At 38.5% G+C, this 142,861-nt stretch overlaps 9 protein-coding genes, 1 long non-coding RNA gene and 2 pseudogenes across 24 annotated transcripts in view; 6 read left to right on the top strand and 6 right to left on the bottom strand.

Annotated features, from left to right (window-relative positions):
- Positions 1 to 3,809: 3,809 nt before the first annotated feature.
- LOC143722373 (serine protease 27-like) lies at positions 3,810 to 6,917 on the top strand (annotated as a pseudogene). The gene is made up of 5 exons (XR_013196870.1): positions 3,810 to 3,831; positions 5,784 to 5,804; positions 5,918 to 6,086; positions 6,209 to 6,473; positions 6,575 to 6,917. The product of XR_013196870.1 is annotated as a serine protease 27-like (transcript).
- A 5,654-nt stretch (positions 6,918 to 12,571) lies between these two features.
- On the bottom strand, positions 12,572 to 23,607 carry hirip3 (HIRA interacting protein 3). Its single transcript, XM_077212244.1, has 8 exons — positions 23,441 to 23,607; positions 22,748 to 22,868; positions 19,534 to 19,690; positions 18,826 to 19,446; positions 18,579 to 18,745; positions 16,058 to 16,208; positions 13,195 to 13,293; positions 12,572 to 13,063 (listed from the first exon to the last, which is right to left on the bottom strand). Exons 1-8 carry the CDS (start codon positions 23,506 to 23,508, stop codon positions 12,870 to 12,872), a joined length of 1,578 nt encoding a protein of 525 aa, XP_077068359.1. The 5' UTR covers positions 23,509 to 23,607; the 3' UTR covers positions 12,572 to 12,869.
- A 405-nt stretch (positions 23,608 to 24,012) lies between these two features.
- kctd13 (potassium channel tetramerization domain containing 13) lies at positions 24,013 to 30,034 on the bottom strand. The gene is made up of 7 exons (XM_077212245.1): positions 29,840 to 30,034; positions 28,122 to 28,398; positions 27,439 to 27,608; positions 27,203 to 27,289; positions 26,005 to 26,057; positions 25,344 to 25,539; positions 24,013 to 25,254 (listed from the first exon to the last, which is right to left on the bottom strand). Exons 2-7 carry the CDS (start codon positions 28,360 to 28,362, stop codon positions 25,009 to 25,011), a joined length of 993 nt encoding a protein of 330 aa, XP_077068360.1. The 5' UTR covers positions 28,363 to 28,398; positions 29,840 to 30,034; the 3' UTR covers positions 24,013 to 25,008.
- A 13,893-nt stretch (positions 30,035 to 43,927) lies between these two features.
- On the bottom strand, positions 43,928 to 58,655 carry sez6l2 (seizure related 6 homolog (mouse)-like 2). 5 transcript variants are annotated; one of them, XM_077212248.1, is made up of 20 exons: positions 58,481 to 58,609; positions 57,226 to 57,258; positions 56,407 to 56,485; positions 56,155 to 56,283; positions 55,849 to 56,070; positions 55,563 to 55,699; positions 55,151 to 55,343; positions 54,232 to 54,417; positions 53,920 to 54,103; positions 53,248 to 53,411; positions 51,804 to 51,998; positions 50,896 to 51,034; positions 50,617 to 50,813; positions 50,338 to 50,532; positions 49,930 to 50,124; positions 47,621 to 47,812; positions 47,499 to 47,537; positions 47,278 to 47,395; positions 46,765 to 46,876; positions 43,928 to 45,885 (listed from the first exon to the last, which is right to left on the bottom strand). In XM_077212248.1, exons 3-20 carry the CDS (start codon positions 56,462 to 56,464, stop codon positions 45,856 to 45,858), a joined length of 2,685 nt encoding a protein of 894 aa, XP_077068363.1. In that variant the 5' UTR covers positions 56,465 to 56,485; positions 57,226 to 57,258; positions 58,481 to 58,609; the 3' UTR covers positions 43,928 to 45,855. The 5 variants fall into 5 exon arrangements, with proteins under 5 accessions (XP_077068363.1, XP_077068361.1, XP_077068362.1 ...); XM_077212246.1 differs by lacking the exon at positions 57,226 to 57,258 and having other exon boundaries at positions 58,072 to 58,655; XM_077212247.1 differs by lacking the exon at positions 57,226 to 57,258 and having other exon boundaries at positions 58,481 to 58,639.
- Positions 58,656 to 61,420: 2,765 nt separating this feature from the next.
- asphd1 (aspartate beta-hydroxylase domain containing 1) lies at positions 61,421 to 67,672 on the top strand. 2 transcript variants are annotated; one of them, XM_077212252.1, is made up of 7 exons: positions 61,421 to 61,614; positions 61,713 to 61,788; positions 62,522 to 62,964; positions 63,089 to 63,295; positions 64,246 to 64,453; positions 64,767 to 64,880; positions 66,965 to 67,672. In XM_077212252.1, the coding sequence occupies exons 3-7, from the start codon at positions 62,539 to 62,541 to the stop codon at positions 67,072 to 67,074; spliced, it is 1,065 nt and encodes a 354-aa protein (XP_077068367.1). In that variant the 5' UTR covers positions 61,421 to 61,614; positions 61,713 to 61,788; positions 62,522 to 62,538; the 3' UTR covers positions 67,075 to 67,672. The 2 variants fall into 2 exon arrangements, with proteins under 2 accessions (XP_077068367.1, XP_077068368.1); XM_077212253.1 differs by lacking the exon at positions 61,421 to 61,614 and having other exon boundaries at positions 61,685 to 61,788.
- A 3,254-nt stretch (positions 67,673 to 70,926) lies between these two features.
- cabp5b (calcium binding protein 5b) lies at positions 70,927 to 76,367 on the top strand. Its single transcript, XM_077212258.1, has 7 exons — positions 70,927 to 71,080; positions 71,557 to 71,638; positions 72,068 to 72,098; positions 73,177 to 73,320; positions 73,524 to 73,633; positions 73,728 to 73,875; positions 76,018 to 76,367. The coding sequence occupies exons 2-7, from the start codon at positions 71,591 to 71,593 to the stop codon at positions 76,044 to 76,046; spliced, it is 510 nt and encodes a 169-aa protein (XP_077068373.1). The 5' UTR covers positions 70,927 to 71,080; positions 71,557 to 71,590; the 3' UTR covers positions 76,047 to 76,367.
- A 4,629-nt stretch (positions 76,368 to 80,996) lies between these two features.
- LOC143722425 (uncharacterized) lies at positions 80,997 to 83,387 on the top strand. Of its 2 annotated transcripts, XR_013196883.1 has the most exons (5): positions 80,997 to 81,279; positions 82,505 to 82,666; positions 82,798 to 82,842; positions 82,989 to 83,077; positions 83,265 to 83,387. It is a non-coding gene; the product is annotated as an uncharacterized LOC143722425 (long non-coding RNA). The 2 variants fall into 2 exon arrangements; XR_013196882.1 differs by lacking the exon at positions 80,997 to 81,279 and having other exon boundaries at positions 82,266 to 82,666.
- Positions 83,388 to 88,515: 5,128 nt separating this feature from the next.
- pitpnbl (phosphatidylinositol transfer protein, beta, like) lies at positions 88,516 to 98,256 on the bottom strand. The gene is made up of 11 exons (XM_077212254.1): positions 98,157 to 98,256; positions 97,703 to 97,733; positions 97,330 to 97,475; positions 94,086 to 94,177; positions 93,899 to 93,906; positions 93,652 to 93,726; positions 93,188 to 93,271; positions 92,861 to 92,938; positions 90,806 to 90,913; positions 90,401 to 90,523; positions 88,516 to 89,392 (listed from the first exon to the last, which is right to left on the bottom strand). The coding sequence occupies exons 1-11, from the start codon at positions 98,243 to 98,245 to the stop codon at positions 89,345 to 89,347; spliced, it is 882 nt and encodes a 293-aa protein (XP_077068369.1). The 5' UTR covers positions 98,246 to 98,256; the 3' UTR covers positions 88,516 to 89,344.
- Positions 98,257 to 103,022: 4,766 nt separating this feature from the next.
- Positions 103,023 to 105,098, bottom strand: LOC143721647 (heat shock 70 kDa protein-like; annotated as a pseudogene).
- Positions 105,099 to 109,012: 3,914 nt separating this feature from the next.
- Positions 109,013 to 122,244, top strand: sh2b1 (SH2B adaptor protein 1). Of its 2 annotated transcripts, XM_077212256.1 has the most exons (12): positions 109,034 to 109,212; positions 109,396 to 109,424; positions 109,695 to 109,741; positions 110,437 to 112,498; positions 112,696 to 112,797; positions 113,496 to 113,587; positions 113,739 to 113,815; positions 114,078 to 114,230; positions 115,844 to 116,055; positions 116,291 to 116,465; positions 118,594 to 118,684; positions 120,254 to 122,244. In XM_077212256.1, exons 4-12 carry the CDS (start codon positions 110,837 to 110,839, stop codon positions 120,273 to 120,275), a joined length of 2,586 nt encoding a protein of 861 aa, XP_077068371.1. In that variant the 5' UTR covers positions 109,034 to 109,212; positions 109,396 to 109,424; positions 109,695 to 109,741; positions 110,437 to 110,836; the 3' UTR covers positions 120,276 to 122,244. The 2 variants fall into 2 exon arrangements, with proteins under 2 accessions (XP_077068370.1, XP_077068371.1); XM_077212255.1 differs by having other exon boundaries at positions 109,013 to 109,424.
- A 224-nt stretch (positions 122,245 to 122,468) lies between these two features.
- On the top strand, positions 122,469 to 140,727 carry atxn2l (ataxin 2-like). 6 transcript variants are annotated; one of them, XM_077212261.1, is made up of 24 exons: positions 122,469 to 122,787; positions 123,019 to 123,116; positions 124,235 to 124,274; positions 124,361 to 124,417; positions 125,809 to 125,880; positions 126,155 to 126,332; positions 126,419 to 126,540; positions 126,661 to 126,752; positions 127,721 to 127,948; positions 129,376 to 129,719; positions 129,814 to 129,900; positions 135,244 to 135,375; positions 135,458 to 135,526; positions 135,622 to 135,659; positions 136,203 to 136,552; positions 136,659 to 136,728; positions 136,810 to 136,959; positions 137,060 to 137,123; positions 137,527 to 137,687; positions 137,818 to 137,947; positions 138,047 to 138,153; positions 138,326 to 138,508; positions 139,917 to 140,088; positions 140,281 to 140,727. In XM_077212261.1, the coding sequence occupies exons 1-24, from the start codon at positions 122,767 to 122,769 to the stop codon at positions 140,334 to 140,336; spliced, it is 3,021 nt and encodes a 1,006-aa protein (XP_077068376.1). In that variant the 5' UTR covers positions 122,469 to 122,766; the 3' UTR covers positions 140,337 to 140,727. The 6 variants fall into 6 exon arrangements, with proteins under 6 accessions (XP_077068376.1, XP_077068374.1, XP_077068377.1 ...); XM_077212259.1 differs by having other exon boundaries at positions 122,481 to 122,787; positions 137,527 to 137,708; XM_077212262.1 differs by having other exon boundaries at positions 122,481 to 122,787; positions 123,022 to 123,116.
- A 152-nt stretch (positions 140,728 to 140,879) lies between these two features.
- The window catches only part of lat (linker for activation of T cells), a 9,835-nt gene continuing 7,853 nt past the window's right edge, over positions 140,880 to 142,861 (bottom strand). For both annotated transcript variants that reach the window (XM_077212265.1, XM_077212266.1), the window contains 3 exons: positions 141,486 to 141,542; positions 141,307 to 141,391; positions 140,880 to 141,222 (listed from right to left, as the gene is read on the bottom strand). In XM_077212265.1, the coding sequence (XP_077068380.1) occupies positions 141,315 to 141,391; positions 141,486 to 141,542 (134 nt within the window). In that variant the 3' untranslated portion in view covers positions 140,880 to 141,222; positions 141,307 to 141,314. The remainder of the gene's footprint in view (positions 141,223 to 141,306; positions 141,392 to 141,485; positions 141,543 to 142,861) is intronic.

The following is a 142,861-nucleotide window of genomic DNA, read 5'->3' on the forward strand; positions in this document are numbered from 1 at the left end:
ATGAAACTTAAACACATAGCCAATAGTGTTGGAGGTTTCGAGCCGGCCTGGTGGCCAACCTTCAGTGAAGAGCAGAGTGTGAAGGTTGAATTAGCAGAGCAATAGCACAGCTCTACATCAAATATTGCAATCCACAAAACATAATGGGAGACATATCAGATTTTAAAAGAGGACAAATTGTTGGTGATTGTCTCGCTGGCTCATCTGTGACGAGGACAGCAAGTCTTTGTGGTGTATAGAGAGCTATGGTATCCGGGTAATATCAGCATACCAGCACGTAGGATGAACCACATTCAACAGGAGTAACTGTCGACGCAAGAGGAAGCTGTTTGAAAGGGATGTCCAGACATTACCCTGGATTGAATCCAAAAAAACATAAAACCACAGCTGCTCAACTCACTGAAGAATCAAATATGACTCTCCTTTTTCTAGCAAAACTGTTCGTCAGGAGCTCAATATTAATGGTCGGGCTGCTATAGCCAAACCTTTGGTCACTCGTACCAATGCCAAATGTTGGTTTCATTGGTGCCAACAGTGCAAATATTGGGCTGTTGACAATGTGAAACATGTATTGTTCTCATCCTTCACGCTCTGCGGTGTAGAAAACCCCCAAAGAGTGTTGCGAGGCCAGAGTGAAACACAGGGGGTGGATCAGTGATGGTTTGGGCTGCAATATCATGGCATTCCCTACTGCGCTTGATGGAGGCATCACTGCCAAGTACTTCAGAACCATTCTGGAGGACTAAGTGCATCTAATGGTTCAAACATAACCTGAGGGGGGTGCCGTGTATCGGCATGATAATGCACCAATTCACACAGCAAGACTTGTGTCAGAATGGTTTGAGGAACATGAAAGTGAATTTGAACATCTCCCATGGCCTGCACTGTCACCAGATCTGAATATTTTTGAGCCACTTTGGGATATTTTGGAGGAGCAAGTCCGAAAACGTTTTCCTCATCACATAGTGACCTGGTCACTGTTCTGGAAGAGGAATGGCTCAAAATCCCTCTTCTATCTGTCATTCCCAAAATGAACTGATGCTGTTTTGGCTGTAAAATATTAATTAACACCATACTAATTATTGTCGTCTAAAACCAGGTGTTTCAGTTTCATTGTCATTGTTTGTGAAAGAGTGAAGATTGTCTATATATCATGAAATGAGATAAAGAGAGAGACAAAGCGGAAGAAAAAGCTCATGTATCTAAATTCCTCTTATCACCACCTTTCATTTATTTATTTTTCTCATCCAGACTTGAACAGATTTAATAGAGTTGATGTGAAGATATAAGCAGCTCAGATGGAAGACATCGAGCTAAATGTTTTACTTGATATCTCAGAGCCGAATGCACTCATAATAAATGAATCTGTCTTGTTTTCTCTCTCTCTTTCTTTCTCTCATCTTGTTTCTCGATGCGCCCGCAGTGACAGGGCTTTTAAAAATAGCCACTGTTCATCCTGATTACGGCACGCGTCTTGATTAATTACAGTGTTTGAGGTGTTACTGTGGGGTGGGTGTGATCGTCGTGGGAGAGGAGCATTGAAATGAGTGAGAGAACAGGAGAGTGGGAGCACACTGAAGGAAATATGCAGCACTTTTATTAAAACTCTCGTGCCTCTAAAAGTTTGCTGTAACGAAAGCACTCACTGGTTCAACAACGGACCCCCTAAACTCTTAAAATAAAGTTTTTTTTTATTGACATCAGTTCCATGAAGAATCTTTAACATCTATAGAACCTTTCCTTTCCCCAAAAGGTTCTTCATAGTGAAAAAAGTTCTTAAGATCAGGGATGTCCAAACTTGTTCCTCGAGGACCAACGTCCTGCAGAGTTTGGCTCCAACTTGCCCCAATACGTGTGCCATGAAGACCTTGATTATCTGGTTCAGGTGTGTTTTATTGGGGTTGGAGTTAAACTCTGCAGGACAGTGGCCCTCCAGGAGCAGAACTGGACACATGCTTCAGATTATTAAAATGTTCTTCTCACTAAGAGAAAAGTGATCAATTTATGAACAATTTATTCATATATTTATGGATAAATGAAGATTTTTATGGGGAACCAACAATGGTTTGCTATTTTCTGTGACTGTGTGAGACTTCCGATTCATTAGCTGCTAAAGGAAAATAACTAAGAATAACCAAGTTCAGTAGACGGTAAAACTATTTGCGCTACAAAGCATTGTGTTTAGAATTAAAATGCTATGGTAAGAAATACCAGTTTGCAATATCAAGCAGCATAACAAGCTTTTTTGTACAGCTAAAATTAACTGGAAACGGGTGAGACCAGAAGCCAGTCACATTCAATTTAGAAATGACTGCGCCCGCTCTAACGTGAAAAAATAAGGTAGATATGATGGGTCCAAAGGTCTGTTAATTGGGGATTCAAAATCTAATTTAAACCTGGAAATGAAAAGTCAATGAAAATTCAAAATGAAACATTATGATGGAAAATTAATATTTCAATTCACATTTCACATGGCACAGATCATGCCACTCAAGATGCTCTTAGGATCATCTTAAATCATGCTGGGGAACAAGATCATCAGGATTTACTCAAACTTGTTGAGTTTGTGCAGCTTTAGTATTTCGCCATTAAAGCAAATGCTGGTAAACACAAGAATAATATTATGAATAATTAAAACAAAAATTAAATCACTTAAATTAGCTGAGTGACTGATTCTCCTGTATCAGAAATTGTTTTAGTGGTTTGCTTCTTCCATGCATGAAATGTAATCATGGACACCAGAAAGCCAGCGCTGTCACATACCCACTGTCTTACTCCTCTTGGCTTTGACCACTGCTTTCTTTTTTTTTTAGCAATGGAAATCAGAAATGTCAGCCTGCAGCCTGCATATCTGAGACTACACAACAGTGCACACATAAACACACTGTATTTACAACAGTATACCACAGAAATGTGCTGGACAATGCCTAATTGTTTGGGTTTCTAACAGAACTGAATTTTAAAAAATTACCTCAATAATGCACATAATGATCGACATGTTAAAATTAGTTTGATATTGCTTTGTTTCATTTTGATACTGTTAATCTGTGGTTTTCTTTGTATGTATGCATGTAGCCTACACAAATTCTTTTTATGATTTAAGAACCTGTTACAAGTGACAATTTGTTCACTAAATATAGTTCAGTTCATTTCTCCATTTGCCTTCCACAGAAAAAAGTCATACGTGTTTGGCATGTAAATAATGACAGATTTTCATTCAAATCTCTCATAAAAATGTACTGTTCCTTTATCTACAGTTTCTACAACTCCACTAAATATGCTACCTTTGTTGAAACAATAGGCCTCCAACGGTCCTTTATTTGGTCAAAAACAATGATATAGTGCCACCCAGTGGATATTTTTGGTTGCTTAAAGCACTCCTATTAATTGTAAGAGTTCTGTAAATATAATTACTAAATACATCATACCATAATCTTATAATGGCATTTTAAAACTAAAGGGGGAAACAAAAATATTTGTTGTTAGTTATGTACTTACAGTTTACATTCTGCGGATGCATCTTTAGGAGCCAAGAGGGCCAACCGGTTAAGAGTTCGACATTAAAAGACATTTTTTATCTCATCGCAAGACAAAAAAGAAAGAACCAGCAACAATTTGCTTTAACGGCTCAGTCTATCAAAGTGACGTTCATCATCATTCACCGTGTAGGCCTATTGTTATTACATATTATGTTAGCTGAATCCGGATAATGAAAACGCATTGCATCTACACCTGCTATTTAATGTGGTCAAGTGAGACTCGATCGTAATCCGATCACAGTAAAATCTTAAAAGGGGCTTACAACCGGTATGGGGAACTGTGAAATGAATCGTATGGAAGATCTATACGACTGAATTCTGGGATTATTTTCAACACATTATTCATAGCTTTAGTTATATCAAATGATACAAAAATGTCACATTTAGATATTTGAGTAACACACAAGAATGAACCTCATTGGTTCTTGTAGTCTACCCCGTGATTCCTACCCCTAGTCACTACGTCATTTTTCAAATGACCACAGACTGAGCCCATACATGTGTACAAGAGGGATGGTCATTTTAGTAGAAACCACACCCACTTCAAACATTCTGACGCCCTGTTGCAAATGTGAATGGAAATTGACAACCAGACTCCAGAGAATCTTTTTGCACGTGTTTGGTTCCGATCGAGCAAAAAAACTAGGACTAGCTCACAAAAGTATACAGGTTTCTTGAAAACATCCCCCTGAATTTCACCAGTATGCCATCAATCCTATACATGCTTTCTGTCAAGGATTCCAATGATATAAGACACTTGAGCCTGTGACCAATGGTTTAGGAGTTATGACCCATTATGCTTTTTTTATCAATGTAGCACCACAATCAGGTTGATTGGGGTGAGCCTTGGTGACATAAGGATGAGATTTTAAACTGAGGTCCTCACTCTCTGTGGTCATTAAAAATCCCAGTATGTCCTTCGGAAAAAGAGTAGGGGTTTAACCCCGGCATCCTGGATAAATTTGCCCATTAGCCTCTGTCCATCATGGCCTCCTAATCATCCCCATATACTTATTGGCTTCATCACTGTCTCCTCTCCACCTGTAAAGCTGGTGTGTAGAGGGCATTCTGGTGCAATATGGCTGCCGTCACATCATCCAGGCGGATTCTGCACATTGCCAGAGCCTCCGAACACACTGCTCGCATTCATTAGTTTACGATTTGTCTAACAGTCCTGTCTCATACGTTATTAGATAGAACTGTTATACATAAAAGTAGACAGTAATGCAATTAGCGCATGTCATGTGGTTGATGTCCAGTGTTGCTAGCTGAGCAGAAATACATAATCATGTTTTGTCTTGTAATAGGCCTAGCCCCATAAATTACTTGAGCAAAAATGTCCCCCCACATAGGCCAGCAGAAATGGGCTTTTTGAGGTACATATCTGAACAGAAACCATGTAAACTGGATAAATTTAGGTGTAGTATTTGTGCAAGTAAAGACAAAACCTCAAATATATTGACAACATTTATAAAAAAAATAAAAAAAACAGAAGTCACATGACATTTCCAGTTATTTTTTACCATAGCCATATTCTTTAACATTAGCCATATTCTTTTGTTTTTAAATTCAGGCTCTTAAAAATTATATAAACTTTTGGATTTAGATTTATTGGCCAATATATTGGTTATTGGCTTTCAAATATAAAGAATTATCGGTATCAACCAAAATTTTCATATCGGTGCATCCACACTTTTTAGTTCCTGGTTAAATATAAAATAAATGTAAATTGTTTGTTAAAGTTTGCCATTTTGTTTTATTATTTTGAATAATTATGTACATTTTTTTGGAAACACATTTATTAGCCTATATTTAGATGGCTGACAATAGATGCTTCCTTATATTTCTAGTTAAATGAAGAGCCCTTTTATTATATTTAGGGCTACTGCTTTACTGTTAACAATTACAATTGTCGGTGACTCTAAAAATCCTTTTTGTGAATGTATAATCTTTTTTCTATTTACAATTTGTCAGTTTATCAGCTCTGTAAGTGTTTCCTCCTGTATGGCAGGGATCCAAAAATATTGTTTGTTTTATAAAAGCAATTCACTTCATGTGAATTGCGTGAACATCAACATTATGCATAAGACAAAACTTAAACCAGTTTATCAGCTCTACCAGCGCAAACGTTGTTCAATTTTTGGGTCTTCATTTCTATTGCAATTTTGACTGATCTGAAAATGTAGACTAGATCAACAGGACTTTAACAAAAAACTGAGTCTTGATTTTTTATTTTTTGTATAGGCAGCTTGGGTCAATTGGATGGTAAGTTGTTAATTAAAACTCATGTTCAGTCACACAGAATGTTTTGTTTTAAATGTGTTGCACTTTTTTGAGTAAACAGAATTCTCATATTATATTATATTTTCTCTCATAAGTATGTGGCCAAGCCCCCCTCAACACCAAGATTATTGGAGGGCAAAATGCGAGGGCAGGGTCTTGGCCGTGGCAAGCCAGCATTCAGAGTGTGTCCTTTGGAGGCTATTTCTGCAGTGGGACTCTAATCAATAAAGAATGGGTTTTGTCTGCAGCTCACTGCTTCATAGCGTATGAGTGCCAAAGTTTAATTTTTGTAAAAAAATGTTTTATGAATTTCAAGTACCCAAGTATCATATAGTCTATATCTGTGGATTCATATTAGTGTAATTAAATCAGTCTTGTATTAACAGCACCCCCGTATCTGACATTGTGGTCTTCTTGGTACGTCTGACCCAAAATGGCTTAAACCCACATGAGACAAACAGGAAAGTGATTAAAGTCATCAAACTTCCTAAATATAACAGTCTTGACCGCAAACTAGCACTGCTCCAGCTGTCTTCACCTGTGACTTTCTCTGATTACATTAAGCCAGTCTGTCTGGCTGCTGCTGGTAGTATATATTTGTTGATGGTACAGAGAGTTGGGTCACTGGATGGGGCACGATCAGTACTGAAGGTGAGGAACATCACACCCATTCAAGGTGTCACAAAAATTTGCTAGAAATTATGAAGCATTTTATGATGTTTCCACTAATACATATATTTATTTTGTGACAGAATTGAAGTTACTTGACATACTGCAGAAGCTGGAGAACCCTGTTGTGAACCACTTTGAATGTGATATTGCCTATGGAGGCATCATTACAGACAGCTTGATATGTGCTGGATTTTTAAAGGAGGGCGGCAAAGCCCCATGTGCGCTCAGACATTTTATCAGGTAATTTTTATCTAAACCCATGTTTTTCTCTATAAACGTGAGAGACCTAAATGTTTTCTCATCTCCTGGGTCACTCTACTAAATTACCAACCTAGATCTTTATCCATTTGTCAACCACCATAGCTTTGGTTGCAGGAACTTTTACTGTAAAATACAACATTAATAACAGTAACAACATTATAGGTTTTGCTGGAGGTAAAAATGTTTTAAATAAACCAATCTATTAAAGTACTAATATCTAAGAATAGACGAAACAGTTGTTTCAATGAAAAATCATCAAATGTAAGCGGTCACAAACTAACACTAACACAACAGCATTATTCCAATAACAACTAGATATAAATATATATAACATAACAACGTGTTGCCGATACTGACCTGTTTTCAATCGAACTATGACCCTAGAGCTGCTTTACAGCAAAATTGAATTCAGTTTGCATCATTGAATTGTTATTTTCCTGTTTATCACTGTGAAGCTGCTTTGAATATGTTTTGTATGAAGTGCTATATAAATCAGATAATAAACAGATAATTAATGCACATTGCCAATATGATCACAAAAGCCTAGCAACAACTATGTTACTAAAAACAACTACAACTAGATAAGCCATAACAAGCAACTCTTGTTGCTGATACCCGGATAGCCTTCAGCAACAAGCATGTTGTCAATAACCTGATAGCTTTTGAGCAGTGAGCATAAAAAGGACACTTAGCTTAGCTTTGTTAAGACATTCAGAGATGAATGGAGAGTGAAATATTTCCAGCTGTAACATGGACGCTGGATCTCCTTCTTGGCAGTGAGTGGAGATCTCATATAAACTTTGTTATAGAGGCAGTCACAGTCATTAGTATAACTCCAGCGAGTCCATATCAATACTGCAGCGAGGCGAGAAGCAATGCTAACTCATGTCACTCCAAAATCAAGCAGCTTATGATCATTGATCAACGCGGCGAATTCGCATATTAAAAGTCACGAACTTGAATCTGAGGTGAAATCCGTGTGGGGAACGAATTCCTCTCGCTAAATCCCAGATTGCACAATTCCTAGTGAGATCATGATGCGGTTTTGCCGCCAAATTTGCCTGCTGATAATCCTGAATGGGCCTGCTAACTTGATTCGACAAAAAGCTTTTTTGTAAACGTTTCATTGCAGTTTCCTTATACATTGTCTTGGTCTTTTTTTGTTCATATCTATTACTTGGCCAACTTTGACTGACTGAGCTGAAAAATAGGCTTGTTGCCACAAAAAAAGTAAACTTTAATAATCTAATGTAAAGAGTATAATTATTTGACTATTGTTTTGTCTCTGTCTCTTTCTCAACCTGTCTCTCATGGTAAGTTGTCAGAACCCAAACTTATGAATTTTTTATTTTTGAGTCATTTAAACAGGGAATTTCCATATCTTCTGTTCTCACATCAGTATGTGGTCGAGCCCCCCACAACAACACAAAGATTGCTGAGAGGAAGAATGCGACGCAAGTGTCTTGACCGTGGCAAGTCAGCATTCATACAGGCCTTGTCTTCAGTGGGAGTCTAATCAATAAAGACTGGGTTTTGTCTGTTTCTCTGTCCATACTCAAGTATGTAGTGCCTTGAGCTAGTGATAAGTACCACATAGGATATGCAGGTGTGGATTCATAATAGTAAAATGTAAAATTAAGACTGATTATTTGCATTGTCTCTGCATCTGACTTCGGTCTTGGGTCATCTGACCCAAAATGGCTCAGACCCACATGAGACAAACAGGACAGTGAAAAAAATAATTTCTGTAAGACTGAAAAAACTGGAAGATAGCGCAACTCTCTGACAGAACAAAGCAAATTAACATTTGAACTTCTCTCTTGTGCACCATTCGAGACGCAAGTCTCACCTATGCAATCCTAATCTACATCTTTTCCCTTGACCCCCATTCTCCCCCCACTCCTCCCTCATGCTGAGATCATCTGAAATTCACCCAAGAATATATATAGTTTAATGTTAATAATTATCATACAGTAACACACATATCATTTGAAATGTCTCAGTGCGACTGGTACAAAGGTCTCATTCTCAAAGAAGTAAACCAGAAGGTAATAAGATATTTAAGAGTTTAGAAATAATTCTCATACATAGGAGGTGTGTCTTCCAGGCAAATGGTCACCTGCTCTGAGAAGGTGTTAATTCAATGCAAATTCAAATGTAACATTTTATTATGTCAGGTAAATGTATCATTACAATTTCATAATCAGTTCAAAGATAATCAATACAAAACATCGAATGCTCTGGAATAAAGAGGAGAAATGTTAACCCTACTTTGCCGCGAGAAAAGACACTAACACGTAAAGACCTTCCGTGCTGGTCGGATGGCGAACTTTGGGCCGATCGAGCGCGAGTTTACATTTACGAATCTGTAAATGTTAGCAATTATGACATAGCACTGCTTCAGCTCTCTTCTTCTTGAGATCTGGATCACTGGATTGAGCTCAAACCTATTTTCAAGTGAGTGAACTCTGCTTAAATTTACTCAACACAACAATAAGATATATATATATATATATATATATATAGCAAGCAGTGTTGTGCTAGTTACTAAGATATAGTAACTAGTTACTTCATTCAAAAAGTAACTCAGTTACTTTGTTGATTACTTACACCAAAAAGTAATGCATTACTGTTAAAAGTAACTTTTTAGTTACTTTAAAAAAAACATTCTTTAATGTTCCCATCTGCAAATGACATCATGACTTTGCGTAAACATACACGCCACTTTCAAGTCAAGTGGCGTGTTATCTATACGCATTTTGAGCTATCCGCGTGTATGTCCACGCCGAAATCTTTTGCGTGTATGTCTACGCCATTAAATGTCCGCGTGATTCCGCGTGTATGTGTACGCCGTTAAATGTCCGAGAGAAACGAAGCAAAATCTATATCTACATCTGTGGAGCGATCTTTTTTTTCCTAGGATGGTAGGAGAACACTCATAAATGGTATTAACCCCAGTGACGGGTAGGTTTAGGGACGGGGTTTGGGGTAGGTCATATATCTATATATACATAATACAGTAATATAACGTTAAGTCAAAGGCGTTGATAAACACGCTGAAAAGCGATTATGCGTGTTGATAGCACGCCAAAAATGGAAATACGAATTGGCGTGTCATACATACGCCATTTCATGAGATCAGTCTGCCATTAATGTTCTTTTATGCGTTATGGTCTACACCAGGGGTCTCCAACACGTCGCTCGATCGCGAGCTACCAGTAGCTCGTGGCCTGATTAGAGGTAGCTCAAGGGGCCGTTCACATATGCACCTTTTGCGCGCTCAAGTTCGTTATTTCAAATGTAGGAAGCTCATAATTGAAGCGATGCGCTAATTTTTTCCAGGCGCAGTGAGATGAAAAAACGCATTAGCTAGCCTACTAAAACTTCTTTGTCATTGCGGAGAGCGCTGTGCATGGTTGCATAGCAACGACAGACGCCACGGGAAAATCGGACCGAATTTTACTATTCATAATAAAAGATGAGCTAATGTGCATTGTAAACGTCAGTAATTTATCTTTTTTGACTCATTCTTTTTATAAAAATGATTAAAAGGCTGAAATATGCAAGGTTTCTTTTTATAAATCTTTTTTGTAAAAACTTTATTTGAACTTGTAGGCTAGGCTACTAGTAGATTACATGTCCAGTACTCCTTTAAAATCTGGCCATCATTTTTAATGTTGTTATTTTAATGTTTATGTAAACAAAAAGTGCATATTAATGCTGCTAATTATATTTGTTATTTGCTGGTTTTCGAAATAAAACTTGGTGAATTGATTTTATTGTGTAGTAGGCTATTAGTACTTTTTGAACAGGGTTCTGTGATAACCGTGATCATTTTGGTCACTATAATCATGAAATAAAATTTCCATGCCATTTCATCTCTAGTTAAGAAGCACTATAAAATCAACTATAATTATGTTTTGTTTTTACAGTATAATATGCAAAGTACAATTTTCTTTAAAAAAAATTAATCTCTGATTCTGTTCTTTTCTCTGACATTTAAGGGTGACATATATGGGCCTACAAAAACTCTTTTAAGTCTAAAACAGTTTAGATAGTTGTTAATATGAGAGTTATGAGACATTATTTAAGAGATTAAAGTATTGTATTACATGAGTAGCTCTCGGGCACTATCTTTTTTTTAAAAGTAGCTCTCAAATGAAAAAAGGTTGGAGACCCCTGGTCTACACAAACACAAAACTGACTTAAACAGAAAGTAATTTTTAAACACTATTTTATTTAAGTCAGACCAGCACAAACTGAATATATCACAAGGATTTCTGAAGTGACACGCTATGCTGACTCGCGATCTTCGCAGTAGAGAGAAATGCACATTTCATATGGATTACATAAGCAGATAGCAGTCTGTAGTCTGTTTTTTTTAGTTTTGAATTGTTCTGTTTAAAAGTAGACATGTCTGTGAGGCAAGTAGGTTACCTTATACGCCGAGTTTGGTTCATTTATGAGACGAGCTCCAGTTCACGCGCTGGCGCCTCCGTTTCGTGATTATCTATCGTCTGCTATATTTACTTCTTATTTATTGAATCCAGGCAATTGGTTGATGAAACATTGATTAAAATTAAGATACAATTAATACAAAACGAAATTCACTTTAAAGAAAGGTTTTGTGCTTTCTGTTTGATTTCTCTGTGAAAGTTTTAAAGCATATTTTAGTGCCGCTTTCAGAGCGCTCACGTACGGAGAACTGTCACGTCCTTAACATTGTTTCTTCCTCATAAATGCAAATACTAAAAATAAAATAAAATAAAATAAATATTTTGTTCTGTGGAGACTGAGAGCCAACCCTTCTTCATCCGGTGGGTAGTATTACTTTGGTTTGCGCAGTGTAATTCACAGAATTACTAAATATTTTAGGCCTATAAAATTCAGCCCGTATAAATAAAAAAATTCATTTGATTCTAATCATAATGTAACATTATTGTGAAATTGATTTCTTTATAGGCTATTTGCTATTAGTATAGTAAATCCTTATGTTTTTATCCAACTAGGCTATGTGTGGGCCTTATGTTGGAACAAATCACTTCCCTTATTCATTTGATACGGGACGCATCATTTTACTTGTATATACGGGACAATTCCGTATTTTAAGGGACGGGTCGGGTGGCAAGCAACCCTACCACCAATCCTACAATGCGTCGCTGCTGCAAACAGGTTAGGCTGTAGGCACTTCAGCCAAAATTAATTAATTTAAAAAAGTAACGGACAACGCACCATATGGTAACGGTAACGGAGTTAATTTATTTAAAAAGTAATGCATTACAGTATTAGTTACTGTCAAAAGTAACTGCGTTACAGTAATCTGTTTCTGAATAAAAAGACTGGATCAACTCCCACACAAGCAGCAACCAGCTGGGGTTTGTCTCCTTCCCCTTGAATCAGAGTGCCTCACACAAAACCTCCTCTCTTCTTCCCTTGCTGTCACATTCTCCATCATCACTCTTATCTTCTGCCTCTGTAATTTGATAGTTTTGGATCTTAAAAGTTGACAGGTCTTTTTATTTTTTTGACAAACTTCAATATTGATTAGTGGTAAGATTCTGGGGTTCATCAATATGAAAAAGACAAAAAAAAGTTATTTTTTTTAAGCTGTTCTCTTTAAAAAATGTAATCACTGACTCAATATAATCAAAATAAAGAATGCAAGAATTAATTGTGGGAATGGTCTTTTTTGTCTACATTTTGGAATATACACCTTTAAGTCGAAGGTACCTTTCTAAAAAAAAAAAAAAAGTATACCATGTCCAAAAAAAAAAAAAAAAAAAACATGGGAGAAGAAATGGATAATGTAAAACAAATTCAATATACATCATTTTATTTTCAAAGCGGCATGAACCTTATTCTACACATTTTGAACACTTAAATATACTTCAAAGTACAAACTAGCAATTATAAAATGCATGAAAGAATAGAACAAACATATCGGAAGGAAAATCCGAACACATCCTAAAATCATTGAGGATGTACACATAAAACTCGTTTGCCGAAGAACAGACTAGTTCATTAGAGCAGGTTTAACAGTTTTCAAACCGTTTGTTGTAAAACAGAGAGCTGGTGCAATGCTGGAACCGATTGTATGTACAAGGCACTTGCCATCTAGTCGCTCTCCCCATCATCACTGATGATTCCCTGCAGGTTGCCCCAGGCTGCTCCTCTCTTGCGGCCTGTGTTTGTGTGGTCTTCCCCACTATCTGAGTCCGAGTCCACAACACGTTTATAGGCAGAGGGGGGAGGAGAGGCATTTTGTGCGGGAGGCCATGCTGCTGCTGCTGCTTTCCTTTTGGGACGTCCTGATGAACAAAGTGTCATTTCATTAGGTTTAGGGCTGAACAGGGTAAAAGTCTTTCAAATTTAAAATTCCCTGATTTCAAGGTATTCATACACATGGGAATCCTCGAGATACAGAAGCAAGTGCCATTACCCTGAGTGGTGATGATGTTGCTGAGGTCTAGCTCAGCCAGTTCCTGTGCTTCTTCTCTCTTTAGTCGAGCTTTCTTACACTTCTCTATGGAGGGCTGACCTGGGACAGACACATTTCATGGGTAATAAATGGTTTGTACAAAAATTATTTAAAATGTTTACAGGGCCCTATAAAATAGGTTTTATTTTTTCCCCAAATTCTGCTATTTTCCCCACAATTCTGTTCTCCATTTTATTTTATTTTTTTATTAAAAATGGTTTTATTACATTTTAATACTCAAATCATGGCTAATCAATTTAATTCACAAAACTTATAAAACAGTAATCGGGCTTTTCCTGGATTCTGTGTATTATAATTGAATACACATTTATTATCAAAAACAGTGTTAATGAAATGAATGCATTAAAACTTTACCAGTTTATTAATCTATTAAAATGTAATCAAATGAAAATGTAACACTCACTTTTATTTTTTAGCAAAGTGGTGCACAATAGAGGTTTACTGTTATGTTAAAACAAAACAAAAAAGTACAAAAAATTTATATTGTTTGATATTTCTTAAAAAAATGTATTAATAAACTATTATTGTTTATTAATACATTATTGTTTATACAATACATTATTAATAATGATTTAAAATAGCAACGGTATCAGTTTCAATACCGTCATTACCGGCACTTATATATAATATATAAATATAATTTATTCAATGCCTAAAAATGCTTATGTAGTTGTCATCAAGTGACAGTGTGGAGGAGAAAGAGAGAGAGAGAGAAGGGAGAGGCGGTAAATACTGACGAGGCAATTTGTAAATGTTGCAATAAAAAAAGTGACCGCGAGAGATGGAAACATCTCTAACCTAATGTCGCATCTCCGAAACAACCACCCACTCACTGCTGCGAGGATGCATTTTGCCCGAGTTCATTAAATAAGCGCATTAGTTTATATTTGTTAAAATATTATAATGTTATTTTTTTTACGTTGATGATGAAAACTGAACAGCACGAGTAAGATGGGATGCATCGGGAGTCAGACATTGACCACTTAATTAAGTTTCATTTTATTATTTATAAAAAATAGAGTTCATTAAATAAGCGCATTAGTTTATATTTGTTAAAATATTATAATGTTGTTGTTTTTTTACGTTGATAATGAAAACTGAACAGCACGAGTACGATGGGATGCATCGGGAGTCAGACATTGACCACTTAATTAAGTTTCATTTTGTAAAAGGCCTTTCTTTAAAGTGAATTTCGTTTTGTATAAATTGTATCTTAATTTTAATATTTTTTTTATCAACCAATTGCCTGGATTTAATAAATAAGAATCAAATAAAGAAGACAACATAATCATGACATAATCGTGCGCTGGCGCGCCACGGTCACTTGCATTGAAATCTCATCATAAATTAACCGAAACTCAGTGTATGTCTCACAGACATGACAGATAGGACTATCTAAATAAAGCTTGAAATTTCATTAAACGAAAAAAATCAAAACGAAAAGAAATAGGCCACTCGCTGATTATTTAATCCATGATGTGCATTTCTCTCTATACGCGTTCATACGGAAATGGCGATCATCAAATTCATTAAACGAAACAAATCAAAACGAAAAGAAATAGGCCACTCGCTGATTATTAAATCCATGATGTGCATTTCTCTCTATGCGCGTTCATACGGAAATGGCGATCATCAAATTAAACGAAACTATTCCAAACGAAAAGAAATCGGCTAGCCTACCCTCTGATTATGTAATCCATGATGTGCATTTCTCTCTATCGTTCACTATGGAGATGGCGATTCGTCAATTTCTTTAAACGAAACAATTCAAAAGGAAAAGAAATATAGGCAGAATACTCTCTGATTAATCCATGATTTCTCTCTATAGGAGCGTTCACTACGGAGATATCAATCGTCAATTTCTTTAAACGAAACAATTCAAAACGAAAAGAAAAAGGCTAGCCTATACCTTCTGATTATGTAATCCATGATTTGCATTTCTCTCTATATATGCGCGTTCACTAGGAGATGGCGATCGTCAACTTAATCTTTGTAGCACTGACAGAAAAGTTGTATTAATAAAAATCAATGGACGCGTGTCACCGGATTTACAAATGCACTTCTTGCTTGTTAATTTAATTTGAATTAATTAATAAAATGAATTCAATTGTCATAATTAAATATTATTAAGTGTCCCATTTTTGCTCATTTATAAATAGTATTTATATCTACCACCCCCCCTCAGCACCTGGGTTAAAAAATTATTTGGCACCCATATTATAACGGCCCACGTATTAAAAATAGTCGAGTCTAAATAGTGCTCCGGCTCATAATTACATTTAATGCCGTCAGCCGGGAACAGACACAACATGCACGGGTTGGCCTTGATTTTATTTTTTATTTTTTTTGCCCGATCTGGTATTCAGTTTCTGAACGGTGTAGACACAAGCCAACAGTTTGGTGATGCTGTCTGAGCCTTATGTCATAATTTTTAATTAGTCACGGTAATACCGTATACCCCGGTAAAATAGGGAGGAGGTTTGACGGTGTCAAAATTTGGATAACGCCCAAGCCTAGTTCCTACTATGAGAAGCACATATACTGTACAAAACTAATATATTTCTGTCATAAGAACTTAGGTACTGTCATGAGTATCTGACAATAGTATTATCAAATGAAATTTGAAGATGAAACTCGTATAGTGAGACGCTGACAACACCACAAGCCTCACGCATGTTTGTGTATGTGTAGTAAATAAAAGGGCACCAGTCATTCACAAAGACGACATGCACATGTAAAAAGCAATCTTATTGAGGGTTAATTGTGTGCGTGCTCCCCCGTGTGTCCACACATGCACACTAACCTTCCACACCCAGCTCCTCCAACTCTTTTTTCAGCACAGCCACCTTCGCCTTCACTGATCGACAGCCGTCTAACAGCTTCTTGTAGTTCCGTCTCACACCACAGAGGGCGATGTAGCGCTTCAGCCTGGACACAGCCTTATTCTCTTCATCCTGATGGCGAAAAACATTATTAAAATCAGTTTTTATTTTCACTATCTTAGTCATTTAATAATTTTTTGGTAAAATTCAAAAATTAGGTTTAATAAGGGGAATATTTTTCTAACCATTCATTAACACACATTTGGTGTAAAATACAATCAAATGTAAATACATTCTCAATCTGAGCAATTCTGGCTGTTACAAATAAACATTAAATACAGAAGTAGCTTTAAATAATCCACAAAATATCACACACAATTAACGTCTCTATGTGTGTGTTGTTAGATCCCATGGCTTTCCATTGCTGTCTGCCATTGCAGTTGTTGGGAGTAATTTTTTTATGTTTGGTATTTACAGGTATTTTTTCATTCTCGCCTCAGAGACAATGAATGCAGACATATGAGAGCTACAGGTCACTACTGTGTCTGTAAAGGCCTTTAGATTTAGCTTGGTTACCTAGCTACACTTACTTATGGAAGCTTGTTTCCACCACAGTACAAAAAAAACTGAGAAAGATAATTGCTCTTAATTTTGACTTATTTTTTCAGAATTGTGAGATATCAAGTCTGTTTCTGATGGGAAAAAAGTCAGTTCACGTCTGACTTTTTTTGCAATTGCGACTTTAAACCTCGCGATTCTGACTTTATTACACCAGGATTCGTGTAAGGTGCTTGAATTTGACTTCTGAAATTTAAGCCCTGGAGACCCCTTGAAAACAGACAAGGTTCTATTTATGAAAATATACTTAAAGTGCTTGAATTGTTGAAAGACTATATATATATGAAATTAGTGTTTAATTTTTTCTAACACATACAATATTTTCAGTCAAAAACGTTGCAACCGTATGATATATAGAGTAATTTCGTATGGCTATAAGCAGGATATTGCTCATACATTTCCAAGTATATGATACAGCTTTCATTCTTCAGATCAGTCATATATTCATGGGGAGAAAAAATCCGTTTGAATGAGGAAAGCGATATATTTTTCATAATATCCTTTCAATGGTTAAGTGGATTTCACATGACTGACAGCTCTGGTCAATGGTTTGATCTGAAGTAAAGCGTCAGATTCAGCTTCACCCGGGAGCAGCTTTGCTTGTCGTTTGCGCCTTAAGGTGTTGTTCAAAGTTAAAATTGTTTCTCAATATCAAATATTACTTATTGAACAAAAATAGCATTATAAACTTTGTATTTAATATATATTATTAAATAAGTTGTATTATGGATACCTTATATCTGTAATTTGAGTAATAAAACAAATCCTTAAATTTATATTTTTAGTGCAAAGAAGTCATTAGATTGCAATATAATAACTTTGTAGATAGTTAGATTGAAATGTATTACATTTAACAAATTAAATCCTTTGTTTTCATCTGTTATTACATCTTTAAATAAGATTCATTTTAGAAGTTTATGCCCTCTTTCTATTTGCTCTTCTATGCACTTCTCACAATTAAAGTTGCAACAGTCACTGCATACAGTATAGTTTGCATGTTCTGCACTTTATTTGTACCATTTTATTTTATTAGTATATTTTTATTTATCCATTTACTTTTTTAGAATTTAAAAGATAATAAAGATATTGTTTGATAAGTGAGATTTCTGACTGCGGTCCTTGAAAACCAAAAAAGTGTTGCTTTAAAAGTCCTCGAAAGTGCTGGATTTTATTTGACAGTATCTCTATGATCCCAATACAAACAGCTGCGAGTTTAGATCTCGCAATTATGAGAAAAAATTCAGAATTGTGAGATAAAAAGTCGCAATTACCTTTCTATTTAGTTTTTTATTCCGTGGTGGAAACAAGCTTCCATACTTAGCCAAGAATAGAATATTGTGAAATATGTCAAATGTTCACCACAGGTTATTTTATCCAACATTTTAAATATCTGGAGCATCTTTGACCCACACCAGAACTATTGTTCATAAGTTTGAGGTCGGCAAGACTTTTTAATGTTTCTGAAAAAAGTCTCATGCTCAACAAGGCTGCATTTATTTGATCAAAAATACAATCAAAAACAGTAATATTGTGAAATATTATTACAATTATTACATTTATATTTGAATATATTTTAAATGTACTGTATTACTGTAATGGCAAAGCTGAATTTTCAAGAAAAACTTTTCATTAATGCAGAAAACAGTTGTGCTGATTAATATTTTGTAGAAAACTTTATACATTTTTTAGAATTCTTTGATGAATAGAACAGCACTCATTTGAAACACTAAGGACATTTAAAATCTTACAAAAGATTTCTGCCACTGCTGCTATTCAGAATAACAGCACTCTTCATCGTTTGATATCCCTTAAATAAAACAGACATTAGCGGAAAAAAAAGTTGTGTGTGTTCTTATATGTTTTGAGTTCTCAAATTCATCTTGCCTTTCCTCTGGTTGTGTTTTCCCTATCCTCACTGCGTTTTTTCTTCGTCCCGCTTTTATCCTCCTCCTTCTTGCCCTTCTTTCGCTCCTCCTCGTCCTCCAGTGAGGGAAGAGACGAGGAGTCCGAGTCCTCTGCTGATTCCTTCTGACTGTCCATTAATTTCTCCTCTATAAAGAAAAGAAGAGATGAACAATGTAAGTAGAAAGATTTAAACGTGCACCCACTTTGACCTCTGAGGGATTCTTACCATTTTTCTGGGTCTCTTTAGATGATAAATCAGCAGCATCGTTTCTTTTATCTGTCTCCTGTTCACTGTCTCCAGTGCTTTCATTTTCAGAGTTGCTCTTGTTTTTTGTTTCAGTGCTCCCATTTTTCTCCTCCTCACTTTCAGAGCTGCTCCCAAACACTTCCCTCTCCACTTCTTTCACAATATCCCTCTCGACCGGCTTCTTTTTTCTGATATCTTTTCTTTTGCTCGGTGTCTTCGCTTTGCTCTTCACTTTTTCATCCTCAGAATCACTCGCAGACTCACTTTTTGCTGGTTTATCACTGGTCTCCTCCTCACTGTCTGAATCCTCTTTCTTTTTCTTTTCTTTCAATGGTGGTTTTTGCCTGGCCTCCTCCTCATCCGAATCCATCAACTCCTCATCTTCATCCCTATCCATCACCTTCCCTTTCTTCTTCGTTTTCTTTTTCTTGTCATTGTCCTCTTCTTGTTTGCCCCGTCTCTTATTCTGTGGTTTTCTTTTAATGTTCTTTTTCTCCTTCTCCTCCTCACTGTCTTCATCTGTATCTCTATCACTTCCAGCTTCTTCCTCTTTCTGCCCTCTCTCGTTCATAGCCTTCTCTATTCCAGAGTCAGGGGAATCTGGAAAAGAGAGATTATAAAGTTACTCACACAATATCCAATGAGGAAATAAAACAAGGACAAACTCCACAAGTACTACACAGATACCTGGAGAAGACTCCTCCAGCCGTGATCTCTTTGTCTTTCCCACCATTTTATTCTCTTCATCCCCACCATCATCGTTGTCATCATCCCCCCTTTTCCTTTTGTTCTGGCTCTTTGACGGATTCACACTTTTAATAAGAGGCTCATCATCACTGCTACCCTGAAAAGATAGATACCTTCACTAAGCTCACCTTCAAAATGTTACTGACAAATCACACTGATCATCATATTATCAGACAAGCTTATTTTCTTTTGTCTTTTTAGGTGTTTGGAAAGCTCAAAACATTTGGCCAAACGTTGTGGTTGAGACACTTACAATTGAATATTGAGAAGTGTATTACTGTGGTTAAAACTGTCCATCTTCATTCCCAAATAAACGCAAAAGCATCTGTAACTGACTTAAGCAACGTAAATGTCAATAACTTATATTTTTATAATGTGTATTCATTCTGATTTAAGAAGAGATTATCACAGTAATGTTTGATTTAAAAAGTTTGCAGATCAGTTTTTAATAATGTTACTGTATAACTAGGGGTGGATGATATACCAGTAGACACAATAAGCAAGAAGAGATTTTGGACTAACATCTCGATTACAGTTATGCTCATGTGACGTTGCCAAGCATATCACTTGCAGGCGTTTTAAGCATTGTGGATTAAGCTTTATTAAGCATTAATAAGTGATTGTAAACCACTGAAGCTCAATGGCAGTGAAAGAGAACTAATTTAGGTATATACACAAACTGCCTGAGAAACTGTTTCTGAGCACACACACACAGAACCGCTGCTCATAGGCTACGTTCTCAATGTCAGTCCAAACCCGATTATTTGTGTATCCGATTGGAATCTGATCTAAAATTACTGACTGTCCACACTGTGTATCGCAACTGTTCAGATCCGATCTGTGTGTCTTTATCTGCGTTGGTTTCTATTGCATAGGGAATAGTTGCCAATTGTTGGTAGGTATACGCCAAAAACAACAAGCCCAACATGTAGGGGTTTGCAATGACACAACCTCGTTTCTGCAGCGACTTTCAGCATGTTTCCTATAACAACGTCTGATGTTTACATTTTACGTGGCATGAGAAAATTACATAAGCCACGCGAAATCCGATCAGACTGAAAGGGACTTCCAGAAATGCGATTTGAATAGGATTTCAAACCACATATGAATGTAGCTCGAAAAGGATTTGGATTTCAATCGGATATGCACAAAAATCGGATTTGCACTGACAGTCTAAACGCAGCCATAGAGTGTGCGCGAGTACTGAACAGAGTTCTTTTTGGTGCCTTATTGGGCTTAAACGGTTAAATGCACATACTTATGTGTCAAAATGCCCATGTTTGCGAGTATCCTCATAAACATATTTGTTTATGTCTTAAGTGAACAAGAACAGTTGAGAAAGAAACCGTACGTGTATTAGTATTATTAAGGCATCAGTGCATTTGATCTTAAAGTGACGGCAACCTAATAAACCTGATGTCATCTGTGTCATAAATGTAAACTACTCAAACAACAAAAGACAAAAATAATTTGTAATTATAAGGATAATAAATGTAAATTTCATTAATACTGAAGACTATGCAGTGTTTTTTGTAATTGTATGTACTTTTATGTACAATTTATGTAGTTCTTTTTTCTAGTGATTGAAGTTTTTTGTTCATTTTCTTCGTTGTTATTTCATCACTGACTGTTTGTATTCAGTAAGCTTGAGTTTTTTTATTTTTACTTAGACTAGAGTTAGTTGTTTTGTGATATTGAAATTGGTGACAAGAATTATGACATTTTTATATCATAAAAACTTTACTTAAAGCTACAATATGTAAAAAAAAAACAACAACAAAGAAAAAAACTCTTACAATAACAAAGGAGCAAAGTTGATGGAATGATGGGACTTGCTGTCATGCTGATGGATCCCATGTTTATGGATGAGTTTTTTAACATGACTGTCGTATGAAGCAGGGAGCGATTGCTAATAAGAGACAGATATCAGCGCCACACGCGAGTCCCGACACAGATATAAAGAGATACAGTAAAGACATTTAATTCTACCGAACTACCCGCAAGTGCTGAATTACTACTCACACTGGTCAATTTATTTGACGAATTAAACTTGTGAGGTAATGCAGTGCTGTTTCACTTGGTCTAACGTCACATTGTCACACTAAACTGCATTTGAGTGTGTTGAAAGTTATAATGTTACTCTATGTGTTAGTTTGTTTGCTATTTGAGACTAGCAGTAAGCTAGATCAACATTATTATAACATACTAAACATATTCTAACATTTCATCATGTCGAGCTATATAACATTGATTTCTTTTATGTACATTTGCTCATCTGTCTAATAAAGTACATGCAAGAGCGGCATTAGTCGCGGCATCGAAAACGTCACGCTGATATTGATCCTCGTTTTAGTTCTCCATTTGTCCCAAAGTCGGTTTGCCATGGTCCATAATGTTTGAACGAAACAACAGCGTGCCGATAGAGGTTACGCACTACGCAGTTGTCCACATCTGTCGCCATGGTTACTATGGCAGTACAAGCGGAAATCAACGCGGATATTACGTAATTGACAGGCGACTAGTGAACAGGGACGGGCACTTTTTCAAATTGTGAATTTCTCTGAATTTACAAATTCTTGGAAATATTTAGGATAATGGAAGTTATCAATTGAAAGATCTATATATATATAGCCTAGGCCTAACTGTGCAAGTGTTTTTTTATACAAAATTCGTACATATTGTACCTTTAAAGCAAAAATGACTATATTGCGATATATCTTGTTATTGTGAAATAAAATTACTCATATTGCTAAATAAGATTTGTCATATTGCCCACCCCTCTGTGTAACTTAATTTAATTAAGGAAAACATACTGATAAAAAAAGATAAAATGTTTTGCAATGATACAATTCATTCTTGTCCATGAAAAATTAATCTCCAATCAATTTTAACTACTTTATGAGCACCTTTCACCAATAATTGCACTCCTCAAAGACCTAATCTCTAGAAAAAAGTGCAACACTAACTCATGTTAAACATGAATATAACATTATTTCTTTAGAAACCATGATTATTTTACACCTCCATTTTCTTGACTTTCTGTAAAGTGTTTTGGAGTTAATAATCAATAATCAAACGGTGGAGCTTAGCAAAGGGTCGTTTTCGGACAGATGCATGATTGTAAGATCACACGACTTAACTGTCTCTTCCTCACCTGCATTTTCAAAAGTTCCTCCTCGACTATTTTTTTCATCAACTGTCTGTCCTTGGTGCTGAGCGACTCTCTACCCACCTTCTCCAGGTATCTCCTCCGCAAAATGCCTAAAGTCAGTGTACTTGAAGGTGGAAGAGTAACAGTAAATTAGACATGCAAATGTAATTCTGTTGGACCAATAAAAAATCCGTACAAAATGTCAGATGACTTAACACCACATATTTTGCACACAACAAAACACAAGCACACTTTCACTTAATAGTGGATTGTCCAATGAAATGATGTGATGGCATAGAGACATTTTTGTGCTAAGTTATGTCAAACCGCTCCAGCGTACTATTGAACTAACAGTTACAGGATTCCCTTCAGGCATTTACGTGAGCTGCGTCACACGTCATTGTAGTGTCCCTTGATCGTGTTTTATTCGACACATGCAAATTAAAGCATGTGATGTGACCGTCTTCATACAAGAATCCAACACTAACCACCTCTTTATATCTTCCTAATCCGGTCTTTTGCCCCTTTATATCACTCACAAGCTAGAAGCCGATGTGAGACCTGACATGCGTGCAATATTTTCATTTCACACGTTTATGATTCATCCCCGACTTCCACATAACATTCTTTGATATTTAATGACTATACCTATGTTTTTGACAGCATTTCGACATTTCTTTTCAACCCGCAGTTTACCTGAGATCCGAACACTTGTGCAGTTCTCTCACAACGAACTCTCGTATCACGTCCTCTTCTTTGGCCATGTTTTTTTTTTACACATTTGCGCCACTTTTTACACCACTGCGTACTGTGTGCGTACTTAGCGCGACACCCTACCTTGGCGCGCTTTACTGTGCTCGGCTACGTTGCTTTACGTCATCACGCACAATTTCCGACAGACGCGCTTCCGTCTTATTTATAACCTCATACAGTTGGACAAAACGTTTCTTGTGTCCGCTAAAACTGGGTTTGCGTTAGGATTTTTCTTTCATGAATTCTCTTATAAATACGCTAATTAAAATATTTTAGGTTAGAGAATTTATACGTCTTTAAAACTTAAACAGATACTTTTTCTACGATTGATTTAGGGTTTTCTTTTAATGTTTACTTACTAAATAAGTAATTTAATATTTGCACATTTATTATTTTCATCCTTTATCTGGTATGAATAGGTAATTTTGACACTATTATGATCGACTGTTTTTAAGGTGTAATTCTTTGGAATATTTTTTTAAGACAAAACCAAAATAACTTCAAAAACACAAGGATTTTACCAAAAAACATTTTTATTGAAAATGTTAATGGAACATTAATTCAATTTGGTTACAATTCCAAGACAATATTTGGACGGCATTCCACATGATAATTTAATTGGCAGAATTAAGGAGGTGTTTTTTTGGTCTAGGACAGTGGTGCATACATTTATGGCTTACATTGGTCAATAAAACATTGTTTTGTGAAGTGGTTTGTAACTTAGTGGTAACTACTGTCATCATGCCAGGTGCCATCTTTGTCTAGAAATGATTTTGAATTCAATTATAACATCGTTTAGTGCAAGAAGTATTTCAATCCTACTGATGCGTCTAACCCATTGCTGTTTTAGAGTGTATTCAGTGATATCATGTTAGAAACTACAGTGAACATTTTTTTAAACAATAACAATATTAGTTTTAGAAATATTGTTTAACATGCCCATCCAAATTTTACGTACCAATCGTGAGGCACAGTTGTGTAAAATTATTTACCTGTTAAGCTTTCTATCTGTGTTACAAAAAGGATGTTTAAAACTGGACCCCCTGCTATCAATAACAAGCAACAACAAGCTGCGCAAATTTGGTCAGTTTCCCACATGACGCCTCCATGTACCTCTCGTCATTCTCAACACCTCAAGTCAGCACACATCACAGTTTACTATTAAACACTGAAAGATAAACTTTCACATGGCCCATACAAACAAATCAGAACATTAAAAAAAACACAACTTGTTTCACATTGAAACTTGAAAGTGAAAATTCTGGACAATAAATTAACCAAATAATAAATTACATTTAAAAAAAAAATGAAAAGAGATAAATGTCAATTTATCTCACAGAAAAATAAACAAAACTGTGCCACACTGTGGCAACTTCAGTATTATTTCTAAACTAGCCCCCACCCCTCCCATTTCAGTGCAGTATTAAACATACCAAAGTTGTCTTTCTTTTCTCAACCAATCTTTCCATTTTTCACATGCATGATTCAGTACATCTTTGTACCATTCTGATTCAGTCTTTGTAGACAGTCTGCTGTCCGTGACCCCTTTCATCATGCATAATATGCCTCCGAACATGGATACGCCTCACCCGCCTATCCCCGCCCCCTACACCCGCCCCTTCCTCCTCCGACTGGCCCACACCTGGTGACGAGACGCCCCCTGACTCTAGCAGGGCCATGCCTCCCGAACCGCGCCCATTTTCATAGATCAAAATGTTGAGCGTCTCCTCAAAGATACGAGCTTCTGGAAACTCAACCTATGTGAACGGATGAAAAAAAAAAAAAATGAAGTGAGAAAACAGACATATATGCACACAGACAAGAGAGTTTAATTCCCATTGCTCACTTTGGTCTGCTTCTTCTCAGTGGCATAAACAATGGAGGTGCAGCAGACTTCAGCAATCTTACGTCCCTCGCCATAGAAAGACCAGCAGCATATCTCATCTCCCAACACATCTTTAATAAACAGCACTCTGCCATTAAAGCGCAGCCCCAGCTTATCGAACAGCTCGATGTTCTTCAGAAGGTTATCATCAGAGTTGCTGAGGGAACAAAGGGCCATTTTACATAGAAAAAGGCACCTCTCACTCACATTTACATTTATGAAACTGGCAGATGCTTTGATCCAAAGCGAGTAAGCGACTTACATTGTATTCAAGCTATACATTTTTATAATTCATGCATCCCCTTGAAATCGAACCTACGACCTTTGTTTTGCTAATGCCATGCTCTACTGTTTGACATACAGGAACAGTTATGCATTTAAAATCATTTTGACCTACAGTCACCAGGCATAATTACAAGGTGTCATTGAGCTATATAATTTTGCCAAAAAGCGAGGTGTGCGTATGACAACAATAATTCATTTAGAATAGGTGAATAAGTCACAATCACATTCTCGTATATATGCTTTCTGAAACGAGAATGTGGTATGCTCAGAGTAAACATTGTTCTTTTTGAAATAGCAGAAGAAGAAGAATGAGCAGAAGAATGAGGGCTGAATGTACCTGGTATAGGAGTATTTATTGTTTCCTCTGTTGTTCTGCAGTTTCACCACTGGCTGCAATGAGGAAAAGATTATTCATGAAACAAAGACCACTTTTTTCCCCAATACTGTACGCCCATACACCATACTGTATGCAGCAGAAGGGTTTTATTTGGATCCTTAAAGGCCAGAATACACGACACCATGATTAAGAAAACATGTTTTGTATTAGAAGTTTTCTGAAATGTTATACTTAAATATACAAATTATGCATTTTCCAATTCAATATGCTCTAATTTGCATACATTACCAGAACAGAAATCTGAACATTGGATAAAGCCAGGTTCAAAATTATTTTTTAATTTTTTGCCACATAAGAGTTAAAGGTTTTTATAGAGGGGATTTTGGCTCTCTTTTTTATCACTCCATAAATCAGAAAGTACTGTCAACAGGCAGAATAAAAATCACCATTTTTTTTTAGGAATAAAAGGATATATAAATCAGGCAAATGATATATGAACAAACCCCTCTGTAAAATCCTTCAGAATATAGATAGGAATAAATCAAGAAAGTTTGGTGTATGTAAGTCCTACTTAAAGTGGAGATTTCAGGCTCAGTTCATGAGGGAAAATAAAACTCATTTTGAGAAAATGGCCTTTAAATATATGTGTTGTAATTGAAATCTGCAGATCCGAATCGATAAAGAGTAATAAAATAATGTGTATATTATGGAGGTTTTCTGTCCTCTAGTCAAGTAAAATATCCCAAAATATCGAAATTAATCAGTGCATGAAAAAACAAGTGTTTTAAATCAGAACGGATTTAAAACACAAGGCATCATGCATTTGGCAACTTTGTAAATGGTTACTGAACACAACAAACTCACACAGAAACATGCGCCTCATTGCTAGGAGATGCATGACAAATGATAAAAATACGTTAGAAAAATATATAATAAAATAAAGATTCTGATATCCTCTTACTGGAGGACGGTCTGTGAAGTGCATGTGCCCATGATTTTCTTTACATGATTTTCTTTAAAATCAGTCTGACTGCCCATAATATGCAGACTGGCTCGGACTTTTAGCAGCAAGCATTGACTCCTCTAGACAGCAAATCTGAGGAAAAGCAGTATAGTGTATTCCAGCCCTAAGAGATCACATTTTTCATGTGTTATTTTCGTCAGAGGAGAAGTAAATATTAAGCCTCTGTTATCTCACCTTCCTACAGGTGGCTATCATTCTCTGTTCCTCTTTGGCTGAAGTGATCATAGGAATGTGACAACCCCTGCAGACATCCCTGCGTTTCTGCATCAACATCAAAAAAGCCAGAGTAAGTGTCAACAGCTGTCAAACCCCTTCCTTGGCTCAAAGAAGCATTTCAATTCTATGCAGGCATATGCTTCTTTGAACCAACACTAAATGGACAGAAACACAAGCCCAGTGGATCCTCTAACCTGTAATGTGGTGAGGCAGTGTTGTACAAGACCCTGGAGCCTGTAGTATTGCGCCTCTTGCAACACTTCCTCCAGCTCCCGTGTGCTCTCCGGCAAAGGAACTGTCCCGTCCCGCAGGAAGTTCAGCACCAGTGAAAAGTGTCTCCCACATCTGTCTAGCACCACCCAGCCTTAAAAGATGAGTGAAGACACATTATATGTACACATCTGTTCTAGTTTCTGCATCTATAAGATTTTTTTTTTTAAGAAATAAAGTGACAGTAAAGAAATGTATAATGTTACAAAATATATCTATTAGTGAGCATTAAGGCCCGTTCACACCAAGGGCGATAACTATAATTTTTTTTTTTTTTAATAATAGAGTCCCCACCACAACTATAACGATAATGGCACAGAGAAACAATATTGTTGGAATCACTTTCAGAATGATTTTGTCCTGTTGATAAATGATAAAAACATTGACAGCCGATCAGAATCCATTCTGCTTTAAGAGCTTGTGTCAACTAAACTGCAGCACGTGTTTAAAATAAACAGAACAATATTGTCCGCTGGTGTGGGCGCTAATATAGTGATAGTTATTATTATAGTTATCGTTCTTGGTTAAGAGACTTCTTTTCAAAAACACGAGAAAAAAAAACTCTTTTGAAAGGTTGTGTACAACATATTCTCATGCTTATTCTTACCCTCAGAGTCTATGGAGACCTCAGTGCTCCCATCACAAATACTCCTGAGCAGACTGTCCTCCTTGCTGAGCGTCTGGACGGTGGTGTAGTGGAGAGTTCCCCCCACATTGAGCTTCACATACTTACTCCCCGCCAGGCTCCTGTCAGCCTTTCCTTCCCCAACATGGCTGGAGAACGATGGGGCAGAACCGGACACAGTCACCACATTCCCACCGGACGAACCAGATGCCTCAGCAGACATCAGGGGAGTAGAAATCAAATACTGCTTATTTATTGCCTAAAAATAAAAAGAACACAAATACACAGCAGACAGAGTTTCAAACCTGAATACTTCATAATTGTTTATTCACCCTCATGTCAATCCAAACCTGTTTGATTTTCTTACATCTATGGAACACACAAGGAGAGTTTCTAAAGAATATTCACGTTTCCATTCATTTAAAGAAATTGAATGAGAACTGGGGCTGTCAATCACCAAAGGTTTTAAAGCAGCACAAATGCAATCCACAAGAATCATGTAGCCTACTATATTCCAAGAACTCTAAAGCCATACAGTAGCTTTATGTGAGAAACAGAACACAATTTAGGACATTTTTGATTAAAAAATCTCCCCTAGCTCTCTCTGGCAACACGGGTGTTCATGAAAGTATGTTCAATTTATGAACAAATTGTCCTTTATTAGTTCATCTAGTTCACAAAACTGGTCTGAACACTTTGTTCACAAATGGGACTGATCATTTTGTTGTTCAACTAGAGCAGTCACCATCCCACTGGAGGGGAGGGCACATTTTTCAGTTAATAGCGTCTGTTCATATGATTTCAAAATGACCATATGGCTTCAAAGGAATACAGCACACAAGTGGATATGGATACTTTAATAATGCTTTTTAACATTTCGAAGCTTGACAGCTCCAGCCCTTCTAAATATAGAATTAATAAATGTTATTTACTTAAAGAGTTATTTCTTTTACTATTTGTTTAAAAGAGTAAATGAGTTAGAATATCTTTTTTTTTTTACTATTTGTATAAAAAGCCAAAGCATTCCATCAAAACAATCTCCGGTGTTTGCTCACAAGATTTCACATATGTACAAAAGACAAAATTTTATGAGGGCAAAATAAACCAATAAATGTTGTGACACATCTTCAAAGATATGTAAGTTGACATTACAACATTAAGTGTGCACACCTCATGTTTTGACAACAACCACTGAAACTATTTCAGAGCACATGTAACAAAGAAAACATACAGAACGCAGCAAAAACATAAAATCTGATACATAAAGCAATGCATTTAGCATCTGTCAAAGAGCATCCGATGATCGATCTCACTGGGTCTAAAACCATATCCCTAAAAACATAAGTGAATAACACCCGTTTAGCAATAGTCTGGAGGTTTGTGATTGTGAATATCTGTCCACTCCACTGAGGAGGCCACAGATGTGTTTCTGTACTGATATCAGAGGAATTGGACAGAATTAGGTCAACACATTCAGTAAGATCTTAACTCCAGCTGAGAGATCTCGCTAATCCTCGTCTAGACCACACCAAAATTGTTTCCCACCATTCACTAGTCATTTACAACTTGACAACTGACAGTTCAAGGGAAACACATGTACAGAATCTGACTAGTGAGCATGATGTATGTGTATTATATTGATAAGCTTATTAGCTCTTGAGCTAGCTCTTGAACGAGCTGTCAACGAGCAAAACACTTACCGAGCTGGGTCCCAAAATATGAGGTCCACAAAATATAAAGTAATCGCTACGGACTGTTACATCTATAACAGTAAACCTGAAATGATTTTTCAACAAATCATAATTTCCTCTGTTGTCTCGCAGCACGACTGTTCTCTTCCTCTTTCTAGCTTTTTGTGGGTTGACAATGGCTGCTTACCCACCCTCGCGAGGAGTGTCTTTCGTTGACTGATTGGTCCAAATCAACGTCTGTCAAGCGAGTTGGCCCCGCCCCCTGTAACGGCCTACAGCAAAGCTGTTTGAGTTGCTGTTTCAAGTGTAAGAAAAAATATTTGCAGCATTTTACCATTTTTCCTAAGTGTCATTGATGTACATGTGAAACGGCAGCTTCATGTAACGCAAAATAAATATGATCTGTATTCTTCTGACTTCTGGACACCCCAGTCCAGAACACATATTTATCTTCATTTGGCTCAGCATCGTTGCTGAAATGGTAGGCTACTTTCAATGCACACATTCATGTTAAATAAATACATAAATCATGATTGCTTAATAAGCTTTGCACCATTAAGCTGGCTTTATGAGTTCATACTGAATTTCGAGCTGGTGTGTTAAGAAAGAAAGTTTCTGTGTATTCAGTGCATGAGTCCTGCTCATCATCGTCATCCTCAGCAGGCCATATCAGTTTGTAGCAATCTTGATGCTGCTGAAAGTAGGCAAAGTATCTGCATTACTGCATGCATCATTTCACCTGTCAATTAATCATGGTTGATTCCAGAATTATTATTATTATTTTACTAAAGTTATTTGTAATAATATGGTTTCCCTTTAACATGTATTTTAAGGGCATCTTTAAATTATGCACCATTTATCACCTGCAATTCCATCGTGTGAGATGGCCTTATAGCCCTATATATAAACATATCAAGATGCTGTGTATTCCGTGGTTGCTGAGTTTTTATCCTGACATAATTAGTTACTTTTTGTCAAAGTTGAGTTGATGTTGAGTTTATATTATTCTTCATACTATAGCTACATAATAGCTTGATTAGTCACACGAAAGTAATCAGAATCAATATTGACAGTGCGACCAAGACAATATTTCACCAAGAACAGAGACATGATGTGTAAAACACTGCATCAGAATGGCATTATTACATAAAGAATTGGTATTAAATGTTTTGATTGTAAAGTTTAACATCAACTCAGTGGTGTAACATTATTTAGGCCTAATATATGAAATTTCAATCCAATCACGTTAACACCAGCTCGAAATTCAGTATGAATGTCAGTCATCCTTAGTCAGCCAAATGGTGCAAACTCAGCTTATTAAGCAATCAGGATTCATTTATTTATTTAACATATATATGTGCATTAAAAGTACCATTTCGGCAACGATGCTGAGCCAAATGAAGATAAAGATGTGTTCTGGACTGGCGTGTTTATTGAATCAATCAGATAAGAGTAAAACGAGAGTAACCGAGAAGCTCATTTGATTGGCTACATGAAGAAGGTGGACCCGCCCTCCTCTTCTCGTTTGCAAAACTCAATGTGCCAAAACTGTAAGCGCAGCTAAAAGAAAGACGCCACTGTAGAAATCGACTCGGTTACTAACGTAACCTCGGTTCCCTGAGAGGAGGGAACGAGTATTGCGTAAGTAGCTTACGCTATGGGAAAACTCCTTTTCTCGAGAATATTGAAGTCTTTATGTAAAACGCATTGCAGCTGCACAGCTGACAGCAATGAACGAAGGCAGCTCGGTCATTGGCTGTGCTGCGGCAACTTGCTCGAACCAATGACGGGGCGACTCTGAATGCGCGACCGATGAGCGCGCTTCGCGCCCGCGCGCGTCAGAGCCCGCCAAGATGGGCGTGGCCAAGAGCTATATATTGGGCGCCCCGTCATGAGAGTTCTTTAGGTTAAAACGACTGAAGCGAACTAACCAAGCACAAGCACGGCAGCTTACGCAATACTCGTTCCCTCCTCTCAGGGAACCGAGGTTACGTTAGTAACCGAGTCGTTCCCTTTCGAGAGGTCTCTCCTATTGCGTAAGTAGCTTACGCTATGGGAACACCATGCAAAACGCCGTGCGTGCTGAACTTCGCCTTATGATAGCCAGAGGCAGGTGCCTGAGCTAAAAAAGCAAAGTTATCATCCAACTAGCCGGCAGAGGCGAGCTTTATATGTGGGAAAGAATACAGAGCGGCTAGAAGGCGCTCAGTGTGACACAAGCACATACATAATCTAGATACGAACTCGTAGTTCAACTAGCATCATGCTGATAGTACATTGGAATGCAGTGTCGGGACCTGTAGGTTGTAGAACCTGATAAATGTGGACGGTGAGGCCCAGCCTGCCGCCGCACAAATATCCTCGATCGGTATCCCGCTCGACCATGCCCAGGAAGAAGCCACACTCCTGGTGGAGTGTGCTTTGACTCCCCAGGGGCATTGAAGTCCCTTAGCTTCATAAGCCAGCGCTATAGCTTCAACTATCCAGTGAGAGATTCTCTGCTTTGAAACGGCGGAACCTTTCGTACGGCCGCCAAAGCATACAAACAGTTGTTCTGTCTGTCTGAATAGGGCAGAACGCTCCAAATACACTCTGAGAGCCCTAACGGGGCAGAGTAGATTAGCGTCGTGTTCGTCTGCTGGGGACGATAGCGCAGTTAGGGAGATAACCTGTGCTCTGAAGGGAGTGGTGAGCACTTTAGGAATATACCCATGTTTCGGTCTAAGGACGACCCTGCAGTCGTTAGGTCCGAATTCTAGGCAGGCAGCGCTTGTCGAAAGCGCGTGCAGGTCGCCCACTCTCTTGACCGAGGCGAGTGCCAGCAAGAGCGCAGTCTTGAGCGAGAGCTGTTTAAGGTGCACGGTTCGGAGTGGTTCGAACGGAGGCCCTTTAAGAGCGTCTAGGACAGTAGCTAGGTCCCAGATCGGCACTGAGGGGGGGCGTGAAGGGTTCATCCTCCTAGCGCCCCTTAGGAAACGAATAATTAGGTCGTTTCTTCCCAATGGACGTTCCATTACAGGGTCGTGTGATGCTGTGATGGCCGCCACATATACTTTGAGCGTGGAGGGGGCGCGGCCCGCCTCCAGAAGCCCTTGTAGAAAAGCGAGTACGTTCGTAATCTCGCATGTTTCAGGGTTCAGGCCCTTGGCATTACACCAGACACTGAACACTTTCCATTTCTGGGCATATAAGCGTCTCGTGGAGGGCGCCCGCGCCTCAGCGATGGTTTTTAGTGCTCCGCTCGTGAGGTTCCTGGGAACCCGTTGAGGGGCCATGCATGAAGGGCCCACAGATCGGGGCGGGGATGAAATATCATCCCGTTGGCCTGACTGAGGAGGTCTGGCCTCAGTGGAATCGGCCGTGGTGCAGATTGCATTTGCATCAGATCTGGAAACCATGTTTGGTTCTTCCAGAGTGGGGCTATCAGCAGCACTGCGTCTTTCTCCTCTCTGACCCGACTGATGACCTGCGGTAGCATCGCGATCGGGGGAAAGGCATATAAGGGACGGCTCGGCCAGCTCTGGGCGAGCGCATCCATGCTTTTCGTGAAGAAAAGAGGGCAGTGCGCGTTCTCCTTGGAGGCGAAGAGGTCGATCTCCGCTTTGCCAAAGGTTTTCCATAACCAGTGAATCGTCAGCGGGTTGAGAGCCCATTCTCCTGGGAGAATTTTGTCTCTGGATAGCATGTCCGCCCCCTGGTTCAGGGCACCTGGCACATGCGCTGCTCTCAGCGAGCGCAAGTTGTGCTGGGACCATAAAATGAGTCTCCTGGCCATTGAATGCATGGAGCTCGACCTGAGTCCACCCTGGCGATTTATGTACGATACTACCGTCATGTTGTCCGTTCGGACCAAGACGTGTTCGTTTCTCAGCTGTGGGAGCAGGGCTCTGAGAGCCAAAGCGACCGCTTTCATTTCCAGACAGTTTATGTGTAGGCGCTTCTCCGGGTTTGACCAAAAGCCGGAGACAGGCCTGCCCTCGTAAAGGGCCCCCCAACCTATTTTGGAGGCATCTGTCGTTATCATCTTTCTCCTTGTGTTCACACCCAGACTCACGCCTGACTGGTACCAGTCGGCGGCTTTCCAGTGCGTCAGGGCTTTTATACAGCCGTGGTTCGCTCTGATTAAAAGGTGGCCCGAACGCCACGCGTGAGTAGGGACGCGGCTCTTGAGCCAGCGTTGGAGAGGGCGCATATGCAACAATCCTAGCTGGAGTACGGCCGATGCTGAGGCCATGAGACCGAGCATCCTCTGAAACCGCTTGACGGGGGCGAGCGCGCCCGCCCTGAATGATGTTGCAAGGCGCCGGATGGTGAGCGCGCGCTCTGATGAGAGACGCGCTGTCATTTGCATCGAGTCTAGAACTATTCCCAGGAAAGAAATCCTCTGGCTGGGAGATAGTATGCTTTTTGCAAAATTGATTCTTAGACCCAGGCATTCTAAATGGCTGATAATCCAAGATCTGTGTGTTATTAACTGACTCTCTGATTGTGCTAGAATCAGCCAATCGTCGAGATAATTCAGTATTCGCACTCCCCTTCGCCTTAGGGGGGAAAGTGCTGCATCCATACATTTCGTGAATGTACGGGGAGCCAGGGACAGGCCGAACGGAAGTACTGTGTACTGGTACGACTGTCCCTCGAAAGCGAATCTCAGAAACGGCCTGTGATGAGGCGCTATTGGAATGTGAAAGTAAGCATCTTTCAGATCCACTGAGAGAAACCAATCTCCTGGGCGTACTTGCGCGAGGATATGCTTGGTTGTTAACATTCTGAACGAGCGAATCATTAGTGCTTTGTTCAGGTGTCTGAGATCTAGGATGGGGCGGAGACCGCCATCCTTTTTCGGGACGAGAAAATAGCGGCTGTAAAAACCTGCCTCGCTCAGAGAGGGGGGAACAGTTTCCACAGCGCCCTTTTCTATTAGTTTGCGCACCTCGGTGCGTAGAACATGTGAGCATTCTTTTCTCACTTTCGTCTCGACCACAGTCGTAAAACGTGGTGGTCTGCGAGCGAACTGGAGCGAGTATCCGTGCTTTACTATATTCAATACCCATTTCGGCATATCTGGAATATTTTCCCATGCCGCTGCGTGTACAGATATGGGCTGAATACAGGCTAGGGGCGGGCCGCTGTGACGCAGGGACCCGGCCAGCGAATCGCCTGAGCTCATAGCTCTCAGAGGCGCGGGCGCGCGCTGAGCAGCTGAGTGAATGGGCGCGTGTGTGATTACAGCAGCGCGCGCTGTGTCTGTAAAACTCGCAGCCTGGGCTGGGGTTGTGTTTGACACTGTAAGGACAGTGTTTATAAGTGGGGGTGCATAAACAGTGGTAGGCACACGCGTCACTTTTATAATGTTTCCCGCTTTTACTGGGGATGAATTTATAACTGTGTGAACAGTGCTTGTGTGTAGTGGTGCGTACATGACCGTAGGCACGTGATCTACATTCATGGGGTGCGCAGCTTGAGCTGGGAATGAATTTGGCACTGTTTTGACAGTATCTGGGAATGCACACCTTGTGGACATGTGAACCCTTAGTGACACAGGCAGAAAAAGACTCTTTTTGTGTTTTCTGTGCGTCGGCGTAAAAACGGCGTTTGTTTGCAGGTGAGCGAGCTCTGTGACTGGCCCATTGACTGCTGTATGAACATATCCAGCCGCCTGTAAGGGGACTGGGTAATGCTTGAGCTTTTGCAGAGAGAGTGGTCCGGCTTTTGCGAGACACGCACTCTCTCTTTTCATTCTTGTGGCTAGGACGGCTTTCGAGGCTCGGGGTTCAGCACAATCTTGGGCCGAGGACCCCGTCGCTCAGAAGGCGGCTTGCGGTTGTGAGAGCGCGAGCGGCGTCGAGCGTCAGCCTGAGGCGCGGGCTGAGAGGCGGTGGGGGCTGTTCTAGCCCGCTGCGGCTGCGGCGGCCTCTGTCTGCTCTGCGATGAGCTGGAGCGCTTGGGCAGGAAATGCCGCATAGCTTGTGAAGCATTCTGGGCCTCAGTGAAGCGTTCGGCGAAACCCTTAACCGCCGGTCCAAACAGCCCGCTGGTGGAGATAGGCGCGTCGAGAAATGGCGCCTTATCCGCGTCCTTCATCTCAGTCAGAGTCAACCACAGATGGCGCTCGAGAACAGTCAAATTAGCCATGGCACGGCCGATAGACTGGGCGGTGGCCTTCGTGGCTCGCAGGGCTATGTCAGTCGCGCTGCGTAGGTCCTTAAAGGCTTCGGGTTCGGGGCCAGACTCGTCCATAGAGCGGAGAAGCTTGGCTTGGAACACTTGAAGTACCGCCATAGAGTGAAGCGCTGATGCAGCTTGGCCGGCGGCGGCGTAGGCGCGACCGGCGAGAGCTGAAGTAGTGCGGCAGGGCTTCGAGGGGTGGGAAGCTTTGGCTTTCCATCCGGTGGTGGAGGGCGGGCAGAGATGATTGGCCACGGCCTCCTCGAGGGGCTGTGTTCCCTCGTAGCCTCTTTCCTTTGCGCCGTCCACAGAGGAGAGCGAGGAAGAAAAAGAAGGCTTTAGGCGCGCAGAGTGGGGGGCTTTCCACGACTTGGTGAGTTCGTCGTGAACTTCCGGGAAGAAGGGAGAAGGCCTTTGCCGAGGGGCCTGCTGGCGCCCCTGCAGAAACCACTCATCCAGTCGGCTCCGGGTTGGTTCTTCGGGAGAAGACCAATCGAGCCCGAGGTCTTCCACGGCCTTAGAGAGAACGCGGATAATCTCGCTATCCATGGTGGAGCCCCCGCTCGCGCTAGCTAGCGTCGACGGGGCGGGGTCGAGAGTGGAGCCCGGCCAGTCGTCCGATGCAGCGTCGATTGACAAGCTGTCATCCATTCCCCCGTCATCCTCGGACGCGCCGAAAGTCACAAGGCCCACCGCTCTGCTAGAGGGGTGTGGGTCCGGCTGGGTGAACTGAACCGGCGGTGGGGAAGGCAAGAGCGGCGGTGAAGCACGCGGAGACTGGCTCGGCGTGACGTCACTGAGCTCAGGTTCAGGAAGCCTCTGTGAGCGGCGCTTTTTCTTAGTGCGCGTCTCGAACAGAGGGATGGCGGCGATGGGCTCGCTCACGGCGAAAGCGGCGAGGCGAGCCCGCAGTGCGGAGAGACCCAGGTCGTCACATTCGGGGCATCCGCCCTTGGTCAAAGCAGCTTCTGCGTGGTCCCGGCCCAGGCAGCGAGCGCAGATGATGTGACGATCCCCGTCCGGGAGAAGGTCTCTGCACGACGCGCAGGAAGGCATTTGAAACAACGCCTTGGAAAATTTGCTCTTTTACAAGTGTCGCAGAGCGAACAGATGTAAATACTTGCGTGAGCAGTACGCCGGATGGCTCAGTAGGATCGCGTTAGAAGGCGGCTGAAGGTGCCGACGTCCTCGTAGCAAATCCCGCTGGTATGCTTTTCGACGGCGAAGCTTCAATAATCCGGAGGATCCAGCGAAGAAGGTGTTCGCTGAAGGAGATTAAATCTAAAGAACTCTCATGACGGGGCGCCCAATATATAGCTCTTGGCCACGCCCATCTTGGCGGGCTCTGACGCGCGTGGGCGCGAAGCGCGCGGGCGCGAAGCGCGCTCATTGGTCGCGCATTCAGAGTCGCCCCGTCATTGGTTCGAGCAAGTTGCCGCAGCACAGCCAATGACCGAGCTGCCTTCGTTCATTGCTGTCAGCTGTGCAGCTGCAATGCGTTTTACATAAAGACTTCAATATTCTCGAGAAAAGGAGTTTTCCCATAGCGTAAGCTACTTACGCAATAGGAGAGACCTCTCGAAAGGGAACGGGTTATTTCGGGAATTTTTTTGCCGCATGTGCACAACAAGTCATTTAGACATTTACAACAGTTTATTTTTTTACACAAAGGTTGATTTTATGCGATCAATCTGTTTAGCAGTTCCTGACTCTGTTGTTTTCTGTTGCAAATTGCTGTTCGCAGGCTTAGTGCTTTTGGCCGTATTTGTGCGGGGGGAAAACGTGCCAAAAGTGTAAGCGCGGAAAAATGTATGAAGAATTCAGATCCTATTTATTTTGTGTAGGCACGAAGCAGCAATTTCACAATATATGAATTACGCTTATGAATAACAGTTAAATTAAGCAAATCTTTTTTTCTTACACTTGAAAGGCGATTTACACCTTTCCAAATCTTTTCTTGCACACACACATTTTATTTACGCTTGCAATCTTATGTACACTTTCACAAATCTTACCCTGCGCATGCGATTCTTTATGGCATCATATAGGCCTTCCCAAACTGTTCCCACAAGGTTGAAAGCATAGTATTGTCCAAAATGTAATTGTATGCTGAAGCATTAAGTAAGGGGCCTAGCCAAGCTCTGAAAAATAACCCCTCCCTCCATCAAACTTTTCAGTTGGCACAATGCAGTCAGGCAGGTAATGTTCAGCTTATGGCATCCGCATAAAACTAGACTGCCAAACAGAAGCACGATTTGTCACTCCACAACATGTTTCCCCTGATCCAGAGTCTAGTGGTGGCGTGCTTTGCACCTCTGCATCTGATGCTTGGGTTTGTACTTGGTGAGGTGAGGCTTGCATGCAGCTGCTCGGCCATGGAAACCCATTCCATGAAGCTCCCGCCGCACAGTTTTTGTGCTGATATTAATGCCAATCTAGATTTGGAACTCTTCATCTATGGAATCAGCAGAGTATTGGCGACTTTTATGCACCGTGCAGCGCACCTCAGTACTCAGTGACCCCGCTCTGTGACTTCAAGTGGTCTTCCACTTCATGGCTGAGTTGGTGCTGTTTATAAACACTTACCGTTCACTTACCGTTGAATGTGGAATATCTAGCAGGGATGAAATTTCACGAAGTGAATTATTGCAAAGGTGGCATCCTATCACATAACCACAGTTGAATTCACCTTGCTCTTTAGAACGACCCAAAACTGTTTGTAAATGCAGACTGCATGGCTAGGTGCTTGATTTTATTAACGTGACAATGGGTCTGATTTAAACACCTGAATGAAAAAATTAAGTGGTGTGTCCCAATACTTTTGTCCAATTTGTATTATGTTAGATATGATATATGTGTGTGTTAGTGCTTTCAAATCGATTAATCGCATCTAAGATCAAAGTTTTTGCTTATATTATGTACGTTTATATATATATATATATATATATATATAATATATATATATATATATATATATATGTGTGTGTGTGTGTGTGTGTGTGTGTGTGTGTGTGTGTGTGTGTGTGTGTGTGTGTGTGTGTGTGTGTGTGTGTGTGTCACAATCCCGGACTCCGCAACCTCTCTCTCTGGCCAGCAGAGGGCGACCTCGCCCGAATATTGACTCTCACTCGCACTACATTTCCCATAAGCTTAATTTATGACTCTGATCACCAAGCCCAGCAGCAGCCCATCTACCAGGCTATTTATCTGCACCACGCGCAGCACTCAATGCGAAGTTTTGTTTTGTTTTGCTTTTGTGAACACTACCGAGCGTTATAACCCAGTGCCTGCCTGACCGTTTCTCGAGCCCTTCAGCGTCGGACTTCTCCTTGCCTACGTTACCTCTGCTTGGTTCACGGACTCTGCCTGTTCTCTGTCTGCCCTGATCTTCAGCCCGGTATTAGACCTCGATTTAGCCTTGTCTCCAGTGCTGTCTTTGCTGTCTCCTGTCTGACTACTCTTTTAATAAACAACACGCTGCAAATGGATCTCTCTGAGTCTGGTGATTCACAACAATATATGTGTGTGTGTATAAATATACATATACAGGTCCTTCTCAAAAAATTAGCATATTGTGGTAAAGTTAATTATTTTACATAATGTAATGATAAAAATTAAACTTTCATATATTTTAGATTCATTGCACACCAACTGAAATATTTCAGGTCTTTTATTGTTTTAATACTGATGATTTTGGCATACAGCTCATGAAAACCCACAATTCCTATCTAAAAAAATTAGCATATCATAAAAAGGGTCTCTAAACGAGCTATTAACCTAATCATCTGAATCAACTAATTAACTCTAAACACCTGCAAAAGATTCCTGAGGCTTTTAAAAACTCCCAGCCTGTTTCATTACTCAAAACCGCAATCATGGGTAAGACTGCCGACCTGACTGCTGTCCAGAAGGCCATCATTGACACACTCAAGCAAGAGGGTTAGACACAGAAAGAAATTTCTGAACAAATAGGCTGTTCCCAGAGTGCTGTATCAAGGAACCTCAGTGGGAAGTCTGTGGGAAGGAATAAGTGTGGCAAAAAACGCTGCACAACGAGAAGAGGTGACCGGACCCTGAGGAAGATTGTGGAGAAGGACCGATTCCAGACCTTGGGGGACCTGCGGAAGCAGTGGACTGAGTCTGGAGTAGAAACATCCAGAGCCACCGTGCACAGGCGTGTGCAGGAAATGGGCTACAGGTGCCGCATTCCCCAGGTCAAGCCACTTTTGAACCAGAAACAGCGGCAGAAGCGCCTGACCTGGGCTACAGAGAAGCAGCACTGGACTGTTGCTCAGTGGTTCAAAGTACTTTTTTCGGATGAAAGCAAATTTTGCATGTCATTCGGAAATCAAGGTGCCAGAATCTGGAGGAAGACTGGGGAGAAGGAAATGCCAAAATGCCTGAAGTCCAGTGTCAAGTACCTACAGTCAGTGACGGTCTGGGGTGCCATGTCGGCTGCTGGTGTTGGTCCACTGTGTTTTATAAAGGGCAGGGTCAATCCAGCTAGCTATCAGGAGATTTTGGAGCACTTCATGCTTCCATCTGCTGAAAAGCTTTATGGAGATGAAGATTTCATTTTTCGGCACGACCTGGCACCTGCTCACAGTGCCAAAACCACTGGTAAATGGTTTACTGACCATGGTATTACTGTGCTCAATTGGCCTGCCAACTCTCCTGACCTGAACCCCATAGAGAATCTGTGGGATATTGTGAAGAGAAAGTTGAGAGACGCAAGACCCAACACTCTGGATGAGCTTAAGGCCGCTATCGAAGCATCCTGGGCCTCCATAACACCTCAGCAGTGCCACAGGCTGACACCCTTCATGCCACGCCGCATTGAAGCAGTCATTTCTGTAGGGCTGAAACGATTCCTCGAGTTACTCGATTACAAAACTTCCACGAGGCAAAAACTCTGCCTCGAAGCCTCGTTAAATTCCTATGACGCGCACTATACGGGCGCAGGGATATGATTGTTTCACAGGACCGTTTATTCACACTGACCTGTTCAGGAAGCATATATTTTGAATTTAGTTGGCACGATGGCGGAGAATATGTAAATAAACGGCAGAAATTGTCTAAAGTGTGGGATCATTACACACTTAATTCACTTAATACACTTAACTCGCTGAAACAAGATAACGTAGTCTAAGCCTATTGATGTTCGCTGATTTTAATCCCATACTTTATTTGTAGTGATGTCGTGATGCGGTTTGACTAGATATGATTTTAAGCTTTGATGACATTTTTAAGTAGTAAACGTAACTATCACGTTCAATTACAAGAGAGTATAGCCTAAAAAAAGAACCCCTTCACACACACACACACACACACACACCAGTCAGACCAATTGCAGCAATGCATCACATATGCTTAAACTTTAATGTAGCCACGCAACAATAATTTCAGCATGCATTCTGTACACACCGGGACGTTATGGAGGAACAAATATTGTATTGCAGTCTTTCCGAGACCTTGTTTGTATTTCACGTCTGCCAAATAGTTACAGACAACAACAAAAAATTAAAGTCCCCAGCCTGTTGGTTTTTAATAAAGATTCGGAGTACTCATTTTTCAGTTAAAACACATGGAACAAAAAGTGCGTCAGCTTTTACTGCGTGTTCAACAACAAGTCACGTTACAGCTCTTCTTCAGCGTTAAACTACCAGAATACACAAATATGCTTAGAGTGCTTATATTATAACATCTTAAAGGAAAATTCACATATGAGATAGCTTTATAACTTGCATACTATATAACTTATAGTATATAACTTATAACAGCTTTCACTGAAATAGACACAAGTTTAATATAACTATTCTGTTAATAAAACACACACACAAAATAATATCCGATTACTCGATTAATCGATCAATTAAGTGCTAGATTAATCGATTACAAAAAGAATCGATAGCTGCAGCCCTACATTTCTGCAAAATGATTCACGACCAAGTATTGAGTGCATAACTGAACATAATTATTTGAAGGTTGACTTTTTTTGTACTAAAAACACTTCTTTTATTGGTCGGAGACAGGAATTTTGGGTTTTCATGAGCTGTTTTGAGAAGGACCTGTATATATATGTGTGTGTGTGTGTGTGTGTGTGTGTGTGTGTGTGTGTGTGTGTGTGTGTGTGTGTGTGTGTGTGTGTGTGTGTGTGTGTGTGTGTGTGTGTGTGTGTGTGTGTATGTATGTACAGGTCCTTCTCAAAAAACTAGCATATTGTGATAAAGTTCATTATTTTCCATAATGTAATGATAAAAATTAAACTTTCATATATTTTAGATTCATTGCACACCAACTGAAATATTTCAGGTCTTTTATTGTTTTAATACTGATGATTTTGGCATACAGCTCATGAAAACCCAAAATTCCTGTCTCAAAAAATTAGCATATTTCATCCGACCAATAAAAGAAGTGTTTTTAATACAAAAAAAAAAGTCAACCTTCAAATAATTATGTTCAGTTATGCACTCAATAGTCAATACTTGGTCGGGAATCCTTTTGCAGAAATGACTGGTTCAATGCGGCGTGGCATGGAGGCAATCAGCCTGTGGCACTGCTGAGGTGTTATGGAGGCCCAGGATGCTTCGATAGCGGCCTAAAGCTCATCCAGAGTGTTGGGTCTTGCGTCTCTCAACTTTCTCTTCACAATATCCCACAGATTCTCTATGGGGTTCAGGTCAGGAGAGTTGGCAGGCCAATTGAGCACAGTAATACCATGGTCAGTAAACCATTTACCAAGCTTTTCAGCAGATGGAAGCATGAAGTGCTCCAAAATCTCCTGATAGCTAGCTGCATTGACCCTGCCCTTGATAAAACACAGTGGACCAACACCAGCAGCCGACATGGCACCCCAGACCATCACTGACTGTAGGTACTTGACACTGGACTTCAGGCATTTTGGCATTTCCTTCTCCCCAGTCTTCCTCCAGACTCTGGCACCTTGATTTCCGAATGACATGCAAAACTGAGCAACAGTCCAGTGCTGCTTCTCTGTAGCCCAGGTCAGGCGCTTCTGCCGCTGTTTCTGGTTCAAAAGCTGCTTGACCTGGGGAATGCGGCACCTGTAGCCCATTTCCTGCACACGCCTGTGCACGGTGGCTCTGGATGTTTCTACTCCAGACTCAGTCCACTGCTTCCGCAGGTCCCCCAAGGTCTGGAATCGGTCCTTCTCCACAATCTTCCTCAGGGTCCGGTCACCTCTTCTCGTTGGGTAGCGTTTTTTTGCCACACTTTTTCCTTCCCACAGACTTCCCACTGAGGTGCCTTGATACAGCACTCTGGGAACAGCCTATTTGTTCAGAAATTTCTTTCTGTGTCTTACCCTCTTGCTTGAGTGTGTCAATGATGGCCTTCTGGACAGCAGTCAGGTCGCCAGTCTTACCCATGATTGCGGTTTTGAGTAATGAAACAGGCTGGGAGTTTTTAAAAGCCTCAAGAATCTTTTGCAGGTGTTTAGAGTTAATTAGTTGATTCAGATGATTAGGTTAATAGCTCGTTTAGAGACCCTTTTTATGATATGCTAATTTTTTGAGACAGGAATTTGGGGTTTTCATGAGCTGTATGCCAAAATCATCAGTATTAAAACAATAAAAGACCTGAAATATTTCAGTTGGTGTGCAATGAATCTAAAATATATGAAAGTTTAATTTTTATCATTACATTATGGAAAATAATGAACTTTATCACAATATGCAAATTTTTTGAGAAGGACCTGTATATTAGATGTGATTAATCACGATTAATATATATGTATATATAAATATTTGGGGGAACGTGGAATATATACAGATACAAAGTACTCATATTTCTTCCTATTAGCAAAGCTATTGATTATATACTTTAATACATAATTATAACTTTTGATCATAGCAAGAAATATGTATTATTAGAATTATTAATCATAAAGATTAATTTATAAAAGACATGTTCACCATCCAACAGAGACTTTTATTTAATCTTAAATCTCAGAAAATTAATGTCTTCATGACAAGTATAATATGTTGATAAATAAATAACAATCAAGTAAAACTATAATGCAACGAAGCCCTCCACAACATGGGCTCTGTTAATGGCACAGTGGAAAAGACAAAACTCACTGCATATTAACAAGAAACCATGAGATAAATAATAGTAAATAAAAAAATGCAATTTATAAAAAGCATTTCAATTCGATTACTGCATCAAAGCAAGCAGTTTTTTCTGTATATATTTTCCTCAATATAGTGCATATACAACAACATCAACTCTGATAACAATGACAGTAAGTATAATTGATCGTGAATCCTAAGCTGAAGCGGTAAAATATACAATCGTTGCGTGCCGTAAGCGAGAGGACATTCTGCTCCTCTGAAACATGGTCATTCAACATCAAGCAGAAATAGATTTTTAAGAAACAGCAAAGAACAATATGAAATGCTGGCATTGTCCTCTTTTTACATAATAATGTGAGAAATACTATGGCAACCAGTGATATGTAAAGTGACGTCACATTATGGGATGTATTTTGGCACTGAATCTGTTTTGTATACTCAATATTCAATCAAAATATTTACATTCAATATGTTCTTCTCATCAAGTGCATGTATATGAATGTGTGGCCATGTATCTGTATACAAAGATGAGAATATAGTTTTTGTATTATATACGTATCTCACTTGTGTCAAAGTCTCTCTCATTCTTTCTCTCCCCATCTCACTTTATATTTCTCTTTCAATTCTTCACCACTTTACAGCCCTTAAGGCACCAAACCTTCTGTTAAAAAACATGCCTGACTGTAGAAATCATACTTACAATATGTACTTACTAGGGGTGTAACGATACACAAAATTGACGGTTCGGTTTTCCCACGGTTTTGACGTCGCGGTTCGGTTCTATTCGGTTCGGTTTAGAAAGCTAAAATTGCTTCTTTTTTTCTTCTTTTTTTTAAACAGTGGTTTAATGAAAAAATTTTCTTTGTCTTTAAATTAATTCAATTACAATTAAACGTTTCACAAGGATTAAAAAAAAATCTGCTAAATCTGTAAACTATATAGGGAGCCGCACATTACTATAACATTAAAGGTTGTAGCCTAGACTTTTAACCTAAATTCAGATGCTATTTATTTTTTAGATATAATAATCAACACACACCACATTGTATGAAAACATGTAAACTGAACATAAGGCAGTTTTTGCATTAACTTGTGTTTTTACTCTAATTTGTTATTGAAATATAATACTTTACACAGTTGTCATTTTCATGAAAGATATTTTAAACATACATTAAATAATCAAGATATCATTAACAGGTTAAGTAAAATATAATATATAGGCTAACATGGTGCATTTATTTAGTGCAAGAGTTCATTTATAGGAACCAAAGTTGTGGACACTGAATCACTTGCCTGTTGAGGTAAATATAATGAGTGACAAGCTATGCTGTTTTATTGACGTCTTTACGAGGCGAGGAGGGGCGTATTCGGTACGCAATGAGAGTATCGCGATTCGAATCGTGTGTTGTGTATCGCGGTTTTTCGGTTCGGTTCGAATATCGTTGCACCCAGTACTTACAACAATTTTGTTGATACTTTAAGTACTTCATTACTCTGGTGCCAATAACATACACACATATGTAAACACATGCTAACATACTGAGGCACCTGCATAAACTCACAAACACATACACTTGTTCAGCACATCTATCAGTGTAACGGCAAAGAGAGAGGAGAGAGACTGTGTAAAGTGAGATTTATGTGTTGTAATTAATGGAATAAAACAAATGAATTTCTTGCGGAGAGAGAGAGAAAAATAACAGTATCATTCCTTTTCTTCTCCTTTTCATTTACCCTCAATTTGGATTAATTTGAAGACTTGTCTCAGATGGACACCTCATACTCTCGCGTGTCCTACAGTGAGAGAGAGGAAAAAACAAACACACCTTACCAGCATATAGGATGGATAATATTATATAATATAATATATGGTGCTATTTATCCAAAGAATTAGGATTTATGAATGAACTCATTAAGTACTCATTAGGAGTGTGACCATTAACCAATATATATTGAAACTAAACACAAAAACAAAAAAATAAAACGTCCTAATTTATAACTGAAACTAAACATGATGACGAACACCAGCATCTACACAAGCTTATAAAGTTTGGGGGTCAGTAAGATTTTTTGTTTAAAGAAATTAATATTTTTATCCAGCAAGGATGCATTAAATAGATTAAAAGTGACATTAAAGACATTCATAATGTTACAAAAGATTTCTATTTCAATGAATACTGTCCTTGAACTTTCTATTCTATTCAAAATTTAACATGGTTTCCACAAAAATATTAACCAGCACAACTGTTTTCAACAAGGAAATATATAATATATAATAATTATAAGAAATGTTTCTTGAGCACCAAATCATCAGAAAAATTCAAGGTTTGTTGTCATCACAACAATACATTTTTTTTAAATAGTTATCTACTTTTAACATTTATAAAACTTTTTTTAATTGTAATAATATTACACACAATTTGATTAGTGTTTTTACTGTATTTTTGATCAAATAAATGCAGCATAAGATACTAAAATATGATAGAGAGTGCTGTGCTCTGACTTCTGCTCAGTCATTTAAATGATACCGTCCAAACAGATTGACTACAATGAAATGTAGCCTTCCCAGGATTAGATACATGAGATCAAACATAGCATGCATTTGACTTGGTATTCAATTGTACATCCTAACAGTTAATTAGTACAAATTCCACTTGGTTGTGAGCATCTTACCCCTGCCTCATAGAGAGGGTTGTTAAAGTCAGACTCCACTGTAATGGGGCTGTAGGAGTGGGTATGAGAGAGAGACTTCCAGAACAACGGTTTCCACTGCCACCTACACACACTGAGACGGCGAGAGGTGTTAGCACAGAAGAGCTAAATAAGGAGCAGTTGGAAGAAGGTTTTGACAATAATCAGTGAATATAACTGAATTTTAAAGTCAACATGGAATAGCACTTACAACTATTTTTCTTTGGTAATGTGAGTTATTTAAGATGAGGTTTGAATTGGATTAGGAAATCATGGAAAGTGGCTGGCCGTTTTATGACAGAAAAAAATACACACCTTTCTTTTATTTATTTAGCAATTTCCAGGCAACATTTAAGCAGCCTTGGTGACATCATGAAAGATTCAGAGGAATCTTTTCTCTGAGATAATGCTCAATAACAAATAATAAATGTGTGAATCAAAACATGTTCAAACACACATTCAAATCATTCAAAAACTCAAGTCTCCTAAACTTACTTGGTGTAGTACATGTATATTCCACCAATCAGAAGGATGACCAGAATGATTGGCAGGATGATAGCCAATGCAATGTTCTCACTCAGCATTTGATGAGACGCCTCTAATGACTGAGAAACTGAAAAGAGGAAAGTCAATAGCATGGACATCATTACATGACACAGTGGGCCAGATTAGCAAAGCAATATGAATATAACTGATATAATGATAATCAACGTTACCCTCCAATTTATGATCGTCCAGTAGCCCTTCATAGGCCACTAAATACAAATAAAATTGGACTTTAATTTTTTTCGGATAAAAATGGCGACTCATTGTATTGGACTAGTTCACATTCACATACCTTTACAGAAGGGTGGTGGGCTATTCCACTGTGAGGGGTGTCCTGGGACACAGTTGATGATGACTTCCCCAATGAGCTCATAGCCCTCATAGCAGAAGAAACGTAGCGTCTCACCTGCCTGGTAACTGTGCTTGTACAGAGTCTGGTAGCCGTTGTCCGGCACACCCGGGTTTGGGCATGGATCATATTTTACTGATTAGCAGAAAAATAGCAGGTAATATGTTTGATTGATGGTTTATCGGTTAGTACATTAGAGATGCATCTTCCTTGTACTTGGGCTAAGATATTTAGCTGTATCTGTAAAGTTTTATCCTGCATACAGTTGAGTTCAAAAGTTTGGGGTCGGTAAGTTTTTGTTAAAGGTGTCATGACATCAGAAATCAAACTTCCTTGATTTTTAAGAGGTACACATTAGAGGTATTTGTACCATTAAAACATCCTAAAAGTTTTCAAGCTTATAACGTCCTCCTCGTTATAAACAAAGCATTTATTTAATCAATCTCCAAAAACAGCTCTTTTGGATAATAGGGGACTTGTGACGTCACACGAACAAATGCATTACCATATGCCTGTCTTTATAGCAAGACAACGAAGAGTTTTACATCATTGCACCAAAGGTCAAAAGCAAACATCACGTAAAAAGCAAATAGAACCCATATAATCACTGACGCTGTCTACGCTGGAGACAGTACACAGATTCCTCTTCCCTCTACTCCGCGAGCTCGAGTCTGTTGACAAGAGGATAAATAGAAGCGCAAAGGAACGTTCGCTTTGATGCGTCCTGTTTAAACAGCTAGTTTGCGTCTCTGTACCGACTTCAGAAGGATACGTCAGAGACAAGTGGATGGTTTATTTTTAATGGCGTCCTGGATCATGTCAGAGGATTATATGTTTGTTCAGAGACTTTAATTTGCAGTTTTTTTTAAATGCGTTTCAGTGCAATGGAGAGTTCTTAAAGAAACTTTTGTTGACAGATGAAGCAGCCAACTGTATTGGATCTGACAGCAGCTGCACAAACCTTAAAGGGTTAGTTCACCCAAAAATGAAAATTCTGTCAGTAATTACTCACCCTCATGTTGTTCCAACCCCGTTGGACCTTCGTTCATCTTCAGAACACGAATTAAGATATTTTTGATTAAATCTAAGAGCTGGATCACTCCTCCATAGGCTTCTTAAGGGATTGACACTTGTACCCCGAAAAGTTATTAAAGACATCGTTAAAATAGTCCAAGTGACTACAGTGGCTCAATCTTAAGTTTACCAAACAACGAGAATACATTTTGTGCGCAAAAAAAACTAAAATAACGACTTTATTTCAACTATTCATTTCCTTCTCTCTGGGCCTCGAGTCAGTTCACTAGTTTAACAGCGCAGCGCTTCTGTTGTTGTACGTCACACGCATCACCCACATGACCAGCGTCGGCCAATAGTGACCCTACGTGTGACGTAGCTCTACGCAATCACACTACGTTAACTGATTAGAGGTCAGAATATCTTAATATCTTATCTGAATATCTTAATTCGTGTTCCAAAGATGAACGAAGGTCTTATGGGGTTGGAACAACATGAGGGTGAGTAAATACTGACAGAATTTTCATTTTTGAGTGTGCCTTAAGGGCTGTAAAGTGGTGAAGAATTGAAAGAGAAATATAAAGTGAGATGGGGAGAGAAAGAATGAGAGAGACAAGTGAGATACGTATATAATACAAAGCACATTACTCCAGTCTTCAGTGTCACATGATCCTTCAGTGTCACATGATCCTTTAGAATCATTCTAATATGATGATTTGCTGCTCAAAAAACATTTATCATCATTATCAATGTTGAAAACAGTTGTGCTGCTTAATACAGTATTTTTGTGGAAACCATGATATCTTCTATAAAGAACAGAAAGTTCAAACAGCATTTATTTAAAATAATAATAGTTTAGTTACATTGTAAATATCTTTACTGTCACTTTTGATCAATTTGATGCATCCTTGCTGAATGAACCTCTAACTGACCCCAAAACTTTGAACAGTATTATATGGTTTAATAATTGACCATTATTAATAAGACTTTAAATCGATTACAATCTTTAATCAGGATTATTTTTTTTACTTATTTTTTGTTTGTTATTTTAATTTCATTCAATGTATTTAACCATATGCATGTATGCATTCATTTTGACAGCCTTAATTATTAATAATAATCCATTTCAAATTCTACAAGGGGGGGGGATCACAAATTTTTAAATAATTGTTTGAAAATCTATTTTTCCGAGACCAGACGCAATCCCTCACACACCTTACTTACTAACATGTACTCACAGACACACTTAGGGCTGCGGTCACTCCATTTGGGCATGCCGGTGTCTCTGCCATGGCAGGAGATCTGGCTCGGGCCTTCTAGCTGATAGCCTTGGTTACATGTGAAGCGTACCACAGTTCCCACAGCAAAACCAGACTCCGGATGTACTGAACGTGCTCCATTGACCACTTCTCCTGGGTCAGGGCACTGCTGGACTGGAGGCACATCAAAGCCAGGAGAAAAAGAGCGTGTGTATAATACAATATTAATCAATTAATTAAACCGGCAAATGACTGACCACTAAACAATGACCAATCAAAGTCATAACTCTTAATCCTTACTTATCAGTGAACTATTAAGTATTTCAAAGTGTTTTCTAACCATTAAAAAAAAAAAATATATATATATATGTATATAACTCGGCTCACTTTTCACACAGGTGGGCGGGTTGTTGCTCCAGGAGAGATCCCATTGGCAGGTGATGATGTCAGAGCCAACGATGTCATAACCAGGCTGACACTGGTAGGTTAACACACTGCCTCTCACCAGAGATGGGTGGGAGGAGCTGCTCCAGCCAAACTCAATTTGCGGAAGGGCAGGACATGTGTCATTTGGTTCCACCTCTGCAAGAAATGAAAGGAAGTGACATCACAGCAAGCAGTAACACAAAATAAATAAAAAAGGCACAACCCTTCTGATGTATTTACCTTTGTAGTGAATGAGGAAGCCTTGGCTCAGTATAAACGTAGAGTCATCGGGATCGCTCTGAAACTGAATGGTGACCTCTGAACCTCCTGATACCACCCTGAACCTCTCCCTTGAGCCCAGGTACTGTCCAATCACATGTGACATAAGATCATGACCATCAAATAGAGTGAGAATGTCGTTATGGCGGATGTTCAAACTGCAAGCAAAAGATAGGGAAATAGAATTAAACCATAAATAGATTTAAACACAAACAGGCACAATCAAATAGATATACTTACATTTGTACATCCAATTCGATGCGTTTGTCCTCGCTGACATGTATTTGCCACACACAGTCCTGCCCTTTAGAGTAGCTCTGTGGCCAGTCAGGAGACAACACTGTTCCCACTGTGTCCGTGAGCTCCCCGCCACACAGAGCTGAGAAGAGGAGAAAGAGGAGGAATCTTATTAGAATAGCTTTCATATTATTGGGCCAGAGGGATTAGATGAGATGAAGCCCCCTTGAAATCCCATTAGGGAAAATCTGAGACTGTTTGGAAATGTTCTAAATGTACGTAGAATGATCTTTGAATTAGAATCACTTTAATGTTACAAGGATTGTTTTTTTTCGTAATTGTACTAATCAGTGAGTTAAGTTGACAGTTGTAATGAGGATCAACAGATCATTGTGCAATTTGTTTTTGAAAGAAGGTTCTTTTGTCACCAAGGCTACATTTACTTGATCAAAAATACAGTAAAAGTAATATTGTAAAATATTATTACAATTTATATTTTTGAAATGTAATTTATTCCTGTGATGACAAAGCTGAATTTTCAGCATCACTACAGTCTTCAGTGTCACATGATCCTTCAGAAATCAGTCTAATATGCTTGGTGCACAAGAAACATTTCTTATTAGCATTATCAATGCTGAAAATAGTTGTGCAACTTAATATTATGGTGGAAATCATAATACATTTTTCAGGATTCTTTGATGATAAAAAGGTTCAAAAGAACAGCTATTTTTTGCATAAAAATTATTTGATAACAACGTAAAAGTCTTTACTGTCACTTTTGATCAATTTAATGCTTCCTTGTTGAGTAAAAGTATTAATTTCATTTAAAAAAAAAATTTAATCTTACTTACCCCAAACCTTTGAACCTTTGTGTATATGTGTCAAATATTAGGTTATATGTGATGTCATACCTCTGCAGACAGGTTCACTCTCGTTCCAGTGAGGGTCATTGGGGTCAACACACTCCATAACTCCTGATCCCTGCTCCATGACGAAACCAGGAGAGCACGAGAAGGTTACTATAGTACCCAGAGGGAAGGTGATGTCGCTGCTGCTGAAATTCCCATGAGGCAGGTAAGGTTCATAACAGTGTTCCCCATCAAAGGCTGAAAGAGATAGGAAGAAGAGGAAGGATGGGAAGTTATTAAGTGAGAATGAAAGTATTTGTAGAACCCAGACTTGAAGGTACAAAATTGTAATTTTGAGCTTCTTCTTTTTCCTGAAATTAGTGTGACATCACAATAAGCAACTGCATTATGCATTCTTCAGACAAGCATCTGTTAAGAATTATATAAATGTAAAAAAGTTTTTGTGTTAATGAAAATGATCAAATTTATAGTGGTTTATATGGCTTATAGTGATGAAATATACTTAGGCTGCGTTTACACTAGCACAAAACATCCGATCTTTAACTCACATCTGACACAGATCGGAAGTTGTTGCACGCGTGTAAACAAAAAAATCCGCACGAGATCCGATTTTTCCGCATCCGATCTGAGCCTTTTAAATCGGATACATATCCGATATCTGGACATCCGACCTACGTCTTAATACGCATATCCGATTCCCCTTTGAATTCCAAGCCACTACAAGGCGAGGACAACACGTTTATTCACAAAGATAGCTTTTTAATGTTGTATTATTCATGAGCCAGACGTGCCGTTATGCGCTCGCTCACGGCTTTTTATTGAGGTGGGAACGTTATCTTTGTAAAGAAAAGACATTGCGCCAACACAGAAACATTCAGGAGCTGGCTTTCAACCTCTGCCTGTGACTTTTATAAATAAAACAGCTTCACTACTGAAAGCTAAATTATATTTCTCAGCAATGAGGTGATAACTTCAATGTAATTAAACCAACAAGCTTACTCTCTCTCGCTCTCTCTCTGGTTAATTATTTCTAATTCATTTAAAAATATTACAGGGATACTTTATTTCACTTCAGAATTCTAGATCTGAGCTGTAGATAAACGAAAATTATTTCTGTTCCGTCAGATTTTGCACTGCAAAACATTCATGAGTCATGACAGCTGTTATATTGTTCATGCTGGCAAATAATCATTACCACCCGACATGAAATAAATAAATCATTTGAATAGCACGCCCATTCAAAACCAGGGTCTACCATGTGCATAGTAAAACGATCACCGAAAATCATTTTGGGCGGGAATTAAAGTAAACACAGACATCGGATACCAGTCCTGTCTAAAGTGAATGTAAATAGGCGAGACAAAAAAATCAGATATGGTCAAAAGATTGTATCTGTGCATTAAGACTTGCAGTGTAAATGCACCCTTAGACTCTTTTTTAACAGTGAACAAAACTATTTTGTTGAATGTTTAACAGGTCGTCTTACCCTCATAGCGGAGTGCCAGCAGCAGAGGGATGGAGGAGGAATCTGCTGTGAGCTCCACATAGAGACACATTCCCTCGCTCACGAAGCCTCGTTCTGGAACGTCATCCAGATCCGAGTCGAAGAGGAGCGGAGCTGTAGAGCTATTCCCACTGCGCACAATCAGCCTAGGAGAGGGAGGAGGGGCATGGAAAAGGAACGAAAACTACATTAGGGAAAGTGTGACATTAAGAGAATGAAATGATTCTGGAAGAATCAAGATTATAGCAGGTTGTGCAGGGAGAAGAGGTAGATCTTGGATGTTCGTTTATCAGCAGCAAACTAGAATGTTAAAAATAGTCTAGAATGTAAAAACAGGTTAAAAATAGTGTGCTCATTTAAATGAACTGGCTCAAACAAAATTCAATGATTCTTTTGAATAAACTGCACCGCATTCTAGTCAACTTTTTTGTAGTGGAATAAAAATTTAGACAATAATACTGCAATTTACCATTATGTTTTCAGTTCAGTAATATACACTACCGTTCAAAAGTTTGGAATTTGTTAAGATTATCTTCATGTTTTTGAAAGAAGTCTACTTTGAATCATAAGTAGTTTTAAAGTGGCTACTCCTACACTAATAGAGATATAAGATAAGTAACTTTATACATGAGTGAGCAGAACATGAACTCTTACTTGTCATTGTCTTCATCAAGAGCCACCCTCTCAAAATGAAGGTGGAGCCTGTGGCCTTCCTTGGCTTCCAGCAGCCAATGACAGCTCAGGTTGCTACCGCTGCTATGGTTACTTGCAGAGGGGAGGGTTGGAGAGAGGATGCGCCCAACAGTAGCATTTCTAATCCATCCTCCACAAGATACAGCTTTAATATAACAAAACACATGTGAATGCTTATAGCCAAAACAATAAATAGAGGTGTATTGAAGCCACTGTAGATAATGAAACAAAATAAATAAGTAAATAACTGAACGGGGAACAAATGCAACCCACCCACACACTGGGGTTCTGAGGTGCTCCATCTGGGTCGGGTGGAGTTCAAACAGGTTGCAACCTCGTGACCTCTGACCTCAAATCCTGGATCACAATGGAAGTGAGCCTGACCACCAGGATGGATATCAGTTACAGTCACTCCACCGGCCTCAGGGGAGAGGGGGAACGAGCAGGACAGGAGGAACGCTGGAATGGATGTTTAAAAGAATAAGACAATTCTGTCATTCCTGTCATTCAATTACTGTACAGTTTAAAAGTTTTAGGGTGAGAAATATATATATTTTTAAGAAATTAAAACTTTTATTCAGCAAGTACTGTCAAAAGTGACTGTAAAGATTATAATGTGTAATGTTACTAAAGATCTCTGAAACATTTTATAATAAGGTTCCGTCATTCCTTATTATAAAGAATTATTTCTGAAGGATCATGTTACACTGAAGAATGGAGTAATGATGCTGAAAATTCGGATTTGACATCACAGGAATAAATTACATTTTAAAATATATTAAAATAGAAAACAGTTATTTTAAGACAATTGTAATGATATTTCACAATATCACTGTTTTTATTGTATTTATAGTCAAATAAGCTGCGTTCACAGCATTCCAACTTGTAAAAAGCATCCACATCCTCGTAGAACTCATAATTACAACTTGTACACTGGGAATTTTCTGAGGGCTCCGACTTGCACCATGTGACCGCTGTACCAACTGATCCCTGCAGATTAATTTAGGCATTGATAGTGTTGCCATAGAAATGCATAATTTCCAATCCGAGGACGTGGACAGGTTAGAGTGGACGTCGAAATTGCGACATGGTGTGTATTCAGCATAAATGCAGCCCAGGAGACTTCTTTCCAAAACATTAAAAAAACACATACCCCAAACTTTTGAACAGTAGTTAAAAGAAAAATGAATACCTTGATAATGAAAGCTGAAAACACCATGATTGGCTTGCTTCAGGCTCTTATAGTGGATCTGCACTTGATTGGTTGAGCTACGAATCACCTGACCTTCGCTCATTAGCGTCTCATTGGCCAAAAGCTGTGGAGCTGTCCCACCCAGCTCCAGAATGGTAAGTGACTCCTCCTTGGACAAGTTTACTTTCTTTACCTTCAAGACAGACAGATGGTGTTACCATACCAACAGCTAATGATGTCATTCCCCAAGATTGTATCAAGGGCAAAGATTCCAGAACTCATTAAAATGACATCCCCCATGCATATGCCAACAAGATGCATCAGCTATGTCAACAGGCAGTAACCATAGAGACCCACAGAGAGGCTAAATGAGGGTACAATGGAAACCTTGCTAACAGTGAGGCTATCACACCTGTATCTCAACCCCATATCCAGGATACACAGTGATGCTGTAGGTGCACTCCAGTGGGGAAAAGGGAGATGAGGAGGAGAGCGGATCAGGTGACTCGACTATTCCCTCCGTTCCTGACAGGCTGGCATTGCATTGAACTTGAGAGAGACAGTTTAAAAGTTTTAAAGTCAACTTAAATTAATTTAAAAATCATTTGAATGGTCCCATTGAGGAACATAATCTGTGAAGTTTTCATATTGAAAATTATTTGATGTCAACTGTTATGTGGTATTGTTGGTTATGATACCTGGGGTGTGCACTGTTGTTATTGTTGTTGTAGTAATTAGAGTAGTTGTGGTCTCTTCTTCAGCTGGCGGTGATGTCACAGCACTCCCAAAACCTGACTGGCCTGCATGAGGTGCAGCCGATGAGGTCACTGCAGTAGTGAGGATTCCTGGTGACATCACTGTGGAGGCGGGTTCTGATTCTCTGATGGACGGGATGGCCTGGGTCGGGTTAGTAGTTGTACCTGTGAGTTAAATCACAGATTTAGATGAACTGGTTCGCTATTGAAATTATGCAGTTTGCTGTGTTCTTTTTAGGAAAGACTGACCTCTGCTATTAGGGGTGTGGCCCAGGTACTCCTTACTCAGTAGTGCAGCATGAAGGAGTTCTCCCAAGGGGCGGGGACTAGAGGTCATGGTGGGAGGAGCCTCAGTGTCTGATGTCCCTAAAGATGCACCTTAAAAGACCACAGAACTATCAGACTTAGTTTCTTTAAGCTAAAGTGATCGGCATGTACTATGTACATTCACCTTGCATGAATAGTTAAACATACAAAAGCACTCACATAGGTGCACATTACCTGAAGTCAGATGCAGCAGTGTGACAGACAGTGTCACAACAAAAACTGTGGACACCATTATTCAATATGAGAGGACAGCCTGGGTGCAAGCAAACGAGAGAGAAAAGAAGTAGTAAGAGGTATAGAAGAAAAAATATGGGAAATATCAAAGTTAAGGAAGACTGTAAGTCAAAGGTTGTGATCTTAAAGAACACATTAAATCAAAAAGTTTTGTGACTTTTATTTCCTGTCTGTTAGATTTGAAGTCATCTATAGACTAGTGTACTCCTAAAAGTGGATAAATTTGACTCTCCTGTGAAAACGTACCAAAAACAATGATGATCATTTACAATGTTACAAAGATTTCAATCTCAAATAAATGCTGTTCTTTTGAACTTTCTATTCATCAAAGTATCCTGGAAAATGAAATCACGGTTTCCACAGAAATATTAAGCAGCAAAACTGTTTTCAACATTGATAATAAGAAATGTTTCTTGAGCAGAAAATCGGCATTTAAGAAGGATTTCTGAAGGATCATGTTGACATCACAGGAATACATTACATATTAATATATATTTAAATAGAAAAGTTATTTTAAATTGTAATAATATTTCCCAATATTACCGTTTTACTACATTTTAATCAACTAAATGCATCTTTAGTGACGATTAGAGAATTTCAAGAACATTAGTCATCTCATACTAGAAATTTCTTTCCAATCGTATGTTCAGGCTTGAGAATGAAAATGTCCCTCCCCATACCTGAAACCCACTATTTAAATCCTTGTTCATAACCGTCACATTAACCAAAGCTTATTAGCTATTGCTTTATAAGACCCACCTGAACTTGCTATCAACAGGAAATACTGGAACACTAGAAAGAAAACTGTCTGTTAAACAATTTCATGCAGTCTATAAAGCAAAGTTTTAGTATGGGTTAGTTTTGTGAATGGGATTTTTATGTCTGAAATGTAAAATAATTAATGATGACATGTCGCTAAAAATCAGAGGCTTAAAATAAACAAACTAAAATAAAAAGAAATGCGTCATCTCGTAAAATATTCCCTCGAAGTCGTTGGTGCTTTTGCCATATATCAGATCTTATTATGGCCCAATCGTGGCCCTCGGGGCCTGACAGTGCACGAGACATATGGTCCCTGACGTGCCCACGTTCAGTGATCAATGATGTAACCAACACTAAGGCAGGTAGCAGAGAGCAGGTCTGGGCTTCTGGTGGCCCAGTCACCATCACGAGCCTCATTTAGTATTTACCGCACACACCGACGCTGATTAAAAAAATAATACAGATGAAGATGAAAACATTTTGAGGCTCGCAATTAGTTTATAATAGCTACCCACACTAACAGAAATTATGTCCACGATGAAATATGCTGGCAGACGATGTTGCTGACACTGCGGGCAGAAGCGTTCAGATAATTTATTCAGACGCTATTCAAAATCATTTCCTCTTATCCTTTCCTATGACGCAAGACGCCCATTCCCCCCCAAAATAAACCCGTCTAGACGAAAAAAGAACCCAGGAAAAAATCTAACGAAAAGCAATACTGGATCAATATAAATGGTTGACACTGATTTCATGAACGCATCCATTGCATCTTTATGCAGCTGGCTGTCGCGCGACATAACAAGCTCGCGAAAACACCAGAGGGAAACAGAACATACGCACCCGCAATACGCAGTTTCGCTTTTTTTATTCGTCAGAATGAATCCACTAGGTTTCTTCTCTTGTCCTGGTGATTCTTTGAATATTTCGTGTGTGTTTTTCCCCCGCACCGCTCTTGCTGCTGCGTTTCTAGCGTGATCCTCGATCCGTCTCTCGCTCCTCCACCCCTCCAGAATACCACAACTGGTGCTGCGCGTCAAACGGATATTAAAGAATCATTAGAACGCTCCCGAACGCTGTCAAACACGGGCGTTCCATGCGAACCATGAGAGAAGACAGTAACGATTTCGACCCAAGGAAAAAAGCAGTTTGCCTTCGTTCTTGATAGTATTTTTTCAGTCGTTTATTTTTGTCCGTTTAGGCATATAGCAGGTGAGTGGAACGAACAGGCATATATGGCAGCAGTTCCTACCCGTATGGTTGGCGCGTTGACTGTCAATTAGCGATGTCCGAATTATGTTTGGGAGTCGGTTCGTTTTAAAGAACCGGTTCAAAAATCGGTTCTGAACGATTCACTCACGGACTGAGCGTGCCCGAGGACTTTTCGAGACAACAACAGTCTCACTGACACGGTTTATCACGTGGCTGTCCTTTTATTTTGTGAGTAGGTTATAATCTCCACCGTCACAAATATTCAATAAATAATAAAAAATTGTGCGGAGCAAATATTTAAAAACGCTTTTCTTGTTAAATCACATGGACCATGCAGAAAGAAATAATAATTTGGATGTATTTTTAAAGTAACAGTAAGCATAATAAGGTTCAATGTGGTAGATATAGGCTAGAGAAATGTTCACCGTCTGAATTCTGTGATAAATCGTGATAAAGCAGAAATAAAATATATCACGATCCCCACTGGGCATATTTGAAAACATCAATTTGACCATTTCGTACAGAGAATTTTTTTAATTGTAGTCGCATTTGTCGTCTTAGAATTTGACTAGAGAAAAACTCAAAATTGTGGAGATCATGGTGTTGAAATATTAATTACTTTTTTATGGGCTTTTTAATGGGATATGTGTCTCAAACAAATGGTATAGGCCTATACTATTCCCATATGTGTCTGCTATAAATTAGTTTGTCTGCTACAAATTAAAGTATTTCAGAAATAATCTAAATAGGCCTACATCCCCAAATCCAGAAAGGTTGGGACATTTTGTAAATATTAAGTGTAGCGTCAGTTCTGGCAGGTCACGTTAGTCAAGCTCGCATCAGCAGCTGACTCTCAGCTGATCCACGTCTACCAATAGGTTTACGACGCCTATTACTGTATACAAAGGTCGGTTTTCGACATCGGCTGCGGTTGGATGTTAACGGTCGGAGAGAGTTGCCTTGTGCAGGCGGGAGGAGCTGCAAACAGAGACTTGAAAGTCGTACACTTTCTGTTTCCCGTAGTTACCGCTCACTTGGTGTTTGCATACTACCACAGCTGAAGTGAAATAAATGCAATATTCGCCAAATAGCTACACAGATGTTTCAGAGACATTTTCATTAAATAGGCTACTTTTATTTACTACTTCATACAGCCTCTGTTTGAACAAGAATAAAGTTAAACATATAAGGGATAATGTAGAGCGAGGCTCCTGATCAGGAGCAGGTCCTGATCAGCCTGTCGGGGCTGTATTCGCTATAACAACCGCCTCACTCTACATTATCCCGCTTATTACATGGCTACCTATAAATCAATACTTTGACACAAAATATTGATTTAAAAAGGAGTATATTGATTTAAAAATGATTGTATTGCTCCAGAGTGAACATAATTGTGTCCATGGCAACGCTCTGTTTTTCATGGCAACGGTGTTATACTTAGCAGCGGTCTGTCATCAATAAATAACAGACGCATTCTACATTAAAATTCAAGCCATGTAATAAAAGCTTATAGCTACTATCAATGAAGTGGAGTCCTGACAAAAATAAGCATTTTTTTATTTTGAAGGCTGCAACACACTCCAAAAAAGTTGGGACAGAGCTTTACCATTGTGTCACACTGTGTTGACATTGTGTTGACATTGTGTTAATTTCCTTACTTTGTAATCGTTTGGGAATTGGGGATAATAATTGTTGCAGTTTTGTAAAGGGAATCTTTTCAAAATTTTTGGTAGGCTACAAGACATTTGCGTCCTATAGACCTTCATACCCATCATATCACTGCTATGAATAAGGTCTATATCTCCATTGCTTCTCAATTTTTAGCTCTGCATATTTCCAGTAGTAATTTACAAGGTATCACAAACAATAGACAAATTATTATTGGTCAGCTGTATTATAGTATTATATTATAATATAATATAAGTGTTATAAGACTATTTTGTTTTTGAATGACGCATTTCAAATCCCTTTAGCTTTTATTGATTTGTTTTTAGGAGCTTTGAGTCTTTGAGTTTTTTACAGAAATATAAAATTATTAACCGCTCATGAATGTGCTGTTGTTTTTTAATTTTTGTTTAATTTCTGTAAGGTAGCCTACTCCATTTCCATGGCCATGTACCTAACTGACACAATCATTGGAAGCATATGCTTTTCTGTAGAGCAAAAAAAAAAAAAAAATTCAGAGCTATAACAATAACAATTCCTTGCATATTGAAATAATAGCCTATACCATGGGGTCCTTGCCTCAAAAGTATCTGTTTACCAATAATGTAAAATAAATAACATTTAAATTGATTCATAAGGTTAACTAAAGCCTTAGGAGAATTAAGTCGGATATTGCAATAAATAGCTATTTTTGTCACTTGTCTGAGGAAAATGTTATGGGAATGTACACACACACATACACAGATTTTTTTACACTTATTTGTAAGTGACTCTTTAAGTTTTAAAGATGATTTATTTGGGTTGTTTGAAAAGAAAATAGGAAACTATTACATAATTTATGTTTTCTTCTATAGCTAAATTTCACATATATAAACTAAGATTTACTGTCTCTAAACCTCTCTTTTCTTTATTCAGTGTTGATCTAGACTGTATGGCAACTAAAGCTCTTAATCTAATAAAGCTACAATAAAGTCTTTGTCCTGGTCCTGGACCCCCACTGCACATTTTATGTCTCCCTAATCAAACACACCTGATTCAGCTCATTAGAAAAGACTCCAAGATCTCAGATGGGTTCCAGATAAGTGAGACGTCAAAAAATGTGCTGTGTTGGGTGTGCTCCAGGACCAGGGTTGGGAACAACTGGTTTAGTGCCAGTGAACACGTGATGACATAAAATAATCACTGAACCGTTTTTGGATCCTGTTTAGTGTTCATTGAACACAACTCGAAATAACTGATTCGCCACAATTAATCGGACTCCCTAGTGTGGTGTTTGGTTGGTTTGAGGGTGTTTTTGTGTCCATCTCACTAGCGCCACACTGTGGTTGTACTGCAGTAGCGCAAGACGTAGACGGCGCTCTGAATAGGAGCTGTCCAGCGTCTCGGTGCTGAAACTTGCCCTGGTGGCATTAGGCTAACAGCAAGAGGCTTGGTAGAATTTTAAAATACAGCTTAACAACCCAGCAACGAGTGACTGGCTGATTCCGATGCGTCAGTACATGGACAAAGGTAATAAAAAAAACATCTTCGATCTGTTCCGTAAAGAAGGAGGAGTCGTTCTTCCATCCTTACGGAAGCATTGAATGCGGGATTTACTGTATTTTCAGGGCTGCAGATAAACAGAGGAAGGAACGTGGTGAGGACGAAGGGGGAAAGAGAGACTGAGTAAGAAGTAGAGAAGTGGTAAGCGAACACACATAAAGCACCGCTTATTTAAAGTGTCCGAATGGTAACTTGTAGCCTAACGTTCGGTAAAAATCGGTTCTTTCCGTCGTCACGCTCTCTCCGGATATCCGTGTGAAATGTTTCAGCAACGTGAGTTCTGAGAATGAAAGCGACCACACAAACTGACTGCAGCTGGAATCATTATGCAATAGACCGAGAGAGAAACACTCTATATCGTCGAATGGATTCATATTAACACTTTACAATAAGGTCTCATTTGTTCACATTAGTTAATGCATTAACTAACATGAACTGTAACAGTGAGCAATACAAATATAATAAAAATCCATCTGTTCATTGTTTGTTCATGTTAGTTCACAGTGCATTAACTAATGTTAACAAATACAACATTTGATTTTAATAATGTATAAATGTGGGAATTACCATTAACTAAGATAAACGCTGTAGAAGTATTGTTAATTCTTAGTTCATGTTAACTAAAGAATTTAATTATTGTTAACTAATGAAACCTTATTTGAAAGTGTTACCATATTCATTATCTGTGGTCAGCTGAATAATTATTCATAAACATTACTCTTAAACACAGAGGAAGGGAAATAAGTCAAAGAGTGTTGATTTTACAGACCGAAGAAAGTCTCATGTATCAAGCACAAGTTCATGAATATCATGTTGAATGACTGTATCCTTGCAGAATAGAAGTATTGGTTTTTCTCTTTCTTTCTTGGCGAAGCTCACTCTCTCAGCATTATGTCCTGGTCTCTGGACTTGGTCCCGCTTCCCCCATGTGCGTTGCTGGGTGGTCCTCCCCTCAGCGGGCTCCTTTGGACCGTCCTGCTCCTCTTCCTCTGGTACTGCTACCGTGTAGGTTCTGACCCACCATCCCACTCTGGAATGCTGAAAAGCAGCTCCGGCCGGTCCTCATTCTCTCGGTCATCCAGCCGTTCTCCGGTCAACCCCATACACTCTGCCCCTAAAGCATCTGCAGCCATCACTATGGAGGCGGTGGAGGATGAGGAGGGAACAGAGAGCTACCTGACACCTGTGTTGAGCCATGCCCCGTTCCCTACCGATGCTTCAGCAGGAAGCAGGAAGTTGTATAGAGCACTACAGGAATATGCTAAGCGCTATAGTTGGGCCGGCATGGGGCGAATTCACAAGGGTCTGCGCAATCAGGTCAGAGTTGGGAAAAGTAGGATAACTTGAGGTTTATCTACAATTTCTTGAATATTTGTGTTGAATATTTGTTTAACATTTATGACACTGTTTGTTCCTCAACTTCTTCCTTGCTGCTGTCTAGGCCAGGAACAATGATCGCCCATCTATTCAGAAGCCTCATCTTTTCTACCTCCCAGATGTTCCCAGCATACCTTTCTTTCCCAGGGACGCTCATCGTCATGACATTGAGGTTCTGGAGGCCAGTTATCCCAAAATCCTTGCTGAGTTTCAGGCAGTGTACCAGAGGGGGATTGATACAAAGCTAGGGTGGAGCAACCCAGGACCAAAGGTGACTAAACGTATTAGTCTCAAGCAGCTATTTCAGGAATTTCAATGTGTCATTGCAACAAATTTAAAAGTCGCAGTGAAATTGGTTCATTTGATTTTTAAACGTGACAAACTATACAATCTTAGTTCATCAGAATTGTTCACAACTGAATTGAGAATGCCTTTTTAAATTCCAGAGATAGATAGATAGATAGATAGATAGATAGATAGATAGATAGATAGATAGATAGATAGATAGATAGATAGATAAATAGATAGATAAACAAAAACATATTTTTTATTATCTTTTATTTTATTTTTTATTATCCTACTTGGCCAAGTTAATGTCAAGTAAGTGTGTTCCATTTTGACATTCAAAGAAGAAAATAATCCTTTCGTTCCATTTATTATTTTTCTTTATTCGTTTATTCTTGTCAGTTTAGGCCTTTGGCAGGATAGCAGGCGATAACTTGCTTTTTTTCTGCTTTAAAAAAATATATTTTTAATGAACCAGTTCACAAAACAACACTATTTTGTGATCAACACAAAAATGTGGGTTGTAATTCCCTGAAAATATCCTTCTTAGTTGCTGTGAAGTTTCTTCAAAGTATCTCACTTAGTGTTTCACAGAAGAAGAAAAATAACAGCAATTGGCTGTAATAAACATGAGGGAGCAAATTGACAATTTTATTTTTAGGTAAACAATTCACTTGTGTTCTGCCTGAATGGTTTTCATCCAGCAATGCTCTTTCACCAAGAGTCTTTCATTCTCTGGCTGTCCTTGTCAGCCTCTCTTAATATCTTCCAATCAATATCTGTACTGCACTGCTGGGATCTGTTTGCATTCAATTCATCATTATCTCGTACTAATCAGGCTGTGTCTGTTACAAAAGATTCCCAGAAGGTATATAAAGAAGGAAAATGTACCGTCTGCATTTGCATATATGATGAGCTCATGTATTCATCTCTCAGGGCCAGACAGTGTTCCCACTTTACACTGCTGGGGTGTGTGTGGTCAGTAACTGCCGTGCGTGTCCGTGTACATACCGAACCCTCCATTCGCTCAGAACCTTCATCAGCAGTAACTCTCTGGGGTCCGCTGGCTTCTGGCTTCTGGGTCCAGGGGCCACACTAGGAGGGGCATATGGCCCTACAAACACACGTCTGCGCTGCCATCTGGGTAAGTCACAACACCAAATCACAGAGAAAACTTTGTTGCTTGATCCTCTTCGGTGGACTGCCCGTTAACAATTGGCTGGTGATGATATATATGTGTGTGTGTGTGTGTGTGTGTGTGTGTGTGTGTGTGTGTGTGTGTGTGTGTGTGTGTGTGTGTGTGTGTGTGTGTGTGTGTGTGTGTGTGTGTGTGTGTGTGTGTGTGTGTGTGTGTGTGTGTGTGTGCGTGCTTGAAAAAAAATGTAATACACCAACATAACGTCAATGTTTTTCTCATGAAATTCCACTCTGTTGCAATTGCTCTGTCTCTGTGTCAGGTCTTCAGACGCCTGCTCAGTGTGAGCTGGTGGTGGGTGGGGAGCCTCAGTGTTGGTCAGAGGGACATTGCCTCCTTGTGGATGACTCCTTCCTGCATACCATCTCACATAATGGTCAGAAAACTACATTGTACAAAACTCATTAACCATAATATGCTGATTGACATAAAGCTAAAGGAAAGGAAGAAAGCTGCAACAGATTTATAATCAGTTCGCCAAACTACAATAATAAAGACTTTCTGAAGGTAGAATAGAGGAAAATCTGACTTTGAGCTCATTCATAGATCAGAAAACTAAATGAAGTTTTCAGGTGTGCAAGAGTTATGCAAGTTATGCTATGCATTTATGTTTCTGAGGGGGCTCCAGTAGTCCTGGCCCACTTTATGCCCTAGATGAAATAAGACATGACCAAAGAAGAAAAAAAAACCCACTTTTTGCGTATATGGCATTTGGGTAAAACGGGATTAGTTTTGTGTTACATAATCAAAAATCTGAGAGGGCACATGGATAATTTTCAATGAGCATGATGCTTTTTCATTTGTGTCAACTGGGTCGCAGATGTTTCTCTTAAAAAAGATTTGATTAAAATCAAGAAATAAAACCAACACAAATTGTTAGTGACATACACTACCATTCAAAAGTTTGGGTTTTGTAAGTTTTTATGCTCGACAAGGCTGTATTTATTTGATAGTAAAAATAGAGTAAACAGTAATTTTACAATTTAAAATGTCATTTATTCCTGTGATGGTGAATGTTCAGCATCATTACTCCAGTCTTCAGTGTCACATCTAATACCTGTAAGCTGATTTGCTGCTCAAGAAACATTATTATTATTATTATTATTATCAATGTTGAAAACAGTTGTGCTGCTTTTGTAACATTATAAATGTTTTTACTGTCAATTTTGATCAATATAATGCATCCATCCCAAATAAAAATATATAATTTAAAAATAAAAAATGTTAACTGACCCAAACTTTTGAACAGTAGTGTAGTAAGTATAACAAAATTAATATGGATAGTTAGCTTACATAATTTAGTTACTTGAGAAATGTCTGCATTCATATCAAGATCTCTGAATTTATTTTGGATTTTGAGACATTGTTGGGGGTAACGCATTACAAGTAACATGAGTTATGTAATCAGATTACTTTTTCAAGTAACTAGTAAAGTATCGCATTATTTTTAAAAGTACAACAAAATATCAAAGTTACTTTTGCAAATATGTATCGCAAGTTACTTTGTTTTACTATGTATTGTCACGAACTCTATCTTGAATACCTCATCGGAGCAGTATTCGAGGCTAAGCATATCCCATCATGCATTAGGTTCAGGAAATCGCATGCCCCGAAATCGCGAGATAGCGAGAAAAACATTCCACTGTTGGTTAAATTAATTTAGATATTACATGTAATTTGGTAGTAAAACAAATAGTTCTACACACTTGCAATCTTCACGGCTACTTGAACACTTGGGCCAAATACAGGAAATACATCATGTAAGTAGACAAGTGGTCAAGTGCAAAGAGACCGCAATTGTGGGTATTTGGAAAGGTCCTAAGAGTGTTGAACGTTCTTCTCCTGCATCCTATTCTTCTGCAATCCATGGCAGCACAGCTGAAAGGATTGTTTGAGCTGCACCCTCTACCGTACAGGCGTGAATTTACATTTCCCTCAGCCTTAGAGGCTTATTCATTTCCCTTTTCTTTTGTCGAGAAAAGGCCTTTACATTTGCAAAAAGTAGAACTTTTGTTTATTTATTTATTTTGTTATTAAAAACAAACAAGCAAGCCAAGCTCAGGTGAGAAAAAGTAATGCAAAAAGTATAACAGAACTTTAACTTTACTACTATAACTTTTACTTTACTTTTACTTTCCCTAAAAAAGTAACCAAGTAACAAAAATAGTTACTTTTTTAGGGAGTAACACAATATTGTAAAGCATTCCTTTTAAAAGTAACTTTCCCAACACTGGTTGAGACCGTAACAGTAAAGGTATCTTCCAAAGTAGAAATTTGAGACAAAGACACAAGGACACATGAATAAAATAAAAAAATCATTTATAATAAATCCTGCAATATTCCACAAAAAAAAAATAAGAATGTCAATTTCGATTTCATGGTGACTTTAAACTGTAAAAGAAACTACAGAAGATACTAGAGATCTCATATGTAAGCAACATGTTTCTGTTTGTCCTTTAGGGGGGCCTGAAGATGGTCCCAGAGTTATCTTCAGTGTGGATCTGTGGCATCCTAATGTGGCTGCAGCGGAGAGACAGGCTCTAGACTACATCTTTGCCCCTGAGCAGTAATCCCAGGATGCACTGGTCAAACCCACCTCATGTCGTAGCAAAATGCAGAAAATGATGTTTTAAAGTTCGCAAAACATCTTTTGGTTTAGTTCATACTGAGGATATTTATGATTAACTACCACATATTTAACGTGTCTCTGTTCAACCGAAACCTTTTGAAATGTTTTAGTCAAAGTAGTTCAGTCAGAGCTGCAGAACTGTTGAGCCCTGAGCACACAGATACTGTGATGACATGCGAACAATTTTCAAACTTCATATCTACATTTGACTTGTGCCTGTCTTTATAATCCCGCGCTCCTGTTCTATCGTTTTTGTGCCTGATTTCTTATCCTGACCTCTCTGATGTATACTGTGATAAATGGTTCTCCGTAAATACTGTCGCGAATCACAGCTATGCTATAAATCTTGTTTTATTTCATCAGATGCCAATTTATTTTCAGACCTGTGAATCACACTGAAGACAGCATTCTGAATATGACCAGACTTATTGCATGCGTCGTGAATTTTGATCGTGCTGCCAACAATGCACTTGATGACTGTCCTGCAAATCAAGTATGTATTCATCTGAGTTCAAATAAAACATTTTGTTAAATTTAAACTCTCTTGTCACTGATGACATTGGAGGAGGAGGAAGTATCAGTTTACTTTCAGCTTCACACACTCACAGCAGGACAGTTACACTCACTCAGCACCCAAACACACACCTGAGGTCGGAGGTCTCCTCTGTCAGCGATTTTATCTTCCTGCATTGAACCCTGTGAGAGTAGAGAAACAGAAAATAAAGAGGATAGAATATCACGAAGGGGTATAAGGGCCTGTGTACAATCAAAAATGCATGCGAGACAGGGCAAGATGGTGAAACAGACAGGATAATGTGTTTAGAAATAATGTGCGTGTGATGTAATGTGTGTTAGACAATCTGTTTAGCAATAATTCTGAATGTGGAACCAATTTTTTTTTTCTGTGTTAGATAAACCTTTTTCTTGTATTGAAAAGTGGTTGATATGTTTCAACAGATGTTATAATCCCAACAGTTCATCTGACAATGTGCTTTAACACCGGACACTGGAAACACAAAACAAGATTAAACAGCCATTATACTTTTCACACACACACTGGTTTCCATGTTTTATAGGGACTCTCCATAGATGTAATGGTTTTTATACTGTACCAAATTCTATCCTCTTACACTAACCCTCCCCTAAACCTACCCATCACACAAAACATTCTGCATTTTACATACGTTTTAAACCAATTTATAAACTGTTTTCCTCATGGGGACCAAAAACATTTCACCATAAGGATAAGGATTTAAATTTAATTAAAAGTGTGACTAAAGTAAAGTGACTAAGTGACAGTAAAGACATTTATAAAGATACAAAAGTTTTTGTTTCAAATAAATGCTGTTCTTTTGAACTTTTATTTTAATCAAAGAATCCTGAGAAAAATGTATCACAGTTTCTACAAAGATTTTAAGCAGCAAAATACTTTTTTTTCTTCAATCTTTTCAACATTGATAATAATAAGAAATGTTTCTTGAGCAGCAAATCATCATATTAGAATGATTTCTGAAGGATCATGTCTGGACACTGAAGACTGGAGTAATGATGCTGAAAATTCAGCTTTGCATCACATGAATCAATTACATTTAACATATATTAAAGAAAATAGTTATTTTAAATTGTGTTTTTTTTTAATATTCACAATATTACTGTTTTTACTGTATTTCTGATCAAATAAATGTAGCCTAAGTAAGCAGAAGAGACCTTACTGATCCTAAACTTTTGAATGGTCTAATTATAATTATTAAAAAACATAATATTTATGCTCATTTAATATGATCATCTTTCTATATTCATAATTTTATATAAAAATATGTATAAATCTATTTATAATGATTATACACAACCCCACCCCTAAAAAAATGATGTTTTCAGATGCCACACACGCACATTCTCTCTACTCTCACTCTATCTGTTTTTTATTGGCCTTGTTGTTTTTCAACACACCATTGCCCAAAAAGTGTTGATTTGTTGAAGTGTTTCTAGTGTCCTCTCTCACTCTTATCCATACATTATTATTATTTTGCCCTGTTTAGTGAGTTTGATTCAACAAAATACAGACTGTGACAAATCATTTTAATGTCAAAACATTGTGATCACAATTTTGCCATAAGTCTTCATAGCTACCGTGCATTTTTATCCTCATAGACATTTCTGTTTATCTATTTGCATTTCACATCTCTCGTCTTCAAGCTGTTTCAGAGGCAGCTATAATGATGTCGTTCTTCTACTTTTATCCATCCTCTAAAGATATCTTTCCTTCCTTTACATCTGCTCCTTGTTAATATTTCGCATTCTGTCATATGAGCATTTGATTTTTTTTCTTCTTCTATTCCACTATTCTAATCCTCTTTTCTTATGCCCCACCACTATATATCTCTCTGTCTGGCGAATGGTCTGTTAAGCAGTAATCTTAGCATCCACACAGTAGTGATGCTGGGGAGCGCAGAGAGCTCTGGGATTACTGCGCTATACTCTTACGCAAACACATTTCAGAATGCAAGAAAATGCTTAGCATTAGCACTTTACGTAACAACAAATCATATATGTATGCTTGCATTGAAATATACTGACACAACCGAACATGATGACAGTGTTGTACCTCAGTCAACTCAGTCATTATATAAAACTCATACACACATGCAGATTTATGATACATTGGCATCTGAAGTATAAGCAGGACACTACTGCACTGAAGAACATTAAAGGTAACCTTGTTTTGTGCTTTAAAAATGGAATTGGAATTATTTTAATGCAGATTATTTTTTAAAATATTGGACATGCTGTAACATCCAGATCAAAGAAAAAAAACAGAGGAAAAAACTATAAAGAAAATAATCAAATTCATGTCAGTTATTTGCAGTCACTTTTGCCAGGTTCTGCTTGAGAAGCTGGATTTGATCTCTCTGACTTTCTCTCTCTCTCTCTCGCTCTCTCTCTCTCTCTCTCTCTCTCTCTCTCTCTCTCTCTCTGACTTTCTCTCTCTCTCTCTCTCTCTCTCTCTCTCGCTCTCTCTCTCTCTCTCTCTCTCTCTCTCTCTCTCTCTCTCTCTCTCTCTCTGACTTTCACTCTCTCTCTCTCTCTCTGACTTTCTCTCTCTCTCTCTCTCTCTCTCTCTGACTTTCTCTCTCTCTCTGACTTCTCTCTCTCTCTCTCTCTCTCTCTCTGACTTTCTCTCTCTCTCTCTCTCTCTGACTTTCTCTCTCTCTCTCTCTGACTTTCTCTCTCTCTCTCTCTCTCTCTCTCTCTGACTTTCTCTCTCTCTCTCTCTCTCTCTGACTTTCTCTCTCTCTCTCTCTCTCTGACTTTCTCTCTCTCTCTCTCTCTCTTTCTCTGACTTTCTCTCTCTGACTTTCTCTCTCTCTCTCTCTCTCTCTCTCTGACTTTCTCTCTCTGACTTTCTCTCTCTCTCTCTCTCTCTCTGACTTTCTCTCTCTCTCTCTCGCTCTGACTTTCTCTCTCTGACTTTCTCTCTCTCTCTCTCTCTCTCTCTCTCTGACTTTCTCTCTCTCTCTCTCTCTCTCTCTGACTTTCTCTCTCTCTCTCTGACTTTCTCTCTCTCTCTCTCTCTGACTTTCTCTCTCTCTCTCTCTCTCTCTCTCTCTCTCTCTGACTTTCTCTCTCTCTCTCTCGCTCTGACTTTCTCTCTCTGACTTTCTCTCTCTCTCTCTCTCTCTCTCTCTCTCTCTCTCTCTCTCTCTCTCTCTCTCTCTCTCTCCTACTGTCACTTGCTCACTCATGCATTTATTCTTTGACTTGCTACCTCCCTCTATACCGTTTAATCATTCAGGAGCTGCTGACTGACAGTGAGAAAGGATCGTTCTTGCACTGAATCAAAGAACAGGAGGAAAGAGAGTTGGCTGGCAGAAGCAACACAAAGCAGACCAAAACTAAAGAGGACTGACCTTCTTCCACTTCTTCCTGTCGACAGAGCAATTGAACAGGTGAGGGAATGTTTGTTCTGCAATTTGGTGTCATCGTTACATACATTACATGTAGTTACTATAGTAATAACTATAATTTATGCATAATTACATGCAACTAACCCTAAACCAAATCAAACTCTGATCCTAACCCTTTATTAAGTAGTACAAGTAGTTAATTATTCAGTAATTATATAATTTCAGTGTACACAAAGACACCTTAAAATAAAGTGTAACCAAGATGTTCTCTGTTTCATTTGAGAAATGTCTCCAAAGAATATGTCAAATTATAATTTTATATATTTTATTATAATTATAATTCAAATTCATAATAAATAAATTAATAATAAAAAACATGGAAAATATTCTTGATGCAAACTTGTGATGAAAATTTGGTGTTATGTTCAATAGTTGCTGAGTTAAAGTAATGTTTTTTTTGTCACAATACAAATTACAGTATGTTCAATGTTTTTACATTTTGTGAATTTTTTTTAAAGACACTCAGGACACACACAGAAGAGGCTGTCAGATATGAGTCTGGGGCCGGCATGCATTTTCCTAAGAGGATCTAAAAACACTGTAAGTCTCTCTCTCTATATATATATATCCTGTATTCTGGTACTGTAGTGATCCAGATTATATTGCCAGACATTAAAAACAAAAAAACAATGCACTAAGGATATCACTGTTTGTTTACACACTAAACTTTTGCTGAGCTCATTCAGAACCAATCTGTTAATATCCATCTAGAGTTATAAATATCTGAACTGGTCTGTCTAGCACAAGAAGGATCTCTCTAATTCTTTTGGATATAAGAGATTAATGGGTGCTTGCAGGAGAGAGAATGAGTTCAAAATCTGTCCTAAGAGATCAACATATTAGATTGTTGATCTAGTAGATTGTTGCTTGCATAAACATGAAAACTTGCATAAAAGTTGTGCTGAATCCAAAAATGTGGGTGAATATGTTGATGCACATACAAGGAAGCCTAACTGTGCTGTTTTACAGGAGCGTCCGCTCGCTGATGAGGAGATAGAAGGTAAGCGCAATTGTTTTTACTGCTTTAATTCTAAAATAAAACGTTACAATTTACTTAAATTAAATGTAGGCTTTAAAACTGAAATAAAAATATTTAATATTTACCTTTAACAGAGAGTCCCTGATTATTTCTTGAAAATGAATTGAATACACTGGTCTACAATTTTTTTTAGAAGTCCTCTGCTTCAGAGATTTATGTCAAATATGTCAATTAACTGATTGGCTACTGTTTCCAAGATATTTAAGTTTTTACATTTTACATCTATGTTAAATATTGTGTAGATATTACCGGTCACCTGTCCTGTTTTTGTAATAGCCTACTTTAAAAATCAGCAAAAGGGTTATATTTCATATACATTAATATCATAGTTAAGCTAAAAAAGAAGCATGGCATCGGAAAGTCGCAGTTAGTGGTTGCGGTTTCTGGTTTAAATTGAAATCCCTTCCCTTTATAACTCACTTATATTCCGCCATTCCCAAGTCAAGGGTCGCATACCGACCCAATAGCATTTCTTGAAAACTAGAGCCAATCAACAATTTTAAGCATCATTTTCATTCTAAGTGACCCATAAGTTTGACTATATTTATTTCAGATGCATTATTGCTGTAGACCAGTGTTGTTTATTTTATAAAACGGTTTTATGTTCTAATGTTTACCTCCACATTTCTGGTTCATTTACATAACCACATTAATCTCACAGAATAAGAGCGATGCAAACCAGCTGTGAAGGGCCAGATGCCAATGTAATTCAGTGAAGTCAATGAGTCTGAGAGTACTACTGAATCTGCTTCTATTTTATAATCTTTTCTAAATAACTATAATATTTGTTGATAGAAACTATATTTTCGTCAGTTAAGTGAAAAGTTGAACTGAAAAATCTACATGAATTTCTGAAGTCTTAGCATTGGGTTTATCCTCTCGCTTTAATGACAGAAGCACTTCAAGAAGCTTCAAGAAGTTTCAAATTTCTATTAGGTTTAAATGAAATGATAATATAAAATCCCAGATCTTTCAATGTATTGAAACAGTTTGTCGTGTACCCAGAACCCAGAGTTAATTAAATCGTCTTGTATTGCAGAGCTGCGCGAGGCGTTCGCAGAGTTTGATAAGGATAAGGATGGTCTGATCAGCTGTAAAGATCTGGGCAACCTGATGAGGACGATGGGCTACATGCCCACTGAGATGGAACTGATTGAACTTAGCCAGAACATCAACATGAACCGTGAGACATCTGTCCCCTTCCCATCGCCGTTTCACATTATGTGGTAGCAGCTGTTTTGTGATTTGATGCTCGTCCAGTCAATGTGTTTTGTACTGATGTCTGCTCATCACTCTGGCTAAAACACTATGTTCAATCAATTTATTTATCGTGTTGATCACATAGATCTCTCCTAATCTTTATTCTCTATCTGCCTCTTTTTTCAGTTGGAGGAAGTGTAGATTTTCAGGATTTTGTTGATCTCATGGCCCCAAAGCTACTGGCAGAAACGTCTGGAATGATCGGACTGAAAGAGTTGAAAGATGCATTTAGAGAGGTAAAGAATGTACCTTTTTCCTTTTCATTTCCCAAACATATTTCCAACAAAAAGCATAGCCTAAATGAGTGTAATCTTTTTATATTTTGTGTAGTTTGATATGGACGGTGACGGCTCTATCACCATCGAGGAGCTGAAGCATGCAATGCTAAAGCTGCTAGGTGAAAACACAAACAAGAGGGAAATAGAAGCCGTGGTCCGAGAAGCAGACAACAATGGAGACGGGACCGTCGATTTTGAGGGTAAAAAAGATGCATATTTCAACATTATGTAGATAATTGTTAATATCAGTGGTGGACAAAGTTATAAAGTAAAGTATAATACTCCAGTAAATTAAAATGAAAATAAAAATACTAGTTTTTAATGTAGACTACTTGCGTATTAAAACTAAAAAGTAGCCTACTGGATATGTCTTCATTCAGGTAGCCTATTTCATACAATTGTCTTAAACAACTTGTCCTTTTACAGCAAATTTAGTTCACAGACAGACCTTTCATTTACAATAATAATCAATCCTAAAATTGGGCATTACCTTTCGCGTGCACTCATGCTCCGAGGATCTCCCGCTCTTGGCTCAGTGAACTGTTAACTGGAGACTCGCTCTGAACGGATCATTCGATCAGTGACTCGTCAAATTCACCAATGAAACGTTCAGTGCGATTTGCAAACCGATTTAACAGATTAACTAAAACATCACGTCTCGAGCAGGTGACGATTTCTTCAGTTCAAAATTCAAAACCACGTGTTTTTATGAAATGTAGTGGAGTAAAAAGTAGGGGAGACCGAGACAGTTGCAACACTTTTTGCATTTGGCTCTGTTACTCAGAGACGGTTTGGATTAGACAAACCAATTGTTCATACAATAAACTTACATCTGTATGTTAATAGTCTTAACCATTTAAAGATAATTACAGAATCTACATTTTACACAATTTGCATTTGAATGTAAGGAGTCAGATGTTGCAACTGACCCCAGGCCCGGGGAGAGTTGCAACATTGTTCGGGGATGGTTGCAACATGTTACAAATACAATATACTACAATATATGTCAGTGTTAGCAAAATGATTATTATCAAAAATGTAAGTTATAATTATATTACAGTATTATTTATTCATCGGCTTTGATTAGATGACAATTATAGATTTGTCTAGATGAGTAGGCTTTATGTGCAGATGTCAAATATTCAAATTGATATAAAATACATTAGGCTTATAGTGACAGGAAGAATGGAACAATTTGTGAGGCAATTAACTTTTATTTAGCCTATTGTCATGTAAAATATATTTTTTTAAACTATGTTTTCTATTATCATTTTTCATTTTAACAATATGGTACGCATGGTAAAACATTTAACAAACAAAAACAAAGCTCAATAAAATAAATACTTTCATACTGTAAAAACAGTTTTTCTTCAATAAATCCTAGAGAAGCTCCTTGCAAGGGGGGGCATCCAATTGAGCATGTGCAGTGTGTGAGTGTCATTACTCTAGCTTGTTTCTGGTTGGAGAAAAATGACATGTTGCAACCATCCCCTGACCCCTGTTGCAACTGTCCCCGGTTTCCGCTACGATAGGCCTATTGTGCTTTTGAATAGAGTAGTAAAGTTTCCGAAAATAAGTCTGATAAAGTACAGGTAGAGTTCTTGAAAAATTTAGCCTAGCCTACTTTACAGAAGTTACAATACTTCTTTAGCCAACTGTTCTGGTTTAGTTAGGAACCACTGCATTGTAGGATCATCTTCAAAATCTCTGTTCTAGTTTAGCACTGCCACAAAGGCTATTTACACACAGATCTAGCAGAACCTTTTCACGTGCGAAAATGTATCCAAATGGATCTTTAAAAACCATAATTCTGGACTGACCTTAGTAATTAAGCTACTGAAGCGTTGAGAACCTTTTTATGGTTCTCTTAACCTTAACCTTTTTAATAATCCAATGTGAAGATTATTAACATCGGAGCAGCTGAGGTGTTTCAGTAATTAAACTAACAAGACTGTAAGTGTGATCAACTGTGAGGTCAAGAACAGGCTTGTGCTTAACCCTGATACTTTAGAATTAGCTTCACATTAAGTGCACGATTAACTAACATGTACAAATGTTTCCATAGTCTATATCAAACCATTTTATATAGTAATATTTTGGCCAGGCATCTCTTGGAAAATAGATTTTTATCTCATTAAACTGGTAAAATACTGAAAAGTTCTATAATATAATATAAGAATATAGATAAGAATATCTAAATACAAAATAGATAAAAATTCATCTTAAATGCAAATCTGATTTCTATGGACTGGATACTGAGAAATAATCTCACTTTATATCAGCCTTAGCTCAAAACTAATTCTTTGCTTTTTTTAATTATTTTTTTTATCTCTCTCCTTTAGAGTTTGTCAAAATGATGTCTAAAACTTGAGAATGCACCTGAGACGTTAAAGAAGGCCTGAAAAATTAATTCCAGAGACGGAAACATTGCCTCAGTCAGACCGTCAATAAACTCAATGACTACAGCACTATGTATATTGGAACAGTGTTTTATATCACTTTGTGTATTTATATCTAACTCTTTGAGTGCCACTTTGTTTTGCTTTACATAACCTCAAACACTGAATCCTCTATAAACTGTATTATGTAACAATATTTCAGTGCATGTCTGTGATATATGTTCGGAATAGGATTGCATCTTTCATTGGACACACATACTTGAACTTCTGGCATAAAACCAAGTTAAAAACTCTCTCGGACTGTTATTACTTTTGCATTAGGGTGTATGTCCTGATCTAGAATTTTGCATCAATGTGTATGTCCTGATATTGTTGTAATTTGATCATCTAGGCTTTAGTTAAGCTCATCACTGAAAATGACAAATGTCATCAGGGAACTGGAACACAGTCTATCCGCTCTCTAATTCTGTATTGCATCAATGTGTGTCTGTACATATGTACTTATATACATTTTAAACAGAAAGAGCATTACGTGAGTAAATATTATGATAGAAATTTGTCATAATCTGCCTGTAATTTCCTTATGCAAATTCAATCAAGATTTACATGAATCAATTTAGCGGCCACATCAAAGCAATTTACAAATACGAGTAATACGACAAATGTTATTAATAAAAAAAATAGTCTTAGGCACTATAAGGATGAAAATCATCAGAGACGTTTGCTTTTCTGTTCAAACCTCCTCCAAGGGCTATTTGGAATTCCTAAAGCCAAAGAGGAGCTGATAGTGATCAAGGCCTGTATAGTGTACATTTAGTACAGTGCCAGAAGAAATGTGGCAACGTCGCTTGAAGAAACATACCAAACCTACAGTACTGTGAAATGTTTTAGGCATTTGTGTAAAAATAAATCGATTATAATCAATCAAATCAATATTTGGTGTGACCCTTCCTTTATGTTTAAACAGCTTTTGTCCTAGGGACACTTGCTCACAGTTTTCAGGTAGATTTGCAGGGAGGTTTCTTCAAGTGTCTTGGAGACGTTGCCACATTCTGGATTTAGTCTGCCTCAGTTTCTTCATGTAATCCCAGATGTATTCGATGATGGTAAGTTCAGATCACCGTGTGGAGCACCGGCTGTTGTCAGACTCCTTGAGCATACAAAAATCTCACTGGAGTCGGCGACACGGTGTTGGGCGCCCAAAGCTCATTGATGCACAAGGGCAGTGAAGGCTATCCAGTCTGGTCCGACCCAACAGAAGGTCTACTGTGGCACAAGTCACAACATTTTAATGATGGTTATGGGAGGAATGTATCACAACACACAGTGCATCACACTAGTGCACGTAGCCACCTACCAATCAAAGTGCCTATGATGACCCCTGTCCACCGTCGAAAGAGCCTGGGAACACGAGTGTCGGAATTGGAGCTTGGAGCAGTGTTAGGTTGCCTGCATCGATGAGCCCTGTTTCCTTTTAAATCACGTGGACGGCCATGCATGTGTGCATCGTTTACCTGGGGAATATGTGTGTGCGTGTGTAATGTTCTGCATTAGACCAATAATCTCACATTTATGGCTTGTGTGTTGCACTTTGGCCTGAAAATGGCATTAATAGTAGAGACCATCGCGGGAAACATAATATATTTAATAAATCAAATCCTGCAGTGCAGTAATCCCTTTAACCTCCTGATCACGCTTTTCCACGGACTTCATGCCACTGCTAAGCCTTCTCGGAAACATCTGTTCCATGATGAACCTCCGTGCAGTCAGCATTCTTACAAAAAAATAAAAAGACTATACATTTTAACTATCCAAAACCTTGCACTTTAAGACAATGAACAACAGTTATCTCCTGACCTGTAATTAACCTCATCTTTTGTTTCTCATAGACAGGCGGCAGCTCATAAACCTCTATGCCAGATGTGCTGAATAACCTCGCTAAGCCATTAATGACATCCGGTCTGTCACCAATCTGTTTTTATTGAAATCCTTTGCAAGTGGAGAGACGCATAAATATCATTGCATCATGACCAGTACGTTTGTTCCAGGGTTCCTGGTATTTCATATAGCTTAGGCTTCATTCCATTGATGTAATTATTTAAATGTTTATGAATAAGGTATTTATATGGATTAGGAATATATGGGTCTGGTATACTCATGGAGTCAGTAGTAGATAAAGATTTTTTGACACTATTTCAAGATCACTAATCAAATAAGTATAAACATGCATTTGTAACATTTGCTGTGGAGTTCATTTAATTTAATATAATGTGTAGTGAAAAATTAAATTGCAAAATAAAGCATAAAATTGCATAAAATAATGCAAATTTAAGCATTTTCAGTATAGTCTTGGCATTATGGAGCTCATTCAAATTTTTGGTTTTTAATATTTTACTTTAATATTTTATGTGTTTTATATAACATTGTGCCTCAGGTCAGTTGTTAAAAAAATAAAGGAAAATAATGATTATGTTGCGTACACTTTGCATATACACTAAAAAAAAATATTCATTGGATGAACTCAATTAAGTTGTGGGCAGGATTTCCATCCAATGAATATATGTAGCCCCAACTCAAACTGAGTACATCCATTCAACAGAATGTAAATTAGTTAACCTAACTCATTTGTATCAAATAGATGCAAATTAATATAAACGAGTGACTCGATTAACTTATTTCTATCAAATACTTATTACTAACCAGACTGACTTTATTTCTGTCAGATGTCTACAAAAGTTTTATTGAGAATTAACAGGGGTTTAACTCTATGTTTTCCATTTAAAGTTACCATTACAGTGATTAATGTTTCCATTAGTTGGGCTCTTAACTCTTATTATATCTATTGTCTTTTTAGGCTGCTGTGACAATGTGTTTGTTAAACACATTTGGAGCAGCAAAGTAAGCTAAAGTGAAATGAGATCAGCTGATGATGGTTACCTGTTGATGGTTTTATAATCATTATGAAACAGAATGATTTACTGAGGTTTTTATAACCTAACCATTATGTTGTCACGTTTTTTTCACAACACATACCTTGTGTTACTGCAGCATGAGATCAAGGAATATTATAACACTAAGTTTGAAGACTTTAATGAACATGAGCACAAAAAAAGTCTATTTATGAAGACACACACAGACATCGACAATCAGTGTATGAATAAAATATGCAGCTGAACTGTCCAATAATTTTGTTTGATTCTAAATATTTGCTGTATTTTTTGCTGTTGTATTTGTTGTGAATTAGTAGCTTTTCAGTGATGCTCTGAATTAATCTGTTTATCTCAATATTTGTGATTGTCACCATTGTTGAGATTCATACGCTGATTGTTGATGTCTGTGTGTGTCATCAGAAACTGATTTCTTGTGTTCATGTTCGTTAAAGTCTTCAAATTTATTGTTATAATAATGCTTGATCTCATGCTGCAGTAACACAGGGTTTGTTGTGAAAAAAAAAACATAATTGTTAGATTAAAATACCTCAGTGAATCAGTCTGCTTCATAATGATTATAAAACCATCAACCGTTAACCATCATCAGCTGATGTCATTTAACTTTAGCATTCTTTGCTGCTCCAAATGTGTTTAACAAACACATTGTCACAGCAGCCAAAAAGTCAATAGATATAATAAGAGTTAAGAGCCCAACTAATGGAATCATTGATCACTGTTATGGTGACTTCAAATGGAAAACATAGAGTTGAACCCCTGTTAATTCTCAATAAAACTTTTATAAACGTCTGACAGAAATAAAGTAATTCTGGTTAGTAATAAGTATTTGATAAAAATAAGCTAGCCTCTCTCGTTTATATTCTTTTGCATCTATTTATTACAAATGAGTTAGGCTAACTGATTTACATTCTGTTGAATGGATGTACTCAGTTTGAGTTGGGGCTACATATATTTATTGGATGGAAATCCTGCCCACAACTTAATTGAGTTCCTCCAATGAATTTTTTTTTTGAGTGGAGCTATTAATAAATTTTTAGTTAAACCAATTAAATATATTTACTAGTGGTGGGCATAGATTAATTTTTTTAATCTAGATTAATCTCACTGTAATCTTGGAATTAATCTAGATTAAAATGGCTCATTTAAATTCTGTCGAAGGCATTCAGAATATGTGTGCTACCCAAATAATGACTAAAAGTAGGCATCTGGTAGTCGGTTTAAAAAAAAGTGATCTCTAAATTAGGCTATTATAGACAGTGGACCAAACGCTACTACAGTTAGCCATCTCATTCCAAGATATTTTTGTGTGAAGTGAACAAATCCCTCACACTCAATTTTTCATAACTCGCCTGTTTGTACTTAATAAACCAATAAACACATTTGGCGCGAGGTCACAGCATTTGGATTTGCGCGCTCACAAGGTTTGCGAAAAGTAAAGGCTACAGGCTAAAACACTCGAGGTTAGGAGCCAGGGCAGACGACAGGATGAAGCGTGCAAAGAAAAGTAAGTTAGTGTGTGGGTTTCACCAAAAAGAATGACACGGATGTAAGTTGCAACTTGTGTGATGCAGTGCTTAAATGCAGTAGTAGCACATCATCTATTTAAATTAAAAGTAAATTCGGATATGAAAGACGATTACTAGACAGATTAAAGTGAAAAGATAACATTTATCATATAAGTTTACATCTAACTACATCAACTAATAGCTAGTCATGGAAGAGATACCATGTATTAAATAACATTACATTACAATATGTATTCTTAATGTTATACATTTTATCATCTAACAACAAAAAAGTAATTAACTAACTTTTTAACATTTCTCTTTCCGCTTGCTAGAAAGACGCCTACAGTGATGCCTAATTTGGGAAGTTCTCACAGTCCACACAAAAGACACATGTCTGTACATGGGAGCTCATTCAATTTCCATGTGCCTCTCCCTTTGACACATTGTGTTTTTTACAGCAGCAATACACAAGCTCTAAGATGCCGACAGGGGCTGGGGGAAGTGTCATCCAGTCAATCCCAAAGAAGTCTCCCTCAATCTTCAGACCATGGGCCATTGATGGGGGAACATCAGGCTGACTCTTCAGGGACCTTCTGTATATGGCTGCCTGGTAGTTTGCTCGCTGGGTGTGGTTCTGCAAGGCATCTCTGTTTGGTGGTAGACTTCTGTCTGTGCACTTTCCACTGTTTAACTGCTGAGACCTTGCATAATTGACATCCCTACAGTCTTTAAGGTCATAGAGTGCACAGGTAAATGCTTCTGTAGCTTCATACAGATCTGCTGGCAGTTGAAAAGCTGTTCCCAACCTACTCATTGTGGCACAATGGTCTTCGTTAGAAAGCAGTGTTTTAATTGCCTTCACTTTACCAACGCCATACAGAGCACTTACTGTATCACAGCCAGTGAAACAGTGAAGTCCAATCAGAGCATCTGATATTTTATCACCTAGATGACTCTGTATTTGCTGTACATTTATGGTGCGTTTGTTTTCTCCTTTACCTGATGTGTGAAAGTAGACGTTTGCTCCAATTTCCCTGCAGAATGAAATGGCCAATACAAACACATCAGTGTCAGGACAGTTGATCACAATATTTGTACTGTACTGTGAGGCATGCACACAGTGAAGCAACAGCCGAGTGTCTGCCTCCTCCTGTGTCGTAGACAGTGCTGGCAGTGGTAACACCTCAAGATCTGTGCCACTGTTGTTTTTTCTGATTACGTGACACTCAGAGCCATGTCCAACTACCAATGAAATGTCCTCAATTTGATCTATCCTAGACTTAGACCACGACTCAAAGAAAAACTGTTGCAGTTGCTCCTTGTTGTCACCACAAGACAAGAACTTGGACCATTGTTTTGGTGTTTTCTGGTCAGCTGAATATATTTTAGTTAATTGACATCCTTTTGTAAAAAATGGTAAATGGACTGCATTTATATAGCGCTTTCACAGACCGAATGGCCACCAAAGTGCTTTACATATTTGCCTCACATTCACCCATTCATACATACATTCATACACCGACGGCGGTGTCAGCCATGCAAGGCGCCACCCAGCTCGTCGGGAGCAGTTGGGGTTAGGTGTCTTGCTCATGGACACCTCGACACTTGGTCAGGTGGAACCGGGGATTGAACCACCAACTTTTCGGTTTGTAGACAACCTACATGAACCACTGAGCCACTGCCGCCACTTTTGTAGCTCGTCTGTCTCGTTCCGCGTTCTTTATGCTCATCTGTTGGTACGTATCAGGGACAAAATGCACAACTTTTGATTTGCTTGCTTTGGCTGCATTGATCAGGTACATAAGTACATTGTTGGCAAATCTTCCGAATGTATTTTGGGGTTTCATGGCTTGTACTAGTGCCATTGCATCACACACCCAGGTTGAGCCATCAGGGATTTCAACTGTGGCTGGTGGATTTACTGACCCTTCTAGAAAGTGCATTAATTTGGCTTTGTCTGTTTTTACAATCGAGCCATCAACGTTTGCAATTGCTGCAGGCAAGGGCCCCAGACTATAGACCAGCATTTCCCCTATGTCTATCTTCCTCACTGTTCCAACCACAATAAGCCTTGCGAAGAGATCTCTATCTGCTTTGAGGGCTATCTCCCGGCCTCTCACTTTGGTGACACTTGAGGTAGCTGTGTCCTTAAATGTCTTGAGTTTCATTTTTTTCAATGGTGCATGAAATTCAACCTCATCTGTGTTGAGACGATGCTGAAAAAATTCAACAAATGCCTTCTCACCTATTTCCTTTGCATTCAGCAGATCTGCAGAGATGGCTTCTGATGCTACCTGACCTGATGTAACATGGTAAAGATGGTCTTTTTCCAGTGTTTGATCAAATGGGTTCATCTTGTGATGTATGGTTGACAGAATGCTCTGAACATCTTTTTCATCCTGTTCCTTTCTTTTCTCATCCAATTCTGTTCTCTGTCTCGTTGACGTTTTCTGCCCAGCCATGTCCTTGACCTCCATTGTGATGGCTGCTCTCTCGTGCTGTGTCAGTGTCCACCTGTGGACTTCACCTTTGTTCAACGAAAAACCTGTAAGCCCACCTTTGGTCTTTGAGTCCCTGTTTGCTGTCTGTTCTATTACCTAGTCACATGCAGTGCGTGTGTGCCACAAAGTCACCTGATTGTACCTGTGTGTAGATTCTTGGATGGGTTTCGTTTAGAATGTTCATCTCCTGCCAGTATGCTGATAGGTATCTACTGTAATTGATTCTGTCGTAGGAAAAGAACCACGGCAGCATGAACTGGATGCTGGAAAGATGCAGACCCCAGTTTGCCTCTCGTGTGGCCCTGATGAATGATAGCAGATCCTCTACCATTTCAATGTAGGAACTCCAAAACTGGTATGTCTTGCTTTCTTGTTGTTTGTTGAATTTGTCATAGCCTTCAAGGATTGTGTTGAACACCTGTGATTCAATAATTACTTGACATATTTCTTCAGGAAAGGCACTTTGGAGGTCAGCAGCAACTTTTAAAGCAGCTTCACGGCAGTCTTGAGAAAGGGTTTCAAGGTAGGCTTGCCAGCGTAACCTGTGTAGTGCCTCACACATCAACTTGTGGCTTCGGATGCTTCTGTTGTATTGGTGACCTGTTATAACTCCCCCAACAGACCCAGCAGCAATAACATCTGCCTCAAGCAGAATGTCTTGTAAGCCAGCATCTCCAAATCGCTTGCCAATACAGGACAGGAAAGCCATACATGTGTCAAACTCCCCCATTCTAATTGTAAGTCTTTCCTTGTATGTTTCACTGTTCCACCGTATCTCCTGAGCTTTGGCATAGATGGCTTGGTCAAAGACTAGAACTATCTCCTGAAGTTGGAGTCTGTCTGTAATTTCTGTTGATCTTTTAAGGATGGTTTTTACAGTTCCCATTTCTGTAGGACTTGCATCAATCACTGGAAGGTACCCAATGTTGGTTGGTGGTGGAATTAGATCTCCACGGATCACTGTATTAAAACCAGTCCAGGAAGGAAGGACTTTGCCATGGACTGCAGTCTTCATCAGGAAGTAGGGACCATCTAATTGTTGTGCTGCTTTCCTGGTAAGGATGTGGGTGTCTCGATTTAGTTCCACTTCTTTTCCAAAATGTTCTGGGCCTGTTCTCTTCCCTCTGATGTATGTCTCAAGGTTAGTAGGGGGCGGATCAAGAGACCTCTTTCTTGTTTTCTGTAAACACTGATGGTCAGGGGTAGCTTCATTACATGGAATCATTTTTTGAATTAGTATGCAAATTGTATTGTGTGTAGTCCCCTTACCAGACAATGTTTCCTCTCCAAAATCATTATTGTCCCAAACTAGAGTTGCTTGCAACTGTACTTGCATGTTTTGGGGGATGTAAGTGTCACCTCGTAGTATTTGTAGCTGTGCTAACGCTGTGTCGTGTTCAAGTACCTGAGAGTTAGAGGAACAGTGCCCCAGACCATTCAATAAGCCTATCAGCTGGGCTGATCCTGTCATGTGTCTGACAGCCATGGCTAATGCACAATGTTTGGGCATAAGCCATCTCCCTTTCATTGTTAGCTTAATAACATCCTGGCCAATTGACACAATCTTCTCTGCCTCCTCTTCACTAACATTCACTCTTTCATTGTCAGTAGAGGGATCTGTTGTCATGGCTGTAGTCCATGCAATGAAATTGAATAGCTTATCTGGGACCATATTTGATGCAGCTAACATTGTAAGTTGTTGTGCTGTTGGTGGCCATGTGAGTTTGGGTGTTGCCTTGCACTTTTCAACTATGGCATCTTTCAGTGTCATGGCTGCATGGAACAAGAGGCGGGTCTCATTTGTGTCATCCGTTTCAATTTTTTTGTGTCGTCTTCATCTGATGATGAGGATGAAGATGCTGATGACAAAGATGATCCAGCTGTGCCAAATTCATCTTGGACCATTTCATGAGGTGTCAAATCCTCAACATAGACATAGTCATGCCTTGATAGTTTTTGAAACTTTAGAAAAGGATATGACTTTTTTAGTCTCACTTTTAAGGAACCAGATTTGTAAGAGGAGATGTCAATTCCTTCTGTTTCATGGACACATTTCTTGAACAGTGCATTCAACTTTGATAGCTAAGCACCTTCCGCTTTCTTAGCAAACTTTCCTCCACCACTGTTGTACAGAAATGCTTGTATCCAGTCTGAAACTGGCTGTTTCCTGTGCACTCATGTTCATCTGTTTTGTACAGAAATACAGTGTAGTTTCTGTAGCATCTGAAATGATACATTGCTTCTGAGGCAACAAGGTCCATTCCACGTATTTGTAGTAGCAGATTTTCATCCCTGCGTGACTCCGCTGCAAGAAGCAGCTTACCAGCTGTCAGTGTTTCACATTTTTGAAGATTCTCCTTTACCGTCTTCCGGTTATGTTTTTGGGTGAAATATTTATCACTTTTGCATATTATGCACTGCCTTGGAAGGAGATGTGGTGCTCTTTTTAGATGACCTGGAACCTCTGTTGTGGTTGAGCGGAGAACTCTAACCTCTGTTGGCGTATTATCATTTGTGTTTGTGGTGTAGGTTTCTACATCTAATATATTGTAATGGAAAAGATGAGGGAAAAACAGAAAAATGTGATGACCGCATGAATTGTAGTAGTAATGCTTCCAACTTATTAGAAGATAAAACTTGAGATTCAAATTCTTTAAATTGTCAAATAAAACAAAGGACATATAGTTGTTTACTGTAATAAAGCTTTTTTCCCTTTTGTTTAGTGTATTAATTACTCATGACATCAATTTTCTAGAAATGTCAACCTTATTTTGAGTTTTAGCAACTACAAGCTGATACCAAGTTGGATAACCACTTCAAGTTACTGCTGAGCCCTAATGGTATGCTTTTATTATTCATATTGACACAAGGTGTGATTACTGTATGCATTTTAATCTGGGCTCATCTAGTTACACTTTTTTTTTTAAAGTGCCTCATAAATGTAAATCCTCTTATTAGACCATGAACCAATAATTTTACTACACTGTTTACAATTCTGCTCATCTGTTTCCCCAGGTAATCCCAGATCCTCAGCCCTCCTGTGAGACATCTTCTTTACCTGATCTGACTAAGCCCTGACACATTCTGCTGAAACAATGAAAATGCCAAAATGAGAGCAAATTAGATTTAAATGCGTCACCTCTAAGAAGGGCTTGAATCCTTTTTTTGAGTGTATTTAATGTGAATTAGAAATTTAGTTTGTAGTCATTAAACCTAAAAACCATTTACTGAAAAGTCCAAGGTGATATCTTTAAGAAACACCAGGACCTAAAACATGTATGATTTCAGAGTAAGTCATTTCACCACATATCAAATTTAGACTAAAATGATGATGAACGTTATGGTCTGCATGGCTGGTGCAGAAGAAATGATAGACATATAGTACATGAAGATAAATTATGTAATGCTGCCCTGTTTTTAATCATTTATTTGTATTATTTAATCCTACTATATAGGCATTTTATTTTGTCTGATCCTTCATAATCCCGGTCTCACTCATCCATCAGACTCTCTTTCTGTCTTCCACTTTTTGTCTGCATTTAATCTAGTATTTAGGTATTTAAAGCAGGATGTTTTCCATTTTTAAAATGCTTCAAATCTTGATGATATAACAGGTTTTGTGTTCTGCTCAGTCTCTTGACATGTTGAACTCATGGCATGTGCAATGTGGAAAGACTTTAGAGTCACACCGTTTTTTTTCTAAAAGGCCTCTCTTGGTTGCTCTTGCCATTCTTGCCGAATTAAGGTGCATCAAATGACAAATTCTCATACCAATTTTTCACGGATATGTGCTTTACCATCACAAACTCAGGTAGGCCTATGTAGGGTATGGAGCCCCGGTCGTGGTGATGGAAAAAATTTGTGATGGGAGAATTTTTATTTTATTTTTTTCACATCTTTTGCGTTCCCTCACAAAGTTATTTGCGTTCCCTGCCCACGCAAAACCTGAGCTCGGACAGACATTTCCTGTTTAATGTCCCACCGTCAGTGCTTCAGCGATCCGTACGTCAATGGAGCGTTTCATAATGTTTGAACTTGGACTCAAATATAAAGAAAAGTGGTCAGTGCTTAACTCAAGGTGGAGTTATATAGCCTATATATTCCTAGATTCGAACCTCTCGGATCAATAACTCGTGAGTTAAACGTTGTTAAAACACAAATTATACTTATTTACAATCACAGTAGTGTAGAGCTACAACCAAATTTCCCTCAAAACGAGCTTTATAATAATAGGCTATATGGATATGAACAGGCGACTGAGAGAAAAGTCCGAAGGGACCGTCTGCAAAGTGCAATATAACCCAAAAAAACGTGATTACAAAAATATTCATTAACTTCAATGTTACAAACTGTAGTGCCACCCAATTCAGCTTAAACATCAATGATGTCCCACTGGTCATACTACGCTGCTTTTGCACATTTTATATTATGAAAAATATTCAATAAGTTCACTGTAACACACCAAATTTAGTCAACACATCACTGCTCTAATGTTGGTTATACAACACTAAGTTTTGGAAGTAATTGCACAATAAAAAACAAGTAGGCCTACTCTTTACACAAATGATTGGTAGGCTACCGTACGCAGCTAAACATAATAGTAACCGTCATAGCTTTTGCATTATATTTGATTACTGAATTTGATGGCATTACACTGTATAACAGTGTGAAGTTATTGAATATTTGTCTAAAAATTTTGTATTTTTATCAAACTAAGTATTGTAGTATAACCAACAGGAGAGCAGTGATGTGTGAACTGAATTTGGTGACAGTAGCCTACAGTGTGTCACAGTGAAGCTATGAATAAGAATGGCAGTAACCAAACAGTTGATGGGCCCTGTTGACTTCCATATGGAAAAAAAAAGATCAATGGTGCATCAACTGTTGGGTTACCAACATTCTTCAAAATATCTTCTTTTGTGTTCAACAGGAAAAAGAAACTCATAACAGTTTGGAACTTGAAGGCGCGTAGATGACAGAATAAATTTTTTGGGTGAACTATCCCTTTAAAGAAGTTACTGCTTCTTAAAAACCTAGCAACATTTAAAACATATTCGTGAAATGTCTGTTTCACATGTCAGCCCACAATACATTCATAGACTTTAGTTACATAACTGTGTGCTGTCACAGGAGTCTATCAAGCTCTATTTGTGTGGATTGGTCAAAAAAAATGACTTCAGTACAAAACTCAACATCAACAGAGGACAGAAATCACAGATATGAAATACGATGCCACACATCGCTGCAGAAATCCACTGTGACGTTACCCATATCAAAATAATAGGTAATTGTAAAAAAAAAAAACAGGCATAATAAAAAAAAGTTATTTCAATTAAGGTATTAATCGTGCTTATTACATGAATTTTATGTTACTCTGAGTCTGAACACAAAGAAATAACACAGCTTGCAATTTAAAAGGAACCTTTATATAGCCTAAACTAAAAATAACAGCGCAAAAGATCAAACAATGCAAACAGCTCATGGTTATCAATGTTGTCTTTTATTTATTGTTACAGTATTGTAAATTGAACTTAATTTTCCAAAAGTTCAGACCATCCCCACCCGAACAGAGGGGCGTGGCCTGTAGTATGTCAGTCAAATGTGGGAGGGGTTTCAAAGCTCTTACACTCAGTTTAAAAATTAAACCGTATCAGTTCACTGCTCTCGACATCCACACTGCAATCAGTGCAGAACTGAACCAAAGCAAAACACCACCATAACTAAACCAGAAAACCGTTATGCTTTGAGCCGTTTTCCTTTAATCAAAGTTTCTTCAATCCGACATCAATGATCCTACCTCTTGAGGCATATACAAGTTCCCACCAAGATTTCCTGAACAACATGACAGATTTAACAGAATTAAGAAGTAAATTACTTAGTCATTTATTTATGGTCAAAATACATGTAGTGAAATGTTTCCCCAGTCTCTTGGCGAAACGGGTTTGGGATTCGTTACTTCACTGGCACACTCAGTAAAAAGCTGATGGTTGCAAAATGAACCAAAAACCATTAAACAGTTATAATACTTAATTATAAAAAGAAATGCCGGTATCACTTAACAGTGAATCCAAAAGAATTTGGCAGCAAATGATGAGGTTTAAATTCAGACTGCACAAACCACTGATACACATGCATACTCTGCTCATTCGCACAAACGCATTCACACTCATAATGGACATGTCCTGGGTAAGGGATGACAGTTTCCTGTTTGGAAGGGCTTCATTATGTGGCACGTTGTGATTGGCCATGAGGACAGGAGGAGGTAAAATAAAAAGTAGCCCCTATTTAGTTTCTTCTATTCTTTTGATGCTCCCTAGTCCTCGCCTGCTTTCATCCCTCGCACAGAGCCTTGGCTACGCATCTGAAAATTTTAATAAACAGATTTTTAATAACAACGACACATGAAAGAACACTTCCATTCAAAAGTTTGGGGTCGGTAAGGTTTTTTTATGAAAGAAATTAATACTTTTATTCAGCACAGACACATTAAATTGATCAAAAGTGACCGTAGAGAAATTTATAATTGAACAAAAAAATTCTATTTCAAATGAATGCTGTTCTTTTGAACTTTCTGTTCATTAAAGAGTCCTAAAAATGTATCCGTTTTCACAGAAATAATATTCATTAGGCACATCTGTTTTCAACACTGATAAAATGAAGAAAGGTTTCTGTAACACTTAATTAGTTAATATTGGTAAATGCATTAACTAACATTAACTTACAATGAGCAATATATTTGTACAGCATTTATTAATCTTTGTTAACATTAGTTAATAAAAATACAACTGTTCTTTGTTAGTTCATGTTAGCTCAGGTCTATTAATCAATATTAACGAATACAACTTTAAACTTGTAAAAAGTAATAAAAAAATAAATTAACACGAATTAAGAATAATACATTCTTCAGAAGCATTTTTCTTGAGCATCAAATCATCATATTAGAATGATTTCCGAAAGATCATGTGACACTGAAGACTGGAGTAATGATGCTGAAAATTCAGCTTTGCATCACAGGAACAAATTAAATTTTTAAATATATTCAAATAGAAAACAGTTTAAATTGCAATAATATTTCAAAAAATTACTCTTTTTATTGCATTTTTAAATGCCGCCTCAGTGAGCAGAAAATATATATTTTTCAAAAACATTAAAAAAAATATAACCAACCCCAAACCTTTTCCGCAATAGTGCAAGTCTAGCTTTATGTCACACAAAACTAAGATCTGCAAATATCAAAAACTAATATCTGCAAATATAGTAATATTAGTGAGATTAAATTGTCCATAATCATCTTAATAAATCAGAGTCCTGCAAGCATTCGGTTGCTGTAGGCAGAACTGCGTTGCATGGTTTCTACAGAAACACATACCTGGTCCAGCTCCCTCTGTGTCTCTTCCTCCATCCTACGAATATCATCCATAGTGAGGTCCACCCAGCGGTCCAGCCAACAAAAGAGCTGCCGGTGGAAATTAGTGAAGAGCCTTTTCTCCTGCTACTCAGACAAGAGAGAGATGAGGTGGATGTTACAGCAAGTACAACAAAAACTTATCAACACCTGACAGCAGTGGTCAAATCTTCATGTAACGAAATATATCAAACAGAATACATTTACATTTAATCTATTCACTAAGCAGCGTTCCAGAATTGCGAAGTATAAATGTTAGTACACTGACCCCAGAAAGATAAAGGCGAGGGATATCTTTAATAGTGTATGAGTGTAAGTTGAGCCTCTGCGTTGGTAATGAGGAACTATATAACAGTGATAATGGATCACCTTATGAATGAAGTTCTCCACACGTCCCTGCAGTCCCCACCAGCGAAAATGAACCGTCACCAGCTTATACGCAGTAATATAGGGACAGTTCCCATTATGAAGCTCTTTCTGGAAGAGACAGAGAGATGGATGCATTAGGAACAGATATTGTATATATGAGCACTCTTTTGGATAGTACAATAAAATATTACTTTTAAATTCATGTAAACAGAAACTGTGCATAAAAGACTGTGAACTGTGCAACACTTAGCTCTGTTCTCTTAAAAGATTTCCAAGATGGCAGACAAAGTGAGAAAAAAACCTCATCCTCATGTTGTTTCAAACCCGTACGACCTTCGTTCATCTTCGGAACGCAACTGAAGATATTTTTGATGAAATCATTTTCATCTCAGAAGAGTTTTCTGAACCAGCTGATCATGTGGTAAACACAGTGCAGCGCTTCTGGGTTCCACGTCAGAAAGTCGAAACTTGTTGCTTAACACTTGGTTGAACCACTGGAGTCACATGGACTATTTTAAGGACTTACGGGTTTGGAACGACAAGAGGGTGAGTAAATAATGACAGAAACGTAATTTTTGGGTGAACTCACACTTCAAGACTGTATATTAATAACAATAAAAATGTAGTGATAAAAAAACACAAAAAAAGGTGCTTAGAAAATTGTAATTAAAAAAATGAAAGTCTACGGAGTTTCAGTGACATTACTACATTAAACTACTACATAAAATGTTGAATATAATGTATAATAAAGCAATGGTGGAATATTTGTGGCTTCTAATAATAAAAAAAACTCTTCTTTATTTTGGCTTAAAATATCGTGGTAGTATCGTATCGTGAGCTCAGTATAGCGATTTATTGAATCGTGGCATGACTGTATCGTTACACCCCTAATATGTATGTATATATATATATATATATATATTAGGGCTGGGATGAACTATTATTTTTTAAACGATTAATCTAGCGATTATTTTTTCGATGCATTGATTAATCTAACGATTCGTTTTTCCAATCCGATTCGATGTCGATTCGATTATCGATTATCTCCCCATTAATTGACTAATAGCAATTTATACATGTTGATTTACATATCTGAATGAAAAAAAAACATGAATTCCTTAACATTGCAATATATGTTTATTGCTCTTAAAATTCCAAAATAAAAGACTATACAAGTGCAAAGTAATGCATTCTTAGTCAGAGGAAGCATCCAATAAAACCTTGAAGCCTTGAAAACACATATAGGCCTAGCTTCCTGAAAAAAAGTGCATTCTGTCACGACACATTAAAGAGCCACAAAATAGTAGCTAGGCCTATTAATGGTTTAATTTTCTTTGACTGACCAAATTTGACAGTTGAGACTTTATTAAAAGTTACCTTCTTGGTCTTGTCTCTCAGCACGTTGTCAGTGTCCTCTGTGTATTTTCCATGACATTAATAGCTATAAGCGCATACTTGCAGCAGTCTCGCGCGCGCTTAGAACTCATGTGAATTGCACGTATAAAATGAACAACCTCGATCCATCAGGAAACACCACATAGGTCGCTGCATTTCACTGCGCTTCGCACAAGCCGTTCGCCGGAGATGTGTTAAAAGATAGCGGAGTGCATTCATGATTATTGCTGCCGGTATAATAATCATCCTGGCGCCGGGTCTGAGTGAGTAATTTACTCTTTAGAATTAAATACTTTATTTTACTAATTTAAGACTGCTCTTATGAGGACACTCGACAAAACGGACAGTTTGGGATAATTTGTGTGTGTTATGGTTCGTCAAAGCCCGAAAGAGCACTCGATACTGACGCACATTTTTATGTGGGTTGTATGTGTGTGTACTTATGAGGAACGAGTGCGTGCCACTGCCGCCTTGCACTTCTGATAGTCTGAGGAGCCACTCGTGTTGCTACTACTATCCAGCACCGCCATCTTTGTTTTGGGTCTGACTCGACGCGCATATTTTGCGTCGACGTATTTTTCGATGACGTCGACGCATTGTCCCAGCCCTAATATATATATATATATATATATTTGTGTGTGTGTGTGTGTGTGTGTGTACCTTCCATTCAGGTCCCAGAGGCCCCCTCCCAGTTTTCTCCGAGTGGTAGATGGCGGGGTCCTCTTCTGGTTTGTAGTCCTGAGTGATGAATGATACCGTAATGGAGGCATGAAGCAATGGGAGTGTATGAGGAAAGAAGAGGACAAATATTAAAGCAAAACAGCTGATCAACAGATAATTCTGAGCTTATAAGGTATGGATTTGAGTTAAATCTGCAGGATTTTAAGCACAAAATTAGGTAAAATAAGTTCAACACTGTATATCAGTGATACAAATGCTAGACAATTTCACACCAAGACAGAAATGCATTTTTATAATTCAACTCACCACATCATCCACCTGAGAGCGATCAGCTATATCGATCGGCACAATCTCAATGTCCTCCCATTCCTCAGGAGGAAGACCATGAGGCTGCATAAGTGGAAGATTGAAACATTAGAATGACGACAGTTTTAGTGGGATTCAGTTTGTATGAACAAATAACTACAGTCAAGCCGTGAATAATGCATCTAACCATAGTGACAGTGGCTAAAAGTAATAAAGATAGTGACTCCCATTACACCGGAAAGTCTTATAAAAATCGACATCTTATTTAATAAACAAATCTGATTAAGGCACAAGTTCATCCATCAACCATCCATCACAACAGCAGGTTTTTATTAATTATATTTAACTGATTACACTGCATTGCACCCAGACCAATAAACTGGTGGGAGACGCTCTTAAAAGACTCCACCTGTAGCAGAATTATTGAATAATTGGGCACAGATGAACTGTGGATAAACACTCACATTCTCAGTTGTTCCTATGTCTGGTTTATGCCAGGTTTCAATCTTAATGAAGAAATCATCTTTCATGTACTCATTCTGAAAAGGAAAAACCACAAGAGAGCATCACTAACGGAATCCTTGTTTATTTCAAACATGGAGTTTGGATCATCAACAGCGAGACATGATGCCTAAACTCTGATTCAGCAAGAACGACCTGTAAGCAGTCTAAAATGATCTCAGAGCGTGATTATTTCAAAAATACACTTACTGTAACAACTGCAGTTTTCCATAATCGATTCAGTTTTGGGAAAGGAAAGAACAGATTTTTTTGTATAGATCAGTCATTTTCATCACTCAATGCATTAAATGCAAAAGAAAAAAAGGGTTAAATCATACAATCCCATTTGTATTTAATCACTTATTCACACATGCACAAGTAATTAGTGTTTACTAACTAGTGCGACAGTATGGGTAGGCGTTCCAGGCTTTCTCATGAAACACCAGGGCTCCTTCAGGGGCAAACATCTGAATAAAACCGGGAACCTTGCTGTAAAAGACAAATCAATATTCAAAATATTAGGGGAGACTAAATACATCTCAATTATAAGATTCAGAAAACCAATTACACAAATGCTTGTTTTCTCCAACAGTGTTTTTCTATGTTTTTGTGAAATTTATCCTTTAAACATTATATTTTTGTTTGATACACAAGCGAACAATTCGAAACATTGAGACCTGATTTTATGATATCATTTTATGCTGTTTCATAAACTGTTTTGCATTTCATGATTGTTTTATTGCTTAAATATTGCTGAAATCCTATTATAGGCTGTTTCACTGGATCATTGACCATGTAGTGTGCCGAAATGCCCCGTTACGAAGGGTACGTTTACACGAAAAGAATGTAATAAAAACAGAAACATTTTCCCTTTGTGTTTCCGAAGAGTTTGCCGTACAGACGACAACGTTTTCAAAAAGATCCCCATTCACACGGATCCACGCAAACGATTAAAGACGCTATATTATGCTGCCAGGCCAGTAGTTTGCGATGTCACTTTGTAAAGAAACACATAATACGTATGCGCATGAAGTCACCATTGTCACAAATTCACATTTTTGTAGTTTACCCAGAGACAATAATGGTGCCATTGTAAAAAACGTGCATTTTGAAACCCCCTTTTTTTTTTTTTTAGGCCCCCAAAACATGTTGACGTATAAATGAACTGACAAAACGCATAAAAAGTTTTACATTTTTAGTTGAAATTGTTTGTGTAAAATAAACTGTATATTTTTTCCCCTAGTAAATGTCCAAATGTTATTTTTAGCGAAGAAAGTAAGTAAAAAATGTGACAACTAGCTCAAGCCTCCCATGTACACAACTGTTTTTTTTGAAAGAAGGCCTTTATGCTCACCAAGGCTGCATTCATTTGATTAATAACAGTAATATAGTGAAATATTAAAATATGTTCCCCCGAAAAAAAAATTGAATACGCTTGAAGGTCGAAAAAATTGGATAACAATAGCTTTAAAATTATGTCAGTGGGCAGTAGCTTATTTGTCAATACATGCTCTCTCAATCGCCATCATTACTCTTTCTTTTTCTCTTAGTCTCCTTATCTTGCCCTGTAAATGATTACATTGAAAACGCTACGTAAATTATATAGGCCTATTTTCAATTCAAAATGGCCAAATTAGTCAAAAGTTTATTAGTTTGCCTGATTATTTTTGTCGGCAGTTAAGCATTTATATCCTAAAACAGCTGTCAAATATGAAATGTTTAGTTTAGCTACTTACATCTTATCTTGTACTTTATGACCATTAACAGCTGAAAGGTTGCGCTGCAATTCACGCTCCGCATCTTATGTCAACATAAAGCCCGCCTACTTTGATTTGATGGGTCATCAGAAATATTTTGACATTGACGAGCGGTGACAGGCCAATGAGGCAGCTCAGCTCAGATGAGATGATCTTGGTGCTGTGTACAATATCCTTGCAGCACTAAAGCAGAGTTAATACTATATTAGGCAATTATTTCACAACCTTTATTATATACACCTCAGAAAAATACAGAGATCCGGACCTCGGTGACCTCATAGCTGGCAACAGCCGTGAAAAGATCTAATGTTTTATTATAACATATTTTCAAATGTAATCTATTCTGGACTGAATTTTCAGCATCATTACTCCAGTCTCCACTCTAATAGGAATATTGCTGCTCAGCTCAAGTTTCTGTGGAAAGGATTCTTCAGAAAGCATTTTTCAGGATTTTTTAATGAACCTTTCCACTGGCTCCCTGTCAAGTATAGGATTGATTTTAAATGGGTCATGAACTGAGAAATCAAATTTTCCTTGATCTTTTGACATATAAGATGTCAAAAAACCTCCAGCATGTTTCAGAGCTCAAAACTTTCTCAGTCTAAAAACAGCTTACATTGAAGCCAGTCTGCCAAAACGATAGGTCGTGGAATGTACCACTTTATTACGTAATAGTGTGACTAAACACCGCCTCTGCAGAAGATCAATCCAGTGACTAAACGGTCAACTTCACATTGTTTCTCTTAGAAGGAAAATAATATTTTATTTAAAATGTGATTAAATTATATATACAAAGCGATCAAAGAACGCTCCCTTTACAATCGCTGGAGCTGTCAATCAAATAGCATAAGTTTATCAGTGACTTCTGGACTCTCACCAAAACTCCCGTTATAGTTAACGAATCTCTTATTAACATTGTGTTTGCACTGTTAGCTATAATGAAAGCATTCGATAGTGTACAGAAATCGAGATGCAATGACGAGATCACTGCATTCATGCGCTCAACATGTCTGTGATCGGCTACAATGCTCATCACTGCAACCTTAATGGCACAATCTAAATAAAATGCTATAGATCTAAATATTATGCTATAATCAACACTTTCCACAATTAGTTAACCTTGAGAGCTGTAGTAAAAACTTGCTAAAAGTTTTCGAGAGAGTTCAGCATGTAATACTTAGCTATTTCATATGCAAAGATGTAAGCCAATCACAGCAGTGGGCGTATACGCTGAGGTCTCACAACAGACAAGCCCCTTCAAACAGACCCTTCAAATACAAGCCAATGGCTATCGTCAACTGTTTGATTATCAACATTCTTTACAAATATCTTCTTTCATGTTCAACAGAAGAAAAACGCATACAGGTTTGGGACAACATGAGGGTAAGTAAATGATGACAAATTTCCTTTTTGGGTGAACTATCCCTTTAAGTATGTTATTTTGGGTCTCTCTTGTTGTTAATTGCCTTTTACATTGTTTTTATTTCTCTATCTTGTTCGCTTTTAATTCATTGTTATTATTTTATTCATTGTAATGCAAAGCCCTTTGGTCAACCTCGGTTGTGTTTAAATTTGCTCTATCAATAAAAATTGATTGATTGAACATTGATAGAAAGCTCAAAACAACAGCATTTATTTGAAACAGAAATGTTGGTAAAGTAAAAGCCTTCACTTTTCCCATTTCAATTTAATGCATCTTTGCTGAATAAAAGCATTTTTAAAAATCTTACTGATTACAAACTTTTGAACTAGAATAGTAAGTAAAAACTAGAACAGTAACTGTCTGCCAGAGGTTCCTACAACAATTCTGTGCTCACAGTCTTATTGATATGGTGAGACCAGCATGGCTGTTGACATGATCAAAGTTTTTACACATGCTCTCACCTGTGTATGTGGTAGATCTTGTGGGTGTACTGGCCCTTCTCGCCGTCCTTCTCGTAAGGTTCATTTCGGAGGACCTCGATCCCTTCTCCTCCACCTGTGTTGTTCTTACTTGCCTCTGCAACGGAGTACAGTTGGCCAACCTGGTACTGAGAGGGGGGATAAGGGGGTATTACATAAATAACTAATGGCAACTGTTCACCACACAATAGAGACAAACAATTTAATGGAGAAGAGGTGCTACTGACTCCCTCTGAGTGAAGGGAGCTGTCTAAATATTTGCTTGAGCAATAACAGAGGATTATTGCACAGATTCCCACTGATCACAGAAAACAGAGCAGGCGGTTATTCTAATAGCAATGACTCTTTCTCTTACCTCTTCTACTGAACATGGCAACAGCACCTGGCTGAAAGGAGAATTGAATAGATGTTAGAAATAAAAGATAAGAACCATTTATTATCTCATATCATGAAGACTGCATCGCGCTGCGATTGTATAACGGGCGTGTCGTTAGCTGGCCCCGTATTATTGTACGATAAACCAGCGTTTTAACAACCAACGGAGTCTGAACTCAAAATACTACAATTAAATGCCAATCGTATCATGCATTTGTAAATAACGGCGCTGGTGGGAACGCCGTCCATAAAACAGACTGTAATGCTGTATCAGGCAGGCTAAGCGGTTAGCGCCGACCAGCACATACATATCACTGGCTAAAAATTCACTATTTATTATGACATATGGGAATATGCTTTTAAAAAAGACAGGCGAGTGCTGCAAGATATAACGCAACTGAATCTAGTAAATGCATTCTGTAAAAGCCACTCACTATTGCTTGACGAGTACCATCCCGAATCTGGACAGAACGGTACATTCAACAACAGATTGCGGTCGCCGGAAATGAGCCGCGCGCGTCATCAGTGGACAGCGGCAAGCCAGGGGTCTGAGGACAGAGACCATGATGGGAAGGGAATTTCTTGGGATAGTCTCTCTCACAATGTTTATTTTCTTTTGTCATAATATGCAAAACTGCAAATAAATGTACATTTGTATTATTCTATTGTCCAAATTTTGTGAAGAGACACAATCATTATGGAGAACGTTTGAGCTTCTGCAAGAGGTTTGTTCTTGCGTGTCAAGCAGCTAGGCTCGGTTGAGCTTCTGTTGATGTTCGCTGATCAATGTTTATATGTGAATAAACGCCTAAATTAAATCTGTTCATCATATAAAGTGATCGTATCTTCAAAAAAATTGGAATAAACCACTCAATTTATATGGATTAGTTTTGCAATATCTTTATGAACTTTAGTGTCAAATTGGTAGGCTAGTTGTGTTGGCTGTCAAAGGAGCCAGAAAGCGCTCAGATTTTGAGTGAACTCACACTTTAAGAGGATTGTTAACCCAAATAGGTATAATTTTATATATATCAAATGTTGACTGCTGTATACAGTTGAAACCTGATATTTACATACACTTCAGAAAAAACAGAAACTTTTATTTCTTTACTGTCATACATTAAATCAGAGTAAACTTTTGCTGTTTTAGATCAATAAATATTAACATATTTTTTGCATTTGTTAAATGTCAGAATCGAGTGAGGGATAATTTTTATGTATTTTTTTAATCACTTTCATCAAAGTCAGAAGTACACATAAGTTTATTGTGTCTTTAAACAAAACGAAAACTCCAGATGATGCCATTTTGAGCTTAAGAAGCTTCTGATAGGTTAATTGATTCCATTTGATTTAATTGGTGGCAAACCATTGGATTCATATAAAGGTACACCTCAAACACAGAGCCTCTTTCTTTGACATAATGGGAAAATCAAGAGAAATCAACCAAGACATCAGGGAAAGAATTGTGGACATACACAAGTGTGGCTCATCCTTAGGTGCAATTTCCAGATGCCTGAAGGTCCCACGTTCATTTGTTGAGACAATAATACGCAAGTTTAAAAAACATGGGAATGTACAACCATCATACCGCTCAGGAGGGAGATGGATTCTGAGTCCCAGAGAGGAATGTTTTTTGGTGTGAAATTTGCGAATTAATCCCAGGACAACAGCAAAAGACCTTGTGAAGATGCTATAGCTGAAACTGGTAAGACAGTGTCATTATCCACAGTAAAACGAGTCCTGCACCACCATGAGCTAAAAGGTTACTCTGGGAGAAGAAAGCCATTACTTCAAAACCACCATAAAAAAGCCAGACTACAGTTTGCAACTGCAAATGGGGACAAAAATCTTAATTTCTGGAGACATGTCCTGTGGTTTGATGAAACAAAAATTGAACTGTTCGGCCATAATGATAAACGGTATATTTGGAGGAAAAAGGGTGAAGCTTTGAAGCCTCAGAACACCATCCTGTGAAGAATGGGGGTGGTAGTATAATGTTGTGGGGCTGCTTTGATGCAGAAGGGACTGGTGCACTTCACAAAATAGATGGCATCATGAGAAAAGAAAATTTTGTGGATATATTGAAACAACATCAGCCAGGAAGTTAAAGCTTGGGCGCAAATGGGTCTTCCAAATGGACAATGACCCCAAGCATACCTCCAAATTAGTTACAAAGTGGCTTAAGGACAACAAAGTCAAGGTATTGGAGTGGCCATCACAAAGCCCTGATCTCAATCCCATAGAAAATTTGTGGGCGGCACTGAAAAGGCGAGTGTGAGCAAGAAGGCCTACAAACCTGACCCAGTTACACCAGTTCTGTCAAGAGGAGTGGGCCAAAATTCCGGCAAACTATTGTAGAAAGCTTGTGGAAGGATACCCAAAACGTTTGGCCCAAGTGAAACAGTTTCGGGGCAATTCTACCAAATACTAAGCAAGTGTATGTATACTTCTGACTGATGAAAGTGATAAAAAAAATACATAAAAATATTCGTCGCTCGAATCTGACATTTAACAAAAGCAAAAAATGTTAATATTTATTGATTTAAAACATTTTTACTCTGATTTAATGTATGAAAGTAAATTAATAAAAGTTTTTTTGTTTTTTTCTGAAGTGTATGTAAATATCTGGTTTCAACTGTGTGTCTGTGTATATATAAAATATATATATATATATATATATATATATATATATAAAAAGGTGCTTGTCATATAATTAGAATATCATCATAAAGTTTATTTAATTCAGTAATTCCATTCAAAAAGTGACATTTGGATATTATATTCATTCATTACACACATATTTTTCACATATTATATTTCAAATGTTTATTTCATTTAATTGTGATGATCAAAACTGACAACTAATGAAAATCCCAAATTCCGCATCTCCGGAAATTAGAATAATACTTAAGACCAATACAAAAAAAGGATTTTTAGAAATGTTGGCCAACTGAAAAGTATGAACATGAATATTATGAGCATGTACAGCACTCAATACTTAGTGGGGCTCCTTTTGCCTGAATTACTGCAGCAATGCGGCGTGGCAGGGAGTCGATCAGTCTGTGGCACTGCTCAGGTGTTATGAGAGCCCAGGTTGCTCTGATAGTGGCCTTCAACTCTTCTGAATTGTTGGGTCTGGTGTATCGCATCTTCCTCTTCACAATACCTCATAGATTTTTTAATAGGGTTATGGTCAGGCGAGTTTTCTGGCCAATTAAGGACAGGGATACCATGGTCCTTAAACCAGGTACTGATAGCTTTGGCACTGTGTGCAGGTGCCAAGTCCTGTTGGAAAATGAGATCTGCATCTCCATAAAGTTGGTCAGCAGCAGGAAGCATGAAGTGCTCTAAAACTTCCTGGTAGATGGCAGCGTTGACCTTGGACCTCAGAAAACACAGTGGACCAACACCTGCAGATGACATGGCACCCCAAACCATCACTGACTGTGGAAACTTTACACTGGACTTCAAGCAACATGGATTCTGTGCCTCTCCTCTCTACCTCGAGACTCTGGGACCTTGATTTCAAAAGGAAATGCAAAATTTACTTTAATCGGAGAACATAACTTTGGACCACTCAGCAGCAGTCCAGTCATTTTTGTCTTTAGCCGAGCCGCTTCTGACGCTGTGTCTTGTTCAAGAGTGGCTTGACACAAGGAATGCGACAGTGAAACCCATGTCTTACATACGTCTGTGTGTGATGGTTCTTGAAGCACTGACTCCAGCTGAAGTCCACTCTTTGTGAATCTCCCACACATTTTTGAATGGGTTTCGTTTAAAAATCCTCTCCAGGGTGCAGTTATCCCTCTTGCTTGTACACTTTTTTCTACCACATATTTTCCTTCCCTTCGCCTCTCTATTAATGTGCTTGGACACAGAGCTCTGTGAACAGCCAGCCTCTTTTAGCAATGACCTTTTGTGTCTTGTCCTCCTTGTGCAAGATGTCAGTGGTCGTCTTTTGGACAGCTGTCAATTCAGCAGTCTTCCCCGTGATTGTGTAGCCTACAGAACTAGACTGAGAGACCATTTAAAGGCCTTTGCAGGTGTTTTGAGTTAATTAGCCGATTAGAGTGTGGCACCAGGTGTCTTCAATATTGAACCTTTTCACAATATTCTAATTTTCTGAGATACTGATTTGGGGGTTTTCATTAGTTGTCAGTTATAATCACAAAAATTAAAAGGAATGAACACTCGAAATATATCAGTCTGTGTGTAATGTATGAATATAATATCTAAATTTCAATTTTTGAATGGAATTACTGAAATAAATAAACTTTTTGATGATATACTAATTATATGACCAGCACCTTTATATATGTATATATACATATATGTGTGTGTGTGTGTATATATATATATATATATATATATATATATATATATATATATATATATACATATATATAAACACACACACACACACACACACACATATATATATATATATATATATATATATATATATATATATATATATATACACACATATATATAAGAATGTAAGATAATAGTTTCGGCGACCATTGACTTCCATTGTTTGGACCAAAAAAAGGAAGACATTTTTCAAAATGTTCCATAGAAGAAAGTCATAAGGTTTGGAAAGACATGCGGATGAGTCTGTATATATGCATCTCAGCTACCAATTATAATTCAGTTAATTTGTTTCTATTTGGTTTGTTTTTATTACTATTACTATTTGGTTTGTCTTTTTCACCCAGACTGCTGTAACCACACTTTGGCATCAATAAAATGTTATTTTACCTTTATGTTTTGTAAGCTATTTATTTTATATACATACAGCCTTTATGTATTTCACTGTTGAGAAACTATAATGATGTATAGTAACTATGTATGATATCATTGGAAATAGAGCGAGTCTAGTCCTACTATATAACGCGTCTAGAGTTAATACATTTTAGCTATGCATTTATATATTTAAGAACTTTAAGAAACGTAAAAAACAGTCTACTGTAACACTTTTTAAAATGTTTTATAGTTTATTGAAAATGTTAAGAAACAAACCTTGAAATAAAGTTAACAGTCTTAATGGACTCTTTCATATGGAATATCGCACAATATTAATGCCTACAACTGGAATGTACACATTTCAACAGTAAGAATATTGAACTTCTATTAATTTCTTAACATGCAAATGAAACATTCCTAACAAAAATGCATATTTCATAAGAAATCTTCCAACTACAATACTGGCAAGACTATTATATATTCAACAATAATATAATATTGTACTAAAAATATATATACTAAAAAAAAAGTAATCTGAATGCAGCATACAGTACCACAGAAAAAATAAATCAGTAGTGCTCCACCATAATGTCCAAATAAATTGTCCAAAAATTCTTATATAATAAACTATGTAAATTGAATACAAAGGAACTTAACCAAAATCAATCACATTGTCCATCTCATTCCTAATCCACCTCCTCAATAGTGGGCCCCTGAGCGCCAGCCCCTGAACTGGCACATGCCTGACCCCCACAGCTTCCTGTTGTCCCGCCCTGATAAAGCTTAGTGATGATTGGGTTGCAGACTTTCTCCAGCTCCTTCAGCTGATGTTCATACTCCTCTTTATCAGCCAGATGGTTGTTCTCTAGCCAGCTGATGGCGTCGTTGCATTTCTCAATAACTTTCTTCTTGTCATCCTCGCTGATTTTGTTTGTCAGGTTCTCATCTTCCACACTGCTCTTCATGTTGAAGGCGTAAGACTCCAGGGAGTTTTTGGTAGCAATCTTCTCTCTTTGAAGATCATCTTCAGCTTTGTACTTGTCTGCGTCCTGCACCATTCTCTCAATATCCTCTTTGCTCAGTCTGCCCTTGTCATTGGTGATGGTGATCTTGTTCTCTCTTCCAGTGCTTTTGTCCACCGCTGACCCATTTAGGATTCCATTGGCGTCAATGTCAAAGGTCACTTCAATCTGCGGGACTCCACGTGATGCAGGTGGAATTCCTGTGAGCTCAAATTTACCCAGCAGGTTGTTGTCTTTTGTCATGGCCCTCTCTCCCTCATACACCTGGATCAGGACACCGGGCTGGTTGTCTGAGTAGGTGGTGAAGGTCTGGGTCTGTTTGGTGGGGATGGTGGTGTTGCGTTTGATGAGGGCCGTCATGACTCCACCTGCAGTCTCGATGCCCAAAGATAATGGTGCAACATCCAGCAGCAGCAGGTCCTGGACATTTCCCGATGTGTCACCCATGAGGATGGCGGCTTGCACCGCTGCACCATAAGCCACTGCCTCGTCTGGGTTGATGCTCTTGTTCAAGTCCCTGCCGTTGAAGAAATCCTGCAGAAGCTTCTGGATCTTGGGGATTCTTGTGGAACCACCAACCAACACAATATCATGGATCTGAGTCTTGTCCATCTTGGCGTCTCTCAGGGCTTTCTCCACAGGCTCAAGTGTTCCCCTGAAGAGGTCTGAGCACATCTCTTCAAAGCGTGCTCTGGTGATGGACGTGTAGAAGTCGATGCCCTCGTACAGTGAGTCGATCTCAATGCTGGCCTGAGAGCTGGAGGAGAGGGTTCTCTTGGCTCGATCGCACGCTGTTCGCAGCCTCCTCAGCGCTCTCTTGTTCTGACTGATGTCCTTCTTGTGCTTCCTCTTGAATTCTTCTACAAAGTGATTCACCATGCGGTTGTCAAAGTCCTCGCCACCCAGATGAGTGTCTCCGGCTGTGGCCTTCACCTCAAAGATGCCATCTTCAATGGTAAGGATGGACACGTCAAAGGTGCCTCCACCCAGGTCAAAGATCAGGACATTGCGTTCTCCTCCTTTGCCTTTGTCAAGGCCGTAGGCGATGGCTGTAGCCGTGGGCTCGTTGATGATTCTGAGGACATTGAGTCCAGCGATCACTCCAGCGTCTTTAGTGGCTTGCCTCTGGGAGTCATTGAAATAGGCAGGAACTGTGACAACTGCATTTGTCACCTTCTGCCCCAGATAAGCTTCAGCAATCTCCTTCATCTTCACCAGGACCATGGAGGAAATTTCTTCAGGATAAAATGTCTTGTTTTCTCCTTTGTATTCGACTTGAACCTTTGGTTTTCCACTATCACTGACGACTTGGAAGGACCAGTGCTTCATGTCAGACTGCACTACTGGGTCATCAAACTTCCTGCCAATCAGCCTCTTGGCATCAAACACGGTGTTGTTGGGGTTCATGGCCACCTGGTTTTTAGCTGCATCTCTAATGAGCCTCTCTGTGTTAGTGAAGGCAACATAGCTGGGTGTTGTTCTGTTCCCCTGGTCATTTGCGATGATCTCCACTTTTCAATGCTGAAACACCCCCACACAGGAGTAGGTGGTGCCCAGGTCAATTCCAATGGCTACTCCTTTTGCTGATGACATTTTCTTTTCACAGGTAGTTAACAGATTACTATAAGAAAATAGAAATCACATAAATGTTTATTATTAAATAAAACATTTAGATATTGTACAAAAAATCAGCAGGGAAAAATAAATGAACAGCAATATGAAACAGGAATATCTCAGGAAGGTTCTAGACTAAATAAACAAATACCCGTACATGTAAATAAAGACTGTTAATTATTTTAGAGCACTAATTACTGTTAATTATGTTTACAGAGTGTTATGAGTATCAATATTGGTAGCTACTGAAACAGATTGACTTGATCTCGGAGACAAAACAGCAGGTAGGCCTACATAATTAATAAGCCTAAGTGAATCAATAAAGAAACCCGAAACAAGAGTATAAAAACATATGCTTACTTTAAAATGCTTAAGTAGTGGTAGGTAGTAGTGTAGATTCTTCAACAGGGTATTTTAATTTCGAAAACTGTCGCCAATTTGGTTCTTTTTGCCGTAACTGAAATAAGTTCTGTGAAAACACTGACGCTCCAAAACTTCCGTGCTGTTTATACAGAAACCGTCGCACATTCACATGTTCTAAACAGGTTCTAAACCGTTCTGGAACGCTCGTGCTGAGTTGACCAATGAAAGGCGAAAAATCCAGACAGTACCGGCATCGTCATGCGCTTTCTGGGGCATTCGCTCATATTCTACTCATCATAATCTAGACTAGCTATATGTTTTAGCACGCTCAATATTCAGTCATTTACTAACTAAAACCTAGTTTGGATTTATTTCTGTCAGTCAATCCTAAAACGATGTGTTGGCTATAATAACATTGAATAATACAAAGTATAATAAAACAAGGAAAACATTAGGCTATAAAATGGTGATTGACGCTACCCTGCTCTATTATCTCGATTTTCCAGAAAGATATAATTTACATATCCTTATCATTCAGACTTGTCTGAAATGAGTGACATTCATAAATTCCGGTTCTATAGGCTACTGACGTACGCAATACTTGAAATAACACAAGATTAATAGATTGTGATGTTGTTATTTTGCTATAGGCCTATAATGTTTTTCATGAGAACTGTTGTTTGCCTAGTTAGAAATTGTATTCTTTCGTGTAAAATATCTTGTTATGTTAAACCGTGGTCAATAGAGGGCACTAAATGAAAGTGAAAGGGACATGTTTCTTTTGTCACATATAGCTACTAGAGGTGGGCGATACTGCAAAATTTGGTATCGATCCGATACCAAGTAAATACAGCGCCAGTATCGCCGATATCGATACCGATACCAATACTTTTTAATTTTAAAAGCATGCACTTCAACTTACATGCACTTTCCTCTGCTAGAGCAATGTGTCATGATTTATTATGTGAATGCATCATTAATATGCTAAATCTGGATACGTTTTCATGACCACTAAATATTTTGTGATTTGTGCTCTCAACTCGTCTGTAATTAGTCAGTGACTTTTACCAAACTACCCTAATTATAGTAAATGCACTATTGTAAACTAGCCTACTATTCAAAAGTTTGGGGGTTGTAAGATTTTTAATTCTCTTCTGCATTTATTTGATCAAAAATACAGTAAAAACTGTAATATTATTACAATTTAACATAGGCTATTCTGTAATTTATTCCTGTGATCAAAGCTGAATTTTCAGCATCATTACTCCAGTCTTCATGATCCTTCATGATGAGAATTCATTTTAATATGCTGAATTGCTGCTCAAGAAACATTTCTTATTATTATCAATGAAAACAGTTTTATGTTTTTGTGGAAACCAAATCATTTTGCATAAAATGTATCATGATGAACAAAGTTGAAAGAACAGCATTTATATGAAATAGATTTTTTTTAACAGTGTAATTAACCCTTGACTGTCACTTTGGATCAATGTAATCCATCGATCCTTGTTGAATAAAAATATTAATTTCATTATACAAATCTTACTTACGTCAACATTTTGAACAGTTATGTAAACTTTTAATTTGTTTATTGCGAAATAACTCCCGATTGTTTCTCTGTCATCTCAGCAAGGCTTCGTTTCCCTAACGCACTGTGACAGAAGCACCAGCTTTGAACGCTCTCTGTGATTGATTAGTTTCGTCTTGTATCCAGATGACCAGGAGAAATAGTTCTACCCTACACAATTATTCGCTAACATTCGCTTATTTTTCAAATTAGAAGCTTTTTTTTCAGACTGAATTGCGTTCTAAATTAATAAAAAATTACTGGTAAAAAAACCCGATTTTTTCAATTAAAAAAAATGTATAGGCTACCCAAGATGATTTATAACAGCTGTGCTCATTTGTTTCATGTAATTCCTACACTGTTCTCAACAATTCTCAAACTATCTGAATCTTGCTGGATCTCTGGTCATAAAAAGTGAAAGGAAAGTGAAAGTTTGCAAATATTGTGAAAGGAAATTGCAAATAGTATAAAGATTTTTAGAACAGTGATAATAAGCAGCCAGCTGCACATTTTCCAGGCTGATCAAAAGTGATTTGTAAATAATAATATTAAATAACAACAACAACAATAAGAATCATATAGGTTAAAAAAATAATTAACTGCTTAACAATGTAATTGTAGAATTGAACAATGATGCACTTACATAGTTATCAATTAGGCAAAATCAGTCTACTATGTCTACTGAGACTATAGGGTTAAATCACAATAATATTATTAAATCTCTCAAGAAAATGTCATAATTGGTCTCATGATTATAAAAGAAAAATGCTATAGCTTATCATGATAAGTCAGTCATAAAGTCTTTTGTTACACAGAAACATTCTTATATATTTACATTCTAATATTTAACAATGAATGCACAGCACAGTCACAGAGCCCTACTGATTTTAGATGATGATACAAGATTCTCATTATAAACTATGGGTAAAGAATATGGTATTTTGTGGGAAAGTATTTGACATTTTTTTTGCATTGGCTACTTAAGTGTAATAAATGTTTATTTCTGATTTAATGCTCTTTAGGGCGCAAATTCTTTGCCTCTTTGATGTAAACAAAAATAAACACAATGTTCTATTGACGTTTTCCTGCAAATTTTTTGGGCACACAGAAACAGACTCTGAATACACAGGACGTAAAAGGGGGAGTGGAAGCAAACAGGCCCAAAATGTCTGTTGCAGGACAGATACAACTATTGGAACTTTTGGAGTAAAATAAAATAAAACTTTGTTTGCAGAGTCCTGTACCTCAACTGATGCATGAGTTGACCAGAAGCGCAAAATTGATATATAGTTTCTCATAATTAGACATTCTATGAACGTTTCTTTAAAGATTTAATACTGTTTTGTTTTAGCATATAGATAAGTAGACTGATTCTAGTAGACCCAATTTATATGCAAGTCGTTCTTCAATGCTATAATTACATTGGTGAGCTTTTTTTAACCTACCTAGGATTTTTATTATTATTTACAAATAACTTTTGATAATTCTGGAAATTGTGTTGCTGGATGCTTGTAGCCACTGCTTTACTGCTCAGTAAATTTGCCTTTTACTTGTATTGACCAGAGATCTAGAACGATTCAAATAGTTCCAAAGTCAAGAAGAGTGCAACAGGAATTTCATGCAACAAATGATATCAGCTGTTATAAATCATCTTGAATATTATGATGATTTTTGCAGTTAAAAACATTTATATATTTTTTAACTCACAATAGGTACTTTATGAAAATAGTAAAGGCTAAAATGTTATTATTTTATACATTTTTCACATGCATTTCTCTCTTCTTCCAGTCCTCGAATGGCTTTCAGTGAGCACAGATTCTCTCACTGGAATCAAGTCATAATCTCAAATTCAGTGTATTACAGCCTCCAAACATATGACTCAGCCATCAGCCAGAGCAACATCCAACCTTGTTTTACTTTTTTACACAACTGTCCAATGTGGCTCCTCCAAAAAGTGCACATCCCTCTTCCTCAGATTTTTTCTCCCATTGAAAATCCCCCTTCTCCAACACTCCCTGTCCCCCCAACCTACACCATCTCCCACTATATCGCGAGAGACTGATTGGGACAGCAGGCAGAGAAATATCCATATACCTGCAACAAGAGCAGTTGTAAAGCCTTTCTGAATAAATACATACCCTATGATTCATCAATAAGTTTAGCATCAACGGAGGACAGGTAAACGGAGAGGAATGAATATTAGTGTTAACATTGGCATACAAACTGCCTGCTTAGCAATACAGCCAGCTAGCTGACCAGCAGCTCAAACTTGATAATTTATTAGCAGTGCTGGGTTAGCTAGTTAGCACCAGGCTAGTTCAATATTTGCACTTAAACTTTTTCGAATTTCACCCACGCCAGCGAAAAAATTGCGTCTTTTGTGCAAAAAGGTGAGTTAATGTGACATTTCTTTCTATTGCTTAAGATCGTTGGCAAACTAGCCACCGTTTTATGAGCTAAAGTTAACTGGCTAGCCCGAGTTAGCTTGGTGTGTTGACATTATCAGCGTGAGAGCGTATTATGACAATTCAATTTATGTCAGACAGCTAACTTGGCGAAACGAGTTGTTAAACTCGGTTATGATATGGTTTCATATATCACATAATTTTATCGTAATTACAACTGACAGGCATTTACGCTTTATGTGTTTTTCTTTACAGCTAACGTTAACTGCACCGGCTTCGAGTTACACACTGGCCTGAAGATGGTGAGTTATCATCGGGGATAATGAGCATCATTTCTGCATCTTTCGGTCGTGTAAATCTTCTTAACTGATTTCATATCAGGGTCTTGGTTTCGATGAGTTTGAGTTCAAATGCTCAAGAAGCTCCATTTGTTGGTTCTATTTGGTTTAATAATAAAATAAATGAGAAATTAGCGGTTAGCACGTTCTTTAAATATCAGGTGGAGAACTGGGTCTCACAACTCAAATCAAAACAACTCTTCTCTGTTTCATGCATTACACTTAAAACGTATAAATGTCACACTATTATATATATATATATATATATATATATATATATATATATAAATTCACACACACACGCACACAAACAAACTCAAAATCTCTAATAATTTATCCACTTTCTGATGTTTCGAAACGTGTATGACTTTCTTCTGTGTACGAGATGTTAGGCAGAAAGAAAGCCTCGTTCTCTATTCATTTTTGACAAGAATGACAAGTTGTCATTCTGCCATTTCCTCAAACAGTTTTGTAACACCATAAGTAAATGATGACATAAGTTTAAGTTCTGGGTAAACCACCCTTTAAATTCAATATTGTTACAATTTCTAAGTTTGAATGGTTTGTTTTTTGTTAAGACATTGTTATTATATATTATTATAATTTTTCGAAAATAACTTAAAATAATTTTTTTTTCTCTCTATGTATTCATCATTTAGGTCACCAATCCCTACCGCAGGATCCTCGCAGAGCCTTAAAATCGGAGAACATCTGAGAACTAACTTCAGCTCAGCCGGCCAATGTTATCCTGTTACTCGACATACGTACATTTACACATATTATTTTGTGTAGAATGTGAGCTATTTTAGAGCACCAAACATTGACGTTACAGAGTTATATATTTTCTTTTTCTTTTCTTTTTTTTCTTTTTAAAATGGGGGAAGACAATTACCAATCACTATCAGGCCACATTTTTCCGTCAGGTTTTCCAAATTCATTTCAATTGTGAAACCGTAGCCTGATGAACAGATTGCACGTTTCCCATACGCACATAGATCGCAACGATCCTGACGTCTTTGATGATCGTTTGGTCTTAAATTGGTCACCTATTAGTCAGTCATGAACGGCTCCCTTTTAACCCCGCCCAGCCCACGGGCTACAGCTAATTCATCTCCCCTTCCACCCTCCCCATCTCCATCGCCTTCTCCTCCATCACCTTCACTGTTGCCCCTCTCAACTAGACCCCCACCTTTGCCTCCTCCAGCTCCTGCCAGTCAGCCCATGTCATCATTGTCTGACACACCCACACCGTCTCCATCTCCCTGCCTTAGTTGGACCGAGTTCTGTGAGCTCCATGCCAGGGTAGCCGCCGGTGACTTCGCCCGCCATTTCCGGGCCTTCCTGCTGGAGAACCCGCATTACTCCCCTGATTCAGCAGCTGCTTTTTGCCAGCGCTTCACCGACAGATTTATTAGTCATTTCGAGAGCGAGCTCGAGGGGACAGGCGTCGGTAGGGAAGGAACAGTGAATTGGGTCGCCCAATCGGATGTTACGTCACTGGAGGATGATGCAGCGTCTCCATCCCTGCTGCCACCAGAGGCCGCCACCCCCTGCCCACCCACTCACACACGGGCTATGCCCAAACCGGTCTTGACCCAGGAGGGCCGCGGCACGGAACAATTCCAGAATACAGGAGCGTTTCAGGATTTGTATGCTCATACGCAGATTCTCCCACCATCCTCTTCTTCGTCATGCTCTTCCTCTATGGGCGGGAATAATGGGCGGAGGGAGGAGAGGGGAACTGCAGTCAGACACAATCCATCTGGCTACAAGGACCTGGAGGAAGAGGAGGACAGCTGGGCGGGGCCCGTGGCTGGAGAGGAGGTGGAGACGGACATAGTAGAAAGGGACGATGAGGGCGAGAGTGAGTTGACCTCGGAAAGAGCCGATCTCAGCCAGACTCTGACATGCCCCAACTCCTCTGGCACACCAGCAAATTCTGGGTCAAAAGGTAATGGGACACCCATTGGGGGTCACTCCAAAAATAAACTAAAAAAGCGGTTCTCTCTGCGCAGCGTGGGCCGTAGTGTCAGGGGGAGCGTGCGAGGCATCTTGCACTGGCGCAGCTCCTCCAGCGACTCCCCTCAGAACTGCAGCGTGGGTAACGTCAACCCTCTTCCTTCTAGTTACAGCTACACTACAGGCCTGCAAGATGGCAAGAGGAACTCCGGCTCGCAGGGTGTTCCCTCTTCTCTCCCTGTGTCTCTCTCCCTTCCTCTCTCCCTCCCTCACTCGTCGTCCTCTTCGTTGCCCCCATCATCCTCCAGTAGCGCCACCTCCCTTTCATTTTCCGAGGCCCGTGACTGGCGGAGGAGCAACGGCGATGGAGAAAAGGAGAAATGGAGTCACCGTTTGGAGAAACTGAGACTGTCTCGCTCACCCCCGCCGACGTTGTCCTCCGCAGCTCCACCTTCATCGGTCCTGTCCCCCTCTGCGCTACCACCAAGCAGCATCAGTGCCTCCAGGAAGATGGGTAGACTTGTACGGGAGGGAGGTGTGACCGTGTGCTCGTCTTCGGACGAGTTCGCCAGCACTCATGGTTTCCCAGGCTTTTCCTTTGGACTGCTGCACCACGGCACGGACAGCACGGCGTCAGGGCATCCCACGGCCACCGGACGGGGTATGCGTTGGCACAAGTGCCGTCTAGTTCTGAAAGAACGAGATAAGGATGGAGTGGATGGAGGGATGGAGTATTTCCTGGAGTTTTACATCCCGCCTAAGGTGAGTGACAGGATTTCTGTTAAATGTAAATTATGTGTACATTTTTATTTGCATATATTTACACATATTTTATATACTTGCTGTCATTCATAAGTTTGGGGTCTATAAATAATATATATAATATTAAAGTACCAGCTGACTAGTTTAATTAAAGTTATATATAATTTATATATTTTGACATATTTGAATACTTCCAGTCCTCCAAGGCCAGACTGACTGTCCCATGCGGCTCTATTGTTGATGTGAGGAGCACTACAGCAATAGAGGTGCCAGACAAAGAGAACACCTTCCTTCTACAGGTACGTCAGAAAACCCCTTTTTTTGTCTACAGTAGTTCACGAGTTCACACTTGCATACAATTAGAGGGAGTAAAGTTTAATGCGTATTTGGCGTGCTGTCCGGGGGGAGGGCTCCGAGTTTGGAGTTCAGCCCGAAACCTGAATACCCAGAATATATATATGCACCTCTTATCGTTGATTGCTGAGTGCTCTCCACTCGTGTTAATTATCTGAGCATGCTCCTCCCGAACTTTGTTAATAAAACATCATTTAGTCAAATATTCAATAATGATGCAAGAACTTTACCTTATCTATACTTTACACTTACAGTGTTGCCACTGCCATCTCATGTCTCATTAATAAGTATGCATGCCATAGTTGTAGAGCTTTGTTGTTAATTAAATTTCATCATATAAATTAGGCAAAACTGTACTTTTGTTTACCATCCCTTCCTGATTTGTTTTATAAATAAATTACAGAATGAAACACATTTAATGAATCTCCTGTGTGACAAATGGTCACAATCACTAAATAACTTTTTATATAAATGTAATCTAATAAAGGACTTTGGGGAATTTTTAGTATTTTATTCATAACTGATATTGTAGTTCACTTTGCATTTAGTTGCATCCTGTGTTGTTGCACTTATCTCAAATATCCTAATCATTGAAAACTGAACATATTGAACATCTGCACATTTGATCTCTTGTTTTTCTCAGTTGGAAGGTCAGGCCCAGTACGTGATCGAGACCAGAGATGCAGTTCAGATGAGAGCTTGGCTCAGTGACATCAGAAACGCCATATGTTTAAGGTAGGCCTTTGTGTTTTGAATCATTAAAAAGAGAAAGCACTTTGTGTTTGGAAAGGTTCGAGTTCATAGTAGTATGCTTGCTTGTATGACACCATGTGACAATCAAAACTCAGCAATGATCTCAAATGTACTCGTTGACCCTTCTCATCAGTGAGCAAGAGGATGTTGAGGGAGTGTGTGGCAGTGCTCTCAGTGTAACGCCAGAATTCAGCGACCGCCTGTCTCAAGGTAAGCATTTGGAGATGATGTCACCATGATGTGGTCAGCTGCATTCAGGACAGTATGTGTAATGGGACATGTGCTTACATGATGTTTGCCAGTGTTAGAATGAGCCCACAATTCTCAAACTGGTGATTCTGTGATTGAACAGAAGTATTAGAAACATCTGATCCGGAATTGAAATATTTATATGTAGCAATAAAATTGAATACAGATATTTAGCAGTAACTACAGATGCAGATGAATCAGGTATTTGATGTTTTCACTGTAGTGTGCTATGGTGGAGTTGGTGGTTCTCCCCAGCTGGAGCCTTTACCCCCTGAGTTACCCCCCCGTGCCCCTCTTGACGAATCAGACAGTCGACTGCTTGGTGGGGGCGGAGCCGGTCTTGGCACACCTTTTGCTGAAACTCCTGATGCCACAGGTACCGTACTACACTAAACACACACAGATTTTGCCATAGATCATAAAGACATCTACATTACACTAATACTTTTAACATTTTAATGCTTTTGCAAACATTTTATGATTAAATAGGGCATAGAAGTCAGTGTTTCCATCCAATTTGCTCATTTAATTAGTGAAAAACTTGAATATTGAGAAAACAATTAGCAAATAAAACAATATTCCCAACACATGTGTTCAGAAAACAAAATCATCACTCCAGGGTTTGAAGTTTTAGCCACTGGAAAAGCTGTTGTTGCTATTTTATTAGAGTCTATTTAGTTTAAATTCATATTATTGTTATATACATTCATCCATGCATATGTTTTCCCTTTTTTTCCCCTCATAATCTTTCTTATAATCCAGTGGAAAAGCGCCATATGCCACTTTTGGGCCTTTAGCAGTAAAAAAGCAAAACTGCATGGCATGTTTTAGAAGAACATTGTTTTGGTTGTGTTTCGGCTCTGCATGACTGTGGATTAATATGGTTATCCTACTGCTCATAAAACAATCAATCCTAGGCTTAAGAGATATAACCAGTTTAGATGGAAAGGATCTTAAGCTGACTAGCTGAAGACATTAATGTAGCTAAACCCAATTATAGACATGGTACATTCTTGAAAATAAATTCCAGGCATAATGAAATGACCCTTCACAATAGATGATGATTTACAATTAACTCTGTCAGAGAGCTACATGTGGCAATTTATCTGTTCAATAAAACACTCCACTTATCTATTGAGTAATAAAAGCACCATTTCCGCATCAATTTTACAACAGTTCTCGACATCTCCAAAAAGCTAAGCCATTGTTGATGCTCATTTTATTATGAGCTCTGTCACGTTCACTCTTTGCCCTCAGACTCACCTCTGTTCTATGTTGTTTTTTTTAAAACGGCAATTCCCCGAAGGTTCAAGATTTAGCTGCTCTATGTCAAAGTAGCTCGAGCTACTTTTCTCTATGTACGGATCTGATGTACACAATTTCCTGCGAAAACCATCCCACTAGATTCAAGGATTGATGGTTGATAATGTATTGACTCATTATTTTAAATGTAGTTAATTTTGAACAAAAAATATTACTTGGTGTACCTTTAAACAAAACAACTTGATCTTCTCTCCCGTGACCTATGCCAGACTTCTCCAATCCTCTAGTCAGCTTAAGGTCGCTTAAGGTGCCCTTTCTTACAGTCGACTGTAAGCTCGCATTCAGATTTGCCTCCGTCCATTCAACAACTGGTGCAACCAAGTCTCCACCCTTTGTTTTTGATAATCTGTTTCACTCGGATGTATATTACAATTTGTAAGAAAAGATCATTTAATTGTAATTTTAGGTAAATAGAGATGCTGTGCGATGATATTGTTCCAATATATTATTATTTAGTAACAGGACTTTCTTGATGCACATCTAATGTGTTTTTATATTCGTTTTGGAAATTTAAATTTGTTTTTTTATTTGATTATTGTTTTACAATGCAGTAACCCAAAATTCAGGTAAAAAATACATGGATGGAATCTCAGTTACTGACTTTAACCCTTACCCTTTTGATAGATCAAGATAAGAGGTATTGAGTTTTTTCCTGTTTTTTCCCAGGGTCGTTCCTGTTCTCTGAAGGTTCTGTGTCAGAGACTGTGGAACATCCTCTGAGTGAGTGTCAGTGGTTCCACGGCACACTCTCCCGTCTTAAGGCGGCCCAGCTGGTGCTGGCGGGTGGCATGGCCAGCCATGGAGTGTTCCTTGTGCGGCAGAGTGAGACACGGCGCGGAGAGTATGTCCTCACCTTCAACTTCCAGGGCAAAGCAAAGGTAAATGCGTGTGGTGATGCTTATTTAACGTTCAAAAGGTTTGAGGATGGTAAGATTTCTCTTAGGTACGGAGCCCCTAAAGGGATCAATATGTCTTTAAAAATGTCTTTACAGTCACTTGTGATCAGTTTAATGCTTCACTGCTGAATAAAAGTATGCACTTCTTTTTATTTTTTTTAATTCAGGATAATAGATATAAATACCTCTTCCTTCTGCTCTGGCATTTTCTTCCCAGCACTTGCGTCTCTCCCTGAATGAGGATGGACAGTGTCGTGTGCAGCATCTCTGGTTCCAGTCCATTTTTGACATGCTGGAGCATTTCCGTGTGCACCCAATTCCCCTTGAATCTGGGGGCGCCTCTGATGTCACCCTCATCAGCTTTGTGGGGGCCACTAATGTCCGGCAACCAGGTATGGAAGGTTGGGCTCAGCTTTAAGGTGTGAAGGTTTACAACAGAGCGTAGATAACAGGAAAATCTGCATTTTTAGATGACAGGCAGGTAAGTGATCACAGGTGCCACTTGCATCTCCCTCAGAACAGCTGATTGGATTAAAAAATTGATATAAATACACTGACTATATATTTACTAAGATTTATTAAAATGTAAAAAAAAAAAACTTAATCAAAGACTTATTACAGCAGCAGCATGGGGGCCAACCTAATTTTCATTTTACTTCATATTTTGAAAGCAGATTATTTGTGGAATAAAACCATTTTGGAAAAGTTCTCATCCTGATGTTAAAATTAATTAAAATCCACAATACTGGTAAACTTGTCTCCTTTCAAAGAAATATTGACAATAAAAAACAATACATTGTACTACATCAGTACTTATGGATATTTTATACATTGGATTCTACATGGTGTTTTCGAATGTAACTGTTGTGAGTAAATGTTTAACAATATATATCTTTTTTTTAACTATAGTTTTTAGGATTTATATAATTTGACTTAATTTATTAATTCTGTTCTGAGTTATTTTTGAAACAGAATTGACCTCAAGTCATTATCCACCTTATTGTGCACTGCAGTAGTAAACTATTTTCTGTGAATGTGTGAGACTTCTGAATCATTAGCTGCTAAAGGTACCGGTAAATAACTAGAAGAATAACAAAATGCAGTAAACAGTAAAACTATTTGCGTTGCATTATCAAGCAGAATAACAAACTGTTTTGTACAGCTAAAAAAACTGGAAGTGAATGAGACCAGAGGCCAGACATATTAAATTTAGAAATGACTGCAGCCGCCCTTACATGAAAAAATAAGGTGGATAACCGAGACAAAGACCCTCTTTGTAGTTCATTTATTTATAAATGAAATCTAGATGACCTATTTTGCAAATGTAACATCATTTTCATTTGTAGTATGGTGAAATTCAATTATCATTGATGCTCAATAAGAGAAATATCACCCACGAGTGAATCACATAGAAATTTTACACCAGCTGCACCTTCACAGATGTGACATTACATCCATGAAGTATGTTTCAAGTTGTTTTATTAATGAATTATATCAAATTTTATCATATGTTTGCATTTCCTTTGCATTTTAATACCATTTGAGAAATACACTCTTGTTTTTTGTGAGTGAGAACAATGTGACTGCATCTGACTGTATTAACAATGACAGAATTATGAGGTTAATCCCAATATTTTAATCAATTGACCGCCCTAATAAAGACAAAAATGTTAAGTTAAACAGCTGTTTTGGGGGAGATCCTGGTGGGCCCACGAAAGGAAAAAAATAACAAGAAAGATTCCTTAGAAGGCGTTTAGCTTCTGTCAGTTTTATTCTTGAATCCTGGGTAGATTTTAGCGACGCACATGGTCTTTGGCAATGAGCTTGTGTGTGTCATGTGAGTGGGATGAATCGAGAGTGATTGTACGTGTATGTGTGTATATTCATAAACAACATTGCCACTGCATGAGTTGTTCGCACCTGTCACAGAGAAATTACTAAATGTGGGATCACCCTGTGTGTGGGATCACTTCCTGTCACAACATGCTTTTAAAAGGACACTTTGTGCAAGCATCTGCTACAACTACTCGCGCACACACAGATCCATCGCTGCTGCCAGAGTCTTCTGCGCATGGCTTTGCTTTTGATTTTTGGATGATGATTGTCTCCTAATGTGATTTCTGTGTGCTTGACCTGACATATGACCCCCAGCACCCCCCACCTCCAAACTCCTCCTGATCAGCTCACCTTATCTAATATTTCTTCATCATGATCTATCCTGGATCTCCTCTTCATCAGTGTATAGCATCTAGACGCTCCATTTATACTTTTCTATCACTGCATCTTTTCCACTATTCTTTTACTATCCTCCATTCTTCTTTCGGACATACATATATTTCCTTCCATCACCACTGCCTTCCTTCATTTTCATTCACACACACACACACACAGTATTTCCTACTGTACTCCTGCTCCTCTCCCTCCTCTCGCCCTGCTTCAGCCTCTGGCCTTTCCCATAGTGCATATCAGAGCTCTGATTGGCTGTTTCTGTTGTTGTTTGTCGTTGGGTCATCTTCGCAGGCCGGGAAAGGGCAGGCAGCCGCCCCACAGTCTGTGATGTCATCACCACGCGCCACCCCGACTCTCCATCAACCCCCATCTCTGACTGTGTGTAAGTGAGACCAGATTCAACAGAGAGAGAGATAGACAGAGAAGGTCTGAAAGAAGGAAATAAAGTCATGCCGGTACATGAGCGTTAGCCAATTATAACAAAGGTCATTTACACATGAAAACTGGTCGCATCCAACATAAAAGTTGTTTACATAATATGTGTGTGACGCGTGTATATATTATTAAATTTATATATATCATATACATGTCTGTGTGTGTGTGTATATATATATACACACACACACACACATATATATTTATACATGTGTTTATATATATATATATGTGTGTGTGTAAATGTACATATACACAGACACACAACATAAATGTAATGATATATATTATATTATGAAAACAAACTTTTATGTTAGATGTGATTAATCGATTTGTCATCACTAATAAAAACATTAAAGGCACAGTACCAACAACAGCTTGTTTGACTCTCAAGTGTCAGAAAAAGGAAGGAAATGATCATGTAAAACTTGCAATCCATTTAACTTTCGGTTAATTGCACTACTGTCCAGAAGTTTGGGGTTGGTAAGTGTGTTTTTGAAAGAAGTCTCTTATGCTCACCAAGGCTGCATTTATTTGACCAAAAATACAGTGAAAATTATTACAATTTAAAATAGCTGTTTTCTATTTGATTTTAAAATGTCATTTATTCCTGTGATGGCAAAGCTGAATTTTCAGCATCATTACTCCAGTGTTCTGTAACATGACAAATGTCTTAACTGTCACTTTTGATCAATTTAATGCATCTTTTCTGAATAAAAGTATTAGTTTCTTTTTAAAATCATACTAACCCCAAATGTTTGAATGGTAGTAAACATATTTCCAGTGAAATGGTAAATTCAAATGAGGAAAGGGTAGGGTGTGACTGGACTGGACTGGATCATCAAAGCGCGTCATCAGGCAAATCATTCCTGAGGTATAGAGCTACTCCGTATTCCCAAATTATGCAAATATAGAAAACATTCAGTTTTTACATTTGCATAATAGGACAGGGAAACTGTATTTAGAATGTAGATAGCAGATGAAAGAGTAAAATGTGGGAAACATTTTGAGGAATACAGGATGAACAGAAGAGGAAGCTTGTTAGAATAAGACATCTGTCATCTGTTCACTTCAGTGCACATCTGTCTGCTTAACTTCCTCATTCACAGCTGGGTTTCAGTTGCACACATCCATCCTGAATTGTGTGTCGCAGGGTAACATTTTCATTGAACATTTGCTCACTATAGCTGGCATCATAATCTTTATTGAATGTCACACATTTATAGGCAGTGAGCTCTGTCTCCACATAAACATGATTCAAGATTAGATGTTTCAATGAGTCCGTATGTAACGACTGAGCAACGATTTATCAATCGATGACTCTGTACTGCTGTTTAGTGGAGGCAGGGTGTAAACAGTCTGTGAGCAACGTGTTGACCGATTCCATTACAGCATAGCTGAGAGTTTCTCGTCAAACTTTGTGTATCTTGCATCTTATTTTCATTACTGTCCATTTTTTGTCACATTTAATTCTCATCCCTCCTCTACTGGTTCTCCTCTCTGTCACTGTTCTCAGACTTGACCAGCAGACCCCGTAGTCCTCCTCAGCCGCCTCCTCCCCCTCTGCCTCCCGGACGCCCTCCGCCCCCAACCCCGCCGCAGGAACGAGGGAGCGAAACCGAGGCCGCCGCCGGAGGAGGCGGCGGCGGAGCGAGCAGCGGGGCAGAAGAGTGCGAAGAACGTGAGCGGGAACCGCCGCTCCTCCAGCTGGAAGGGGTGGAGGGCGAGGAGAGGGAAGGAGGGAGGGCGAGAGCCATCGACAACCAGTACTCCTTCTTCTAAAAGGGGAAAACCACGAGGTGGGATAGAGGAGGAAGAGGAGAGCCCTTCACAATCAGTATTTTCAGTATTCTCCAGCGGATGAACTGACCGAAGGGGTCACAATCACACGACCGAGTTATTAACACTATTACACATAAGCTTTCACGTTGCAAGAGAGTGATGGAGAGAAAGAGAGAGAGAGAGAGACACCCATACACAAGCATATATGATACTGACGGTACATCTTTAAAACACTAAGTAACGGTACTACACTAAATTGGGGGTGCATTGTGAAAATGTTGGTCAGCTTTTACTAATTTGTTCTCCAGTGTTTGTCAGTGCGAAAGCTCCTCCTTTGGTGCTGCTGCATAGGAAGGTACGACAGTGTCAGCACCACCACTGAGCTGGTGTCGTGTTTTAGCAACTTATTTCTTGAAGAGTCCCTCTAGTCATTACATTCATTCAGATGTCTAGTATTCTTTGACCCTTCGCACTTAAACAAAAATAGTTTTTTTCCCCCTCAGGTGAGCGGATATTTTTACAGAGATTGTTACCCACCAGCACTCTTGTTGTTGTTGTTGTTGTTATTATTATTACTGGAACATTTTAGTTGTTTTGTTTTCTTCTTGTTCTGCCACTGACAAACTATGAATGTCGCAAAGTACTTTTCTCCCTTCCTGTTCATTTCAATTGTACTGATTTTGGTAGTTCAGTAGAAGGCATTGCCTTGGGCTTAACAATGTCCAGTTTTGCAAAAAAAAAAATCAAGCCCAGTCCTCTAAAGTCCATTTAGTATTACTTCTTAAGGTTAATTACAATATTAAACATCTCCATAGACTCCATTATTACCTCAGAGTCCTGATCTTTCACCCAGCTCCTCTGCTGTCTCTCTCTCTCTCTCTCTCTCTCTCTCTCTTTTACATCTTACCCTTCCTTTTAGCTTTACAATCTTTTTTTATGGTGCGTTTATTTCAAAACTAGAGTCCAGAGGCAGAGAGAATGTCTTTCATTTAAAGAAAAATTGAGTACGAAAATGACAATAATAACGATGATGATAATAATAATAATGAATTTAATAATTGTCCAAATAATAGTATTATTGTTATTTTTTCAAAATGCCTTTATTTTTGTTGTTTACTATATGAACACATACTATTTGTTCTCTGAAATCTGTTTTCTGTTTCTTTCTCTTTTTTGTGCCTTTTTATATCTCTTCTAATCTCACTCTGTACCACTGCTGTCTCCTTCAAACTTTCCACGGATTTCAGGCAGACATTTGATAAGAAAAAAGATAAAGAGCCCCTTTCTTCTTGTGCCTTTTCGTGTTGTTAATTGTCATTCCCTCTTGTTTTGTGCCAGTCATTCTTGATTTTGTGCCTCGATCAGTCTTTTTGCAGCGTCTGCCATCCAGTTCAGTGCCTGCATCTGTCTTCTGTTTTGGTTTTATTTCTCTTATCCTGACTCTGCTATTTCAGTTGTTCTCTTCTTGGTCCTACAGATCATTCAGTATGATTTGTTCTCTGTCCACTTGCCCCGTGCTCCTCCCTTTTACCCTTTATTTAAACCTCTTATTGTGCCTTCTCTCTCTTTTTTCTTCTCTCTCTGTCTGTCTGTGCTGGGACCGTGTGTTAAGGTGGACACTGTTGCCCACTCTGTGTAATTAGAGTTTCAGGTACTACATTGAATTAAATGATGATGATGATGATGATGATAATAATATGATATAATATAATTATACTGAAACAATATGTCTGAGTTGTGTTTGTGTAATTATGATAGATAGATAGATAGATAGATAGATAGATAGATAGATAGATAGATAGATAGATAGATAGATAGATAGATAGATAGAATTAAATCAAATTTCACCTTTCTTCAAGAAAGTATACCATGAGCGATTATTTTACGAAGCATGCGTTACGTGGTTGTCTACGTGATACGGGTCTTGTGCGCCATTGCGTCATCACGGCATGTTGTCCAATGACAATCAAGGGTTTTTGAAAAAACAGCCTTCGCGTCTATCGCTGGCTAATTCACGCGACGTGGTGCCGGTAATATTTAATAGAAACAAGACTCATTATCTCTTCGTGTTCGTTCGTAACCGAATATCGGACTGAACTGGACTTCGGGCCGTAACGGAGATCGCGCTCGTGCGGATCTGAGAACGCTGCGGAAAATAAAAATAACACCGCAGGCAGGCTAGTCCACTTACTAGCTTGTCATAGGCAACAAGGAGAATTTAGCGGGCAACTCAGTTAGCGGCTAGATATGTCTTTTCGCCGACAGAACGTGAGTACCACGTATACAAATTTCAATCAGCTTGTTTTAATTTTACAATCTTTAATCGAGATTATTAAAACTCATAAAGCTTTCAGGGTATAATTATTGTCGTCCTTCCACTTTCATATGTAACGTAACATGCTAGTAAACCTGCTAGCCGTCTTTTTAATATAACGTTACGTAAATGTGATTAATTCTTCATTTGTGTCAGCATTTAACAATCGCTATGCTTTCTAACAGCAGTCTGGACCCGGTGGCCGCAAAACATCCAATGGAACTTCGGGGTCAGTGGCTTCGTCAGTTCCAGGGAGTAACTCTAACAGACCCACTCCGGGAAGGTAACGCACATGTTGGGGCTGCCACACTCAGAAAGTCCGCGGATTGTCATTTTAACATGAGGCCTACCGGTCAAAGTGGGCGTGACCACAGCGCATATTTAATAGAGTCCGTTGAGCACCAATCGTTTCGAGCCTTGTTAAATTAGCAGGAGAACTAGCCAATAGCCACGAAGCATATTTGATTGACACAATTTTGGGCCAATGATTGACAGGATTGTCTTAAACGGTACACATCCGCCCAGAAAGAATATTTTCAACCAATAGAGTTTAGATTTTAATTGATTGCCATGTTTTTCAGCTTATGGCTGCTCTCGGAGGCGGGTCATGGGAAGGGATCAGCAGTGTTTTGTTGTTGTTTTCCGATCCCATATGATTCAGTATTGTGTTCGACTTTCGTCTTGAGCCATTTTATATACGCCTTTAAAGAAGAGCCGGGATGCTTATGACAAATAAGTACAAACACTCGTAATGTATAATCGGTTTGATTGATTCTGGCGAGGGACACAAAATGTGTGCATTTGCTTATGTTAATGTCAAGCTGTTTGTCTTGTCTTCGATTCGGCATTTGCGGCTTGTGGTGTTAGCCAGGTCCGCTAACCCGCTTTGCGGTCTGTCGTAATTAAAACACGCGCCTTGTTGCCATTGTTTACACATCCGCTTTGATAAATTATATTTTGTTGTTACGCGCAACCAGATTCAATCCGATCGTTATTTTGTTACTCGTGTATGATTGTCCTTTTGTTTTAGCACGCGCTTCGCGGTGTCGTAATTGTTGTCCACACATGTAACAGAAGAGCAACTCTTGAAATACCGGGCTGTTTCACGTCCCAATCTGGAAAGACAGCATATTTGGACGCGTTCCCGAACATTTGATACAGCTCATGTGTATAGAAAATACTTAATATCTCGATCGTGTTATTGTCGTGTAAAAAAAAAACTCGTTGAAATCTTTGTTTGTGGTTCAATTAATCTATTAATGTTCTGTCGATTGTTATTTATATCTAATTAATGTATTGGTATTTACTAAATAATTTTTTTGTTCAATAATTCTGTTTGTCAGTTGTTGTTTATTTATTGATATTTACTAACGACTGTTTACTTTTTTTTTTCTCCTTAAGAAACAGAAACTCTGTGAAGATTCCTTCACAGTCACCACCTGTACGTAAATTCTTATGCGGTTTTAGAATAATTTTTCATTACAAGTTTACAAAATATTAATAAATATTTTGATTCATTATTTGTAGGTGTTTGAGGGTGTGTACAATAACTCCAGGATGCTCCATTTCCTCACAGCCGTGGTGGTAAGTTTTGGCATTAAATAAATGTATTCGTTGGCTGTTAAAAACGCTCCCTCCTTGGATAATTTTTGACTCCAATGGTCCACCTCAATTTAACAATATCAACTTCTCGCAATTTATTGGAGAAGAATTTTTTTTTTTTCAGTTTCTACCTGATAAAATATTTTAAAGCTTGGCATAACTAGAAAGTGTGTGTGTGTGTGTGTGTATATATATATATATATATATATATATATATATATATTTTTTTTTTTTTTTTGTATTTGTTATAAACATGCCCATGGTATTGTGCAATTTTATTGATCTACATGATTTTTCTAGGTCTAGAAATCACTCAACTTAGGCTATAGGTTTTTCTGGACAATGGGAATCTTTTTTTCTTCAAAGAAAAGGAAAAAAGAAACCGTTGTTCAGGGGGGAATTGTATGGAAGCCCGTTTCCGCCACAGTTGAGTAAAAAATATAAATCTGTAAGTCATAATAATGAGAAACTTTCTCAAAATAATGACATAGTATCTCGAAATAATGACTTAACATCTCGACATAATGACTTAACATCTCGTAATAATGAGAAACTTTCTCGAAATAATGACTTAACATCTCGTAATATGAGAAACTTTCTCGTAATAATGACTTATTTTCTCACACTTCTACGCCTGCGCAAAGCAGTGGAACAGAAGGGAGTGCCACGCTAGCGATATCCGCTGGTCAAAGCCGTGTAAATGCATCACAGCAAACATGGCACGATCTGCAAACCAGTTGTTTTCATTAAAGTCAGTGTGAACTAAGAAGTGCAATCTGTAGTATTATAAAATAACATCAATTAAAAAATCATCAGTATCTTCCATACTTTTCCTTGCCCACGAAAACGTGTGAAAGTGGAAAGCAGAAGCAGGACGGTTTCCATGGTAACGAAGGACGCCTGCTTGTGCACACTTATGGAAATTGTTCAGTGAACTTACAAAACTATCAGATTAAAGTTGCATTATTACATTTATTCGTTAAGTTTAAGTGTAACATCTTCATAAAATATATGGGTATATGTGGGAGAAAATAAGTCATTATTTTGAGAAAGTTTCTCATTATTACTACATGTTAAGTCATTATTACGAGAAAGTTTCTCATTATTATGAGATGTGAAGTCATAATTATGAGAATTTCTCAATATAATGAGATAGTAAGTCATAATTATGAGAAAATTTCTCATTATGACTTAGATAATCTTTTTTTTTACTCAACTATGGCGGAAATGGGCTTCCATAGAATTGAAATAATGATACTTTTTTTTTTTTAGACATTTTAAAGCTCCCTAGTTTTAAGACTGGCTACTCTAATTTGTTTTCAGCATTAAACAACACTATAAATACTTGCCATGCATATGCATCTTTCCCTCAGGGCTCCAGATGTGATGTTATGGTGAAGAACGGCAGTATATATGAGGGGATCTTTAAGACATTAAGCTCACGTGTAAGTCTGTCTCTCCAAATCTACTGGCAGACACTGCATCTGCATTGATCCTGCTTTCTGAATCTTGCGCTTGAAGCTGTTGTTTTTAAGTTAATTGATAACCTACATTTTCTAGAATCTCAGGCTTTGTTCTCTCTGAACCAAGTTCAGATTTGTTTTTCCAAATTTGAGATTAATACAAATATTTTTTTTTTGTGCCAAATGTGTATTTTTCTGAGCAATGCCTCAATAAATTTGACACATTGCTCAAATCCCACTCAATATCTGTGTTTAGTGTGAGCTGGCAGTGGATGCGGTGCACAAGGTGAAAAATGAGGAAGGAGATGGAGGCGGTGGTGGCGGCACACCTGTCCATCCCAGGAGAGAAGAGATCACAGACACCATGATCTTTGGCCCTAGTGACCTAGTCACTATGATCTGCAGAGATGTGGATCTCAACTACGCTATCCGAGGTGTGTAACACAGAGGTATGCTTGAGTGGCGTTGTAAGAAATAGAAATATTTTTAATACTTTGTGTGTGTGTGCTTGTGTTTTCAGACACTTTCACAGACTCTGCAATCGGCTCAACAAGAATAAACGGTGACCACAGAGAGAAGGTCCTTCAAAGGTGGGATGGAGGCGATGGCAACGGAGAAAATTTTGACCTAGATGCAGATGCAGTGAGTTCCACCCACATGCTCGTATATACAACCGAATATGATCACAAATAAGTGTATTATTGGAATTAATGTCTTTAGGTGGAGGTTTTACATGATTGAAGCTCCTTTTCTCACTTTCAGTCTAATGGCTGGGATGCCAGCGAGATGTTCCGCTATAATGAGGAGACCTATGGGGTGAAGTCCACCTATGACTCCAGTCTCGCCATGTACACGTACGTTGATGTCCTGTGACTTTTAAATGTTTTATTTTTTTTTACCTTTAAAGTTGGAAGTGGAAAAGCCTTTTGTGCTTCAAACAGGATTCCCACTCTTTCCTAATGTCTTAAATTTCAGTTCATAAAGTCTTGACTCTTAAAATAAAGATTTTTTTTTTACATTTAAGTTGGGGGATGGAAAAAACAGGTATATGGCCCAATGTGATTTATTAATCTTTAACTGGCTATGATTTAATTAAATAAATGTGAGCGCTGCACGTTTAAAGTCAAAAGTTGCACTGTTTTATGTTTTACAGGCTCATGGTTTCAAAGCGTGTACAGTCAATGAATGCCTCTCATTTATGCCTAGCAATTGCTTATGATTACCGTTTAAGTAAACATTGTCACATTGTGCATATTTTCTCATCTTTTAGAATGAGAGGCTGGTAGTAAAGCATAGGCATTTCAAAATAGTAGTCCCGTTATTATAAGTCCTGCATTATGCATTAGGTTTCCTACTAAACTGAATCTGGCATATGTTCAGTATAGACTCTTGTGGTTTCTCTCTGGATCACCCGTCACAAGCAAGAAAGGCCAAGAACATTAACATACAGCAAATAAATTTTACTAGTACTTTCACAATCAGTTTATTGCCTTTCTTTAAGCACATAATTGTTTTAGCAAAATCCAGTATCGCTCAATGTCTGATTTGTACATATTGATATATTAGTACATAATCCGATTTCAATACATATTCTACTGGAAATATATTCAAGATATATTTTAATCAGTATATGAGTGCCCCAACCGGTTTAATTAAGAAAAATAATTTGATATGGATTTATTTTGAGAATGTATGGGTTTGCTCAGTATGAACATGGGTGTAATTTTGTGCAGGTCTTAAATTAGATTTTTATAAACTTTTTGCAGGAGTCCTGTTAGAAGTATGTGATATTTACTTGATTTTTGGTGCCTTTCTCTGCTAGGGTTCCTCTGGAGCGGGGCAGTACCGAAGGCTTCAGGCAGCGAGAAGCTCGAGCTGCCCGATTGGCCAATGAGATTGAAGCTAGTTCACAGTATCGTCACCGGGTAGCCCTGGAGAATGATGATGGACGAACCGAGGAAGACAAATTCAGCGCTGTGGTTCGGGACCGTGATGGCGGCGAAAGGGAAAGAGGAAGGGATAGCCCTGGGTTCTCTAGTGCTGGGAGCAGGTTTGACTCAATCTTTTTCTTCCTTTCGCTTACTGTTATCTTATGTGGTCCTTCCAAGGTTATTATAGTTTTGCATTTTTATTTCGTTTTGACTTTTTGTTTATTAAATTTAGTTTAGTTTAAATTAGTTTTTAAAGTGGGTTTGCTAGTTTATTTTTTATTTTTTGAAAATGCTTAGTTTTAGTTTAGTTTTTATTAGTTTTAGTGTTGGTTTTAGTCTTTTTTTTGTTGTAATTTCGGGGGGCAAGCACTCTTTGTGTAATTTGTCAGGGGCAAGATTCAAAAAGGTCCGAAAAAAGTATTGTGTAATAATAACTCAACGAAATATGTATTCAACAATAACACCAGTAGCTAGATAAAATATACATATGGGCACAAATATGTTAAACGTCTACACAAGACTCCACAGTAAGTGCAAAATGAGTAAATGACGTGTCCCAGGAAAAAAACGAAATAGCCAAGATTAAAGAAGACACACAGCATGTAGCCTATCAACACATTTATGAGCCTCACAAGACATTGCTGTCAGGGAGCTCAATCTCTTTACCTCTACAAAATCCACACGCCGTACCAAAAATCTACGTTACACATCTTCTATACAAAATTCACACCCTATACAAATCCCACAGCTGTACAATTTCCACACCCAATACTAAATTTACCCTATACAATACTCATTTGGATTGAAGCAGCAAACATTCAGTGTAAGAGTAAAAAAATGACAACATTATTTATCTAATATTTGAATCGCAGCTTATCGTGTTTTGATCGACAACCCAAATGCATTTCAAACTTTCTAAAGAAGCCGCAATCGCTTCTCTGGTCGACATTAACACACTGACACAATTGTATTCAGAATTTGCCATATTTGTTATACCACTTTTAAATGTGTGATTGTGTTAAGGTGTTCACGAGATACCAACCTTTCGCGAACTTGCTTTCAACGAACGAACACTCGTTTTCATGGAGACGCGGTGTGCACGGAGGGGAGGGGCTGTGTATGTGTGTGTGTGTGTGTGTGTGTGTGTGTGTGTGTGTGTGTCTGTGCGCGTGTATGTGAGAGAGACGCGTGAGTGACAGAGAGAGAGCAGGGAAAGGAAATGCAGCTGAACGAATACGCTGCGTTTTTTTTTTTAAATGAATAATGAAACGCAAATGTGGCAGCCGGTGCGGCGGCCCAAGACATTGACAAAGACGAAAACTAAGGACATTTACTCTATAATTTTATTTTGGTTAGTTTTGCCAAACACGCATTACAGTTTTAGTTAGTTATCGTTTTTTTGTAATGCCTTGTTTTTATTTTTATTTCCGTTAACGGCAATGTTTTTTCCCTCCTAGTTTTCGTTTTTTCGTTCGTTTTCGTTAACGATTATAACTTTGGGTCCTGAGTATACTGGTGATCATTGCTGTCTTTATCTTTATTTTAGGGAGAGCAAGTACATTCCTCTACCCCAGAGGGCAAGGGATCTAGAAATGAGAGTTTCTGGAAGGGGCGAAAGAGGTGGAGCTGTATCCACCCTGCCTAATCGAACAAATAGACCTGGCCCCCCAAGCTCCTCCCCTCGACCCCTCCCCTCTGGTAGTGGTCAGCCTATTCCTCCCACTGATAGGAGTAGCCCACTGTCTGTCAGAGGAGGATACTCTACACACCAGTCACAGAGCAGCTCACCTACACAGCCAGGTCACTCTAGCCCTCCTTCCCCACACACACTCCCACATTCACTCTCACACCCACAGGCTCTCTCAGACTCGGCCCGGCCCGTCAATGGAGGTAAGTTTCGTGTGCGTGAGGCCTATTGCTTTCACTGTTTATGATGGTTACTGCCCTCTGTGTTACTAATGAACATCGCATGTATCTCTTTTAGTGTCATCTAGAATGTCACCCAAGTCTCAAAGGCCTGGACAGAACAACAGAAACCTGCGTACTTCAAATTCTCACTCCTCCCCTACAGGTCAATATGCATACATGCGCATACCCACACACACAGTATTATGATGTCCAACTGAGCATTATGGGCTTTTGGCATTTAAAATTGTTATCCCAGGGTCATCTTTAACCCTGGGTTAATGTCATGTTCATTGTTTGCATACTTCATATTTTTCACTGGCTTAATAATGGCTACATATGGTAAAAAGGTTGGATTATTGCACTTGACAAATATAGCTTTACTAAAGCAAATTACCTGTTTACACCTGGTATTTTAATCCGTCTCTTTTGTCTACTTTCAACCACTTCTGTCCTGATTTCCTCGAGTGGGGGTGTCTGTGGGTGGGGCATGTCCGTCATAGAGATAATGAAAATATTTTAAGACTGTTGTCAAAATATGAAATGTTTATGAAAACAACATGAACATATGACTTGAAAAAATAACACTACTAAATTATGATGCATCAGTGTTTTTGAAAATGAAACTGATCGTCTCAAATGACCCAGTCAATAATATTGTGCATTGCATTTGAGCTGAAATTGTGAATAAACACCACTCTGCAGCAATTTGCTAGAGGGTTAATAAACTCCACAAAAAAACACACACATCCAATATTAGATTAATCATATATATATACCTATTACAACTTAAGCTACATCTGCAGAAAATGACTCAAATGCGCATGTAAACTTGACCGTGCTGGTTTGAAAGGGTAACTAACGTTGAAAAGGTAACTCAGCTCAAAACGTTTTAGATCCCGTTTACACTGAGAGGCTTCTCACTGCAGTGCAAATGGGCGGAGCTTACATCTAGCTCCCTCTTGCTAGACATCCAGCGAGGAGGAGCGAATGCCATTTGGGCCTTATGGGTGGAGCTAGAATAACAACCACACCCTAACCCTATCCACAACTCTATCCCTCCACCCCATTAGTGTTTAGAGATGTGGAGCTGGACGTTTTTTGACTCTGCAGTGAGCACCACTTATTTACACCTGTATTTAGTGTCGTCCACATGTGATCCGATCGACCAGAAGTTTTCAACCCATCTTCATCCCAGGTGTAAACGAGGCCTAAGATAATTGGACTTCTGTCTAACTACAGTGTTGGCGAAGTTCACGTTCTACATGAACTAGTTCAAAGTTCAGTTCACAGATTTTAAAATGAACTAGTTCAGTTCATACATCAATTTTGACATGGTTCTTTTTTTCCATATGTTGCTGCAAGCTATTATTTTTCAAAATGATTGCCAAACAGCCCATATAGAACCACAGACAGCAATTATTTTATCGGCGGGCAAAGTTTGCACAGAAATTTAAGATTTTTCCCATCCTCACCGACCTTGTCATAAAACTTGTTTAAATGATCATACGACGCCTCCTTGCTGCTTTGTTTTGATGATGCATGCGGCGTAGCAACACTGGTGGCTGGTGTTGCCAGATTGGGTGTTTTTCCGCAACATTTTAAGGCCTGTTTACGGTGTGTTTTAGCCGGGTTTTCGCCTGGAAGGCTCTGTAGAAATCTGGCACCCTATTGAACGAAGTTAAACTGAAAGAGTGTGCCGTTAACAGACACCAGAATGAACGAGTTCACAGTATCGCAGTGGTTCTCAACTCCAGTCCTCGGGACCCACTGCTCTGCACATTTTTTATGTCTCTCTTATCTGACACACTCAGTTCAGATCAAGGAGTCTCTCCTAACGAGCTGGTTATCTGAATCAGGTGTGTTAAATAAGGAGACATAAAAAATGTGCAGAGCAGTGGGTCCCGAGGACTGGAGTTGAGAACCACTGCAGTATCGTTCATCAGGCAGTAATACAGTACGTTCAGTTACGTTCGCCCAAAATATGAACGAGTTCATGAACTATCGTTCAATGAACGCATTCAGACACAACACTGTATGTGTATGTATATATATATATATATATATATATATATATATATATATATATATATATATATATATATATATATATACACACATGCATACATACTGGTGCTGGTCATATAATTAGAATATCATCAAAAAGTTGATTTATTTCAGTAATTCCATTCAAAAAGTCAAATTTGGATATTATATTCATTCATTACACACAGACTGATATATTTTAAATGTTTATTTCATTTAATTGTGATTAAAACTGACAATAATGAAAATCCCAAATTCAGTATCTCCAAAATTTAAGAATATTACTTAAATGGTTAGTTCGCCTATTTAAGACATGAAGTTGTATGCAATCCTTACCAGCACTATAGTGCATACACACTGACCCACTCTGTGGTCACCTCCCTGGTCAGAGTTCTGGCCGTTGGAAGTTTTTCAATAAAGTACTCCCGGTTATTTTCCGGGGCCACAAAACGGAAACGCAAATCATTTTTTCATGTAAAAATGCACAACGCTTGATTAATTTACCACACAAACACGCCGGTCAAAATTCATACCTCAGTTTTAATCGGCACTATTTTCTATCCATTTCTATCAATCTGCGCTGCTGTCAACGTCAACAGTGCGCACGTTCCGATCAGCTGATGATAGCGCGACTCGCTGACAACATGTCTGACTGCGAAACTTCTGATGATGAAACCAATTTTAGCACAATGTCAGACGGATTGGATGATGAAAGTAATTTTAGCACAACGACAAAGGGATACCTTTATGAACCGGAGTATACAAGATCAAATCAAATGTTATTGATTGCAACACAACCTCAATTGTGTGTGTGTTCAATCAAATAGTTTTCTCAGCATATTGTACCAATATCCCTATATACTGTTTTTATATTAGACATCTTTTCACGTGTTTTATAATGGAATCTAAACATCAGCTTGTTTACAGTACAGTTTAGACATGGGATCATAAAGTTAGTAAATAGAGCTTACCCGTGGTACTGGTACAGCAAAACTCTTTTATTTTCCTTTTCCTCCTTGGTTGGGGATGTAATCGTCTTCGCTGAAGTGAGCACTACACACACGAATATCCTTTATTCTGGATATTTTAGCTCCCGCAGAGTAGCCGATGGCAACCAGCCAAAGCTGTCTCAAAGTTATATTCGAAACAGGAAAACAATGGAATCTGAACTTTGATCCCGGCACATCCTTGTGGTCACAGCCTGGGAATTTACAAGTTCGCACCAATGTTAATTTAATACTTTTTATGTCGTTGTCAATCGATTGTGTAAACACTATGGAACAGCTGATCGGAACGTGCGCACTGTTGACGTTGACAGCAGCGCGGATTGATAGAAATGGATAGAAAATATTGCCGATTAAAACTGAGGTATGAATTTTGACCGGCGTGTTTTTTGTGTGGTAAATTAATCAAGCTTTGAAACGCAAATCATTTTTTCACGTAAAAACCACAGTTTTATGGCCCCGGAAAATAACCGGGAGTACTTTATTGAAAAACTTCCAGCGGCCAGAACTCTGACCAGGGAGGTGACAACAGAGTGGGTCAGTGTGTATGCACTATAGTGCTGGTAAGGATTGCATACAACTTCATGTCTTAAATGGGCGAACTAACCCTTTAAGACCAATACAAAAAAAGGATTTTTAGAAATGTTGGCCAACTGAAAAGTATGAACATGAAAAGTATGAGCATGTACAGCACTCAATACTTAGTGGGGCTCCTTTTGCCTGAATTACTGCAGCAATGCGGCGTGGCATGGATTCGATCAGTCTGTGGCACTGCTCAGGTGTTATGAGAGCCCAGGTTGCTCTGATAGTGGCCTTCAGCTCTTCTGCATTGTTGGGTCTGGCGTATCGCATCTTCCTCTTCACAATACCCCATAGATTTTCTATAGGGTTAAGGTCAGGCGAGTTTGCTGGCCAATTAAGAACAGGGATACCATGGTCCTTAAACCAGGTACTGGTAGCTTTGGCACTGTGTACAGGTGCCAAGTCCTGTTGGAAAATGAGATCTGCATCTCCATAAAGTTGGTCAGCAGCAGGAAGCATGAAGTGCTCTAAAACTTCCTGGTAGACGGCAGCGTTGACCTTGGACCTCAGAAAACACAGTGGACCAACACCAGCAGATGACATGGCACCCCAAACCATCACTGAATGTGGAAACTTTACACTGGACTTCAAGCTATGTGGATTCTGTGCCTCTCCTCTCTTCCTCCAGACTCAGGGACCTTGATTTCCAAAGGAAATGCAAAATTTACTTTCATCAGAGAACATAACTTTGGACCACTCAGCAGCAGTCCAGTCCTTTTTGTCTTTAGCTGAGACGCTTCTGACGTTGTGTCTTGTTCAAGAGTGGCTTGACACAAAGAATGCAACAGCTGAAACCCATGTCTTGCATACGTCTGTGTGTGATGGTTCTTGAAGCACCGACTCCAGCTGAAGTCCACTCTTTGTGAATCTCCCACACATTTTTGAATGGGGTTTGTTTCACAATCCTCTCCAGGGTGCGGTTATCCCTATTGCTTGTACAATTTTCTACCACATCTTTTCCTTCCCTTCGCCTCTCTATTAATGTGCTTGGACACAGAGCTCTGTGAACAGCCAGCCTCTTTAGCACAGCCAGCCTCTTTAGCAATGACCTTTTGTGCCGTGCCTTGCCCTCCTTGTGCAAGATGTCAGTGGTCGTCTTTTGGACAGCTGTCAACTCAGCAGTCTTCCCCGTGATTGTGTAGCCTACAGAACTAGACTGAGAGACCATTTAAAGCCCTTTACAGGTCTTTTGAGTTAATTAGCTGATTAGAGTGTGGCACCAGGTGTCTTCAATATTGAACCTTTTCACAATATTCTAATTTTCTGAGATACTGATTTTGGGGTTTTCATCAGTTGTCAGTTATAATCATCAAAATTAAAAGGAATGAACACTTGAAATATATCAGTCTGTGTGTAATGAATGAATATAATATCCAAATTTCACTTTTTGAATGGAATTACTGAAACAAATCAACTTTTTGATGATATTCTAATTATATGACCAGCACCTATATATTCAAAAGTTAAGACTCATGTTCACTGAGGATGATCGAACAAACAAACCAAAAAATAAAAAATTATATTATAATATTTTACAATTAATTTTTTAAAATGTAGTTCTCTGTGATGTCAAAGCTGAAATTTCAGCATCATTACTCAAGTCTTCAGTATCGCATGATCCTTCAGAAATCATTATAAAAGGCTGATTTAGTGCAGAGAAACCTTGTTCTAAAAAAACAGACAAAATAACCATAGCAAAACGTTTTTTTGGTTTACAAATATTTTTCAAAACCAAAAAAGCTACTAACCTCAACCTTTTGAACGGGGTGCATATAAATTTCTATCCTCTGTTCCTTTGTTTATCTTAAATTTAACTTTTTTTTTAACCTTTGTCTCTCTCTCTCTCTCTCTCTCTCTCTCTCTCTCTCTCTCTCCAGTCTCTCGTTCCCCCAAACCAGATGCTCCTTCCCAGGACTCTCCTCTAGCTACTCCTAGCTACGTGGATACCTCTTCAGTTACCATGGTGACCCCTAAACCCACTGGCCCCACCCCTCTGTTCCCTGTAGATGGTGAGATGTTATAAATTTAGGTGGTTACAAACTGTTCATTTATACATGCGTCTGACAATCTTAACTCTTTCTTTAACTTTAGTGAACGAAATTCTGTCTAAGGAACGGACGGAGAGTCCAGTTAGTCCTCAGGATGGTGAGAGCGGCAAAGGTAATCCTGAAGTTGTTATTTCTTGGTAACTTCATTACATTCACTTGTCATTTAGCCAATAAATGTTCTTCTCTCTGTCTTCGTAATCTCTACAGTCCTCGAGGAGCTTCGCAAGTTTGGTACTGATTTTAGGGTGAGTGTGTCATAGACTGCATCTGAAATTGAGTACTCTGAGTGGGTACTTCTTTTGAATTTGTAATTACAACCCCATTTTCAGAAAAGTTTGGTCATTTTGTAAAATGCAATAAAATCAAGAATATTTGGTTGGTTAGTTCTTTTTAAACAAAGTACAAAAAAAGAATTCCAATGTTTTTCTGAACTACTCACATTTTGATTTCGAATTTGACAATTCTTTCATGAAATTTGGCACAAAGTGATGAGCCATGACCCATCTTTGCTTTCATAGACCAAGATGCTCCTTTTATACTCCATCACAATACCCTCGGATAATGACCAATTCACCTACTTATTGTGGTCCATTTTAAAAGAGTTTAACTTGGATATTCTATAACCATTTCATCGGTTGCATCCAACAAAATCTAAATTTGTTTATATTTACAAAATACTATTTATTAGGTCAGTGGAAACATTGCAAATCTTTTCTTTGTACTTTTGTCAGTTAAATAAAAGTTCAAGGGAATTAACATTTTTAAAATTTTCCCTTTCTGATTTTTAGCTTCGATCTAGTTCCACCCTTTCCAACCCCAAAACTTCGGCCACTGACTCTTCTCAAACAAACCCCGCCCACAACACACAAACAGACTCCACCCCTCCTACAGAAGCTAAAGCAGCCCCGCCCACAACTGAGCTTCCGGCAGAAGAGAGAAGTAGAGCGACAAATGCCGAAGGGGTGGCGACCACCACCCCTCCACCAGCCACACCCATCTCTGCACCCACTGCCCTATCCGGTACTGCCATGCAAAATTCAACTGCAGAAAGGCAAACGGCAGGGACGCCCCAACCCGGGACCCCAGGCAGTGAGGAGAGCAAACCAGAGGCCGCTGAGAGGTCAGAAGGAATGACTGAGTAAGTTAACCATTTCAGAATATTTGATTTAATTGATTTACTAGGTAAATTATTTACTATTGATTAACTTGGTAATCAATGCATTTCAAAACACTTTCCTATGCAGTCAAGTAAAGAAATCTACACTCAACCCCAACGCCAAAGAGTTCAACCCCACCAAGGCTCCCCTCAGCATGGTGAGAGCATTGATTTTTTTCACTTTTTAGTTTCCTTTATACAGCCGTTAAAAAGCTAAGTGTGCCATGTCTATTTTGCAGGTGAAGCCCTCAGCCGCTCCCACCCCGCCACGGCCAACTCCGCCCAGCCCAACAGTGGTGTTGCAGCCCCCACCAAACCAGGGAGCCATTTACAACACCCAGTACCTGAGCTATGTCTCGCCCATCCAGATACAGGGTCACTCCGTACAGGTCTTTGTCCCTTCTGCTCATTTTCAAAAACTTTTATAGAGTAGTTTGCAACATAGATGTTATATGTACTTTTTCTTTTTTTGACTCTCCTTTTTTCTAGGCACCTCAGATGTACTCGTATCCCATGACAAATGTTGGTCAAGGGAAGTACCAAAGAGCAAAAGGTAATGCTTACATTGAACTTTTTATTAATAGTGTATGGATTAGTAGTAGTGTTGTTAATTTATTATAATCCATATATCAATACAGATTATTTTAAATGCTTGCTTTAAATGGTTTTAAGGTTTAGTTTTTAACAACACTTACAATAGGGCATGAAACTCTTAATTTAAATGGATTCTTATTATTAATAATAACAAAAATAGGGACTAAAACTCCTATTTGAAATTTTGTATTTAAAAATATATATATTTTCAGATTCTATTGTAATATTCTTTTTATTATCATTAATAATAATAATAAAAACATAAAGAGTTAATAACTCATAAGAGTTTCAGGCCCTATTTTGCACTCTACACATGAAAAGTGTTGTATATCCGTGTATTACTTCTGCCACCTGTTTCTCAGGATCTGTGGTGACTTCTCGTCCAGACCACAGCTCTTCAGCGCCCCCTATGCTCCAGGCCGCGGCATCAGCAGCAGGACCTCCTCTGGTGGCGTCTCCTTACCCTCCCTCATATCTGCAGTACAACCAGGTCATATCAGCAATGCCCCACTACCCTGGACAGGTACCAACCTACACGTTTCCGGTAGAACAAATGCTTCTAGTATTTCAATTAAACAAGATTTTTTCAAGATTGTATTGTGGATGGCCAACTTCACTAAAAAAAAAACCCCTGTTATTTTTCTCTGTCTCAGGTGTACTCAATGCTCCAGGGCGGACCACGAATGCTTGGCTCGGGAGGGCACCCACAGGGACTTGGTCCCCCAGGCCCACAGTACCCTGGTCAGACTGAAGGACCGCCAGCCCCTCAGCAGGGGATGTATGGTAAGCGTTTTTTTTTTTTTTTTTGTGGAATGGATTTATTTATTTATTTATTTATTTATGTTGTCAACTGTATACATTTCTTTTTTCTTTCTCCTTCAGCTCAGCAGTCATTCTCCCATCACTCTGGTTCCCTTCATCATCCTCAGCCCTCCAGCACCCCCACAGGCAGCCAGCCGCCCCAACACCCCGCCCCCAGTCCAGGACAGGTACGTCCAGCTGCCAATCAATAGCAACTACACACCTATTTGTCAAACTCTCAAAGAAAAAGAACTTAATCTTTTACGTTACAAGAAATATTCATTCAAGAAATCCTCCTAGGTTTCAGATGCCTTTGGTAATGATACTAAATGTTCTGTGTTGACTGTCTGTCTTTTGTAGTCTGGTCAGTCTGGTCCTCAGCCTCAGTCTTTGTACCACTCTGGGCCGCTGTCAGCCCCCACACCCCCTAACATGCCCCCAGGACACAGTTCCCCACAGGCCTCCTACTCCCTTCAGGGCTACAGTCTGCCGGGACACCAGCCCATGCCTCACCCATACTCTTCTCTAGGACAGCTGACACAGGTGATAACCACACACAAAACTCTTCCACATCAGCAATCACGTTTCTCAACAGTGCACGTCTGCTTTATATGAATTTCAATGTCACTGGATTTATTTTTGTTTATCCCAGTGTCAACACGAGGTTTAAACATTAATCTGAGGATTAAAAAAGTCTCTGGTAACCGAGTATGGCGTCAAATATTGCCCCCGGCTGGTAAAATGTTTAATTGCTGCCACACAATGAAATTCATTTCATTGGTTCAAGACTCACACTACGCAACGCAACCAGCATTAGTTTAATCAATAACAAATTAAGGTGATCGTCGATTAATCACGCCCATCACTAATGCGTCAGTCATTATAATTGTGCATTCGGTCATAGACCGCAGCAGGTTCATTTATTGCATTTTAATCAAACAACAAACGATAAAGAGAGAATCACTCGCTGCTCTTGTCTGAAAAGTTGTGTAGCATATTTAATTCATACAGTAAAGTCTATGCAGTTTTATATTTGATGACTATTCAATATCTGTAGTATTTCTTACTGAAATGCTAGGCTAGACTTGCCAGAAAATGCATCACTCTTGTTATTGCTTTTTGTGTCACCAAATAAAAATGTAGAATTATTTTATTACAAATTTTCAGTGCAGCGTTAATGTTACAAAATGTTTTTTTTTTCTTATGTTTTAAACCTTACAAAAAAGTGCTATGAGGGTGTTTCTAATACAGCTGTCGTGGGAGTGATCGTAAATTTAAAGTCTTTCTATCTGACTGCCATGATCTTTTTTTGTTTTTTTTTCCTTTATTGGAAAGTCATAGAAAGGCAATAATGGACTTTTTTCTTTCACCATTGGAGCAAATGGTAGTGCTAAAATGCCTCCTTAGATGCATCTATAGACCTTTACCCTGCTATAGTTCATTTAAACCCAGAAATGTCCAGTGTTCATTCATATATCTCTGTTGAGCAGGGTGATTTTGTGTTCGCATAGAAGTCAAAGAAAGTTGTGTGCAGGACAGGTCTTTGTTTTTTTTGTTGTTGTTTGGAAAGGTCTTAAAAGTAGTATTTAAATGAAAGTGCTGGTACCTGCAAGAAATTGTTCAAAAAGTGACAGTAAAGCAATTTGTTACAAAAGATGCTGTTCTTTTGAACTTTCTATTCACAGAATCCTAAAAAATAGTATGTTTTCAGTTTATAAGGACAATGAATAATTGAGCACCAATAGTAATTGGGCATCAAATCAACGTATTATAATGATTTCTGAAGGATCATGTGAAACTGAAGACTGGAGCAATTATGCTGAATATTAAGCTTTGAAGACTGGAGCAATTATGCTGAATATTAAGCTTTGACATATATCAATATTTGATATATAAAATTTTAGTTATTTGTAGTAATATTTGTATTGAGTATAAATGTATTTTATTTCAGGCCCATGTTCAAGGTGCTCTCTCGGGTCCTCACCATTCTGGAGGTCACGGCCCACCACCTGTGATGTTGCTTCATGCCCCGCCCCCTCAGCAGGGTTCTGGTCCCCAGCACGGCCCTCCCCCACCCCAACAGGGGCCCCACCAGCACTACGCCTACGTTGGACACCCTCAGGGTGAGTTTCCTGCAGGAGAGTGTGCTATTTGACTAGATTTGCTATCTACCATTCTGTTTTCTATTACCAAAATCAGCTAATTATACAAGTGTTTTGTTTAATATGCAGCTATGTGCAGACACGTTTACAGAGTTTTTTTGTTTTTTTTTTCGTTTTTTTTCTCAATCAAATTCTGTTTTTCTCTGCTCTCAGTGTCGGTGCAGGGTCATCCTTCCCAGCAGATTCCATTCCACCCTCCTGGAAACTAACAGTGTGACTTGAGACGGTGACTGAGCAGAGTGCACCCCTCTGATTCTCCTTTGGGATCGCACATGTGTATATACCCTCCACCTGCTCCACCAATGGAAAAAAGATTTTGTTTTTATTCACCTCTGGCAAGACTGAATGTGCTTGTTTTATTCTCCCCCCTCCCCTGCTATTTTTAATTTGAGCGGATGGGGACACAAGTGTCTAAATCAGAAAGAGGGAACGAGTGAGTGTGTAATACAAAAAATGGAAAGAATGAGGGACATTTTTATAAAAATACAGTGACCTCTCCCTTTGTCTTCAACCCCCTTATTAAATAAGCAAATAATAAATGGTTAAAAAAAGAACAAAAAAATACAAAAAAGGTTTATAAAAATAAATTTTTAAACTCTCCATGTGTGTTTTGTCTCATGATTTGTTTTAAATGTAATTCTTTAAAAGCAGATTTGATTTTTTTTTTAACTGCTACATTCAGTGACTAGAAAATGCCTTTCAAGTTTTTCTTACATAAAATTTCTATCCATATTATAGCAACAGACACAATGTAAATTAGTAATTAACTTTATTTCCACATTTACAAGCCAATAACTAAATTTTATAAACATTTGACTATAAAAGCTGTACATTACAAAGAGTCAGAAATTTCTCTGCACTCTGAGAAAGCCAAAGCCTGGATGCGTTATGTAGTAAACAGCAAATGTTTAAAAAAAAAAATTCTCAGGTATCGTCAGCAGATCTGTCATGAGGATTGAGGGAGGAAGTGGAGTTTTTGTGAGGTTCAATGCTTTCTTGGTGGTGCTGCACATCAAAATTCAAAGCATGGGTATATCTGGAGATTCAGGATGATTTTCAGGAATCTAACCAACTTCACTTGATAAAAAGCAAATCCTGGAGAAAATATTTTTTTGGTTCATTGAAAAATCCAAAAATGTCAGACAGTCAAGTACAGTAAATTCAAGTGCTGTGTAGTACTTTGATCATTATGAGTTAGGCTCTGTGTTGACATAATCAGAGCTGCCCCGCTCATCATCACTGCTCACACTTCCACGGGACAGACCTGTTGGAGGGGAGGAACATGAAAATATTTCATGAAAATGAAAAATATTAGGTGTGATGAGGATATGGGAGTTAGGTTTTGAACAATCACTTACGAGAGGTGTGGTTTTGGGGGTCTGAAGAATTTTGGAAATTTTCATAATCGTGACAGTCTGTAAAAACACCACAGCATTCACACACTGTAAAAAGTTGCTGCCTTAAATGTTTAAGTACAATCAACTTGGATGTTTGAGTCATTTCAACTTAAAGGTGACATATTATGCCCCTTTTCACAAGATGTAATATAAATATATGTGTCCGAAATTTCAGCTCAAAATACCCCCCTAGATCATTTATTACAGCTTGTCAAATTTCCCCCTAGGGTGTGAGCAAAAACGCTTCGTTTTTGTGTGTCCCTTTAAATGCAAAAGAGCTGCTGCTCCCCGCCACAGTCCAGAAGACGCAGATAATAAACACGCGAATCTCACTCATCCAAAATCTCAGAAATAACAGAGTGCAGCCTTACAGAGAGACCCTGGAAGAGGTTGCGACTTTTAAACGGACCTGGACGTTTTTGAATGGGGAGTGGATACATTTACTGTGAGCTAACGATAGTTGTCGTGGTGTGTTTTTTTGGCGCGTTCGCACCGCAGGAACTATGAACGATTTTAGTTCTAGGAAATCATTTATACCGATTATAGCCTATATATTTACTCCAGAAACTAACTCTACGAACATGGAAAACATTGATGCTGCGCAGACAATCCATCTTGACTTTGAGGGGACAGGCCAAACATGATTACCGGTATGTAGGCTATTTCTGCTCAGCTTGCGACATTAAGCATCAACCACACGGCATAAGCTAATAATTATTCATTACTGTCTACTTTCTGTGTATAACAATTCTATATAATAACGTATTAGACAGTATTGATAAAAATATCGTAAACTAATGAAGACGGAGAATGGGAGCGCTGTGTCTCAGCGCCGTCAAAATAAAAGTCACAACAAGCGCCACTTCAGAGTTCCTACTGGCGGTGTGAATGCAACCAGGAAAACGTTCTTATGGGAAACATTAGTTCTCGTGGAACCACCCTGGTGGCTAGTTCCTAGAACTATCCGGTGCGAAAGCCCCTATAGATTAATGTTCCTGGGGGATTTCCATGGAAAATAAATGTAATCCACTGCTCTCTTGTCTCATCTGAGGCTGGGACACTAAATAGTGTTAAGTAGGCTAATCATCCGTGCAGTCAAATACAGGACAGAACAGTTTGCATGCTTTGCTCGAACTTTTGCCATTGCATTAGAACTGGTAACACTGTCGCTTGCGAAAACTAAATGGCGATTAAGGAGCGGTAATATTAACGTTATAGCCTAATAGGACCCCCTTCCTATGTTTGAAGGGTAGCGAATATCTGATCGGCTTATTTTTTTATGCTTGCAGAGAAAGGCTTACCAAAACAAAATTACTAGTTGTCACTTTTCACGTTTT

The sequence above is a fragment of the Siphateles boraxobius genome, unplaced genomic scaffold (genome assembly GCF_051911475.1).
Source record: "Siphateles boraxobius isolate OS27281-9 unplaced genomic scaffold, OSU_SipBor_1 66, whole genome shotgun sequence".
Taxonomy (NCBI): domain Eukaryota; kingdom Metazoa; phylum Chordata; class Actinopteri; order Cypriniformes; family Leuciscidae; genus Siphateles; species Siphateles boraxobius.

Bases quoted from the DNA above. Each gene is read 5' to 3' on its own strand.
- cabp5b (XM_077212258.1), top strand. From the start codon at position 71,591: ATGAGTCTGGGGCCGGCATGCATTTTCCTAAGAGGATCTAAAAACACT. The intron at 73,634-73,727 runs GTAAAGAATGTA...TATTTTGTGTAG, and splicing joins TGAAAGATGCATTTAGAGAG to TTTGATATGGACGGTGACGG. The intron at 73,876-76,017 runs GTAAAAAAGATG...TCTCTCCTTTAG, and splicing joins CGGGACCGTCGATTTTGAGG to AGTTTGTCAAAATGATGTCT.
- hirip3 (XM_077212244.1), bottom strand. From the start codon at position 23,508: ATGGCCAAAGAAGAGGACGTGATACGAGAGTTCGTTGTGAGAGAACTG. The intron at 22,869-23,440 runs GTAAACTGCGGG...TCCACCTTCAAG, and splicing joins CACAAGTGTTCGGATCTCAG to TACACTGACTTTAGGCATTT. The intron at 13,064-13,194 runs GTAATGGCACTT...TTTGTTCATCAG, and splicing joins CAACATCATCACCACTCAGG to GACGTCCCAAAAGGAAAGCA.
- asphd1 (XM_077212252.1), top strand. From the start codon at position 62,539: ATGTCCTGGTCTCTGGACTTGGTCCCGCTTCCCCCATGTGCGTTGCTG. The intron at 63,296-64,245 runs GTGACTAAACGT...TTCATCTCTCAG, and splicing joins GGAGCAACCCAGGACCAAAG to GGCCAGACAGTGTTCCCACT. The intron at 64,881-66,964 runs GTCAGAAAACTA...TTTGTCCTTTAG, and splicing joins GCATACCATCTCACATAATG to GGGGGCCTGAAGATGGTCCC.
- kctd13 (XM_077212245.1), bottom strand. From the start codon at position 28,362: ATGTCTGCTGAGGCATCTGGTTCGTCCGGTGGGAATGTGGTGACTGTG. The intron at 27,290-27,438 runs GTTAGAGGATCC...ATGTTGATGCAG, and splicing joins ACTGCCTCACCACATTACAG to AAACGCAGGGATGTCTGCAG. The intron at 25,540-26,004 runs GTACATTCAGCC...TTGTTCCCTCAG, and splicing joins AATAAATACTCCTATACCAG to CAACTCTGATGATAACCTTC.
- atxn2l (XM_077212259.1), top strand. From the start codon at position 122,767: ATGTCTTTTCGCCGACAGAAC. The intron at 124,275-124,360 runs GTACGTAAATTC...CATTATTTGTAG, and splicing joins TTCCTTCACAGTCACCACCT to GTGTTTGAGGGTGTGTACAA. The intron at 129,720-129,813 runs GTAAGTTTCGTG...TATCTCTTTTAG, and splicing joins GGCCCGGCCCGTCAATGGAG to TGTCATCTAGAATGTCACCC.
- sh2b1 (XM_077212255.1), top strand. From the start codon at position 110,837: ATGAACGGCTCCCTTTTAACCCCGCCCAGCCCACGGGCTACAGCTAAT. The intron at 113,816-114,077 runs GTAAGCATTTGG...TTTTCACTGTAG, and splicing joins CAGCGACCGCCTGTCTCAAG to TGTGCTATGGTGGAGTTGGT. The intron at 116,056-116,290 runs GTAAATGCGTGT...TTTTCTTCCCAG, and splicing joins ACTTCCAGGGCAAAGCAAAG to CACTTGCGTCTCTCCCTGAA.
- sez6l2 (XM_077212246.1), bottom strand. From the start codon at position 56,464: ATGGTGTCCACAGTTTTTGTTGTGACACTGTCTGTCACACTGCTGCAT. The intron at 56,284-56,406 runs GTAATGTGCACC...TGGTCTTTTAAG, and splicing joins ACTGCTGCATCTGACTTCAG to GTGCATCTTTAGGGACATCA. The intron at 50,814-50,895 runs GTAAGTATATCT...TTTTGCTTGCAG, and splicing joins ATCGAATTGGATGTACAAAT to TTTGAACATCCGCCATAACG.
- pitpnbl (XM_077212254.1), bottom strand. From the start codon at position 98,245: ATGACGCGCGCGGCTCATTTCCGGCGACCGCAATCTGTTGTTGAATGT. The intron at 97,476-97,702 runs GTAAGAGAAAGA...CCCCCCTCTCAG, and splicing joins TGCCATGTTCAGTAGAAGAG to TACCAGGTTGGCCAACTGTA. The intron at 93,272-93,651 runs GTGAGTGTTTAT...CCACTTATGCAG, and splicing joins ACATAGGAACAACTGAGAAT to CCTCATGGTCTTCCTCCTGA.